The 130,531-nt window shown below is 40.1% G+C and overlaps 2 protein-coding genes across 6 annotated transcripts; both read left to right on the top strand.

Annotated features, from left to right (window-relative positions):
• The first annotated feature begins 19,918 nt into the window (after window positions 1-19,918).
• On the top strand, window positions 19,919-23,807 carry SS18L2 (SS18 like 2). 2 transcript variants are annotated; one of them, XM_036738789.1, is made up of 3 exons: window positions 19,919-20,057; window positions 22,523-22,599; window positions 23,298-23,807. In XM_036738789.1, the coding sequence occupies exons 1-3, from the start codon at window positions 19,989-19,991 to the stop codon at window positions 23,383-23,385; spliced, it is 234 nt and encodes a 77-aa protein (XP_036594684.1). In that variant the 5' UTR covers window positions 19,919-19,988; the 3' UTR covers window positions 23,386-23,807. The 2 variants fall into 2 exon arrangements, with proteins under 2 accessions (XP_036594684.1, XP_036594683.1); XM_036738788.1 differs by having other exon boundaries at window positions 19,926-20,453.
• Window positions 23,808-69,081: 45,274 nt separating this feature from the next.
• NKTR (natural killer cell triggering receptor) lies at window positions 69,082-127,224 on the top strand. 4 transcript variants are annotated; one of them, XM_036737832.1, is made up of 17 exons: window positions 69,082-69,112; window positions 69,351-69,440; window positions 85,189-85,263; window positions 86,690-86,797; window positions 87,632-87,676; window positions 89,505-89,592; window positions 100,172-100,201; window positions 100,922-101,067; window positions 102,388-102,613; window positions 103,212-103,364; window positions 107,181-107,268; window positions 112,215-112,360; window positions 114,202-117,102; window positions 121,739-121,834; window positions 122,788-122,844; window positions 123,801-123,902; window positions 124,946-127,224. In XM_036737832.1, exons 2-17 carry the CDS (start codon window positions 69,383-69,385, stop codon window positions 125,031-125,033), a joined length of 4,407 nt encoding a protein of 1,468 aa, XP_036593727.1. In that variant the 5' UTR covers window positions 69,082-69,112; window positions 69,351-69,382; the 3' UTR covers window positions 125,034-127,224. The 4 variants fall into 4 exon arrangements, with proteins under 4 accessions (XP_036593727.1, XP_036593726.1, XP_036593724.1 ...); XM_036737831.1 differs by having other exon boundaries at window positions 123,798-123,902; XM_036737829.1 differs by having other exon boundaries at window positions 122,785-122,844.
• Window positions 127,225-130,531: the final 3,307 nt, after the last annotated feature.

Here is a 130,531-nt window from a genome sequence, read left to right as displayed (position 1 = left end):
CCTCCCGCAACCGCCCCTCCTGCGCAGGCGCCCTGCTCCCGCCGGCCCCTCCCGGCCAAGCGCCGGGCCCAGCTAACGGACGGTCGGAGGCCGGGGCTCTGTGCCTCCCACGCCCCAGCGTCTTACTTCGCCTCTGAGCTCCCGCCGCAGCTGCTTCAGTGTCACCGAGATCCCCGGTCAATCCGTCCCTCTGAGGGCCTGGCTTTCTTGCCCTTCCCTACCTCCTGCCTATAGCTGGGCGTCTCGTCCCGCCTGGGTCCGCGGGGGAGGGGAAGAGAGGTTAGACAAGGGGGCGGGGCTTGGCTTGGCCGCCTACCGCTCGCGGGCCGGTAGCTCGTGTGCGCATGTGTCATCCGGCAAAGCTGCTATTCCCCCCGCCCCCTACCTCCTTACACTCCAGACTGGGGCGTCGGCGCGTGCGGAGGGCGGGGATTACCCCGGCTCTTGTGGGCTCAGCCCCGCCTCCGGGGCGGAGCAGAAGGCGAAGCTGGCGGGAAGCGAGGGGTTCTTAAAGAGGCAGTAGTGGCAGACACGGTTGGGGATTCCCAGAGCCGTCTCTCTGCCAAGCAAAGGTTGCCAGTCACTAAGCAGTTAAGCGCATACTGTGTGCCAGTCTGCCATTCAAGAGCTAATTGTACCGGGACAAGTCCCTTTACCTCCGTGGGCCTCAATTTCCCAAATTGTAAAATATGGGGCTAGAACAGATGATTTCCAAGGACCTAATCTCTAGCAATAAAGCTCTCACTTTCAGGTTCTTTCCTCTACCTGCTAGATAGAAAGTGTGGCTTGAAGGCCAGACAAAGTCTGGCTCACAGGTCCCTCTTGGTAGTCCAATCTCCTTCCAGCAGCGGTCCCTAAGGAGGTGGGGAGCAGCTGGGCTCAGTGCCTGTCATGGCAACCCCTGCAAAAGGCTGTAACCCCCAGAGGATCTGGGAGGCTTTGGCAGAAGGCTGGCTGCTTCCAGTGGAAATGCTTTGTTACCCAGACACCAACACCCTGACTCCTATTTGCTCACCACCCACCCATAAACCTTTCCTGTTTAAAGCAGGTTTTAAAACTGAAGAAGATATGTCCCTTGGGAAAACTCCCCAAGATTTGTAGGCTTATAGAATGTCAGAGGTAGGGAACCCTTAGAACATAGAACATAGAATGTCAGAGCTGGGAAAGGTCTCCAAGTGCAAGATCTGTGTCCTAGACTGTCAGATGGGACCCTAGAATGAGCTAGAAGGAATAGGGGCTCTAGAAAGTAGAACACAGAATGGGAAGAACCACAGAGGCTAGAATGTTGGAGCTGGAAAGGACCTTAGAACCTTAGACTGTAAGAACTAGAAGGACCCTTAGGATATAGAAGTTCGGGGAAATATAATCTCAGAGTTAGAAGGGAACTAAGAACCTAGAACACAAAATATCATTGGGGAAGAATCTTAGAACACAAAATGTCAGAGATGGAAGGGACTTAGAACGTATTTCTCACTCAAACCAAAATGTACTATAGAGATGACTTGGAGTCAGGAAGGCCTGGATTCAAACCCTGCCTCAGATAACAACTCTGTGAACTTGGCCAGTCACTTAACATTTCTCTCAGCCTCAGTTTCCTCATCTATAAAATTAAGGATTTGAACTTAATGACCCGTAAGATCCCTGTCCAACTTTAACACTATGCTCCTATGCTCTTCCTCTTTAAACACGCCCTTCCACATGGACTACAGGTTTAATACGAGTCAAAAGTTTGATATGGCAGCCAAGAAACCTAATGTAATCTTCTGCTGTACTGAGTGAGACACGGTGTCCAGGACTAGACAACTGACAATTATGTTCTGCTTTGCCCTGATCAAACTATGTATGGAGTATTGCGTCCAGTTCTGGGTTCTATATTTTAGGGAGAATCACCAATAAGTTGGACTGTCTAAACATGGACAAATAGTTTGGTTGAAGGAGGCAAACAAGCTAGGTGATATATAAATTCATATTGTTTATTCCCTTAAAGCTAGTGGAGCTAGCTTACTTGTATGTACAAGGAGCCAAAGCATAAGTTCTGACTGTCTGAACAAAAGAATGAGAAGGCTTAAATGCATTTCAGGACAGCCCCAACTCAGCATGTCTGTGTCACTCAAAATTTATGATCTCCATGTATGTTTAATCACAGTATAACAGAGGAATTTCTTAATTGGATAGGCTGTAAATACAATAAGATAAGAGAGCTGACAAAATGTCCATTGAAATTATGATCCAGTATATCTGTATTTTCTTTACCATTAACATACCATAACAGAGAATATGTCCATAAAATACTGAGATAAGGAAAAGTCCCACTATTCGAGATAATGTCTCAGGTTAAGGGTCTCATCCTTAATGGCCATGAACAGAGGAAAGAATGCTCTTAAGTCAGCCCCATCTGGGCTTGTTGACATAGGAAGAGGTATTCTCTGAGTTTACTCAGAGAACAAAGAAGTTGTTAGGTCCAAACTTTTCCTCTGGTTGATTAGTTCAGGATCTGGCCCTTATTGAAGTTACTAAACTGATATTAAATGATTATCATAGGATAGTGCAGGGCCTCAAGGTTAAGCCATATCAAAATCACAAATGAACAAGTGATGTTCAGCCCCAAGAAGAGAAGACTCAGAGGAGGATGGGATCCTGTTTTCAAGCACTTGAAAGACTATACCATGGAAGAGGGATTCAACTTGTTCAATTTGGACCAAGAACTAGGAAAAAAATAGGTAAAAATGGTAAAGAGGCATATTTTATGTGCCTTGATATAAGGATATAAGGAAAATATGCAGGAAGGAAAATATATCTTGATATAAGGAAAATCTTCCTAACAATTGGAGCTATCCAAAAGTGAAATGGCCTCCTTCTGAAGGTGGTGGGTTCCTCCTTTAGAAAAGATGCTGAAACCAAATCCTATAGCCCTGAGTCCAAGTTTTCTCACCTGTAAAATGAGGATAATAAACCATACACAGCTTACTCCAGAAGATCACAGGATTTAGAGCTGAAAGGGATCTTGGTGAATCTTAAAATCTCACAGAATCTTAGAAGGGACCTCAAAGGCCATCTGGTCAAGCCCACATCCAAACAAAAATAGCCTTTATAGCATTTCTGAAAAGTGGTCATCTAGCCCCTGCTTGAAAACCTCCAGGGAAGGCAGCCCTTTTCAGTTTTGCATAGCTCGTAGTTGTTTTCTTTCCCTGAGCCAAAATCTCCCTCCCTCTATTTTTTCCTAGTTCTGGCCCCTAGGGCAAAGCAGAATAAATCTAATCTTCATTCATATGAAAGCCTTTCAAACATTTGAAGACAACTATCAGGTGTCCCCTAAGTCTCTTCTTCCCCCAAGCTAAACACTTCTGGTTCTTTCTATATGATTATATGTTATAATATCCTTCCTAATATGTGGTTCCCAAAACTAAATACAAGATTCCAGATTTAGTCTGCCCAAGGCAAAGGATAGCAGAATCATGACTCCCCTTCTCATTCTAGACACAATGCCCTTATTAATTCCATCTAAGATCACATTAGCTTTTTTGATTGATATCACAGTTTTCAGTGTACTGTAATAGAAATAGTGCTAGACTGAAGTCAGGAGAGTCCAGTTGTGGTCATGAATAAGTTACAATTTCTCTGAATATCAGATTCCTCATCTTATAAAGTGGTAATATACACACCTGTAATGTCAACTTCACCAGGTTCTTATAAGCATCAAATGAGATCATATATACAAAGCACTACATAAATGTCAGCTATGCTTGCCCTCTACTAAAATCCCCAGAGCTCTTTTCACACAAATTTGTCTAGCCAAGCATAACCCAACCTGTACTTATACAGTTGATTTTTTTTTTTAAATCTAAGCATAGGACTTCACCTTTGTCGTACTAAATTTCACCTGTTCAGATTTGGCCCATTATTGTAACCTGTCAAGATCCTTTTTGTTTACTTATTCTATTATCCAAAGATTTAGTTATCCCTCCCAGGTTTGAGGCATTTGCACATTTTATAACCACACCTTCTATGCCTTAATCCAAATACCTTTCTAAAAGGTTGAACATCACAAAGCCAAGGATAGGTCCCTGGACCAATCCATTGAAGACCTCCCACCCAATTGAACATGAATCTATTAATCACTACCCTTTGGTGCCATCATTTAATTCTCTAATTTTGATGAAGAATCTGAAGCCAATAAAAGTGATGTGACTTCTAAAAGATCACATAAGTAGTAAGTAGAATGAGGATTCAAATACAGGTCTTTTGATTCTAAGTGACCTTTCCATTATGCTACACCTACCTCATGGAGTGGTTGTGAAGAAAGTGTTTTGTTGATCTTAAAGGACTTTGTAAGCCTTCAACTGGTGTACGTATATACCGGTTCAGACAACGACTAAGGTGCTCCAGACAAGACTGTTGTCCTCACAGAGTCAAAACCTGTGGCCTGGTAACATCCATTTGTTAGGTTGAGAAGAGAAGCATATGTCCAGCTTCTTGTCCAAACAATGGAGAGTTGGCTGTACTTTGGCACATTCCCCTGAGTTGGCAGGTGGATGACAAAGCCTCAGGGCTCCTAGAAAACATTGGCTCAGTGCCACAGGAGTGACGTTACTGATCTTGGAAGAGTACACGTTGCACAGACTAACAGGTACTGAAGTTTGGCACCTCCAGCTCCTGAGTGTATCATCCCCAAGGGGCAACAATTGTTCCTCTTTCATTCCCTATTTTCTCTTCCTTCTATGCAGAGAAATGGACTAACTTTCAAATAATACCTGGTTTGGTTTACTTTTAACTTCTAGGCACTTTCTACCCAAGTATTCCCAACTCAATCCAAAGCCTTTCTTATAGCAACCTGGCCCAAGGAAGTTTTCAGTAGATTGAAATTGAAAACAAAACAAAACAAAACACAATCTCCTAATTGGTTTCCCTGTCAAATGCTGTATAGAAGTCAAGTAGATGAGGACTTAGACCATGGGATTTGGTGATAAGAAAGATCAGCAGATGTTTGGGAACAGGGTATGCCTTACTGAGTGGTGAATAAGTAGGAATGGTGAAGTTGGTGAGTTAAAGTAAGGTTAAAAGGAATAATCCTTCTCCCTTTCCTCCCCCTCCACACCCACTACCACTTCAGCCAAAGAGCCTTTGGGAACAGAGACTATGCTAAATCATAATAATACAATGGAAAGAATATTGGACCCTAAGTTAATTCAGAGATTAAGTGTTACTTGAACCAAACTACAAACAGATTTTTTTATGGAATTAGAAAAAAATTGCAAAATTCATTTTTTTAATCAAATGGACCAAAGGTTTATCAATTTTATTGGTTTTTTCATAAAACCAGCTCTTAGTTTTATATATTAGTTCAATTGTTTTCTTGATTTCAATTTTATTAATCTCTCCTTTGGTTTTCAGTATTTCTAATTTGGTATTTAATTGAGGATTTTCAATTTGTTCTTTTTCTAGCTTTTTCAGTTGCATGGCCAATTCATTGATCTCCTTTTTCTCTATTTTATTCATGTAAGCATTCAGAGATATAAAACTTCCCCTAAGAACTGCCTTCAGTGCACCCCATAAGTTTTGGTATGTTGTCTCATTATTGTCATTCTCTTGAATGAAATTATTGATTGTTTCTATGATTTGTTTTTTGACCCATTCATTCTTTAGGATTAGATTGTTTAGTTTCCAATTAATTCTTAGTCTATATTTCTATGGTCCTTTACTACAAGTAATTTTTATTGCATCATGATCTGAAAAGGATGTATTGACTATTTCTGCCTTTCTGCACTGGATTTTGAGATTTTTATCCTCTAGTACATGGTCAATTTTTGTGTATGTGCCATGTATCATTGAGAAAAAAGCATATTCCTTTCTCTCTCCATTCAGTTTTCTCCAGAGGTCTATCATATCTACCTTTTCTAAAATTCTATTCATCTCCTTAACTTCTTTCTTGTTTATTTTGAGGTTAGATTTATCAAATTCAAAGAGTGGGAGGTTGAGGTGCCCCACTGGCATAGTTTTGCTGTTTATTTCTTCCTGTAACTCCCTTAATTTCTCCTCTAATGATATTACATCATTGTCTACAGTGCCTTTTAGCAGGATATAGTATCCTTCCTTATCTCTTTTAATTAGATCTATCTTTGCTTTTGCTTTGTCTGAGATTAGGATTGCTACCCCTGCTTTTTTTTTTACTTCAGCTGAAGCATAATATATTATTCTCCAGCCTTTTACATTTACCCTGTGTGTATCCCCCTGTTTCAGATGTGTTTCTTGTAAACAACATATTGTAGGATTTTGGTTTTTAATCTATTCTACTATCCACCTCCATTTTATAGGAGAGTTCATCCCATTCACATTTACAATTATGATTACTATCTGTGTCTTTTTTTCCATCCTATTTCTCCCCCCCAACCATTTATGTTTTTATTTCTCCCTTCTCCCTTACCCACCTCAAAAGTTTTGCTTTTGACCACCACCTCCCTCTATTCCCTCCCTTTCAGCCCCCCCATCTTACCCTTTTTCCTTACTACTTCTTCCCTCCCCTCTAACCACCCCCCTTTCTTTCCCCTTTCTGCTCCTACTACCTGTAGGGCAAGTTTGATTTCTATACTTAACAGAGTATGTTATTCCCTACTTGAACCGAATCCAGTAAGAGTAAAGCTCAAACACTGCTCTTCTCCCTCCCTCCTTTCCCACTAGTATAATGTTTTTGTGCTTCATATGATGTAATTTACCCTTTTCTGCTTCCTCCTCACCTCTTCTCTCATTACAATCCCTTTTCATCCCTTAATTAAGTTTTTTTGGTCATCACATCAGTTAAAGTATACCCACATGTTCTATGTATATCCCTTTTAGATGTCATACTAACTATACCATTCTCAAAATTAGCAAATATCATTCTCCCATATAGGGATGTAAACAGTTTGTCCTTTTTGAATAACAATGTTTTTTTTTTCCTTGTTTACCTTTTTATGCCTCTCTTGAGTCTTGTACTTGAAGATCAAATTTTCCATTGAGCTCTGGCCTTTTCATCAGGAAGGTCTGGAATTCCCTTATTTCATTGAATATCCATCTCCTTGCCTGAAAGATTATGCTCAATTTTGCTGGATAGTTGATGTTTGATTGTAGTCCAAGCTCCTTTGCCTTTCAGAATATCAATTCCAATCCCTCTGATCTTTTAATGTAGAAGCTACAAGGTCCTGTGTGATCCTGACTGTAGTTCCACAATATTTGAATTGTTTCTTTATGGCTGCTTGCAGCAAAATTCATTTGAAGGGACAAAAGATCCAGAATCTCAAGGGAAATACATTTTTTAAGGTAAAAAAGAAAGAACTTTACAAGTACTAGATTATTATGAAGCAAGAATCTTCAAAAAATATTTGGTACTGGGTTAATAAAGAGAAAAATGGAACAATTGAATAAACTAGATAAACAAGACCCAGAAGCAACGGAACATTTCAATATAGGGCTCAATAAACCCATGAACACAAACAACTAGAAGAAAAACTCTTTGACAAGAACTGTTTAGAAAACTGCAAAGAGTTTGGCAGAAAATACATTTAGACCAGCATATACATATACTACAATAAGCTCCAAATAGATGCATCATTTATATATGAAAGATTATGTCATTCAAAAATAAGAGAATGGAAGGAAGTACCTCTCAGATATGTGGCTGGGGGGAGTTATTATCCTATAGTACCTATCCTATCTCTCTTGTGCTTTGCCATTTCCACTTATTCACCATAGACTAAGCAAACAAAGGATAAAGGAGATCATAAATGATAAAATAGATCATTTTGATTACATTAAGTTGAAGAAACAAAATCAATGTAGTTTGAAAAAGAATTTTTAAAAATGAGTAGGAAAGAATTTGTATCAAAAATCTCTGATAAAAGTCTACTATACAAGATATATAGGAAATTGATACAAATAAGATCACCAAGAGACTCTCCTCAATGTGTAAGTGATCAAGAGATATAAACAAACTGTTTTCAAAAGAAAAAATGTAAGCTATCAGCAAATATGTGAAAATTTTTCTCCAAATCACTTGTATATAAGAGAAATGCAAATTTAACCAACACTGAATTTTCACCTGACCCTCACCAAATTGGCAGAGATGAGGGAGACAGAAATAGCCAATTTTGTAGTAGCTATGGAAAGGAATGGCTATGGGAAAATATTAATACACTATTGGCAGAGTTATGAACTGTCAGTCAGTCAAACAGCATTTATTATGCATCTACTATGTGTCAGGCACTGAGCACATACCCCATGGATACAAAGGCAAAAAATGTTCCTGATCTCAAAGAATTCACAGTCTAACAGGACAGACAACATGAAAATAACTGTGTGCAAACAAGACACAAGCATGATAATTTGGGGGTGGTTTCAGAGGGAAGACAGTAATATCAAAGAGGACTAGGAAAGACTTTTTGCAGTAGGTGAGACATTAGCTGAGACTTAAAGGAAGCTAAGGAAGCTGGGATTGGGAATATAAGGAAAAGAATTCCAGGCATGGGGGCGGAGCCAAGATGGCAGCTGGAAAGCAGGGACTTGCTTAAGCTTTTCCCCAAATCCATCCAAACACCTGTAAAAAATGGCTCTGAACAAATTCTAGAGCTGCAGAGCCCACTAAATAGCAGAGGGAAGCAGGTCTCCAGCCCAGGACAGCCTGGATGGTCGCTGGGAAGGGTCTATCACACCACGCTGGGAACAGAACACAGACCAGCATGGGCTGTGCTGGGACAGAGCAGACCAGGAGTCAGCCTGGAGCAGGTCTTAGGGCCATGAATCATTGAGCTGTGGCAGTTATGAGACTTCTCAACCCACAAACACCAAAGACCACAGAGCAGGTTAGTGGGTAAACTGCTAGATCGGGTTAGAGAATGGTCTAGCCACTAGCCTTGGGGGTGGCAGAGGTGGTGTGGTGGTGGTGTCAGCAGCAGCAAGAAGCTCCTGCAGCTGCTTCCAGAGCTCCAGCATCAGCTGCTTCCAGAGTCCCTGACTCACACAGTGGGAGGAATCAAGCAGCAGACCAGAGCAGGACTGCAGGGCTTGCTTTGCCCTGCTTGGATCTGGGTCGCAATCCTGGTTGGTGGTTCTTGGGGGAGGAGGAGCGCTGCTGTGGCAGAGCTTGTGGTGACAGTGGAGTAGTAGTAGCTCTGAAAACAGCAGTGCAACCCCTAAAGCTTGGGACAAAAAGCTCTCTACAAGCAGCCATACCCTGACAAAAAGCTCAAAGGTCAAGTAGTTGGCTAGGAATGTGGCCAGGCAGCAAAAAGATGCAGACTCAGACTCAGACTCTAAAATCTTTTTTTGGTGGCAAAGAAGACCAAAACATACAGCCACAAGAAGTCAACAAAGTCAAAGAGCCTACATCAAAAGCCTCCAAGAAAAATATGAATTGCTCTCAGGCCATGGAAGAGCTCAAAAAGGATTTGGAAAAGCAAGTTAGAGGAGTAGAGGAAAAATTGGGAAGAGAAATGAGAGTGATGCAAGAAAACCATGAAAAACAAGTCAAGGACTTGCTAAAGGAGACCCAAAAAATACTGAAGAAAATAACACCTTAAAAAATAGACTAACTCAAATGGTAAAAGAGCTCCAAAAAGCCAATGAGGAGAAGAATGCCTTGAAAGGCAGAATTAGCCAAATGGAAAAGGAGGTCCAAAAGACCACTGAAGAAAATGCCACCTTAAAAATTAGATTGGAGCAAGTGGAAGCTAGTGACTTTATGAGAAAACAACAAATTACAAAACAGAACCAAAGGAATGAAAAAAATGGAAGACAATGTGAAATATCTCATTGGAAAAACCACTGACCTGGAGAATAGATCCAGAAGAGATAATTTAAAAATGATTGGATTACCTGAAAGCTGTGATCAAAAAAAGAGCCTAGATAGCATCTTTCAAGAAATTATCAAGGAAAACTGCCCCGATATTCTAGAACCAGAGGGTAAAATAGAAATGGAAAGAATCCACTGATCGCCTCTTGAAAAAGATCCCAAAAAGAAAACACCTAGGAATATTGTCACCAAATTCCAGGGTTTCCAGATCAATTAGAAAATATTGCAAGCAGCCAGAAAGAAACAATTTGAGTATTGTGGAAACACAATCAGGATAATACAAGATCTAGCAGCTTCTACATTAAGGGACTGAAGGGCTTGGAATGTGATATTCCAGAGGTCAATGGAGCTAGGATTAAAACCAAGAATCACCTACCCAGCAAAGCTGAGTATCATGCTCCAAGGCAAAATATGTATTTTCAATAAAATAGAGGACTTTCAAGCTTTCTCAGTGAAAAGACCAGAGCTGAATAGAAAATTTGACTTTCAAACACAAGAATCAAGAGAAGCATGAAAAGGTAAACAAGAGAGAGAAATCATAAGGGACTTACTAAAAGTCAACTGTTTTGTTTATATTGCTACATAGAAAGATGATGTGTATAATTCATGAGACCTCAGTATTAGGGTAGCTGAAGGGAATACACACACACACACACACACACACACACACACACACACGTGTGTATATATATATATATATATACACATATACATATACAAATATAAATATATATATAGACAGAGGGCACACGGTGAGTTGAATATGAAGGGATGATATCTAAAAAAATAAAATTAAATTAAGGGATGAGAGAGGAATAATTGAGAAAGGGAGAGATAGAATGGGGTAAATTATCTCACATTAAAGTGGCAAGAAAAAGCAGTTGTGTTGGAAAGGAAAAGGGAGCAGGTGAGGGGGAATGAGTGAATCTTGCTCTCATCGGATTTGACCTGAGGAGGGAATAATATACACACTCAATAGGGTATCTTACCCCATAGGAAAGTAGGGGGAAGGGGATAAAAAAGGGGGGATGATAGAAGGGATGGCAGATAAGGGGAGGAGGTAATTAAAAGCAAACACTTTTGAAAAGGAACAGGGTCAAGGGAGAAAATTGAATAAAGGGGGACAGGATAGGATGGAGGGAAATATAGTTAATCTTTCACAACATGAGTTATTTATGGGAGTGTTTTACATAATGATACATGTATGGCCTATGTTGAATTGCTTGCCTTCTTAGGGAGGGTGGGTGGGAAGGAAAGAGGGGAGAGAATTTGGAACTCGAAGTTTTAAAAGCAGATTCTAAAAAAAAGGTTGTTTTTGCATGCAACTGAGAAATAAGATATACAGGCAATGGGGCACAGAAATCTATCCTGCCCTACAAGAAAGTAAGGGGAAAGAGGATGAGGGGGAGTGGGGTGACAGAAGGGAGGGCTGACTGGGGAACAGGGCAATCAGAATATCTTCCATCTTGGAGTGGGTGGAGGATAGAAATGGGGAGAAAATTTGTAACTCAACATCTTGTGGAAATCAATGTTGAAAACTAAAATATTAAATAATAAAATAATTGTTAAGAGAAAGAAAAAAAAAGAATTCCAAGCATGGGGAACAACTATTGAAAATATTGAGATTTAGGAGATGGAATGCTGTGTTTGAGGAACAGGAAAGAGGCCAGTATCACTAGATTGCAGTGTGCGTATTGGGAGGAACATAAGGAATAAAAAGACTGAAAAGGTAGGAAAAGGCCAAGTTACAAAGGACTTTAAAAGCCAAACAAAAGATTTTATATTTAACACTGGAGGTGATAAGGAGTCACTGGAGTTTATTGAATAGAGGGGTGACATAATCAGACTAGTGCATTAGGTAGATCAAGTTGATAAGTAGAAGATAGATTGGAGTAGAAAGAGAGTTGAGGCAGGGAGACCAACTGTCACTCTACTGTAACAGCCAAGAGGATGTGGGCCTATACTACCACGATGGCAATGTCAGAGGAGAGAAGGGGACATACACAAAAAATGTTATGATGGTAGAAATAACAGGATTTGGCACCTGATGAGTTAAGAATGACCCCTAGCCTGCCAACCTGAATGACTGGGAAGATGGTGGTACTCTCAACAGTAACAGGGAAGTTAGGATAAGAGGAGGATTTAGCAGGAAAGATAATGAGTAAGTTTGAAACATGTTGAATTGAAGATGTCCAGTAGGCAATTGGAGATATGAGGCTGGAGGTCAGGAAAGAAGTTACAGTTGGACAAGTAGACCTGAGAATCATCTGCATAGAAACGATCGTTGAGACCATGGGAGCTGATGCAATCACCACATGAAATAATAAAGAGGGAGGAAAAAAGGGCATGAGACAAGACCTAGGGAGACCCTTACTGTTAATGGGTATGACATGAATAAAGATCTAGCGAAGGAGACAGAGAAAAGGGGGTCAGACAGGTAATAAGAGAATTAGGGGAGAGCAGTATCACAAAAACCTAGAAAGAAGCATTGAGGAGAAGAAGGTGAGTGACAATGTCAAAGGCTGAAGAAAGGTCAAGAAAGATGAGGGGAAAAGCCACCACAAGGAGCTGGAAGGACTCTCAGAAACTTGGCAGTGGGTCACCACGGGAGCTGTGCACAGCTGAATCAATAAAAGAAGTTCTCAGTGTCTCTTCCTGTTAAATGTTGCTGTGGCTAGATAAATGTCCTCTTGTTAATTATTGTATGACCTACAAATGTCTCATATTGCTCTAATAGCCAGCCTAAACTACCAAGGGATTGGTCTTCAGAAGTCTAGCCTATACCAAGGGTAAAAGGATGGTTCGACATCAAGAAAAAGGCCAAAAGAAAAGCTCTGTATATGCCAAGATGTCCATATCAGTACTTTTTGTGGTAGGCTTCTATTTCCTCACCTACAAAACGATGCAGCTGGGTTTGGTGCATCCTATATCTACTTCCGTAAATCAAGAGACACCGAAACCACAGATTTTGTCCAATCATTCCAGCCGAGTGTTTGCTACATCTGTACTTTACTGTCCCATGAGAAGACAGAAGAGTGTGACCAAAGGAAGTGGAGAGGGGAAGGGCAGCAAAAAAAAATGAGAGAGAACAAGCTATGTCTGCTGAAATTGAAAACTTTTCTGAGGCTACTGTAGTCCACCTTTCCACATGAACTGACAAATGAATTACTCCTATAGGCAGTAGATGGCACTGGTGAGCAGGCGAGGCAGAGCAGTCATGTATAAGAAAAGTGAGGAAACTCCCTCCCTCTTCCCTTCATGAAGATGTACATGGAACTTTTCGCTTATTTCTCTTTTTTTGCTTTGGGAGCCCAGACCTGTGATTTCACTGGGGTCAGGGAGCCCCAAGGGAGGAACTTCCTCTACAATGCAGATTGTAGATTGGTAGTTGCTTAGGGCATTAAGAAGTTTAGTGACTTACCCAGGGTCACAGTCCACATACAACAGAAGCTAGACTCGAACCGGGGTCTTCCTGACTTCAAGTCCACCTTCCTATCCAATTCACTACATTGCCTTGCTTGGAACTTTCTTTTAAAACAGAGGTTCTTACTCTGGTATCCATGAATCTCCAAGGGACCTATGGATAGTTTTCAAAGGATTTATGAACTTGGGTGGGGGAAAAAAATTAAACCTTATTTTCACTAACCTTTGGCTCTTTTTGTAATCATATGGATTTAATTTTATGCATTAATTTTATACATTTCGTCTTATCCTTTATTCTCATTTTGAGAAGGGGTCCATAGGCTTCACCACACTAAGGAGTCCATGACACACAAAAAATTGAGAAGCCCTTTTTTTAAACCCTTGGGGCACCGAAGATTGTGGCCTCCAGATGTTTAAAAGTGAAAGTAAGATGACAACTGCTTTGCCTGATTGCAGTCTAAGGTTCGTTTTTTAGGAGTCTCTGTGTATGCACTTCCCCCAGTGCATTGTAATCTCATTTAGTATGTAGTTTGAGCCCCCAGTCAGTTTGCACTAGCAAAATCCAAATGGGTTTTATGAACCCTCAACACTTCATATTTAGTTCCCTTCCAGGTTGAATATGCCCTCCCTCTGCTGTTCCTAATCTTACCGCTAGCATTCAAATAAGAAGAATTGGCACAGATTTGGTCAATGTCCAAGCCTTTTGGCTGAGTTCCAAAACATGGGATATACTATAGTTAGGAGTGGGGGACCTGCTCCACATCCTGAAATCAGTATACCCAGATCTATTATCTTTAATACCCCCAAAAGAGTCATTTCTCACAGGTTGTTTCTGATAGGTCCTTGCAGATTTCCAAAACTACTATGAATAGCAGCAGGAATTTTGGTAAATTAAAACACACCTTGCCATGATGGAAAGAATATTGGGCCAGGAGTCAATAAATGTGAATTCAAGTAGGGCTTGGTGTAAGGGAAAACTTCTTAATAATTAAAGCTATCCCAAAGTAGAAAGGGCTGCCTCAGGAGGTAGTATCAGTTTTCTCTTTCTGGAGTTCTTCAAGCAAAGGCTAGGTGACCTCTTGTCTTCTATGTCAGAGGGTATTCTTGTTCAAATATGGATTGGATTAGCTGGCCAGTAACATCCCTTCCTATTCTAAAATCCTGAGGTCTTTTTGAACATGGCATCAAATAATGCAAGATTACTTGACAAAGGAGCTTGGAAGGTCATGGACAGATGGCTGCAAATAACTATATGGTCTTGTTAGCTAAACAAAATGATTTAGCATAAAGAGCCCTGAATTTGGAGTCAGAAGACTTGGGCTCACATACTGCCTTTGCTACTTATTACCTTCACTTGGCTTTAGTTTCTTTATTTATTTATCTTCTTGCTCTAAATTCTACGATCCTACAATCCTACTCCCTCTCAGTGGAATATGGATTCCAAGTTTGCGTCATAGTAATGAAGGATCATGCTAAGTCGCTCACATCCTTTCTTCCAGCTCCCTTGTAATACTGACATTTATGACACAACTGGTGGGGTTGGGAAGGGTTTCCTGGGGGAAAAGCCTTTGTCCAGCGTATGAAGTTAGAAGAACCATATAAGCTTTGAAACTTATTTGTACAGTGTTCAAAAGTAGTAATTTCATTCTACACAGCTCAGTGCTAGTTTCTGTGAGGTCAATAAAAGATAAATCCAAAGACCCCATCAGGACAAAAAGCCCAGCCTTGGCCAAAGAGCCAAAGTGAACCAAGTCCCAGTGGGAGCGGAGATTGTCGAATCGGGAGCTAAGGGAGCACAGCCATAATCAGCAGTTTTGGCACCTGAGGCAAACAGCAGGAAACATGTCTTCAACTAAACTTTATAAATGATGATGAAAATAATGCAGGAAGGAATGAAGACTAATTCAGGTGAGCAGGAGGGTATAACTCACCATTAGGTTATTAACCATGCTGCTATGTAGTAGCTTCTTATTTTAACTGTGCTTGCTAACTAAATATTAAATAAATAAAATGTTTCTATGATTCATGTTGTCAACATATGAATATAATAATTTTTTGTTTTAAATCTTTATATTTAATTTTTCCAATTACATGTAAAAACAACTTTTAACATTTATTTTCTTTTAAATTTTTAGTTCTAAATCCTCTTTCTCCCTTTCCTCTCCCCTCCTTGAGAAGGCAAGCAATTTGATATAGATTATATGTGCAGTCATGCAAAGCAAGATTTTTAAAAGTATGCTTCAATCTGCATTTAGTCTCTATCAGTTCTTTCTCTGAAGGTAGATGGCCTTTTTTATCGTAAGTCTTTCAGAATTGTCTTGGATACTTGTATTGCTGAAGAATGTAATACATTTTTGAATTGCACAATCTTTTAAAATTGTTGTGCCTTCTAAATTTCAGTGCCCTAGGACAAAGCTCTGATCACCTGTCCCTAGGTCTGCCTCCACAAAAGAGAGTTTTTTTGCAAGCCGTGTGGGTAGCCTGAACTAATGCTTAAAGATTGGTGAGAGCAGGGCAGGGCAAGACTAGGGAGCAAATGAGTTAGGATCCTAGCATCTCAAAATCCTGACCTTGCCTTTGAGCAATCATTCCAGTACTGATTTTTTCTGGGTATGGCTTTTTAATCCTATAGTTACATATCTACTCATGGCTTTGTTATTAGATTTTCTGAAGTTGTTGCTCATGATCATATCTTATCAGTTCTTCCCTCAGCATCTTCATTTATAATGTTTACTTGGTTTTGTACCCTGTAAGGTTAATGGAATAGGAAGATTTTCCCCATCCATTAATAGACCTATGTGACTTGCTCTGAGCTCCGGGCCAGCTAACAGCTGTAATACATCCTGAGTCACATAGAGCCCATTGGAGGAAGAATTTACCTGAGATGAACTTGCTTAAAGGGGAAGCTTGGTTGTAGGAAGGCTTTCACACCTTTTGGTACTAAGCTAATTAGGCACTGAATCAGGAGGGTTGTGATGCCTTCTGGCTATATATATATTCTGAGGTTGGTATTTTGCTTTGGGGCTCACTCATGGGAAGAATGTTTGTTAATAATTCTTCTTTACAACTTTACTATTGTGTAAATAAGTTCAATGTGAAGTTATATGTAGAAGATATATCGGATTCCATGCTGTCTTGGGGAGGGAGGAGTGGGAGAAGAAAATCTGGAACTCAAAATCATGCCGAACTGAGTGTCGTAAACTAAAAATTAAAAATTTTAATAAAAAAATAAAAAATAAGAATGTTTGTGTGATTTGGCCAGAGGAGACTCTGGGTAGCCGTTAAGGAACACTGTCCCCCTTGAAACCCCAGATGTTGGTGTTCCCCCTCTGGTGACTATGTATGTGTTACTTTGTTCAGATAGTTAAAGGCCCTGTCTGTTGATCTGCGCTAATTTCTGCTTCTATTTTCTCCACCTTCAGGGTGCTGACCCTTCCCCTGAACTAGTGAATGATATATTTGTGTAATTAAAGTAAGATTATTGACCCCTTAAAAAGCTATTTTTCCTTTCAAAGCAGATCAAAGAACCTGTGCTAGCAGGCCATCCTGGGTATGCTAGGGTGCTTGCTGTTACATACCCCTAGTTATGTCCCTGGGCTACTCAAAGTCTTCTTAGAGCAACTTGGTCTAGTGGGGCTAGCATAGAATTTAGAGGCACAGATTTACAGCTTTGGAAGAGATACAAAAGGGCAAGCAGGCTGTTGGGGCAGGTCTGTCTTAGGCAGGTATTCTGATAGTTCAGGTTCAATGTTGGAATGAAATGAGGTACTTGTAGGTCACTCAACAGTCCGCAAGGAAGTTCATAGAAAGGATATTGAACAAGGATGCTCTAGCACTTAGCTTGGATAGACATGGCCCCATCTCTTTGGAAACATGCAGGGTGACTCCCAAAATGCTGGGACATCTGCCAAGTTTGAAAGACTCCCCAACTCTACTTGGTTGATCTTTTTCATGCCTTTAAGTGTAAGGTACTTCAATATGACCAAAGGCTTCCAGGAAGCGTCATGGGAGGTGCTGCCTGAGCCTTTGGGTCCTGGGCCGATCAAATCCTCAAAACAATTCTGTTCCTTTTCAGGGGAAAACTGACCTAAATTGCATGGGCAAAGGGATTAGGCCATTGCTCCGCTACATAGACAAAACTGTACCTGAATAGGAATCCCCTCTATAACATTCTTGACCAATTAAAGATTTCTAGTGGTGAGAAGCCCAATGCTTCCTGAGATAGCAGAGAAATTCTAGATTCAAATCCCATTCTTCAACTTACAACTTTCACCATATTAACATTGATATTATGGAACTAACTAACCACTGCTCAACCTAAGATGAGGTTTCTGAAGAAGCAAGTATTAATTGCTTGGGAAAGAGAGACGGTCTATCTAAGTCTTTCATCCTTACAACTGGTTTGGCACACGACCAGACCGCATGCTTGTCCTTGATTCATGGCTGCTCTTCAGTGCAGTATTATCCCTATCCATACCATTTACTTGTGCAACCAACATTTACTAAACACCTACTTTTTTTTCAAGTGTTTGGGGTGTTCAGAGAGGACTAGCGCCTCTGGTGCAAGAGCCTGCCCAGCCCTCTTCAGGGCTGCTCATCCACCTTTGGTATCCACCTTCACCCAATTCTCACCTGTGGCTCCAGGAGGCTGTAGCATGTGCAGTGGCCGCACTCCAGTAAAACCAGAAGATGAGCTAAACCAGGTTGACGGTGACCAATGGGCCCCAAACCCAGCAGTGAGACCGGGGAAGTCTACCTCAAGCATGAGAAGACTCCCCTCTGTGAAGAGGGTGGATGAGAACAGTTTGTTTGAACAGCCATGGAGGTGTCTGAAGTAGGAACCGTGGAGCACTTACAGCTTGCTCAAACCTCAAAAACACCAAGACCCTGTATCCTGAACCATTGCCACTCATTCTGATTTTTTTCCTGCTACTAAACTTTGATGACTCTGGAAGAGAGAGTGAGGCTGACAACTTTGTGCAACTCCGCCTCACTTGAATCCAATTCACACACAAGTCAAAACATCACTCATGATGTTACCCGTCCTCTTTGAAAAAACAAAGGACAAACAACTGTTTTTAAAGCACCATGCTGAACACTAGAAAAAATACAAAATTTAGATTAGATGTGGTTTATGGTATCATGGAGCTCACGGTCTAGTTGAGTGATGGGAGGGTGAGGTACATGAAACAGACAGAAAAAACTATAATGCAAAATATTACAAGATAAATACATTAGGAAGATATAATCGAGGTGATGTCAGAGTGAAGATTGTTAGCTAAGATTTGAAGAGAAGTAAAGAGTAAAAGAAGTTCAGACATGAGGGCAGTCAGTGAAAAATGTAGAGTTGAGAGAGGGAGCGTCTTGTGTGAGGAATAACTAGGAGTCCAAAGTCACTGGATCTTGGAGTATGTGGAAGGGAATAAGGTGTAAGAAAAGTACCCAAAAGATAGGAAGGGGCCATATTATGAGGAGCTTTAAAACCCAAATAGAGGATTTCATATTTGACCTGAAAGAAATAAGGAGCCACTGGAATTCATTGAAAAGATCAGACCTGTGCTTTAAGAAGATCACTTTATTAGCTGAGTAAAGGATGGACTAGAGTGGAGAGACCCTTGAGGCAAGGAGATCAGTGGTAGAAGTATCAGAGGTGAGAACAAAACATTTACAAAAAGGTAGAAATGACAGAACTAGGCAAGTGGTTGTATATGGGGATGGTGAGAATAAGGAGTTGGGAAAAGAATCCTAGGTTTCAAGCCCGGGTGATTGAGGGGATGGTACCCTCAAAAGTGATACGGAATTTAAGGAGAGGAGAGGGTTTGGGGGATGGATTGAATTTGCATTTTTGGACATGTTGAATTTATATCCAGTTTGTGAGTCCAATAAGTTGGGGATGAGAAACTGTAGGTCAGGAGAGAAGTTAGGGCTGGACAGATAGATCTGAAAATCACGCGCATAGAAATGTTGGTTGAATCTATGGATGCTGATGAGATCACTAAGTGGAAAAGCATAGAGAAGGATCCAGGACAGAGCTGGGGCGGGGGGGGGGGGGGGGGAGGAAAGGGGGGGAGTGCACCCACTGTTAACAGGTGTGAGACGGCTGAATGAGATCCAAGACGGTGGCACTGTTCTCAGCCCTGGTCAGACCACATCCAGAGCTTTGTGTTCTGTCCTGGGCACCATATATACTGAATAGTGACTAGACATTTATGTAACACCTATCATGTGCAATGGACTAAGCTAAGCACTTTACAAGCATTATCTGATCTGATATTTAAGGGAGAACATCCGTGCTAGAGAGATAGTTATGTCAAGGGCTCTGCAGACCTTAAATGGCTGTATGTGTCAAATATTATTAGGGACGCAATCAACAGAATGCTCAAGATGGGGATAAGGTGAAAGAAATTAGGAATGCTTAGCTTGGAGAAGAAAAGACTAGGGAGACACAAGAAGAGAACTCCGCACTATTTCTCAGCAGAGGAGCACGACCTAGCTCCGCCAGAGGAGGGCGCACACGCTCGCCGGAACCTGAAAACCAATCAGCGCTTCAGTGACGCCAGTAGCGCCGTGCGCGTCCAGAACAGACCCGCGCCCCCTCCCCCGTAGGCAGCCGTTGGTTGGAGCCCGAGTTTGACGTAGCCATGTAGGGGGGCGGGGAAGAGAGTCCCCGTGCCCGTCCGTGTTTACGTGCGTGCCTGCGCGCGCGTGCGCGGCAGTTCCTGAGGACTGCGGCTCGGGTAACGGGATGTCGGTAGCGTTTGTGCCAGAGCGGATGAGGGGGAAGGCGGAAGTTAACCAGGAGACCATCCAGCGGGTAAGGCCTGCGCATGCGCCGGCTGCAGTAGCTGAGCTTTGGCCCGGCTCCTTCCCTCTCCAGCGGCGGGCCCACCAGCTGGAGGCCGGGGCTTTGGAGCTGGGCTCAGGCCGCTGGCGTGCTGCCCCCTGCCCAGCCTTCCCCACGCGTCCCTACAACCATAATCAGTATTCCTTCGCCTCTGGAAGCGTGGGGACTCCCGTGGCCTTTGGAGACAGAGCCCGGGCCCCGAGACAGCCTTTATTAAGCGCCTGCTGTGTGGCCCATCTGGCGGAAAGACCAAAACTAAGGAAACAGGAGCCCCTGCCCGCGAGGAGCTTACTGTCGTGTAGAGGCGGGTCCCCAAAGTCTCAGTGCGGCGCTGGGCGTTTAAAGCTCCGGGCAGTTGGAGGGGAAGTGCGTCCTGGGGGCCGGGAGCCTTGGGCCGAGCCTCGAAGGGAGCGTGGGGTGCGGGGGAGGCCGAGGCCTAGGAGTGCGTGCACTGGAGTCCTGGGGAATGAGGCCGAAAGGCAGGACCGGGCCGCCCACCTGGTGGTCGTTTAGTATAGTAGAGAGGAGGGAACTAGGAGGGAGACGGGGACCTCGAGTGGGGGGCTGCTTGTGGCCAAAAGACGTGTCCGCGGACCATTGCGAGCCGGTTCTGGCGCCCAGGGCTCTAACTGGGTGGTGGGCGGTGGCGGGAGGAAGGTGCTGGAGAGGGCAAGATGAGAACAGAGACCCATCGGGGTACTGGTACTCGGCTCCAGCCAACAACAGCTTTGCTCCTGTGTTCTGCCTCAGCTTGTCCCTCTCGCCTGGGAACGGCCTCCCACCTCCTCTGAAACTGTAGAATTTCCATCTCTTCTGCAAAGTCCATCTCAAATGCCACGTCTTCCAGGAAGCCTCCTCTCACTGCTTCCTCCCCTTTCTTAATAACCTCGGAGCTCATACACCATTTTCAGCTCCTTAAATCATTTTCCCGTGATATAGGATGGCATAAGCATCCATGTTTGTGTCTTATTTCTCCTATTAGACTCTTGAGGTCATGAGGATGGGTACCAGGTCTTATCTGGGGTGAAGGGGCAACACAGGTTTGTACACAGGAACTTTAGTCAGTCCGCTATCCTCCCATTTCCCCCCTTTTATGTTATATTTGGCTCATTTGCCATGGGTCTGAATTGTGATCCCTGGTCAGACCCTGCCCCTCTTGGACTTGAAGCCCTGTGAGGAAGTTAGCAATAAAAATGCATAGATCCTAATACATGTGGCAGCCAGGGGAATCCTGAAGGCCCGCTGGCACTGTTATGAACATCATGGGTCCCAACCTGTGATATGTCATTAGCTTTGCACTGTTATGAGCTCAATAGCCATGTTTGATAGCCTCTTTCTGTCTTCATTCCTTCACATCCGTAGACCAGAGTCTCCTTGGAGAACAGGAAGCAGGTCCATTAGGGGATTCACAAGACTCTGAACATAGCATGTATTTGTTAAATGCATCTCGTTGATGAAGTGTAGTGGGTGCGGTGGGGAGGATGCCGGATTTGTAAGCAGATGACTTGATTCAAGTCTCAGCCCTACCACATCTTCTACCTTTGTGACTGTTGGACAGAGCACTCACTGAGACTCAGTATCCTCATCTTTAATAGGAGAGGACTGGCCTAAACAGGCTCTGAAGGCCTCCTGGCTCTAAATCTATGATTCTGCAAAGGGAGGCCTCAACCCTTTGACAGTCACTGAAGTCCAGGGATCAGAACTTGTAGCACAAGTGTGAAGAGCCTTGAGGAAGACAGGTCAGGGAGAGCACCTAAATACCTCTGCCATAGTAAAGTCAGGAACAAAAATAAAGGCTACTGAGATGAGCCACTTTGTCAGCGTGACCAAGAGGGATCCCTCTAAGCAAACCCTAAATGGCTGCAAAGCTGACACACTGGAGAGGAAGCTTAAAGGTTCTGGGTTTTTTGAGACTGTAGAAAGCTGCTTTTTTAAAAGCTATCGGGTCAGTGTCCTGATTGGAGCATGACTGTGAGACCCAATTAAAGAATAAGGCAGGCCACCTCAGGTTCAGCACACAGCCATCGTCACCACACCTGTGCTAAATTCAATCCAAATAACATACCTTTTAGAGGATTATAGGAGTCAGAGCTGGACAGGACCTTGGAGATAGCTAGTTCAGCTTTACTTCAGATAGAAGAAAACAGGGTCAGAGAGATCAGTGACTTTGCCCAAGATCACAGAGGTCTTAAGGAACTACTTATACTCTCTTACCCTTATCTCACCAGCTGCCCTTTTTGCCCTCTCCTAAGCATTTAATCTTTTTATAATTTGTATTATCTGTATCCAGACTAGCAAACTCTTATAAACAGTACTCCTCACATGTCAGTTTTTGTCTTTGTTACCTCTCCCAGCACATGCACACAGTAGGTGGTTAATCACTGTTTGTTGAATGAAATTCCCCATATAAATGCAGTGATTCTGATATCTTTCAGTTGCTGGAGGAAAATGACCAGCTGATCCGGTGCATCGTGGAGTACCAGAACAAGGGGCGGGCTGCAGAGTGCACACAGTAAGTTGCCGTTAGGTATTATCAGACACTGCTAGGAGGGTGGGGAAGTAGGAACCACTTTTAGGATCATAGATCTCATAGGATCCTAGATTTAGATCTAGATGGGATCTTAGAGATTGTCTAGGCCAAACCCCTAGTTTTACAGGTAAGGAAACTAAGGCTGTGGAAAGTCATCACTTGCTAACATCACCCAGGATTCCATATCCTCTGACTCCAAATTCAGTGTCCCTTTAGTGAATGAACTCTTCATGCACCTGACCAACCACCTCAGTAGGCCCATCCCAGTTTGTGTAAGTGACAAATAAAACTTCTTCACCAGTTGGATTTCTTAGACAAAAACCTGAACTCAACCTGTCCCAGGGAGAGGCATTCCAGTCCCAGCTCTGCTACTTAGCAGCTGTGTGGTGCTGAGCTGCTTACCTCCCTTCTCTGGGTTTGTGCCCTCTGTAAAATGAGGGACTTAGACTAAGTGGTCTTTGAGGCTCCCTCCACTCTTCCCTGTGCCCACGTGGTAGCTATATAGCTTCCCTTTAAAGAAGATCATAGTTACCACCATTTGCAGCTCCCATATGTGTCAGGCCAGCTCCAATGTGCCTTTTCCCCAGTTTTACGAACTTTATTTTTTATTGTGTGATGTATTCTAGGAACTAGCTGCTACTTTCTACCCTGTGATTTGTTTATGGATTTTTCTCCCATAGGTACCAGCATGTATTGCACAGAAATCTCATTTATTTGGCTACCATCGCAGATGCTAGCCCAGCAAATGCTCCCAAAACGGAGGATTGATTGATTAGCCCTTGCTTTTTGCCATATTGTGAGTATTTATCCCCTTCAAATATAAATGGAGCCATGACTTTCACCAGTGCCATTGTTGAAATTGCACCTGGGAAACTACTTCAGGCCCATTTTGAAGGGCGAAGGGTTCGAGCAAAATACTAAGCGCAACTGGATGTTAAATGTCACTTTTCATTACTCAGCACATCCCTCTAAGTAGTTGTGACCCAGCACATCATTTTTCTGAATTACCATCTTTAGGGGGATAAACCCATCAGGACACCTTTTCAGAACTTATTTCTTGGGCTGTCAGCATAAAGGAGGCTGAGTGGGGACAGCAGGCATGACACTTCCTGGCAGTACCCTGTTGTGTATGTACATATAAATGTAATTGTTCCCAGCAATTGTTTATTAAAGCTAATGGTTCTCTGAAAGTGTCTTTGTCTTCTTAAAATCTCAGGGAAATGACACTTGTCTAAAATTGAAAACTGTTGGAAGGTACAGGACTTTGTTTGCAATAAACATTCCATTCACACAGCTAAAGAATTATGACCTGTTTTTCTAGCATGTTAAGTGTGAAAAGTATATTTCTCTCAACGTGGGGTGAAATAGGTATGATCATTTCCCATTCCCCACTCCAAGAAATAAGACAATCAAGCTTCAAGAGGTTGACTCTTGGCTGCATTCCTAAAACTAGTGTTGGTAGCCATACCTACTATACCGCAATGTGTCGTAGTTATTGATAAGTCCTCAGACATAGATTTTTGTGATCCTGGCTGGGGATGCTCTGGACTACTACTTGTGGTCACAGGAAAACCTAACTCGAGTAGGTAGGAATAGTCTGAGTACTTGAATTACTGGTTTGGTTTTAAGGAAATATAGTTTTACCATTTTTTAAGCACTAGACAGGCTATCCAAAAAGTCTTAGGGCTGTTTTAAGCTCTTACAGTTACGTACCCTGTATATGTTCATTCTGGTCTCTTCTCTTCTCAAAGGCTCTGTCAAAGGAACCCAAGCTCTGGCTGAATGTCTTAAGTATGATTGCAGTGACTAACCTAAGGGACCAACCTTCCTAGGTTTGGAGAGACTCAACACCCAGGGATGGAGGGGTGGTGGGGTTTTTTTAGTAACAGCAGCTCAGAAAGCCCTCTTCCAAGTAAAGTAGAAGAAATCTGCATCCGCAGAAAGGACCTACACTGAAGAAATCATAACTTTTTTGACCTAAAAGGATATATGTTGTCAAGTGACAAGTCAAATAGTGGAAGTAATTTAATGAAAGCATTTTAGTTCTCGAGGCCTTTACTGCATTAAAACAGTGTAAACCTAAAAGGCTTTCTGGAGCAAAAGGACTGCCTGGGTGGCCTCAGAGTCCTCTGATTATTAAACTTTGCATATCCCTGGAGACCCCTGGGTGGAGCTTAAGAGCGAACTTTCCAGCTCTGATTTTCTATTACAAGCCGTACTAGAACTGAGAGGCTCCCAAAAGTTCAGTACAAGGACATAAGAGAATCAACTGAAAAAACAACCAGAACAAAGCATTTGAGAGTTTTCAAGAATAATTTTATGTCTACCAGTAGGCTACTTAAAGATTTCTTTTTTAAAAGCCTTTTCTTTTTTCCCTGACGTGATTCCTCTCACATGAAGGGGTTATTCTGTGATTTTGTAATCTAAAGAGAGAAGATCCCCAAATTCCTACCCAGCTGCCATGACCTCCACACCCTCAGATGTTTGCATTTTCTAAAGCTAAGAACTACTATCCAAGCCCTTGTAGATTATTAGAGCTGCTAAGACACCCCTCATCTTTCTGGTGAACAAAAAATGTTATTTCCAACTTCTGACCAACACACTTGAATGTGGATGGGAAGTTGCCTGGGTTTTCTATTGATACATTTTTCACTGTGGCCATTAACGAGATACTATCATTGAAACATTTTGAACTCCCCTGGGAAGGTACCTTGTGTTCATAAATCTGACGTTACAATAAAAAGACAAATCTGACAATATTTGGCCTGGTGCCCTAAAAACTAAAGGAATGAGAGAAAGCCAAGCAAAGGCAATAACAAATTGGCCACATGAGCCTCTAGCAGAATAAATGTCGTTACAAAAGTTGAAATAGAGGAAGCAGGCCATTCATTCATGCATTCAACAAACAGGTGCCTGATGTGTGCAAAGTACCATGTCCGGCGCTGGGAGTCTACAGAGGTCAGCTAAAACAGCATCTTTTCCCAGAGCTTATATTCCCCTAGGAGAAAGAAACACCAGTGCATGACTATAAAATGCAATAATACATGATAAAAATTGTAGTACAGTGGAAAAAGTGCTGAATGTGGAGTCTGAGGACCTGAGCTCAAAACCTAGCTCTGCCTTTTACTACCTATGTGATCTTCATGTCACAACCTTCCTATCTATCCAATAAGCGGACTGGATGACCTCTAAGGTCCCTTCAATTCTAAGCTGATCCTGTGACCTTATGTCTATTAGAAAGGTATAAGCCTAAGGAAGTCTGAGTCAGGAGAAGGCAGTTCGGTGATTATCAGAGAAAACTTCACAGAGAAGGTCACATTTAAATGAGGTTTTCAAAGACTAGTAGGAATTCTACAAAGTAAGGAGAGGGGAGATATTGGAAGCCTGGGGAACAATGGGACAACAGAGGGCATGTCCAATTTGGCTAGAGCACAGAGTGTGTAGGGAGCGGTATTATGAGTAAAAGCTGGGATGGCAACAGATGGTAGAGGGCTTTGAAAGTCAGGCAAAGAAGTTTGCATTCTAATTGAGGATAGCAAGGGGCCCTGTACACAATCTAGTCCAATGTTTTATTTTTCAAATGAGGAAACTCCAAGTGATAGTCTGGGACACTAATGTAACCGGTGGCAGGAGTTAGCCCCCACACTCCCACAACACCAACCAGGGCTGTTGTGAGCCAAGACGAGCAGACCTGGAGTAATTTGTTAGCTTTGCCCACTTGTGGATTGGTGAGGCAACTAGGTGACTCAGGAAGACCTGAGTTCAAACTTGGCCTTAGACACCAGCTGTGTGATCCTGGGAAAGTCACTTAACCTCTGTTTGCCCTAATCCACTAAAGAAGGAAATGACACACCACTCCAGTATCTTTGCCAAGAAAACCCTATACCTAGCCTTGGCCTGCTGTAGTCCATGAGTTCATGAAGAGCTGAACATGACAACAACAACACAAGTGGATTGATCTGGAACCCAGCTGTAGGTCTTTTGGGCAATGAATATTAAATGCCAACTCTAGGACTCTGGAGTGGTGGTCCTAAGAACCCGGAGAATTTCCTTATGAATTATTAGATAGATTGATAGATGTAGCTAGACAGATAGATATTGATGATTGCTATTACCTGGGATTATTGAATTTTTTTTTGGTTTGGTTTGGGACTTTTTGAGACTGGATCTTCCAATCTCCTCCAGGCTAGAAGTTAAGTGGCTACTCACAAGCCAGATTCCTCCACAGATTGGTGTGACTTTTGCCTGTTCCAATTCCCACCTCATCCAGTTCATCCCTCCCACTCCCACCCCACACCCATATTAATGTCAAATTTTAGCCCTACTGCAACTCAGACCTCTGAGCGCAAGAGAACCACTGGCATCAGCCTCTTTAGTATTAGAGATTACAGGCAAGCTCCCCCATACCTGTTGAATATGTTTTGATTAAAGAAATTGCTTATCTTAACCTTCAGGTTCATATGATTGGGAGAAAGTTCACTCAGGTCATTCAGACCTGATCTTTCTGTCACTCAGTGGTCATAAAGGAGCCACTGATGTTTTTGAGCAAGAGGAGGGATGTGACTGAATCCCTGCATAAGGAAGATTAGTTTGGCACAGCATAGAGAGATTATAGATAACCATCTGGGCTTCAACTTCTTTCCTGTGAAAAGCAGAGGATCAGGCTAGATTAATTCAAAGGTCCCTTCCAACCCTAAATGTGTGATCCTATAATCCAATCCTACTTACAACTGCCTTTGTGTGTCTGTTATAAAAAAGCACTTTCAAATCATAATATTGCTTTTAAGTCTGGGTTTATCCATCTCCCTCAGGCTGGAAATGCAGGGGCTACTAATTGGCCTGAGCCTACCACTGATCAGCACAAGAGTTTTGATCTGCTCAGTGTTCTACCTGATCTAGTTTTTTCCCTTCCTGGTGTTCCCCTCATTCTAGGCGAGAGGGTCCCCTTATTGATGCTGAACTTGGTGAGAATACTGCTTCATGCCCTTCCCATTCCTTCCAGTTCTTTACTATGACAAAAGTATTGTTATAAACATCTTTGTATGTAAGGACCTTCCCCTCTGGGAACCCTTTAGGTTAATGCAGGAAGTGGAGAGCATTCTTCATCATCAGCCCTCTGGAATCATGGCAATTACTTACATTTGAGAAAAGAAACTTCAGTATACAAAAGGCCCAAACAACTTATCAACAATTCCCTCTGGGACCATTAGGGTTCTCACTCTTTGTCCAGACACCCTTAGACCCATGTAGACGTTTTCCCTTTCATATAGCTGTTGCAAGCGTGTAGATAGACTATTTTGTATCTGCTTTCTTTACTTCACATTATTTCATATAGGCCTTTCCATATTTATTTTTATTCCTCAAATTAAACGACCCTAATTGCTTTGAATATAGTTCCATTACACTGATGTACCTGCCACAGTTTATTCAATCATCCCTGTGTTGCTGAGCATTTGGGTTGTTTCCAATTTTTTGCAATGATAAATAATGGTGCTATAATTATCTCTGTACAGATGGCTCCCCTTTTTTAAAATGCCACCCCAGGTATTTATACTATACATGTCTGATGTCACCGGCATGCTTGCTCCCTCCATTAGTCTCCATTTCAGTCCTTCCATATTTTCTCAAACTGTACAGTTCTTATCTGTGCCTTTTCATAAATTCTTCCTAGAGGACCCACCCAGCACCATGAGAGTCTTCCTTTGGTTCTTTAAATAGATCATGGAGACCATGTATAATGGATACCTGGTCTGTCAATCTGTTCTTCCTAACCCTCACTACATGACCAACCCACCTCCATTTCTGATCAGCTGTGGGATAGTAGAAAAAGCAGTAGATTTGAAGTCAAAAGACTTGGGTTCAAGCCCCAGCTCTGCCACTTACTATGTAACCTTGGCTTCTCTGAGCCTGTTTTCTTACATGGCACATTGGATTGAATGCTGAACCTGGAGGGAAGAAAACCTGGGTTCAAATACCATTTCTGCCACTTATCAGTGGTTTGACCAAAGGCTAACCTTACCTTAACCCCTGTGAGCCGCAGCCTGCTCATCTGTAACGCTAGGATAATAGTGCTTTCTGTGCCTACTTCACAGAGTAATTGTGAGGATTAAATGTGATAATACATATCATAAAGCACCATGTTAATGCCTGCTGTTATTATTACTAGGGCAGCTAGGTGACACAGTGGATAGATCACCAGGACCGGAGTTGGGAAGACTCTTCCTGAGTTCACCTCTGGCCTCAAACATTTACTAGCTGTGTGACTCCAGGCAAGTCACTTAACCCTGTTTGCCTCAGTTTCCTCATCTGTAAAATGAGCTTGAGAAAGAAATGGCAAACCACTCCAGTATCTTTGTCAAGAAAACCCCAAATGGTGTCACAAAGAGTCAAACATGACTGAAAACTCATTCAACTAGACTCCTTTCGAGTTCAAAACCTTCTGGTCCTATACAGATATAATTTTTTTGGTAGCAGAGTGAAAAGAATACCTTTAAAAAATTTTAGTGGTGTCCTTTGGGAAATGTTATGTCCCTCTTTGTCATGGCTTCTTCCAGGCATGTTATCTTCACCTTTGATTTTCACTGCATCACTGTGATCTTGGCTTGTGGGGAGCATGGCTAGCCAGCGTTTGATGCCTGAGCCATTATTTCCTAGCCTCTTTGCCGAGGCTTCTTGAGAGACCCTTCCAGGTTCACCTGCCAACAGCCCCATCATTGCCCTCTGATTCCCAGTGTTGGCTCGGTTCCTCTGGGAAGTTTCTTCAAGTGTTTGAATGGTTTTTGCAGGGAGGAGAGATTAGACTTGGCTTGCTCGGTCCCAGAGAGATCAGGGCTTCCCAAAGGGACAGAACTAGGAGCAATGAGATGAGGTTCCTGGAAGGCAGATTTCAGCTTAAAAATTCCTCATGATGAGAACTATCAAAAATAGAATGGACTGCCTCATAAATAATTAGTTTCCCATAATTCCCAACCTCCATTTTTCAAGTGGGCAGCTAGATAGATGACAGGCCAGAGTCAGGAAGACTCATCAAATCTGGCCTCAGACACTTATTAGCTGTGTGACCCTAGGCAAGTCACTTCACCCTGTTTGCCTCAGTTTTCTCATCTATAAAATGAGCTGGAGAAGGAAATGGTGAACTGCTCTAGTACCTCTACTAAGAAAACACCAAATGGGGTCATGAAGAGCTGGACACGACTGAACAAGAATTTTCAAGTGAAAGCTGGATGGCTACCTGTCAGGAATGATGTAGAAGAGAATTCCTGCTCAGATACGAGTTGGAGCAGATGTCCTCCGGAGTCCCTTCCAGCTCTGAGATTTTGTGATTCCGTGATATGCCAGCCATTCTCAGATCAAGCCCTAGCAGTGGAAGCATCTGTTGGAAGCTCTAGTGCCAAGGCTGTGCCAAGCCAGCCATCTGTTGTCCCAGAGGGGCCACTCCTCATAGGACAGAGGTTATCCCAAAAGTGCTCAGAAGGGAGGGTGTCGCAGGTACAGTAAAAGAGTTTGAGCAAAGTCAGAGAAGTGAGAAAGTTAAGGGTAAAGTAGACTAACACCCATGGTGCTCAGCTCACAGGTTTGTCATGAGAATCGAATGAAATCATGCAAACCTTTTATTTTAAAAAAAAATTCATTTTCAGTTCCAAGTTCTTCCCCCTACTCTGGAAAATCTCCTTTGCAATATTTTATTGCTTCCCCTTTTCCCTCCATTGTCTTTACTTCCCAATGAGTCTTCCCTTCCCTTTCCCCCCATCCCCACCAAGTAGAACCCTCTCTTAAAACCAACACGTTAGCCATATCCAAAAAAAGTATTCCTCATTCTACTCTGGCACCTCATTTCTCTGCTGAGAAGCAAGAGACTTGCTTTGCAACTGTTCCTCTGAGATCATGATTAACCCTTGCATTGATCAGAATTCTTAAGACTTTCAACAATATTTTCATTTATCTCGGAGGTTCTTAACCTGAGCTCCATGTACTTGTTTGCTTTTTAATATTTTGATAAGTATGTCAATATAATTGGTTTCCTTTGTTATCTCATATATCTTATTTATGCACTTAATATGCTTGTAAAGGGTCTTGCAAACCTTAAAGCACTATATAAATGCTAGTTATTATTACTGTTATTATTATTATGAGAAGGGGTCTATAGGCTCCACCAGGCCCAGGTTCTACTCATCGCTCTGCTACTAGTTTGCTATATGACCTTGGATAAGCCACTTGCCTTCTCTAGGCCTTAATTTTCTCACCTTATACCAGTGGTTCTGTAGAGTAACTTTCCATAGTAGCTAGGAAGTGTTTTACCTATAGGGAATGACACCTTCCCCCTCCCTGCTCCTATTTAGAGCCCAGCTCAAATGTCACCTTCTCTAGCAAATTGTCCCAATCCTACCACTTGGTAATGCCTAAGAGGTCACTTCTCACCTTTCTAGTGCACTGTTTGTCTCTATCCCCTCTGAGAGCTCCAGGAGCATAGGGACACCACCTTATATAAGCTTCAAATCTCCCCCAGTGCTGAGGACAGAAATCCGATCATAATAGGGGCTTAATGGTGTTTTAATGGAATTGAGGGTGCTTACCAAGAAAGTTCCATCTCCTAGGCCTGATATTCAAGGTCCTCCACCAGTCTGGTACCAAAGTACCTCTCTAATTTTCTTTCATACTGCTTTCCTTCCACATACTTGACACTCCGGCCAAATGGGAATGCTCTTTGTCCCCTGGAAGTGCCTTTCCTCATACAATAGCCTCCCACCCCCACACTTCCTTGACTCTTATACCTATTAGATTCCTACTAGTTCTTTAAAGCCGTACTCAAATGTCACCCCCTCCTCTGGCCCTGATAACCCTGGTCTGTGATGGTCATCCTCACTTTGTGCTTCCCTCACAAGAGGCGCCAATGTTAATACTATCTACTCTATGCTTACCTATGCCCTTATCTATGATCTTTAGGACACCCTCAGTCTACAGTTATCTAACTCCTTAGTCTAACACTTATCTGGGTTTGTTGTTCAGTTGTTTTTTTAGCGTGTCTGACTCTTCATGACCCCATTTGGAGTTTTCTTGGCAAAGATACTGGAGTGATTTGCCATTTCCTTCTCCAGCTCACTTTACAGATGAGGAAACTGAGGCAAACAAGGTTAAGCGACTTGTCCAGGGTCACATAGCTAGTAAGTGCCTGAGTACAGATTTGAACTCAGGTCTTCCTGACTCCAGGCCTGGCCCTCAATCCATTGTGCCACCCTAGCTACCCCTTATCTGGGCTATGGTCCTTTCAATTCCTATCGTATCATTGGTCCTGGCAAATCACTCCTAGAGATCTTGTCTGGACGTTAACCTCATGCCTGGATCTCTCCTTTGCCCTTATCTACTTTGTATCATATCTATACATGTTCAGTAACCTACTTCATTCTCCTCCTCTACCACCACCATTAGATTCTAAGCTACTTGAGTGTACGGGCTATCATTTTTTCATCTTTGTCTAGCACAAGGACTGGTCTGGACCTACTAGGTTATGGTGGCTGCTGACCTTCACCAGTTCTTGTCCTCTGAGGTTTTCCCTGGACTTGTCACTGTTGGATTGCTTATCTCTGTAACAGAAAATTAGGCTCCCCAGAGCTCCAATCCGAAAGCACCTATGATTTATTGGAGGGCAGCCTAAAGAGCTATGATGTTATAGAATCAGAGATTTAGGGATGGGAAGAACCTTAGAACTCATCTAATCCATGTCTCTCTTTTTGTGGGTGAAAAAATGAGGCCTAGAGAAATTAAGAGATTTATCCAAGGTCGCATGGGTTTTAGTGGAAGAGTCGGGATTTGAAACTAGGATCTCTGGCTCCAAATTCAGGTTTGTGAATTCAGAAAAAAAGATTCTGACCCTAAAATTTAATAGGACTCTCCTTTAACATTAAGAAATGTGTTTTTTCTTTAATTGTACCTTATACCTCTCTTTGTAGAAGTGGAAGCCTATGGGTGTGCAATATTGCATATACAGGGTCCTCCTAAAGTCTGGACACATAAGCAAAAATGCGTATTTTCAAAAAATGAAATGAATGAAATTTTTATTTAACTGGAATATTAACAAATAACATCTTCAATATGATTTCCATCATTTGTGATGCAAAGGTTGATGCACTTTGCAAGATTCACGTGAACTCGATGCAATAACTCCACACTCCCATCAATTGCCTATGTATCCAGACTTTAGGAACACCCTGTACTATCAGACATAATTGATGTGTTGATTGGTTTGGTTTAACAATTTTTCCCCACTTTAAAAAATCTTTATATTTAAATTTAAAATTTTCTAAATTGTTACAAGAGGTAACTCATTGGAGAGGGGACAGGGACACATTCAGAAAGGAAGGCAAGGTAAAAATAAAATCTACCAATAAAAATAAGAATTTTCTTTTTTATAAGAAACTTGACATCTCATAAAGGCTGCTTTCTTCCAGCTCCTGGACAGCTTTTCTGACCTGCATGCATCTGTATTTCCCAGTGAGTATACCAGCTGCAAAAGTAGGAAAAGCTGGGCCCAGCTCCCTGAACAGATTGGTTTCATGATTTAAATCAAAGCCAGAAAAGACTGGCATAAACCCCAAACCACTTTGAATATGATACCTTAATTTGGCAAGAAAGAACTGCTGGTCTGAGAGCTTTCTCTAAAAGAGTACAGCAAAGAAGCATCTTTTTCAAGGTTAACTGCTAGGGCTTCTCTAATGAATGACAACCTACATATCCCTTCATATCAAGTGTTCATATAATCCTAAAGCTTAGTTCTTTGGATGGTTTTATCTATGATGCCAACCTAAGCGTAAACCACTGCTGAAATGAAGCTACCCTGGCCTCACCTAAAAACAGCATAACAAAGAACTTAGAATGTTTTTATATTTTCTTTTTCAAAAATATTTTTGTGGACATCTTTTGGTTTTGCATTGTAAAAACTTCTCCTGGTATCTCTCTCCCTTCCCCCCCGCCACCTTCACAGAGAACTATTCCATGTAACAAAGAATATTTTCTTTTGTTTTTTTAATAGTATTTTATTTTTTCCAATTATATGTGAAGATGATTTTTAACATTCATTTTTTATTTTTTTAGGTTAATTTACTTTTAGTTTTAACATTCATTTCCACAAGATTTTGAGTTACTGATTTTCTCCCCATCTCTCCCCTCCCCTACCCCAACATGGCATGTATTCTGATTGTCCCTTTCCCCAATCTGCCCTCCTCCCCCACCCCACCAATTATCCCCTTCTCCCTTACTTTCTTGTAGGGCAAGATAGATAACATGCATTTTTTAAAAAAAAATTTTAAATTCCAAATTTTTCTCCTTCCCTCTATCACTTCCCCCCTCCCTAAGATGGTAAGCAATTTGATATAGATTATATATGTGCAACCATGTAAAACATAAGAATTTTTTAAAAGAGAGACAAGAGGAAAAAAATAGTGATTAATCCATTGAAAAAGTCTCAAAAATATATGTGATGTTCTACACATGTGAAGCTCCCATCTCTTCAAAGGAGTGAGATTCAGGGGTGTCCTCTCACGTCTCTTCTTTGGGGCCATGTTCTTCTTTGTAATTTTCAAGATTGACTTTTGACTGTTGTGTGGTGGTTGTTCTTTCTCTTTCCACGGTTGTGGCTACTGTGTGTACTGTTTTCTTTGCTCAGCTTACTTCACTCAGCCTAATTTCCTGTAAGCTTTCCACACTTTCATCACACCCATAGTTCCTTACAGCAATAATCCCTTGCATTCATGTACCACAACTTGCATAGACATTCCCTGATCAATGGGCATCGACTTTGTTTCCAGTAGAACATAGAATGTTAAGTGATGGAAGGGACCTTAGAAGCAGGTTCAGGATCTAGAAGGAAACCTGGAATGTGGGACATATAATGCAGAGCTGAGAAGTCCTTTAGGTATCTAGTCTACTTCTTTCCCCTCATCCCAACCCCCTAGTCGGGCCATCTCTAGTCATTCTGATTTGTATCTTGCCATTGGACCCAGATGGCTTTGGAGGAGAAAGTGAGGCTGGTGACTTTGCACAGCCCTGCCTCACTTAAATCCAATTCACTTTCAAGTCCTGGCATTTCCTTCCTGATGCCATGGTCCTCTTTGAGAAGAAAGGACAAACAACAACAACCACCCCCAGCCACTCCTCCCTTTACTAAGGAGTCTAGAGAGCTTCAGTGACTTGTAAAAATTGTATGGGAAGTTAGTGGAACACCCTGTAGAGGAATTCAGGTTTCCTCACTTCCAGACTAACACTCCCACCATTGGTGCCTCCTCTAGGCACCTTCTGGCTACAAGGCTGTAGACTCTTCAGCATCTAGAATCTGCCTACTATATAGCTGGCACTTAGCAAACGCTTGGAGGTGGAGTTGTATGGCATCAAATATACTTTAGAAGACCAGAGATCAAAGCCAGATTCTGTCACTTACTAAATCATATGAAAAATGCTTTGCAGAGCAGCTAGGTGGCACAGTGCCTAGAACACCAGCCCTGGAGTCAGGAGGACTTGAGTTCAAATGTGACCTCAGATAGTTACTAGCTGTGTGACCCTCGGCAAGTCACTTAACCCTGATTGCCTCCTCTCCCCCCAAAAAAGAGCTGTGCATACTTTAAAGTGCCATGTAAATAAATTGTAAGCTGTCATTTTTTAAATGATGTCTTTTGTTGCATCACCTAAGTTTCTCCCAGAATCCCATTGTCAGTCATTATTAAACATGTGACTCTAGGCATAGACACCAACATTTCTGGAGCCTCACCTTCCCTATCTAAAAGTGAAAGTGATACTTCCTTTGCCCATCCCACCCAGCTGTTGTGAGAGGGAAAAAAAAAAAAACTTTATAAAACTAAAGGCTACAGAGACTGTCATTATGGAACCGAATGTTGAATTTTTAAGCTGATTTCCTTGAATCATCATGTGAACACAAATCTCGCCCACATTAAATCCCTCTAGCTCTGGAATTAACTGCACTTCGTTGCTGTCTATTGTCACACTGGCCACACCATCTTTCAATTTCCCCAGATATACTGGCATGGAAATTCTCCTAAACATGTGTGTACACCCACAAAAATACACTTTGACATAGGATCATAGGTAGATTCTCTCATCTGATAGAAAATCATGTATTCATAATTGAATGACACTAGTGCTTCCACAAATCTCCCATTTCACTGATGGGGGTACTCTCTCCAATGGTGCGTATTATAACTTATTCATGACTTTTCTTCCCCTCTGATTTTTCTTAGTATCTCTCTAAAAATTCTCCATCTTATGTTGGGATGCACCCAGGATGTTGGGGAAGCTCTTATAAAACACACCCATGAAAAAATATAACCATAGATAATAAAAATAACTCATATTTCTATAATCCATGAAACATACAATACATAATAACCAATGATAAAAATACACAATAATTCTGTTTGAGAGGGATGATGCAGTTGCACAACCCAGCAGAGTAAGGGAGTGATTCTGACTCCCACTTCTGATGACACTGGTGGGGAGTGGTCAGAGGTTGGTGGTTCCTGCACCCCCACCACATCAATCATAGGACACAGCCACTTCTATGGATTATTTCCGAAATGGAGGGTTCCCAAAAACAGGCGGAGGAGGGTAGGGGTGAGACGGTGGTGCTAGGTAGCAGGAGGAGGGGGCATATCTACAGCAGAGGCAGCTCATCACCCATGAATTTTATATATGTCAGAAGCGTGCCTGAGAGTCTTTGGACTCCAATATCCTCCTGCTACCCTGTGATCCCCTTTCAGGGAGAGATCTCATCTTTCTTTCTCTCCCAGCACCCAGCATCATACTCTGCGCAAAGAAGGCATTTAATAAAAGCTTGTTGAATTTAAAACAGCAGTGAAGAGCCATGAAAAACGGAGCTCTCTGAGACGGCTACAGAAATAACACCGAGAGCAATGCTGGATTGGAATGGAAACTGGGTTGATAATACTCTCAGTTGTGATGCTAAAACTGGTAAACACCATAAGGCGGAGATGGAGAAGTGCCAGGCAACCAGAAGGAAAGATGAAATAAAATAAGGAGAAACAAAAGTCAACCTCTTCCAAAAACTCCAAAACTGTTTGCTTATACCTCCTCTGAAAACTCTTGACTGACATATTGTAGGAATAGATCAATAAGCCTGTATTAAGCTCCTACTATGTGCCAGGAACTGATAAAACAAAGACAAAAGTGAAACAACCTTGACATCTGAGAGTTTACATTCTATCTGGGAAGAAAACAAGTACATATATTTTGTTGTTTGGTCAGTCATTTCTGACTCTTCATGACCCCATTTGAGGTTTTCTTGGCAAAGATACTAGAATGGCTTGCCCTTTCTGGGTTCATTTTACAGATGAGGAAACTGAGGCAAACAAGGTTAAGTGACTTGCCCAGGATCATACAGTTAGTGAGTGTCTGAGGCTGGATTTGAAGTCAGGTCCTCCTGAGTCTAGGCCCAGCGCTCTGTCTAATGCACTACTTAGCTGCCCTAAGTAAGTATATAAGTGACTACAAAGTAAATGCAAATTAATTTGGGCTAGGGGAAGCATTCTGGACTTGTGGAATTAGGAAAGACCTCATGGGAGGAGGCATTTGAAATGAGCTTGTTTCTTTTTTTTAATTTATTTTTTGTTTTTAGTTTACAACACTCAGTTGCACAAGTTTTTGAGTTGCAAATTTTCTCTTCCTCTCTTTCTTCCCCTCTATCCCCCAAGATAGCATGTAATCCAACGTAGGTTCTACATATACCTCCACATTAAACCTATTTACATAATAGTCCAGTTGTAAAGAATTATAACCAATGGAATGATTCCTGAGAAAGAAGAAACAAAACCAAAAAAGAAGGGGAAAAAAGAGAGCAAATAGTTTGCCTCAATCTGCATTCAGACTCCATAATTTTTTCTCTGGATGTGAATAGCTTTTTCTACCATGAGGCTTTTGGAGCTGTCTTTGATGAGAGGAGCCAAGTCTATCAAAGTTAGTCCTTACAGATACCGTGTGTCTATAATCGTGTATAATATTCTCCTGGTTCTGCTCCCCTCACTCAGCATCAGTTCATATACGTCTTTCCAGGTTATAATGAAGTCTGTCTGCTCCTCATTTCTTATAGCACAATAGTATTTCATTACATTCATATACCACAACTTGTTCAGCCATTCCCCAATTGATGGGATCCCGTTGATTTCCAATTCTTTGCTGCCACAAAAAGAGCTGCTATAAATATTTTTGTACATACAGGTCCATTTCCCACTTGTGTAATCTCTTTGGAATATAGCCTTAGAAGTGGTATTGCTGGGTCAAAGGGTATGCACTTTTTTATAGTCCTTTAGGCATAGCTCCAAATTGCTCTCCAGAATGGCTGGATCAGTTCACAACTCTACCAGCAATGTAACAATGTTCCAATTTTCCCACATCATCTCCAGCATTTATCGTTTTCCTGTTTTATCATGTTAGCCAATCTGACAGGAGACCTGTGGTACCTTAGAATTGTTTTAATTTGCATTTCTCTAATCAATAGTGATTTACAGCATTTTTTCATATGACTGTAGATATCTTTAATTTCTTTCTCTGAAAACTGCCTATTCATATCCTTTGACCTTTTCTCAAGTTGGGAAGAGCTTGTTTCTTGAAAAAGACCATGACATCAAGGAAGTGAGGCAATGACATTCAAGTGAATTGGATGTAAGTGAGGGAGGGCTGTGCAAAATCACCAGGCTTGCTTTCTCTTCCGGAGCCATCTGAGTCCAGTGACCAGAGATAGATCAGGACAAATGGTAATGGCCCAGAATGCAGAGGGGAACCTTGTCCTTTTCAAGCTAAGATCTTTAACAGGTCTCAGTTTGACTGAGGCAACACCCATTCAGTGATTAAGGCTTAATAAGAAATGAGGCAGAGAATGGCCTCTTTACTTAGTCAAAAATAAATAAATAGAAGGAAAACAGAGATTCTAAGAGGCAGAAGTACTTTATTCCATACATTAGGTCCAACTTATGCAAAGGTTTAGGGAGAATGTCATGTGAGAGATAGCATGAAGGGGAGTCTGGCACAACCATCAGGCTCATGAAGGGAATAATGTATAACAAGGCCAGTATGATGTTAGGCTGCACTAGGCAAGAAATGAAGTCTAGGATGAGGAACTGCAAAAGGTCTTACTTAGAAAAGGCTCCTTTGGAGAATGGGGTATAGACCATCAATGGTCCTGGTCCAAACCTTCTCCCAGGACAGACAGAAGAGCAGATCTCAGGGTCTTTCCCCTCCCCATGGCCAAGGATATTTGTTAAGAAGGCGTCCAAGAGTAAAAGGAAGACTAGGCCCACCAGACCCAGAAAAAAAGACAGGCAGTGGAACCTGAACAAGGTCCATTAAAGACTGCTTTAGCATCAGGTGGTTAGAGTGTCAGAGTGGAGATGAGGCTTGATCACAGAATACGTACAGCAGCCGATCAGTGTGTGGGATGAAAGACCCTCACCAATTAAATTTATAATAAGGAGCCATCTCAGGGTGGGAACAGAAATAAATTTTATTCAATTCTCTAGAATAGGGCATCCTCTGCTAGAACAGATCTACCAAGGGAAGCGCTTTACAAGGGGCAAAGCACCAGCAATTATACCTAACACAAGAGAATTCCCACCCACTTCTGACCCTTCTCACCATTGGCTGAGAGGTGGGCTTACAATCTGAGCATGAAAGCTAGACAAAGAACCAGGAAATTGAGACACAGAAACTCCAATTCCCATTCCCTTAGTTAATGATTTCAACTGAGGTGACATCTATAAATCTAAAGAAGGAGGAAAGGATAAGAGGAGGGGGAGACCCTCTCCATTCTCTTACAGTACTTTTACAGTAAAGGAAAGCAGGTCACAGTGACCCTATCCTTACTGAGCAAATCTTTAAACCAGAACCAGAAGAAAGAACAAAAAGTTTCAGGGTAAACTTTCCCAGAGGCTGAGCCATGTGAAGTCTTCACCTTTTATTTGCCTCACACACCAGTGTGGAGAATAGGATTCCAAGTCCTCCCTGCCTTTCACCAGAAACCCAACTAGGGAAATAGTCCTGTGAATCATAGGAATAAGGGGACAGGAGGCCGCCTGGAAAGGGAAAAAGGCTTTCTTTCACTGTGCAAATAAAACCTATTCTTTGTTTGAAATCTTGTAAGCCTAAGGGCTTAAAGAGAGAGCTGGGGAAACACTTGGGGAAGTGGTAGGTGGGACAGTTCCCAGGTTCCATCCTGGGGAAGCCAGATTAATGAGAGGAGCCCAAAAAATGTAATTCAATCCCCACGGTAAACCTGTGAGATAGGTGCTATCATTATCCCATTTTAACAGATGAAAAAAAAAATTGGGGCTAAGAGGAATTAAGTAAGTAGCTCGCCCAGGGTCACAGAGCTTGTGAATGTCTGAGTCAAGATTTGAATTCAGGTCTTCCTGACTCTAACCCCAGAACTCTGGCTACTTTGCCACCTATCTGCATTACATGATAGATTAGTCAGTGAGTCAGTAAAGCCATTATTAAGTACCAACTATGTACCAAGTTCTGTGCCTCCAAGGGGCTCACAGCCCACAGAATAATCTGAGCAGAGATGTCAAAAAATAAATGTGTTTTTCAGGTGTACTAGCTTCTTATTCAGTTTAATTAAGGGCACCAAGGAAATGTTAGGGAGACTGCGCCTGGCATGGTTGTTGTTCATCTTTTGGCCAAAGTCATCCACTGCCACAGAGTAAGTGTTTAGTTAATGCTTATTGACTCACTGACTTGTATTACCAGTTATCCAAACTGGATCCTCACCTTGGCTAAGATGGGAGGAGAGTATGTTCTACCAAGATCAATCAACTCTGTGTATTCGATGTCAGTCTTGTCATTCTCTGGGTCAGATGCCCCATGATCTAAATGAAATTTAAGGAGATCAAGAAATAAATCTGTTTGTAAGGTGACCTTACCTTCTGACCTCTTACTTAAGTATCTACCAAGTCCTGTCTAGCTCTAAAATCCTGTCATCTGATTCTATCTTTGAAGCATGGCCAGTCTTCTGCAAAACTGAGGGGGAGACAAAGTTTGTCACTGCTCATCTCTCACTTCACTTTCTGCGACCTCTTCTGCCTACTGGCTCTCTCTGCCCCTTCTGTACAATGCACCCAGTGTCCTTATACTGCCTTCTGGCTACCTTGGAAGGTACCTTGTACCATCTTGGAAGGTCTCTAGACCTTCCCTATTTGGTAGTGCCCTGTGCACCCAAACCACCCCTTTCTTTCCCTTTCTCTTTCCCCTCTCCCTGCTTCATCAAAACTCCCATTCCTTCAATTCATATTTGTTAGGAGAAAAGTGAGTCTGAACCTATATTCGCTTTCATGTAGGAATGACTGGTAGTTCTGTTAACTTTCCATGAAAGTACTGACATTTTTAGAAAGGATAGTTGTTAACCCAGATAACTTTCTTCTTCAAGACTTCAAAGTTCCATGGTACCATCAGAAGGGTACTCACAAAGCCTTCTATTGCCTCACAGAAAAGGGGGACACGTAAGAACAAATATTGCCATTTACATAATGCTTCAGATTTTGCTAAGCACTTTACATGCATTGTCTCATTTGAACCTCCCATCAACACTGTGAAGGAGATACTACAGTTATTATTCTGTTTTTACAAATGGGGAAACTGAGGTTCATGGGGGTTCATTTCTTGTACCACCTCTCTGATGGTCCCCGCCCCACCTGTTTCATTTGATATGGGAAACTGATCAGACACGCCTGAAAGAGACTCCACCCTTCCCTGTAACCCTCCTCCCTCCTCTTCAGCCTCTCTCAGCTGCCCTGATGCGTGGAGTGATGTCAAGAGTTTGGTGTCATGGTACACCAACTCCTGGGAGAAGCATCTTGGAGGAAAATTGTGAGCTCTTTTCTTCCTGCCTTTGCCTTAAGACCGCTATGCCCAAGGCTCTGTGGTGACCTTCCTAACTATTTAACTTTCCTGCCCTTTGTCGTCTTTCTTTGGAGGCACTGACTGTATTACCCCCATTTAGGGTATGGGTGCTACCGTAGGATCCATTCCTTGTTGACCCAGATTCTCCCTCTGTGCTCCAAGCACCAAGTGTTTCCATTTAAGTCACCTGGTCTTCCCTGGTAAGTTAAACATGCCCAATAAAAAAGGGCCATTGGCTGGATCATCTAATTCTTCAAGGTCCCTTTGAAGTCCCCACAGTGGACAACCTCATTCCTTAAGGACAAGGAATGCTTCTGTTTCTGTTTATGTAAAAGCTACACCTTTAAAGAAGGGGCACTGCATTTTCTGGCACTCAGAATTTTCAGAGAAAAGTAAAACCTGGGTCACATATTTGCATGTTCCTACGTAGGTGTCATTTTTTAACTCCAGTTTCATCAACAGGCAAATTGTTCCCTGCAGGATCAGAAACATGGTTTCCTAGCAAATTATGTAGACAGTTTTGTGAGATTTTTTATATAAAAATCAGTAAAATTCAACTATTTGAGTACCCTTCCCAGAGAGCACAAGCAGAAGAAAGCTCAGAACTACTCTCTTAGCCAAGAGCTCAGTTTACCCAGCCTGAGGCCGGTTCTCAACAGTAGCCACCAGCTCTAGCGTTCTGGGCAGCTTAGACCATTCCCAGGGGTCCCTCCTGCTTCCTAATGATTAACAAAGATTATCAAGGGCACCAACAGAAGGTGTTCTCCTCTGCAAACATGGCAGGACTCCCTGGGTCAATCCCTAATGGGTAGATCCTGACAAATCCCTATAAACAAAATCACAAAATCTTAGAGAGAAGTGGGACCTCAGAAGCTATCTAGTCTAGCCGTTACGGGACCAAGGATATTCTTTACATTCCTAGAGAGTAGTCTCTAGACTCTGAAATTGGCTAGTGAGGCAGAACCTACTATTTCCTAAGGCAGTCCATTCTGCTTTGGGATAGCTCAAATTGTTGGAAAGTTCTCTTTGAAGTCACGCCATAATTTGCCTCTTTGCACCTTCTAGGTATTTTGTGCTTCTTGATTCTGTCCTCTGGAATCAAAAGAAAAAAAAAATTAATTCCTAGATTCCTAGTACAAGATGATAGGGACTTTATTCCAGGGTGTCAACATCTAAAGGGGCTCAATAAACCAAAAATGCCTCAAGCAAGTCCAAGGACTAACCCGCAGGACAGCAGCTTATTTACTGGTCATACTGCATTTTTGACTTCTATTGAGTTTGACAATCCACTAATCACCCTTCTTCCCCAGAACTATTTTCACACATGCTGGTATCTAGCCATATTTCCCCCATGCTGGCCTCCCAACTCATTTGAGGAAAGTGTTCCATATTTTCTATTTAGAATTCATAGAATCATTTTATTTTAGAGTTGAAAGTCACCTCAGAGATAATGTAATTCCTCATTTTATATGTTACAAGTAACTCTGCAGATTACTTCTAGGTATTCTTACCCAGTCAGAGTACATATCTTCTGAAATGATTTCTCTGAACTGAGAGAAATGATTATTTCTCTCTTAGATTAACAATTCACTATTGAATTAGGACCAGGATTTTTACGGAAACCTGTAGGTTGTTCAGGACATTGAACTATAGGATACTGTTGGTGGATGAGATTGCCCAAATCCTCAGTGAGAGACCCTACCCATCTAGAGAGCCTTATGAAGAATTTAATCTAAGGTAAATTCCCGCCCATTGAGTTCTACTCAGGCTTGGGTGGGAGTAGAACCTTTGTTCTGGATTGCCCAGGCAAGAACAATCTTACATAATTAGGATCACATTCCCAAACTCTCATTAGAATAGGTCCACCTCTCATTACAACGTTCATTCTTCTCATTAATTGTTAACCAATCAGAGTTGATTGCTACCCTCAGGAACACCCACTCTTCCAAGGGCATATAAGCGGGTCTTTGGCATTTGAGAGTTCTACTTACCCCTTTTATTAATTATCTGCTAGCATGATTAATAAAATGATTAATTACCCAGAAACTATGTCTTTTGAACTTTTTACATGTCACAGAATGATCATTTTTCCCACTCTGAATCTCCCCCCAGACTAGCCAATATTAATTACATGTCATACTTGTGCAGAAAGGAATAATTAACTCAACATATTACTCAATATTTACCTAAGATATACAGTATTAGCCAATATTTACACATTTTATGATATTTACAAACATTTCCTCAAAATATTACAGGGCAAATAACAAAGCTGCAGGTATTCTTGGTATTGGCTCTCAAAATGGCCATGTCCTCCCACATGTGTCCTGGGAACCCTGGTTGACTCCCAATTAAACTTTGTTTCTTGTAACCCATTTGGAGGGGAAAACATGTTTCACCCACACTCTGGTCTGTTAAAGAGATTAACCTGTGTTTACAATTCTGAGGAATCCCTCTTTTCCCATAATCCAGGCAGGCTGGTCCAGAGTGCTGCTCCCCACAGACTAGATGCACTGAAGCCACCTACTACTCTGCCATCTCTTGCAATGTCAACCTCCTGCTCTCTCTAGTCTTTCAGGATGGCACTGTAAGAGAAGAATGGTAGGTAAGCATCTGGAAAAAGAGGATTGAGTGTGGTCTGACTCTGGAAGAGCAGATGATCTGTAGTCCTCAGGCCATACCCTTGCCATCATCACTGAGGTGTAGACACAATCATAGACTCCAGGTACCACTTCCATTCCGTCTTCCTATCTCTAGTTCTCAGCTTCTCCAATGTTCTTTTAAAAACCTTCCTCCTGAGAGATGTCCCCATGTGCACAGTCTCTCCTGAGACTACTCTCCCAATGAATGAATCTCTCTGGTCCCCAAAGCAATGTGGAGGAATGTGGTCTCTGATATGGGGATGTCATCCCCAGTCAGGTACTTGGTATCTTCAGGGAACTGGTACCCTATTTCACACTTTAATATGGCTTTATACAGGTCTCATCTCCAATGAAACAGATCACAATCTATCCATTTGGTCTCATCTTGTGTGACCATTCTCTATGTCCCATAAATCTATTCCAGGGACTCCCCTCAAACATCCTGGAGCTTTTCCTCTTTTCTCTTGACACTGAGTGGAAACCAGAGAAATACAAATGCTGGACATTAGTCTTCCATTGTTCTTGCTATGCTATTGGCACATCTTTTATTTTTCATTCATATCTTTCTCTGAGGATAGCATTCTCTGGATCACTTCCTCATTTATAAAGTGTTATAACCTACTCGTGCCACCATGCACCCTCGGTTACCCTTTGGGTATCCTCAGCTTCCATGTTTTTGGAGACTATGGTATTCCGTAGTTAGGGGGCATGACATGGATGAAGATCCAACATTGTAGACTGAGGAGGAGTAAGATGGGTAAGAGAACCAAGCTAGAGCAGTGTCATAAAACCTAGAGAGGAGACAGTATCCGGGAGGAAGAAATGAATAACATAACATATTGCAGAGAGGTCAGTGAGGAAGAAGACTTGACAAGAGGTCATTCAATTTAAGGCAATGAGTGCAGATGGCTTTTTCAAGGTTTTTAGCTGAGAGGCAGAGGAGACGTATGGGATGATAGCTAAGATCTGAGGAGGGTTTTTAAGGATAGAAGAAACATAGCGGTATTATAGGCAGCAAGGACGGAACTGGTAGATAAGAAGAGTTTGGAGAAAGAGTGGGGATGATGGTAGAGACCATCACCTTGAAAAGATAGTAAGAAAAGGATCAAGAGTATATTAGAGGTGTTGGTAAAGGAGAAGGGCTACCCCTTCACTGGAGACTAGAGCGAAGGAGGAAATAATGGGAGACGGTGTCAGAAGAATGTGAGATGAGGAAAAGGGGAGAAGAGAGTAGTGTCAGCAAATGGCTTCCATCTTCTCAGTGAGGTCTTTAGCTGAGAGAGTCAGGGGAGATGGAAGGAGTGCTGTCAAAAGCCTGAGAAGAAGAGAGGTTTGGAGGAGCCATTGTGGTAAATGGGATACAGGATCAATTAGAGAGGAGTCCCTATGCTGCAGTGAGGGCTCAGTTGAGATTAGATAACATAAATTTGTAGCAGACCCAGTCAACGTGGTTTCTTGGCTTCTTCCATCTCCATTCAGCGGCCCATGAAGAGGAAAGAAGGAAGCAGATGGTGGATATAAGGCAGAGTTAGTGTTTGGCAAGGTGTGATCAGAGAAATGACAAAGGAACAAAGGATTTGAGAGTGAAAATTAATGTACCGTTGGGCTGGTTCACCAATGGGTGGAGATTGGGAAGTTATAGCTAGAACAGAGGTGAAGGCCTGGAGAGTACAGTAGGGTAAAAGGATTAGAGGTTGTAGTGAAGATGAATATGGTTAGGAAGAGTAAGACATAGGAATAAATGGAACGATAAAAATAAATTACAATTAACATAGGAGAAAGGAAGGTAATAAGCATTTACATAGCATCTACTATATAACATGCACTGTGCTAAGTGCTTTTTATAAATATCATCTCAACATAGGAATATTGGAGTCTTTGAAAATGGAACTGGAATGTTTGTGTGCAGGATCACCCTTGGGATATGTTTGGGGGCCCTAGGAAAACATTTATTGCAGGATGCCTGTCTATATAACCTGATTTTAAAGTGCATTACAAAATTCACGGGCCCACATGAGGCATACGGATTTAGCAACGAAGATTTAGAATAATTTGCTTGCAACATTAACCATTTTAAAGAAGTATTATAATTTAAACCACTGAACTGCACAGAGTCAAGATGAAAGTCTAAATTTGGATTTACTGTTGTGGTCCACAAGACCACTTGTTATAATTCTGGGCAGAGCACATGACCACTGACAGTTTAAAAGTGAATCTCCCTAGCCATCCTCCTAGCTACTTGAAACAATGTTTGTCAGACATTCAAGGGAAATGGTTTACACCATCCCATCCCATGGCATGTAGGGGTAGGAGGGAAAGAGAAGCTCATGGCAGAAGCCTCTCCAACATGTCTCCACCCAATGCTGCTGTTGGAGACAATTAAGATGCCTTTGGTCCCGTTGTTTTCTCCCCCACCCAAAAGGGTTTTCAAATCCCATGTCCTAGCACAGGGGCTGACTCACCAGCCAAGGCAGCCCCTCATGGACAAAGAGAGTTCTGGGGACTGTAGGAAACATGATGCCAAGGGAACAAACCCACTGACTTCATCACCAGCCCATGGGGCCCTCTGTCCAGAAGTTTCACCAAGCCACCTTGAGGGACACAGGGGTGGCCTAAGTTTAGTCCAGCCCATCCTAAGGATTGGGGCAGCTCAGGGCCTTCCTCTCCCTCCTTCCTTGGACTCCTACAGCAGAGACTTCAGGGCTGGAGGTTGGGAAGAGCTGTTAATTAAACTCCCAACCACTCATCCTGACTGAATTGGAAGTGGGAACCAGCCACTGCTGAGCTCACACAGCAACCGCTGATGTAGCAACCAGCTGCCTCAGCTCCAAAATAATGCTTCCATTGAGCCATCGCACCATCTTTGAACTACAAAATTCAGGACAATTGGGCTGGCTTAACTTTGGTGTATTCAGATTTCCCATATTCCATGCAATATATCCCGTACAAATAAGGTAACATTCACTTGGTTGTACAGGTCATTCAAAATTTTATTTTATTCTGCAAATTTCATTTTTATCTTAATAATGTTTTATTATAAGTAGGGCCTTCTAAGGGGAAGAGGATGGTCCTGGGACCCGGTTTACTTGGTCTAAGGGTAGTACTGCTTGTGGGCAATAGCAATCAAAGACATGTCCCTGTCTATAGCTGAGATGGAATGGAGGAGTAAGTCATGGGAGTTTGGCAGACTGAGGAAAGAGAAAGTTGGAGTGTTTGAGGAAACATTAATATGTATGTTAGGGGCAGCTAGGTGTAACAGTGAATAGAGTATCAGGCCTGGAGTCAGGATGACTTCATCTACTTGAGTTCAAATCTGGCCTCAGACACGTAACTCTGTTTGAGCTGAAGAAGAAAATGGTAAACCACTCTGGTATCTTTGCCAAGAAAATCCCAAATGGGGTCACCAAGAGTCAGACATGACTGAAGACAACTGAACAATGACAATATGTATTTTGGAGTCTCCTAGTAGGAGGGCAGGATTTGGGGAGGAGAAGAAACCTGAGATAGGTACTGAGTTAATAAAGAAAGGAGGGGGAATATCCTGGGGTCAGCAGATAACAGCCCCAGGATCTGTACTAGGTGATAAATTCAGATAGCATGAATCTTAGAGGACAACATGCTAAGTGATGGTGGTAGAGGAAGAGTTTCAAAGTAGTAGTAGAGGGGCAACTAAATGGTACCAGCCCTGCAGTCAGGAGGACCTGAGTTCAAATCTGACCCCAGACATTTGCTTAGCTGTGTGACTCTGGGCAAGTTGCTTAACCTTGATTACCTCCGAAAAAAAGTGTCAGTGGAATGCAAGGGTTGTTCTAATTTTGAGAAGACTTAAAGATTATCTGATCCATCCTCCTCATCTTATTCAAGGAACTGAGGGTGGGGGGGAGGGGACTTCAGGAGATGTCTTGTTACACCTGCATTAATATAGCAGTCAATTAAATCATTGGGGCAGAGCCAAGATGGCGGCTGGAAAACAGGGACTTGCCTAAAGCTCTCCCCCAGGACCCTTCAAACACCTATAAAAATGGCTCTGAACAAATTCTAGAACTGCAGAACCCACAAAATAGCAGAGGGAAGCAGCCCAGCCCAGGACATCCTGGATGGTCACTGGGTAAGGTCTATCCCACGGAGCTGGGAGCAGAGGGGAGCACAGCCCGGAGTGGGCCACCCCAGAACCAACCAGACCAGGAGCCAGGTGGAACAGGCCCTAGCACCCTGAATTAGTGAGCTGTGGCAGTTACCAGACTTCTCAACCCACAAACACCAAAGACAACAAAGAAGGTTAGTGGAAAAAGCCACGGGGACAGCCAGAAGAAGTCAACAAAGTCAAAGAGCCTACATCAAAAGCCTCCAAGAAAAATATGAATTGGGCTCAGGCCATGGAAGAGCTCAAAAAGGATTTGGAAAAGCAAGTTAGAGAAATAGAGGAAAAATTGGGAAGAGAAATGAGAGTGATGTGAGAAAACCATGTTGCTGAATGTTGAGAATTCTAGAACCCCAGCCTTCTGAAGGATAGTTTGGGGATCCATCCTCTTGAAAAAAAAAAGGGGACATTTCTTGGATAACATCTTCATTCCCAGACGGCCTGCCTTCAAGAAATGGAAGGGGGAGTTTCCGGGAAGTGCCAGCCTTGAGACTGCCTCTCTTGTGTTCTCAAGTTTGAAAATTCTGCAATTCAGCCTTCTAGAGAAAATAAAGAAGATGCACTGGACACTGCACATCATGGAGAGAAGAGGATCCCCAGATTTCAGCCATCTAGGGGGAGGAAAAGCTCTAGCCTCTTGAGAATAGGATCCTACACATGGCCTTGCAGACAAAGGGAGAGCAAAGGACTCAACTGTGATATGAGGGAGCCAAAGGCCTGAGGTTTGCCATCCATTAACTACTGTGAGTTATTTGGAAAACATAAATCCAATGGGAAGGGGGTGGACTCCCAAGCCACTCCAACTTCATTTTCCTTCCAAATGAATTCTAAGTTTTTAGGGTAGAAATAGAAGACTAGTACCCTTTATGGAGCCCTTGGAGCGATGAAGGAACATGTCAGAAACGTCGGGGGTTGGCCACTCTAGCAACCCTAAATCAATCTCCCTTCTGAGAAGAATTTAAACCCCAGATGATGCCGTGAATCTGAAGGATTGTAAAGGAATAAAGATGTAAGTCACCAGGGAGGGAGAACTGCATTAATTGCTCATGGACTGCTGCAAATTCTTTACGTGCTTTCTGAATTTTCTGTGGGATGGAACGAAGGGAAAGAACTCTTTTTCTGGAACTCCCTGATACTTTTTCTTAAGTTCCGCAGCTAGTATTTTGGGTAATCAATTATGTAAATCAAGTCTAAAACTCCCACTGGTGCAACATTCTCTATTCATAGACCATGTGAGAGTCACAAATCCAAAAGAAAAGTATTTAATTAACACATAATGTAAATAACAAGGGAGAAATAAATGAGAAAGAGAGCCATTCTCAGGAGTCTATACACAAATAAGTACAATCTCCTACACTTCCAAATGTGAAAGATAGGGGGCAAAGCCCCCAGGGTAAACTTAAGCCAGAGTAGAAATGTAGAAATTCTCTCTCCCTCCCTCCCTCCCTCTCTCTCTCTCTCTCTCTCATTGTACTCCATCTCCTTTTAGCATGCTCTCTATGCCTGGCTGCTCCTTGGAGCTGGTGTCACCCTGGCTCTGGCTCTGGGCTGCTAGCTCCTTCTGTATGGAGGGGATCTCCTGGGTCTTTGTCTTCAGTAATGTCTGGACCCTGAGCATGCATGTCTGTTGTGTGCCTCACCGTTGGCATTTTTTTCTGTTCAACTGACCACATGCCTAACAGCATCAGACTGTTCCCAGTTTGGGTCTCTGCCTGTAGCAGCTAAGGAAGACCCTAGGATTTACTTTCCTTTCTCTTGGGTTCCCTATCTGTTTACTTCCAAATCTCATTTTTAAAGTTTACATCTTCAGGAGATAATCCTTGAATCCAAGTGCAAATCAGGGGATCCCAATGCCTGAGCCTTCCTTCAATGAATGAGAACTCTCTTCATTGTGGGTACTTGAAACTGCCCTGGAGGGCTCCATTATGGCAAAGTGCTGCCCACAGTACATAAAGCAAATAATGCAAGCACATGTATGAAGTCCAGCTTAAAATCCATTTCTTTTATACAGTCTAACACAATAGAATGTCCTGGTGATGGAGTGGCCTGCCACCTGTCTCTGCCCTGTGCAGCCAACCGCTTCTTCCTTAACAAGCTGTAGGCATCTTGGAGGAGACTTAGAAAATCACAGATTCTGAGTAGGAAGAGACTTCAGAGCTCATCACTTGAATCAAGAATCCAACATCCTTTTTTTGGATCCCCGACATATTCACTCAAAACTGCTTGGAATGGAGCTCGTAGAAGTGACAAATCCCACACAAAGAGAACTTTGCACAGGCACAGAGCAGCTGCTAGGCCAATCCAACTTCTGATTGTGGCAATGGTGGAAAGAGTCTTGGAGGTCCTGGAACCAAAAGCCCAAGGTCAAATCCAGGTTCTGTCTCCTCCTGGCAGGGTAGTCCTTGCCTAAGTAACTTTCCCTCTCTGGGTGGCAGTTTCTTGCTTTTTTTAAAAAAAAAAAAAAACCACACAAGGAAGGAGGAAGGGACGATTTCTAAGATTCCTTCTAATTTGAAATCTCATGATCTTATCATTCCTATTCTCATTTCAAGTGATAAAATATCTCCTGTGTCATGGAGACTTGGTATCTCTTGAAGGCTGCAATCTGTTTAAATGGCTCCCTTCGCCAAAAGCTGGCCTTTCAGGTCTTGGGACTTTTTCTACCCTACTGACTTCAACTACTTTAGTACCTTAATCTATGAGATTATTCATTCTTATGTAACTTGTGTTTGAAACAGCTTAGGCCCTCCTCTGCAATTTCCTGGAACTTATAAGGTGCCAAACAAAGATAGCAAATGGAGGGGGCTTGGAGTGAATTGCCTAGAACTATTCATGTAAACAGAATTGCCACAAGGTTGTCTTTTATGTGGGACACTTAGAGCCAAGGGAGAAACCTGCTTTATGGAAATCACAGTAGACATGCTTGAGAAAGAGAGAGAGAGAGAGAGAGAGAGAGAGAGAGAGAGAGAGAGAGAGAGAGAGAGAGAGAGAGAGAGAGCATAGGGATATTGAATTTGACTTCAGAAATTGGAGGGGTTGAGGGTGTCATTCTGCTAGTAAAATAGGACTGAAGACTTCAGAACCTCCACTGTCTCTTAGGTATTGATGGAGTGGGGCTGGCAATACTTGAACAGCCAGGGAGGTCAAGACCGAAGCCACCTGGATGCCAGAGACATCAGAAGGAACTGTTGGCATCCAGCCAGAGGCTTCTGGCCTTGAATCCTTGGACAACTTGCTTACCAAGACAGTAAGAGCTTGTTATTGGTGAGAAAACTTCCTCCTTGTCTCCCCAACCCCCCCCCCCCCACTTTGAAAGTCAGCCAAAGCCCAGAAGGGGAAAGGAAGGTCTTCAGAGTTTCACTGGAGTTATGAAGCAACCAGCAGTTGTTTTTTTGTTTTTTTGAGGAGGGAAGGCAGGGCAATTGGAGTTAAGTGACTTGCCCAAAGTCACACAGCTAGTAAGTGTGTCAAGTATCTGAGACTGCATTTGAACTCAGGTCCTCCTGACTCCAGGGCCAGTGTTCTACTCACTGTACCACCTAGCTGCCCCGCAACCTGGAGTTTTAACATTGTATCTTTTAAATTCTGACCCCAGTTAAGGAAACTGACAACTTTAATAAATCTATGAAATACTGAATGGTCATTTTGTTTATATGACCCTAAGTCATTCTGAGAAGAAATCAGGCAGGCCTTGGGAGTTGGGAATGCTTTCTGGAATATGTCCAAAGATCTAGGCAGGCAGCTTTCATGCACATGATTGGATGCTAGGTAGCAATAGAAAACTACACCCCCCTAAGAGCAGGGGTATGCTGGAGCTAGCTCAAACCAGTTGGACTGATTTGTTCTGTAAAATTTGGATCCAATCAAAACACCAAACTTAAGGATTTAGAAGGCCACATGAGGCCGTAAGATTGCAGGTTTCCTCCCCTGGGTTGGGAGGAAAACACTTAACTTTAAAGGGCTATTCGAATCTGGCTTTCAAACACTTTCTAGCTGTGTGACCCTGGGCAAGTCATTTAACCTTATTTGCCTTAGTTTCCTCATTTGGAAAATGAGCTGGAGAAAGAAATGGCGAAACACTCTAATATCTCTGCCAAGAAAACCCCAAGTGTGGTCAGGAAGAATCTGACACAACTGAAAGGACTGCACAACAATGCAAAAGGAAGCATTATTTTCATCACCATCACTAACAATAATTGTAATTTAGATGCAATCTTTTAGAAATAATACGTATTATATAAGATGAGGTGCAGCTGCATTAAGTCTAACCAAGAATAACCAGAAAAAGTTATTAAAACAGTTCATGGCCCCGAGGTGGCAGAGTGGAGAGTCTTGGACCAAGAGTTGGTAAGACCTGTGTTTGAATCCAGCAGCCATTTACTAGCTGTGTGATGCTAGGACCTCTTCCAGCCTCAGTTTCCTCGTCTGTCTATCGGCTGCTTCCTTACTACCTCCAAACAAGGCCATAGCTGCCTCAATGTTAAAAAAATCTCACTTGATCTCTCTGCTGGCTGTCATTCTCTCCATCTTCTCCTCTTAGGAGTTAAACTCTTTGGTAGGCTGTCTACAAAATATGTCTCTACTTACTTTCCTCTTACTCTCTTCTTCACCCTGCAGTCTGGCTTCCAACATCATCATTCAACTAAAACTGTCCTTTCCAAAGTTATCAGTGATCTCAATAGCCAAATCCAATGGCCTTTTTCTCAATCTGCATCTCTCTTGACTTTGACACTGTGGACCACCCTCTTGTCCTTGATACTCTCTTCTGTCTAGGTTTTTGGAACCACTCTCTCCTGGTTTTCCTTCTGCCTATCCGATGGCTCTTTTTCAGTCTCCTCTGGAGACTCACCTGTTTCTGTCCTGGTACTTCTTTTCTGCTTCTGTACTATTTCACTTGATCTCATCAGCTCCCATGGATTCAATTATCTCTGTGCTGATGATTCTCAGATCTACTTATCCAGCCCCAATCTCTCCAATGACCTCCAATCTTGCATCTCCAACTGCTCTTCAGACAACTTGAACTAGATGTCCTATAGACATCTTGAGCTCAACATATCCAAATCTGAATTCAGTGTCTTTCTTCCCATGCCCTCCCCACTTCCTGACCTCCCAAATACTGTGGCAAGTCACCCAAGCTCACATCCTTTGACTCCTCACTCTCTCTAATCCTCCCACATTCAATCAATTGACAAGTCCTATTGTTTCTACCTTCTCAACATATTTCATCTATGCCCCTCTCTCCCTTTCTACATTGCTACCACCCTCATAAAGGACATTATCATCTCACACCTGGATTGTTGCAATAATCTGCTGGTCGGTCTCCCTTCTCCAAATCTCTTCCCACTACAGCACATCCTCCACTCAGCCATCAAAGTGATCTTCCTAGGGTCTAGGTCTGACCACGCTCTCTATCTATTCAATCAACTCCATTTTCTTCCTTTTGCCTCTAGGATCAAATACAAAATTCTCTGTTTGGCTTATAAAGCCCTGCATGAAATGGCCCCTTCCCAACATTCAAATTTTATTAAACCTTACCCACTGCCTCCCTCCTTCTGCCCCACTACTCTGTGATCTAGTTATACTGGCCTCCTCACTGTTCCTTGGACAAAACACTCCATCTCCCAATTTTTTCCATTACGTTTTCCACAGACATTCCCCCATGCTTGGAACTCCCTCCTGCCCCCTCTCCCCTTCCTTCCCTAGCTTCTGTAGCTTCATTCAAGCCTCAACTAAAGTTCCACCTTCTACAAGAAGCCTTCCCCAACCCCTCTTAATGACAGTGCCTTCCCTCCGAAGATCATCTCCAATTTATCCAAACTCTCAGAAGAAAACAAATCCTTATGATGACAGATCTCAAGAGGACAAAAAAATGATTGTTTTGTTCTCCCTGGGCTGCCTGCTGGCAGATTTCTCTGGCTGCTGTCCAAGGAGAGTGTATATTCTTGAAGCTCCAGTGATTCCACTGTGGAGCTCTCCTTTGACGTGGCATTTGGGTAACTCATATGCAGACCAGGGTACATCTCCAAGGAGCTTCTCAATCACATGGATTTTTTAAAAAATTTGCTCATTTCCATTTGTGGAAGCCTGTGGTTTATTGTCTTTTAGTGGCATGGCTTGCTTATTGGTATAGTTGGAAGCTGTAGGTTCAGGCCTGTGTTGTTGCCACTATTAGCTATAGAAGTTGTCCAGGGAGCTGGAATCTATCTCAAGATCGAGTTGAAGAAGACCCTGGAATTAGCAGACTAAGGTAGAGCATACACACGCACACATACACACAAAATATATACACACACATATACACACATACAAACATATACACATATACATACACACACACATATATACATACACACAAACACATATATACATACACACACACGTATATATATCAGAGGCAGAGGGGGTTAAGTGACTTGCCCAGGGTCACACAGCCAGTGAGTGTCTAAGACCGGATTTGAACTCAGGTTCTCTTGACTCCAGGGTCAGTGTTCTATCTACTACACCACCTAGCTGTCCCAAGCCCATGTATTGATGTACAAGAAAACTCAAGAGGTCAATGGCACCTGTATTTATTTTTTATAGGAACATACGCTTTAGAATTAGAAGGGCCATCAGACCATAGAGCACAGAATCTCAGAGGTGGAAAGGATCTTGAAATGTAGAATGTCAGAGTAAATAGGATCCTTAAGACCATCTGGTCCCATCCCTCTTGTTTTAAAGATGGGGAAACTAGAGTTCCAAGAGGAGACGGGATTCTAAGTGACTAAATGACCTAATTAGTGATTGAGCCAGGATAAGACCCTCAGTCTCCTGACTACCATATCAGTCCAGATTTGGACTCAGCACTACATTGTCACTTTCCCCCAGTTTTTAAACATTTTTATATAAAGCTTTGAGTTCCAAATTCTATCCCTCCTTCCTCTCTTCCTAGCCACTCTCCAAGACAGAAAACAATCATATAGGTTATACATGTGCAATTATGTAAAACATTTCCATAGTAGTCATTTTGTTCAAGAAGACTTGAATAAAAGAAAAAAATGAAAGAAAGTGAAAAATAACACTCTTCAGTCTGTATTCAATCAATATCGGTTCTTTCCCTGGAGTTGGATAATATGCTTCATCATTAGTTCTTTAGGATCGTATTGGATCATCGTATTAAGAATGGCCAAGTCATTCGCAGTTCTTCATCAAACAATATTGCTGTTACTGTGCACAATGTTCTCCTGGTTCTGTCTACTTCACTATGCATCAGTTCATGTGAGTCTTTCCAGGTTTCTCTGAAATCATCCTGCTTGTCATAATATTCCACTACAATCATATACCACAGCTTGTTTAGACATTCCCCAATTGATGGACATCCTTTTGATTTCTGTAAATTGTCATGTTGATCGTCTTTATGTAACAAGGAAAATGTATAGGTATAACTGCAGCAATGGGGGCAAAGGTCTCCGTCTCCAAGCTGCTAAGTTAGGCTCCATGATGATGATCTGCAGGGCTCTGGCACTAGCTCCAAAGAGCGTGATGAAACCTGAAAGGAACTGACTTACCCCACACCTAAATATCAACTGGGCCTGGGGAAATTATTACTGGGTTGGGGGGGAGTGGGGGAAGAGGAAAGGAGGGGAGAAGAAGCTTAGTGAAAAAGAAAGATTTGGAGGTAGCTACAAAGTACAGTGATAGGCACTGGCACTAGAGTCAGGAGGACCTGAGTTCACATCCAGCCTCAGACACTTACTAGCTGTGTGACCCTGGGCAAGTCACTTAACCCCAGATTACCTCCAAAAGGAAAAAAAAAAGACTGACTTGCATCTGAAAAACCCTTTGCTATGCTGTATGGCTGTGGGCCTCATTCATAAAAAAGCTAATAATTTGTTGATCAGTTCTTGGATAAGGGCAGTTCAACAAAAGAGTGATAACCTTCCCTTTGAGGAAGAAGAAGCCCTAGAAATTGAAGAAAGCTCTAGTGAATAGCAAGCAGCATCTCAATGGAGAAGCCTGGCAACAAAGAGGCACTTATTCTGTAAATACTTAGATACTTGACCACTCTTCTCCACCCCTGCCCCCATCAGAATGACATTCAGTTGTGCATAGCAGCATGAATCAGTAATCTGTAACCCATACTATCTAGAGTTGGAATTCAGCTAAGGGAGGACAACGTTGCTCCAACAGGTTCAGATAAGGGGACTGATAATTTCTATAGTTCTCAACCCATTTTCTCCTCGGAGCCCTGCTGGGTAGTAAGCAGAAACTTTGAAGGTGAAGCAGACCATTACAAAGGTGCAGAACTTTACAGACGGGACACATTCTTAGGAGAGTGGATTGTGCAGCAAGCATCCCCTTTCTCCTAGCTATGTGACGCTACGTGGGAGAATGTGCCTCCTCTTCTATTTCTATGTGTGTATGATTTCTTGCTATTTACCTTATTAACTTCCTTTAATTAAATGTTTCCTACTCTAATTTCATGTGCTTCTGGCCTGGTCTGGCAAAGGGTCATTGGATGGGGACTCAGACCTTCTATGCAAAAACATAGCTGCTAGCCCAGAATAAGCACATCAAACACGGAAAGCTGGGAGGAGTGCCAGGGCAGTTTGGGGGCCCCAAGGCTACACTTCAATCTGTTTAGCAGATTCTTACGCTTTTGTTTGTTTGTTTATTTGTTGGCTTTCTCAAATGTTTGTTCCACCAATGAGAGGAAGTGGTTCAGTCTATTTAAAGGCAGAATCACAAAGGTAAAGATGGCATGTATTATCTCACAGCAGGTAGGTGGTACATTGGTTAGATTGCTGGACCTGCAGTGAGGAAAAACTCAGTTCAAATCTGGCCTCAGACACTAGCTGTGAGTCTCTGGGCAAAGCCTGCCTTAGTTTCTTCAACTATAAAATGGGAATAACGGCAGCACCTACCTACAAGGGTTGTTGTGATGATCAAATGAGGTATTTGTAAAGTGTTCAGCATGGTGCCTCACACACAGTAGGCTCTTAGTAAATACTTGACCCTCATTCTCCTCCTTACATAGCAGCGTTCATGGAATCTGCCCAACAAGGTTCCTAGCAAGACGGTCAATTTGGAAGTTGGGTTTCTGAGGGCAACATTTCAGGATTAGGTTCTGCTCTGTTTTCTCCTAAACTGCTACTTTTCAAAACAGTTTTATACATGTAATTTTATTTAACCTCATAACCCTATGAGACAGTTAAGAGAGTTATTATTATCCCTATTTTATAGAGAAGGAAAACTGAGATTCAAGAGATTCCAGAACTGTTCATGGCTACACAGTCAGTAAGTGCTAGTTTTTCTGGTTCATGCCTAGGAGAGCTTCTGAGGTCTGCTGATTCTAAGGTACCTTGCTGTAGTGGAAAGAACATGGTGGGTAGTAACACACACATTCAGCTTCGTACACCGTGCAAAGAATGGCATTAGCGTGATGAAGACAGTATAGGAATGTTTATCTAACAGGAGACTATGAGAGAAATGATTATTAATAACCAACGATTTGGGGAGATTCAGATTTCCTCCTTTTTCTTTTCTCCTCATTTCAAGAACTCGGTATGTTTTCTTCTATCTATATCCCACTCACTTGGTGAGAAGCTATTATGCTCTACTCAGATTTGGGTGGGGATAGATTCTTTGAATAGGCTGCCCGAGGCTGGGGGTTACTTAGAAGTAAATGACATAATCAGAAGTTCAGATCCAGCTCCTCATTATAACATTCTTTCTCTCATTAATTATTAACCAATCAGAGATGATTGTCACCTTTGGGAAGACCCCTCTTCCAATGGCCGTATAAACCTTGAGCCTGCTGCTATGATTGTCTTTGGTCTAAGAGAGAGATAGCCAAATGACCATTATTTTATTAAAATATTTATTAAAATATATAAGTATATATTTATGTGTATAAATATATATTATTAATATACTATAAACATTATTAATAAAATGATTATATTACCCAGAAATTATGTCTCTCAAAATTTTTTAATCGCCACAACTGGCCATTGAGAGCCTAGGCCTATGAGCATTGTGCAGGGAATCCATGTGGATATTTGGTGACATACTTCAGAGCATGTACAAATTCTGTTTATGACTATTTCCTGTCCACTCACTATATGGGGAAGAAAAGTCTATTGATCAGTTGCTGGACTGGGCATCATTCATACAAGAGACATTAAATGGTCAAGTGAGCTGTCTCTGTCTCTGTCTCTGTCTCTCTTTCTGGTTGCATTCTAGTGAGGAGGACAAAATGCTGTAAACCTTCAGGTAGAGAGAGAGGCCTCAGACCTTTATCTCCCCACCTAGGCCATGGCCTGTGATTGGAGGGCCTTGCTATTGCTATTTATGTGAAGTCTGTGCCTTCTTACTGTTAGATGAAGAAGTACTGGTGATCTTGTGAGCTTTGAAAGGTTGCAAGAGTGAGCTTCCAGAGGTCCGGGAGCTGGAGTCCACACCACAGTGTGCCAGTAGTTGAGCCCAGTAAGGTGCCAGTGCCAAGGAAGGACCTTCTTGATTCAGCATAGCAGCAAAATCAACCCAGTAGCTGAGATGCCATTTCTCGCAGCAAGGAAACAACTTATATAGCAGCTATACCGCATTCCTAAGCGAACTTGGTTGGGTGAATGCTTTGCAGCCAACACTTTAGATTTGAGCCTGTTCTCCCCAGAGATCTAGGTGGTTCAGTGGGGAGTATGCCCAGATGACAGGGGAGATGATTTTGTACTTCTGTTCTTGCTATTTCTTTTCAGTAACTATCCCTTTGCAAAAAGCCACTTGATGTTAACTGGCTAAATTGATAATGAGGTACTCATTACTGGGTCAATCAATGATGTAAGGTAGATACTAATAGTAAGTGGTTATTGGTGTGGGGGAGAATACACCAGAATGGGGGCTTAAACTGATAGAATACACTATAATTCCTCAAAGCCCCTAGAATCCTGAGGAGCCAACTGGCAAGTACTAGTGGGAACTGGGTTAAGGTAGCTAGGTATCTCACTCAGAACATTGCACCTGAAATCAGAAAGAACTGAGTTCAAATTCAACCTCAGACACATTCTGGGCATGTGACCTTGGGCAAGTCATTCACTTCTATTTGCCTCAGTTTCTCCAACTGTAAAATGGGGATAATAATAGCATCTAGTTCTGTGGGAAAGAATTCATCTGGACCCCTACTCTATTGCAATCAATATTAATCAGTTTAATATTCTACATAAATCACGTAGGGATAGACAGGTTCTTATAGTGGGCCTCAAATGTTTAGTGTAATATTCACTACTTGTTTATCAAGTTATGAGGCTTACTTGTGCAACCGCAAGAATGCTGACAAAGACATCTCCATCCTGTTTTGCTCAAATTCCATGTCCAAACCCAGATAATACATGCCATCTTTTACCTTTGTGATTCTGCCTTTAAATAGACTGAACCACTTCCTCTCATTGGATGGGATGGCTTGATGATTTGGAAAGTCCCCCAATTTATTTTTTTATCTCTGGACCATTTTCTCTTGTGACCATCTTATGAACCTGAGTCAGTGGAGATGCCCCATGCTTCACCCAACCCTCTCTGCTAATATGTCATTATTGGCCCTCAAGAGCAAGGTCTATCAACCAATGAGATTCTGTATTTTGCCATGCCTCTTTTGCATATTTGAGTATCAAACCCTATAAAAACAAGGTGCTGGAAGAAGGGGCCATCTCAGATTGTGAGGAAGGCCTGGGGTCCACTTTGTTGGAGGGGGCCATGGACCCTTTAATAAAGTACCATTGGTCCAGAGCTCTGACTCAGTCTCTTTTATTGTAGGTTGGACAATTTTAATCCCCGCAGCTCCCAGGGTTGGTGTGAGGATAAAATGAGATATTTGTGAAGTGTTTTGCAAATCTTAAAGTTCGATATAAATGTTCACTATTTATTATTATTATTATTTTTCTTTTTTATTTATTTAATACTTTTAATTTTCAGCGTTAATTTTCACAAGAGTTTGAATTACAAATTTTCTCCCCATTTCTACCCTCCCCCCCACTCCAAGATGGCATATATTCTGATTGCCTTGTCCCCAGTCAGCCCTCCCTTCTGTCACCCCAACCCCCCTCATCCCCTTTTCCCTTACTTTCTTGTAGGGCAAGATAGATATCTATGCCACATTGCCTGTATATCTTATTTCCTAGTTGCATGCAAAAACTTTTTTTTTTGAAGATCTTCTTTTAAAACTTTGAGTTCCAAATTCTCTCCCCTCTTCCCTCCCCACCCACCCTCTCTAAGAAGGCAAGCAATTCAACATAGGTCACATGTGTATCATTATGCAAAACTCTTCCACAATACTCATGTTGTGAAAGACTAACTATATTTTTCTCCTTCCTATCCTATCCTCCTTTATTCAATTTTCTCCCTTGACCCCGTCCCTCCCCCTATCTGCACTCCCTTCTATCATCCCCGCCTTTTTATCTCCTTCCTCCTTCTTTCCTTTGGGGTAAGATACCCAATTGAGTTTGTATGTTATTCCCTCCTCAGGACAAATCCCATGAGAGCAAGATTCACTCATTCCCCCTCACCTGTCCCCTCTTCCCTCCCAACAGAACTGCTTTTTCTTGCCACTTTTGTGTGAGATAATTTACCCCATCTCTCTCTCCCTTTCTCCCTCTCTCAATATATTCCTCTCTCATCCTTTAATTTGATTTTATTTTTTTAGATATCATCCCTTCATATTGAACTCACCCTGGACCCTCTGTCAATATACATACATACATACATACATACATACATACATATATATATATATATATATATTCCCTTCAGCTACACTAATACTGTGGTCTTATAAATTATACACATGTATTTCTATGTAGGAACATAAACAAAACAGTTCAACTTTAGTAAGTCCCTTGTGATTTCTCTTTCTTGTTATTATTATTATTATTTATAAGGACCCTTGGAGTCTAGGGCAGCTAGGTGGCACAGTGGATAGAGGATAGAGCCTGGAGTCAGGAAGGCTCATCTTCCTGAGTTCAAATCTGGCTTCAGATACTCACTAGCGGTGTGACCCTGGGCAAGTCACTTCACCCCGTTTGCTTCAGCTTTCTCATCTGTAAAATGAGTTGAAGAAGAAAATGGCAAACAGATCCAGTATCTCTGCCAAGAAAACCCCAAATGGGGTCATGAAGAGTCAGACACAACTGAACAGACTGGAAATTTGCAATCTTTTATCTCTGTGGCTAAAAGATGCTCCATTTCAATCATTGTAACACTTCTATTCCTTGTAGTTGTTTGCAAACCACAAAAAGCTGACACAATTTTGCCTTCTTTTATTTTACCTTCATGTTTTATAATATTCCATACCATGGATTCAAGCATTCCTACATCTTCTCCTTTTTTTGGTCACTATGATCATGTTTATATAATTCAATTACATCGAATTTTTGTTCTAATGTAACCACAAGCCTCTTCTCCTTCTTCTTCTCCTCATCCTCCTCCTCCTCCTCGTCCTCGTCCTCCTCCTCGTCCTCGTCCTCCTCCTCGTCATCGTCCTCCTCCTCGTCCTCCTCCTCCTCCTCCTCCTCCTTCTTCTTCTCCTTCTTCTTCTTCTTCTTCTTCTTCTTCTTCTTCTTCTTCTTCTTCTTCTTCTTCTTCTTCTTCTTCTTCTTCTTCTTCTTCTTCTTCTTCTTCTTCTTCTTCTTCTCTTTCCCCTCCTCCTCCTCTTGCTTTTTGCTGGCAGTGTTTCCATCTGAAGTATTCTTCCTTTTGTCCATTTTGTTAAGGACTTTTAAAAAAAATTAACACATTTTGGTCTCAGGAAGACCTGAATTCAAATGCAGCCCTAGACACTTACTAGCTGTGGGCAAGTCACTTCACTGTTTGCCTCAGTGTCCTCATCTATAAAATGAGCTGGAGAAGGAAATGACAAAACACTCCAGTATCTTTGCCAAGAAAACTCCAAATGGGGTCGCAAACAGTCAGACATGATTGAAACCAATGGAACAACAGCAACACATAGACAGGTGCAGACTGATGATGTAGTGGTGTGTTAAAATCCTTAATTAAGTCAAGAGACCTAAAGGAAAGCTGTCAAAATTTGGGATGAATTCCTCTAGTGAAGACACACGTAAAGACATGGACAAGAGTCACTGATGATGAGGTGTTCCTGAATTGTGATTCTGGAGGGAGTACCCACTGACTTATGTCTTCATGGATCTGTTGAAGTACCTAAGCATCCTTCTGGAGCCTCTAAGAGGACCAGGACTCTGTGGCTTTAGTGAAAAGACTGTGCATCTACAGCTTACCTCACAGCGTATCTATAGCTTCCAAGGACTTCATGGATATCAATGAAGAGACAGATAGAGTGGCTCTGGTTTGTTCAGACCCAAACGATATTTCTGAAATATCTTCTTTCTTTAGGGAAAACTCCAGATACTTCAGAGTGTTGACTGAGTATTGGAAGTAGTAAACAAGGGCCCAATATTTGTGTCTCACCACTTTGAGGCTGCTCTTGAGCCTTCACATGTTTAACCTGGAGAAGAGGAGACTTATGGGGGGGCGGGGGAGGAGACATTGATGGCTGGCTTCAAGTATTTGAAGGGCTGCCATGTGAACAGAACTTCTGCATGGCCATGTTTTCCTTTTCCTCTGAATTTTCCTGCTCATCTCTAGAAGCCAGAGAAAGCCAGGAAGAGTAAAGTTGTGCTACCTTTATTTAACATAAAGGCATTTGCTCAAGGCCTTTCCAGTGGGGTTCTCTGAGGGGAACATTTGAAAGAGAGTCTGCATGCTGAAAGATGCTGAAGGACGCTAGAGAGACTTGAGAGGTTGCAAGCTCCAGGCAACATATGCTTACAGAAAGATCCCAGAGGGTGCTCAATTATTTGGGCTTTATTGGATCCCACCCCCCAAGCCCCAGTGGGGGCTCTTAGAAGATGCCAGACACAGTGCCTGAATTTGGAACCTAGCTATATGACCCTGGTCAAGTCACCTAACCACTATTGGCCTCATATAGGTGTAATAATAATACCTACCTCCCAGGGTTCTTGAGACAATCAAATGAATTAACATATATAAAGTGCTTTGCAAATCACAAAGCTATATTTATTATTATCACTATTATTGGAACCTCCAGTGATCAGCCTGCTGAAGCATTTGACTGGAGAACTTCCTTCTGTTTTCCTACCTAGGTGCAAGACAGTAGTGAGATAATTTCCCCTTTCCCCTCTGAGACTTTGAGAATAGGGCAATGTAAACTAGTTCTGCCACCCCTACCCAGAAAAGTATTCAGGTGTGCCCATGAAATACCTGGTCAGAAGATTAGGTAAAGGAGAGTTTAAATTTCAGAATTTCCTAGGAACAATGAAATGGGACTTCATTAGGGAGGTTTAAACCAACTATTGTTAATTTAATTTTTAATGTATTAAAAGATTGTAAGGGAGTTGAGATTTCAGACTCTGCCCAGGCCTATTGCTCCAGACTTCTAATTCTATACTCTGTCAATTTTAATTTTGCTTTAGTTAAATATACTCAGTTCTATTTATGGGCAGGCAACCTATAGATTATGCGTGACACTTTGTATACCATGTGACACTTGATTTTTTTTAAAAATTCTATTTATTTACTTTTACTATTTATTTTTTCTTTTTCAAAAAGCTGGGACAATTTACTTTTTGTCCTGCACAGTTTTCATTTATTATTTCTTGAATTATAGCTCTGAAAAAACAGTTTTTTTAAAAGCCCATTGTGTTTCAAATTCAACTACCTAACAAGGCCTTTAAACCCAAAGCACTCTGGCTCTCATAGAGCAGCCAATAATTGTCCCCAGCCAGAGGCTTGGTGGCTCATTGTTTAGGTTCTGATGGCTAAGAATGAATGTAAACAGCAATTGTTTTCTGTTCTGGCCAGAAACTCTAAATGTTTTCCTATCCCAAACTGATAGTTTTATGATGGTAAATTGGGCCATCTTTTGTCTCAATTCTTACCTAGCCCTTAGTCACCAAATGGATACTGCCTTAGACAAACTGAGACCTGGGAAAAAACTAATTTAGAAAGGCCAAGGTCACCCACTGCATCTCAGGCCATGGCCAGTTGCCTTGGCTTTTGTTTTGCCACTGGAGTTTAATGACTCTGCAGGAGATAGTGAGGCTGATGACCTTGGGCAGCTCTGCCTCACTTAAATCTAATTCTTCCACTGGTGAAAATATGTAATTCATCTACAATTTAAGTCTATTGGCAGGCAAACTATATCCAAAAGGCCAAATCTAGCCTAATACCACCTGGAGCTAAGAATGGTGTTTCTATTTTTAAGATAAAATAAAACTTTATTTCAAACTATAAAACTCATTCTTACCTGGTGGCTGTACAAAAACAAGATGCCAGACATCTGGTGTCTGGCCATAGTTTGCTGACCAGATAGAGGGTGCAGAGGGGTTTAGGGACTTGCCTACAGTCACACAGCTAGTTTTTGTTAGAGGAAGGACCTGAAGCTGGACCTGATTCTGATGTCAGTCTGGTACCAATTAGGCTCTCCTTCCTACTATACCTATACTAAATATAGAAAGAATGGAGATGTGAAATAACAGGCTATTGTGCCCTTCAGGGGATACATAGCATGTGGGATTAGAGTTGATTGAAAAGTAACATGGAAAGGCTTTAAGCCATACTCCCAGAATGAAGAGGTAGATAGCGTGAGAGGTAAATAAAATGTGAAGACTTCACAGGAAAGATATGTATAAATATATGTATCTATATCTATACTAAGAAATGTTTAAAAATCAAGAAATAGGGAAGTGGAAAAATTCTGAGGTCGTGAGAGTCTGATGGCTCAGCCTCTGGGAAAGTTTACCCTGAAACTTTTTGTTCTTTCTTCTGGTTCTGGTTTAAAGATTTGCTCAGTAAGGATAGGGTCACTATGACCTGCTTTCCTTTACTGTAAAAGTACTGTAGAAGAATGGAGAGGGTCTCCCCCTTCCTTTATCCTATTCTCCTTCTTTAGATTTACGGATGTCACCTCAGTTGTAATCATTGACTAAGGGAATGGGAATTGGAGTTTCTGTGCCTCAATTTCCCAGTTCTTTGTCTAGCTTTCATGCTCAGATTGTAAGGCTGCCTCCCAGCCAATGGTGAGAAGGGTCAGAGGTGGGCGGGAATTCTGTTGTGTTAGGTATAATTATTGGTGCTTTGCCTCTTGTAAAGCACCTTCTTTGCTGGTTCTGCTCTGTGCTAGCAGAGGATGCCCAATTTTCAAGAACTGAATAAAATTTATTTCTGTTCCCACCCTGAAATGGCTCCTTATTAACTTTTAATTGGTTAGGGTCTTTCATCCCACACAATAATGTCTGGACAAAGACAAAGATGAATTGGAAACAAAAATAAAAGGAAACTCTACAGGAGTTATTTGGTAAGTCGTTTGTTTAGATAGGATTATTTTCTTCTTGGCTTGGTTTCCTGCTGAATTATTTTTGGAATATCATAAGGCTGTAGCTATGGGGAGTTTAGAAAAGGATTCATTTTTAATTGCACAAAACTACCAAGTGTGGCTCCTTAGCTACACAATAATTGTGTTGACAAATTATGATTTTTAACAAGTGTGCTTATTTCATCTTTCTATAAAGTACTATCAGAAATGGTTAGCAAGCTTTTTTTATAGACACTTTCTTCACCATGTATATTTTTCAGTTTGCAGGACAAGCTATAAAGACTGAAAATTCTGAGATGCTGGTTTTATTTTTCTTTTAAAATTAAGTTTATTAGATATTGAGACAGAAAGAATTGTTCCCTTCCACTTTCGGAAAACTATAATACAAAAAGGCACCCATGATACAGTGGAGCTTTCTATTTGAGTCAGAGGGCTCGAGTTCAGATAATTAATACATGTATGGCCTTGAGTGGCCACTCTCCTTTTGTGGGCCTCAGTCATTTGTAAAATAAAGGTATTACACTAGTTTAGGGCTGTCCAAAATGCAGCTGCAGGCCTCATGTGGCCCGCCTACATAGAAATTTATGTACATAAACGCTTCAGTAAATGAAGCCCAGCTACCGCAGAGCTCTCACTAAAACGGCAAATCAAAATATATTGTCTATTGTTTCAATAAAAACCTAAGGTTGGACAGCCCTGGACTAGATAATCCAGGGGTGGGGAAACTTCGGCCTAAAGGCTACATGTGGCCTTTGGGTCCTCAAGTGTGGCCCTTTGACTGAATCCAAACGTCACAGAACAAATCCCCGTAATAAAAGGATTTATTCTATAAAACTTGGAATCAGTCAAAAAGCCACATGTGTGAGGCCAAAGGTTCCCCACCCCTCAATAATCTCTAAAGTCAGTTGCGGTGATAAATTTTATGGTCTATAAAGTGAAAGGCCTGGGCTAGATGATCTTGAAAGTCATTTCCAGCTTTAAATCTGACAATTTGTGAAATAAAACGGCTGTATCTCTAAGGTCATTTACAGCTCTAAATCTTAGTACTCTTTAAGTAATATGGAAAGTGTACTTGGGCTTCTTTAGGATATTTTTCATCCAATCTTCTACTAATGGCGACCACCTCTTATACTGGATAGTTCTCTAATTCAGCTGGTAAACTCTAGAAGGGGAATTCATGTAGCCAAGGTAACAGAAGGTAATACTAAAAATAATTTATACAGCACTTTAACAAAGGGTAGGATGATTTTCCTTACATGAGACAAAACCCTATGGAAGAAATGAGTATTAGTTTGATGGAGACCACCAAATGTGGTGCACATGCTCCTTCTTGGTGGACCCCTTGTCTTGTCACAAGAAAATTAAATTGTTATGGAACCTTAACAGACATCTTAAACTCAATACACCCCAAACTGAACTCATTATCTTTCCCCAGCCCCTCACCCCACGCCTATCTTCTCTCTTATTGTAGAGGGCAACCCCATCCTCCCAGTTCCTTAGGCTCACAACCTAGGAGCCATCCAGGGTATCTCCCTCTTCCCTCTTCCCATGCAAGCTGTTGCCAAGGCCTGTCAATTTCACCTTTGCAACATCTCTCCTATATATGCCCTTCTCACCTCTGAGACTGCCAACATTCTGGTGCAGACCCTTATCACCTGGCACCTGGATCATTGACATAGCTTTGGGGTGGGTCTGCCTGCCTCAGAGAATTTCTTCCCACTCTAATCCACCTTCCATTTAGACACTAAACTGATTTTCCTAAAATGCAGGTCGGATCATGTCACTGCCTACTAGGTAAACTTCACTGATTCTCTATTGCCTTCAAGAGCAAATACAAAATGCTGTTTGACATTCAAAGCCTTTTATAACCTTGCACCTTCCTACCTTTCCAGTCTTCTTATGCCTTACATCCCAAGACTACTCTGATCCAAGGACTCTGGCCTCCAGGTGGTTGCACAAACAAAACACTCCCCTCCAGGGATTCTTTCTGGCCATCCCTGTGCCTGGAAAGCACTCTTGATTACTGACCTCCCAGGCTCCTTTAAGTCCCAACTAAAACTCTGCCTCCCACAGGAAGGCTTCCTTAACCATGCCTTCTCTAATTATTTCCTAATTACCCTGTATATATCTTGCTTTCTATACCTTTGCATCTTGTTTCCCTCTTTAGGGTGTGAGCTCCTTGAGGGCAAGGGACCGTATTTTGTCTCTTTTTGTATCCCTAGTGCTTAGCAAAGTGCCTGACACACAGTAGGTACTTAATCAACGTTTACTGGTTGATTGGTTGCGCTGTCCCTGGCTGTCATCGACAGGCCTGGGATGTTCAGGCAGTCACCTATGGTGTCAATACCAAGCCCTGTGGGCTGAAATTTCCATGACACTGGGAGGACTTTAATGCGTTCTAGCTCCCCACAAGGTCTGCTAGGCACTTTCAGAGGCGTTAAGGCCCTGGTTTACATGGCATGACAAGAACTGATTGACTTTGGAGAGCATCTAGTAATTGAACACTTTTAGGAATTCAACATTAAGTACCTATTGGGTACTGGGAGATTTAGACACAATTCCTGTAAAATAATGATGACAACAGAATTAAAAAAAAATTTTTTGTTACTTAAGTTTCGAACTGACCAACAGAATTCTTACACACGTTAAGACGAGTGAACAGATTAAAAAACATAATTTTCGGATGTCCTGGAAGATGAGTATTAACTGGGGGCGAAGGGTGACTTTGTGGGATGGCAGAGAAGAGATCGGATAAAATTAATAAAGAAACATTCACTAAGCAGTTACTACTACGTGGCGGTGGTGGGGGGAATGACACCTTTTCACACCACGAGCCCTGTCTCCCTCCTCCACTTCCTTCCAGGGTGTCTCTTTTCTGATCACTTTCAACCACCCTACAGCCCCAAGCGGAAGTGCTTTACTGCGCAGACTCCGCCCCCGCTCCGGTACCACCGAGAAAAGCGGCAGAAGAAAGGGGGTGGGCTCCGAGGGCCAGAGGTGGGAGGAGCGAAGGGGAAGCGAGGACAGGCGCGTGCGCAGAACTCTCTGCTTCCACCACCGACCTTCCTCTTTCCCCCTCCCTCATAGGGCGCAAGATCTTTAGGGCCAGCACCAGAGCAGGCAGGCCCTCTCCCCGCCCCCTCTCCCTCCCTCCCCTCCCCCCGCACTCTTCTCGTTCTTCCGTTATTCCCCCTCCCTCTCCGTCGAGGCTCTCGCGGCCTTTGGTAGTGATCTCGCGTTGTTTGGCGACGCCAAAAGGCAAGGGGAGTGAAGGGGGGGGCGGAAGGCGTTGAAGGGGAGGGGGCTGCTGAGGAGGGAGGCAGGGCCTGAGTGGGAGGAGGGAGGAAGCGTCGGTAGGTTCATGGTGTCGGGACGCCGTCGCGGTGGCCGCTCTTTCTTTTCGGCCACTTGAAGAGCCGCCAGGTGAGGACCGTCCCTCCTAGTCCCGGCCCCCATCCCAATCCTTGAGGGCAAGCGAGCGCTAGGCGCCGGTCGGGGCCTCGGCCTGGCTTGTCGCGATCTCCGGAGCTCGGAGACACCCCCCTCCGGCCTCGCGCGCGCGTTCCCGGGAGCCCCGCCCTCCTCCCCGCCCCTCCCCTTCCCCTGCCGGTGCCTGGGCCCCGCCGCCTCCTAAGCAGTCTCCTCTCCTCCCTTGTCCCAGGGCCAGCTGTCGCTGTCGCCACTTCTGTCGCGATGGGGGCGCAGGACCGGCCGCAGTGCCACTTCGACATCGAGATCAACCGTGAGCCGGGTGAGCGAGCGGGAAAGGAGGGTGGGTGGGTGGACCCGCGGGGTTCGGACCCGCCGTGCACACACCCCCTTCCTTCCTCCCTTCCCTCTCCCTGCGCCTCCTGAAGAAGAGGCGCTGCCCGACCCCCTCTTTGTTCCCTGCGCCTCGGCCACGGAAATCGAGGCGGCCCCTGGTGCCCCCGTCTGTTTTTATTACGTCGTTCGAAGCCTCGCTTTCCCAGCTGCGAAATGCAGGGGTTTGGCTCCAAAATCTGTAGCTCCTTAAGGATGTTTACAAAGTCTTCCCCCACTGGGGGAGGAAGTCTGGATAGTATTGTCCCCGTTTGACAGCTGAGCCGGTGCCCGCCCGGAGAGGTGAAATTACTTGCCCAGGTTAATACAGCAGGGAAGTCAGGGAGGCTCACCTCCAACCCGAGGCTCCCAACTTGCTCAGGGTCACACGTCTAGTAAGTGTAGGAGCTGAGCTTTGAATCCAGGTATTCTGATTCTGGCTTAATGCAAACCCAGCTCTCTTCCAACTTTAACGTATAACTGTTAGGTCGTTGGGTCTTTCTTTCAGGTCAAGCATTTTCTTCAGTTAACAAACAGGGCTTAATGAAATATTGCCTAAAATTACAACCAAATAACCGTGAAAATTATAAGTTAAACCAATTGGATCATTCGATTTAGAGCTGGAAAAAGACCTAAGACGTTGTCTAGTTTAAATCAGTAAGTCCTGCAGATGGTGAAACAGATCCAGGGACTTTTCAGTGACTTAATCGAAGTCACATAGTAAGTAGCAGAGCCCACGTTTGAAGCAAGGGCCCTGACTCTAAAATCACTCTTCTTCCCAATACATCAGGCTGCCATGTTATTTTAGTTCACTTGGGTATAGCTCTGGGAGCTAAAGTTCCCAATATAGGTCAGTTTGATTCAACAAGCATTTATTAACTGCTAACTATTTGCAAGGTATAAGATGCGGAGGAAACTGGTAGTCCAGAAATTTTATAAAGCTTGAGGGCAGGGACTGGCTCCCTCCTGTATTTGTATGTCTGACCTAATAGGTGCTTAGTAAATGATTGCTGATTAATTACTCTAATGAAAAGCTCTTTATAGGCAGAGTACAGACTGAAATAGTGCCATAAATAAATGAAGTGCCGCGTTTATGCCTAACACTTTATGACCAAATTCAACTATATTCTTTTGGTTGATGGATGGTTTATTTGCCTAGTTCTGTAGAAACTAGAATCCTGGGGTGTTATTGACTTTAGAGATGGTCTCATTTCTTTATATTATATGGAGGAGGGGAAGTGACTCCCCCAGGTTATAGTTAGTGAATAGCAGAAGGGGAGGACTTCCCTTGGGTCTTCTCATTTCACGTTCAGTGCTCTTTCATTGTGCTACCTGCTCTTCAAAAAGAACCTCTTGACTGCCTGGCAGCTGATGATCTAGTTCTTGAGTTTTATGTTCTGGGGTGACTGAGGGGTGCTTTCCTTCTCTCCTTCAGTAGATTAGCTCACTCCTTAAATACCTCATTTCCCTCTAACTTAGCTCTGTATCTGACTGACCCTCTTCCCAGTGCCAGTGAGTTACGGTTTCACATTTCTACTACCCTGGTTGTAACATGGGACTGATGCATTTCTGATGTCGCCTTGCTGAACCACTGATTCTGCCATTCAGACTGCATTTTCTAAAAGAATCTATAGCCAGAATTTCTGGAGCTTTCCCTACAAAACTGTGAAAATTAACGTACTCAATTTATATATAAAACTAGAGCCATTAGTAACAATTTATGCATGATAATCACAGTAACTTTACTGTATATGATAGTATTATAATGCAACGTATTTTAAATAAATCATGCTACCAAATAGCTGGGGTTGCCAAAGACAAAATACTTACTTTAATGTGTAAATATTATTAGAACACATTCCTTTCCAAACTGTTTTTACAGGATTGTATGCTGTCTAGAAAAAAAAATCATCAGTGGGGTCTGTTGAGTGACTTCTTCCAAAAGCTTGTCGTAGTAGTTTTAATCACCTTGCTGCATTATGTAGGGTTTATTTCATCTCTCTTTAGCATGGGTTGAAAGTTGGCAGAGTCTGACCTTTTTATCAAGTAGAACATGTTCTTCAGATTTAGGTTTTAAGTAAACTGCAAACCCTGATCTCTGAAAATGCAAGTAAAATTCACCGCGGTTTTCCCTTATGTAAAGTAGAGATAATAACCTCACCTAATAATAGCAAGGTTGTTGTAAGATCAAATGAAATAATGTTTGTAAAGTGGTTTGCAAACTTTAAAGTGCTGTATAAATGCTAGCTGCAGTTGTTGTTACTACCACTGTGTTCACAGCATAGATCCAGTCATGACCACAAAATAACCATTACGACGAAAGCCTGGCATAGGCCTGCACTGCACAATGTTGTTATAACCTATGTCTTTTTGCAGTTTAATTCCACAAACATTTATTAATCACTTATTATGTTTGAGGTAATGTGGTACTTGATGGTACTAACCAAACCTTGTCTAATGGTGGAAACTCCACTGTAGGGTCACTTCATTGATGCCTGTGGATAACATAGTTTCTTCTTCCATATGCCTTATTGTAATATGTATAACCCTGAGTTTCTGAAGGTTGTGCTACTGGATCACAAGCTCTGGAAAGTCCTTTCAGGGTGGGAAGGCTTTGATTATGCTTTATATATATCTTTCCCAGAACCAGCCTTGCTTTATTCTCAAAGGTGCATCACTGGGGACTTAGCCTTCAGTTCAGTAGAAGAATTATTTCAGTAATAGTGGAAAGGACTGTCCATAAGATGCAAAGGAACTGATTTTCTTTGTTCGTGGGAAAAGACCATGCTAATGAAATCAAGAGTCCTTGAAATATTTACCCTAAAATAATACTAGTCTAGATATATCCCATTAAAGGGAACAGGATTCCTATGCTTGGGGGACTATGGTTTTCATTATACAGAATATCCAGAGTAAAAGTGAACTTATTTGTACTTATTTGTGCAGATTAATGAATATTATGCATTTAACGTGATTATTATGCATTTAAAATGTGTCATTGGCATTTAATTTTCACTTAGCTCTTCAGAAAGGTATTTGTTGAATGAAGTAAGCTTTATCTGGAAAAAGTGCCTTGCTCTCCAACAGAATTTGACCAATGTTTATTCAAATAATGTGTTCTACTTTTTGTGTGTTTGGTGTTCATTTTATCTAAGAACAACAGAACCTCATGGGGAAGAGATTATTGATAGTAATCACTCTTGCCCAGATTAGCAAGAGAGTAAGAGGTTTTGATGAAAATGAGGTCATTGCAACATTAAAAAAATTGCAATATGTTTGTCAGTAGAAGTTTGCATCTTTTAATGTAAATGAATTAATGTACAATCAATTAACAAGCATTTATTAACCCCGCCATCCCTTCCCCAGCTATGTGTCCAACACTGTGCTAGGTAAGTATCAGGGGCAAAATACAAAAGCAAAAGCAAAATCACTGCCATCAAGGAGCTTTTATATGCTCTACTGGGAACATACTCCGTGTTCCCAGATAAGAAAATACAGGATATATGCAAAATAAATACACAGTTATATATAGTATAGGTAATTCTTTTGGAAGTGGAAGCAACAAAATGATTATGAGATCATAAAGATCTGGCCTTGTTATCAGGGTTCAAACCCTACCTTGGTCACCTACTTGACTTTGTGACCCTGGGCAGTTCTCTGAGACTGAATTGCTTAGAAGGTGCTAATGGTCCACCCTACCACTTAGTAACTTTACTTTGGGCAAGTCACTTGACCTCTCTGGGCTTCAGTTTCTTTATCTGTAAAATGGGGTTGGACTAGATTTCCTCTAAGGCCCCTTTTAGCTCTAGACCTATGATCTGTGTTAGTAGAGGAAATTACTAACTACTAGGAAAGCTAATGGTGATGGAATCATAGGTTCAGTTTAAAAAAAAAAAGACCATAGTAGAAATAGAGCAAGGAATATTAGAGTGTAGCATAGGACCTAGACTTGACTCTTCTCCCTGCTTTACTGCCAGCCCCATTTCTGATCACCAGTCAAGTCTTGTTTGATTCTGCACCTCCATTTCTTGTAGCTTCCCTCTTTTCTGTAATCACTTAGCTCTCATCTTGGTTCAGGCTCTCAGCCCTTGCCTGGGCCATTGCAACAGGCTCTTAATTCACCTCTCTGCCTTTATGTTCTCTTTTGCATTTCATACTTCACAGTTGCCAAAATAGCGTAAGGGAGTAGGTCTGACTGTATCACTCCCCAGGTCACCTTCAGTGGCTCCCTGTTGAGTCTAAGATAAAATAAAAACTCTGTTGCTTATTGTTTAAAGCTCTTCACATCCTAATTCCTACCTCTCCATCCTTATATGCAGTATTCACTTTTATACACTGTGTTCTAATCACACTAGATAAAGCATTGCTCCCCACATTCAACATGCCATCACCTGACAGCCTTGACCCCCATAGCTGGAAAGTACCATTTCTTCTCAGGATGCTTACCTCAGCTCAGATGCCACTTCTCTACCTGCACTCTTCTTTTCTTCCCCCATGTAGTTCTCTGCCTCCTGAAATGATTCTGTATTTTGTAGGCTGTAATAAACTCACTGAGGGCAGAGATAGTTCAGTGTTTTCCCATTGGATCCCCAGTGCCTTGCACATAGTAAATGTGTTGAGTGTGAGTATCCTTGAGTAGCCAGGACTTTCTTGGGTACCTAGAAATCACCAGAAATGTTTTGTAGAGATTTTTTTGTTTTTATGTCACACTTATTTCTGAATATAATCTACCTTCCTCCCATACCCAGTAAACTTACTTTGTAACAAAGATCAAAAAAAGACAAAGAAAAAGCAGAGTTTGACAAAATCAGCCAACACATCAGCTGAATAAAGAGGTTGGACTTGGTTACCAGACTCTCATATCTATATCTGTGATCTGACATTATATGAAATATTCCCCTGCATTATTCCCTCAAAACTTCTCTGGTGCTACTCTTGATCATCTTATGGATTTTTAAAAAGCTAATTTTGGGAGAAAAGTTGGCCAGTTGTACTGTCTTCAAAGTAAAAATCTATTTTCATTACAAGTTTTGAAATATGAAAGGTGATTACAGACTTCATTACCAGGGCTTGGAAAATACCACTGCCATATCATCTTTATCAAATTTTTGGCAAGCTGCCCTTTCTTTGGACCAAAGTCTTTCCTCCAAATCTATTCATGTTAATAAAGGAGCCCTTGGGGATAACTGTTGAATAGGAACTTTTTTCTTCCTCCATTGGTCCCACAGGTGCCTTACAGACATCACCTATGACCTTTTTCTTTCTCTCAGGAAAAAGTTGCAGAATAGTCAGGCAGAAAGGGTCTGGAACCATTAGGAAAATGTAGTTATGACAGTCATGGACTGACAATTCCTTGCAACTGATTTTCTCCAGTTATGAATTTTAAATAAATCCGGAATGGGTTTTGTTCTGCTTTGTTTTTCTGAGAATATTCTTGGCTTTGGAATTTCTTTTTCTACCCCTACTCCCACAGAATTGGAATGGTTAACTCCCGTTCTCTTCCAATGATTTTACCACAGCACTTTTTAGTACCTTCATTATTTATATTCAGTCATCTCATTCATTAGACTGGAATACTTGAGTGCAGAGACCAAATGTTATTTGTCTGTGTCCTACAGTAGTAGATATTTAATGTATTTTGAATGAGTGAAACATTGATTCAAACCCGAGTTATGAGGATAAAATCTGAGTGAGTTTTTGCCTGTGTGGTGTTCTGATAATACAGAATTAGTAAATCATGTGTCCAGAAAAATTGAAGTACATCTAAGAAAGTTAGTCATAAATAATCCATTAAAAGTCTTCTCATTCATGGAACTGAACTAAGTACAGGCTCTGGGGATTTTTATGTCTAGAGTTGATAATACCTCCCTTTAATGGAATTTGTAATCCAAAAGGGAGACAGCAAATAGCACTAAGAAGTGAATTAATATGCACAAGAGCACTTCACTTCCCAAAAGGGCATGCACATGATAGGTACAATTCTGCTGCCTCGTCCCTGGTTCTAGAAGACTCTGGAAGGTGCTACAAAGTCAGTGACGGTCTCTACTTCTTGTCTAGATCTCCTAGCTAAGAGTAAGACATCTTTTGTCACCAATAGGTTGACTGTCAGGTGAGAAATATTTTTGACCACAACAATATATGAAAACGGGCATGTGAACAGTGGTGGTGGTGGAAGGAGGATGTACCTGCACAGTACAGACCTAGGGCATTTTGCCTCCATCATACTTTGGCTGCTATCCCATTCTGTCTTGTGGCGTACATATTTGCATAGATATTGTAGACTTCGTTTTAGATTTTAAGCTCCTTGAGGAAAGACCCATTTTCATCTTTGTATCCTTAGCTTTGGGTACAGGAGTACATGTAAATACAAGTTAATTGAATCGATTTGAAATTTGAGATACCGAAGTGTTCAGAGAGGTGAAGAAGTAATCCAGTATAAAGTATTGCTTTTGAATTGAGAAAAATACTTCTGTGAAGGCACATATTAAGCAAAATCCAAAGTAAATCAGATTGTTTTGTTTGTTATGTGAGATAAAAAGGGCATTGCTGAAGTTCTCTTTTTGAGATTCTAAGCTGCAAAAGACCACTAAAGCTCCTGAGACCATGGAGGGGGTGGCAGAGAAGGGAAAGGAAGTTATGTGCTAAGTGCTTTACAAATATTGTCTCATTTGATCCTCATATCAACCTTGTTAGGGAGATACTGTCACTGTTATCCCCATTTTACAGATGAGAAAGCTGAGGCAAACACGGTAAGCGACTTGCCCGGGGTCACACAGCTAATAAGTGTCTGAGGCTGAATTTTAACTCTGGTTTTCTTCACTCTGGGTCCAGGTACTTTATACAGTAGTTATTATTAAACGTCTCCTCATGCATGCTCATACCACTAGTTAATGGTAGTAATGTACTGCTGAAAAGAAGTTTTCAGCTCCAATCTAATCTCATCATTTTACAGATGAGTAAATTGAGGCCCAGAGAAGTACAAATGACTTCTCTGTTTTAGTGGTGACCTTGGTTTAAAGGTTCCACCACGTTCTGCCAGTAGCTTTCACATGCATACATACAGTTTGGGCTGGGTATGTTGGCACCCCTCAATATCCCCATTTTAAAAGTATATTTAAACAATTTAATTTTTCAGCTAATAAGCATTTTCTTTCCTTTCCTTCCCCTCCTCACTAAAAAAAACCTAAACTCTTGTAAAAAACATACTTCATCAGGTAAAACAAATTCCTACATTGGCCATGTAAAAATACAATACAAATTCAACACAAACTATTTTGAGAGACTTGGCACTCTGGTCAACACAAGCGTCAACCACAATTTCAGAACACTCATGATGAAGCATCTTACCTGCCGCCTTTAGATAGAGAGGTGAGGGACTCAGCACAAATTGAGATAAGTTTTTGGTTATGACCAATGCCAAAATTTGTTGTGCTTGTCCAGACATGTTTGTAACAAGGGTTTTGTTTTTTTTCTTTTCTCAAGGGGGTGTGAGGGAGAGAAGGTGGATCTTCATTTGAAAATAAAATAACATTTAATTTTTTTTAAAAGTATTTCTTCATTCTGTATCTTGAATTCATCACATCTGTTAGGAGCATTTTTCATCTTCAGCCTTCTGATACCATGATAGTGCATTGCATGGATCAGAATGCTTTCTAAGTTGTTTGTCTTTATGGTGTTGTTATCATATAAATTGTTCTCTTGGTTCTGCTTGCTTCCTGTGACCAGTTCACCTAGTCCTCCCAGATTACTCTGAAACCATGCCTTTCATCATTTTCTCATGGCACAATGATATCCCATTTCATTTATATAACATACTGTGTTCAGTCCTTACCCGAATTGATCCTCTCCTGCCCTTAGTTTTCAATTCTTTGCAACTATAAAAAGAGCTGCTATGAATATTTTTGTGCATATGGCTCTTTTGCCTTATTCTTTTATCTCTTTGGAACATTGGCCTAGTAGTGGTACAGCTGGGCCAGAGGACATACACAATTAATAACTTTTTGGTCATAGTTCGAAATTGCTTTCCAGAATGGCTGCATCAGTTCACAGTGCTATTAGCAGTGCATTAATGTGTCTGCTTTCCTGTAGCCCATCCGGAATTTGTCATTTTCTGTTTTTGTCATCTTTGATAATCTGAGGGGTATGAGATAGAACCTTAGGGTGGTCTTAATTTGAATTTCTCTTAATTATTAGTGATTTGGAACATTTTTTTCATATAGTTATTGATGGCTTGCATTTCTCATTTCTTCTTTGGAAAACTGCTTGTTCATATCCTTTGACTTTATCAATTGGGGAATGACATTTAGTCTTAAAATTTGAATCCCCTCCACACATCTTAGAAATGAGACCTTTAGGGGCAGCTAGGTGGTGCAGCGAGTAGAGCACTGGCCCTGGAGTCAGGAGGACCTAAGTTCAAATCCAGCCTCAAACACTTGACACATTTACTTGCTGTGTGACCTTGGGCAAGTCACTTAACCCCAATTGCCCTGCAAAAATAAAAAATTAAAAAAAAAATAAAGAAATGAGACCTTTATCAAGGAAACTTGCTACAAAGATTTTTTTTCCCTCCATTTACCTGCTTCCCTTCTAATTTTAGCACCATTCAGCCTACACTCCCTTTTTTTTTAACATAATTTTATTTTTTTAATTGACTAAACACCACCTTCTCCCCTCCCAATTAAAAAAAAAAGAAGCACAACGCTTTCAACAAATATGCATAGTTGAGTAAAACAATTTCTCACTTTGGCTATGACCAAAAAACTTATGTTTGAGGCCTCTGGAATTATAATTAGTTGTTTTGATCAGTTTGGAACTCCTTTGTAAAGAAGAGAGTTATGAGAGAAGTGTTCTCAGCACCAGTGCTCTGGCTGTAATAGTCTGCCTCTGCTCCCCTCTTCTTTTTCTCTTGCACAGAGGGCAGTCACAGGTTTTTTCCTTTTAAACTCTACTTTGGGTCCTTCACTCCATGGTTGGAATTCATTTTGCATAAAGCAATTCTTTTGCTTACTCCGAAACAAGTTAAGTGACTTGTCCAGTATATCCAAGACTGGTTTTGATCTCAGGTCTTCCTCATTCCAAGCCTGATGTTCTGTCCACTGGGCCGCCTAAGTCCCTTTCTAAAGGCCTTTTGTTTTATTAGACTCCGCAATGACCCTTGATGATGTTAAGGCTCTGAGGAGACATCTCTGTTCTGTTGATGGGTACCCACTTTATTTCCAGTTGTTTGTAACCACTGAAGGTGCTACCATAAAATATTTTCTATATATGTAGTCTTTCCTTCTATCTTTGACCTCTTTGGGGGTGGGTCAAAAGGTATCGAACTCAGTTTTCCTGACTGAAGTGCTCTTTGTACTTTATCTTGCTGATAAGCAGCTCTAGAGGTTATAGTTTGGTGTCTTTATCTAAAACTTCAGCACTGTTATAAGGAACAGATGATTTATTTTGAAATTTAAAAGTTTATATTTTGTAAGGTTTTGTTAAGTTCCATTGAAGTGTAAGTATTGATAGTCCAGTGACTTTGGGGGCCAGGGGTAGGGGAGGAAGCCCTTGGCCTCTGTGACCTTGAGTTTCCTTTTCTGTAAACTGAAGACATTGGATTTGATGGCTTTTGAGGGCCCTTCTAGCTCTGAATCTATGATCTTATTGCCATGATTTTATGATTATGGTAGAATAATTTTACCTTGATTTTTGAATCAAACCTGTTCTCCTTTTTTATACCTTGTTTTCATCCTCCTTTACAAAATTTAAATATTTAAAGCTACAATTGGAGAAATAGTTTGAACTGATATTGGATAGAATTCAGAACTTAGCTTTTGCAGTATCTCTTCAGTTTTGTATATTGTTAAAATCGTTTCTTTCAATAGTTGCTCCATCTGCTTCGTTGTGGTGGTATATGTTCCACTATGGTATTGAACTTGAAACATCTGTCTTCACCCTTTGGGTTGTAGCATCATGCCCTCTAGAGAGAAAACCTTTATTCTACTGGGTGTCCCTAAAGTCTGGACACACAGGACATCTCATTAGCCGTTTCACCGAAGACTCTGTGTTGTTCAGCAACTTCTTTTTCTGGGGTATGCTAAAGGAGAAGGTGTACTCAATAAAAATCACAGATGCAACACACCTGATTGAATGCATAAAGAGTGAATGTGCCAAAATTGATGGCAGTGTGGAGTTACTGCATCGAGTTCACGTGAATCTTGCAAAGCGCATCAACCTTTGCATCACAAATGATGGAAATCATATTGGAGATATTATTTGTTTATATTCCAATTAAATAAAATGTTGTTGAAAACTTCATTCATGAACATTTCTTGAAAATATGCATCTTTGCCTATGTGTCTAGACTTTAGGAGCACCCTGTATTGCTCCTTAAGTAGGGATCAAGAGGTTAAAGATAGTTTTGTCCTTCATCCTTGGTAAATTTAAGAGTGCTCTCTGTGAGTATAGCAGCCATTAGTTTCTGACATAAGAAAATGAAGTTATTAAGATAGTGTATTTAAAATGCTTTAATATAGTCTTGTCCCTCCAAATGAAATCAATAAACCTTTATTAGGCACCTGCTATGTGTTGGGCACTATGCTAAGTGTTGTGGATACAAAAAGATGCTAAAGATAGCCCTGACCCTCAAGGAGCTCACAATCTAATGGGGGAGACAAGATGCAAATTGATATATTTACAGGATGATTAGGAAATAATTAAAAGAGGGAAAGCACTAGAATTTAGAGGGCTTCCTGTAGAAGGTAAGATTTTAGTTGGAACTTAAAGGAAGCTAGGAAGGTCAGTAGTTAGAGCAGAGGAGGGTAGAGGGTTCCAGGCATGGGGGACAGCTAGAGAAAATGCCTGGAGCCAAGAGATGGAGTGTCTTGTTTGTAGAACAGCCAAGAGGCCAGTGTCACTGGATCAAAGAGTACATGTTGACTGGAAAGGTAGGAGGGGGCTAGGTAAAGAAGATCTTTGAATGCCAAACTGAGCATTTTGTATTTGTTCCTGGAGGCAAACGGAGCCACTGGATTTTATTGAGAGAGCAGTCATATAATTGGACCTGCATTTTAGGAAAATCACTTTGTAGTGTCCGAATGAAGGATGGATTGGAGTGGGGAGAGATTCTGAGGCAGGCAGACCCACCAGCAGTCTGTTGCAATAATCTAGGCATAAGGCGATAAAGGCCTGTACCAGAATGGTGGTAATGTCAGAGGAGAAAGGGCTGTTGTAAAAGTAAAAATGACTGGCCTTGGCAGCTGCTTGATTATTGGGGGAGTGGGGTGAGGAATGAGAGAGAGTGAGGAATCAAGATGACTCCTAGGTTAAGAACTTGAGGGACTGGGAGGATGGGGTTGCCCTTTACAGTAATTGGGAAGGGGGAGAGGTTTAGAGGAAAAGATAATGAGTTCTGTTTAGGACATACTGAGTTTCAAATGTCTACTGGACATCGAGTTTGAGATGTCTGAAAGGCAGTGATTGTAGGTGAGCAGAAAAATTGGGGCAGGATAGGTAGTTTTGAGAATTGTCAGTGTTGGCTGTGACCAGGGTATGTCTTTAAAGTAAGCATAAGTAAAGCAGCACATGAAAAGCAAAAAATTGACCTTTAAAAAGATAAACTGATAAAACTGTTTTTTCAGTCTCAGTGCCACTAGAGGGCTCCCTTTGATTTCTAATAAATAATTCGTTAAGGACAGTAAAATGATAAGGTATTTGAAATTTTCAGGAGCAGAAACTTGAGATGTTTTAGGTTTTACAAAGAACTATCTTATAGATAGCAAAGGAAATCCTGAAAATGGCCAGAGGTAGGCAGTTGGGTGCAGTGGATAGAGTGCAGGCTTGGAGTCAGGAAAATCTGAATTCAAATTTGGCTTTAGACATTTACTAGCTTCGTGACCCCAGGCAAGTCACTTAACCTTGTTTGCCTCGATTTCTTTTATTTTTTTTTTTTTGGTTGCAAGGGAGAAGGCAGGGCAATTGGGGTCAAGTGAGACTTGCCCAGCGTCACATAGCTACTAAGTATGTCACGTGTCTGAGGCCGTATTTGAACTCAGGTCCTCCTAATTCGAGGGCCAGTGCTCTACTCACTGCACTACCTAGCTGCTCCACCTCAGTTTCTTCATCTGTAAAATGAGCTGGAGAAGGAAATGGCAAATCACTCCAGTATCTTTGCCAAGAAAATCCCAAAATGTAGTAACAAAGAGTCTTGACAGGATTGAAACAAGGGTGGTAGAAATCATTGAGATTAATCAGTTGAAGAGGTTGGAGATGTTTAGCCTGGACAACAGAACACTAAGAAAGGGCCATGATAATTGTCTTCAAATAGTTCGAGGACTTTCATGTGGAAGAGGAAATAAGTAGTTGGAAATTGTGAAAGGCAGATTTAGATTTAATGTAAGGAGAAAAACTTCCCAACTACTAGAGCTGCCCAAAAGTACAGTGGGCTACCTTAGGAAGTATTGGGCTCCCCCTTCATTAGAAACCTTAAAAGCAAAGGCTTGATGATCATAAATGTTGTAGGGAGAATTTTTGAAAAGGTATGGGTTAACTAGATATCCTTTCCAGTTTGTGAGGTTTAATGACTGAGTTTTATCCTGTACTTGTATAATATTGGGCAGTGAATACAGGGGATCAGAATATGCTTCACTCTGAGCTAGCATTTACTTGGTAGTATTGAGCAAATTGCCAAAAGAAATTTATTGACAGCTGGGTGTCCCAGTGGATAGAGTGCTAGCCCGGAGTCACGAAGATCTGAGTTCAAATTTGGCCTCAGACACTCGCTAACTGTGTGATCACGGTCCAGTGACTTAACCTCAATTTGCTCAGTTTCTGCATCTCTAAAATGAGGATAATAGCACCTACCTCCCAGGATTCTGAGGAACAAATGAGATCAGAATTGTGACGTGCTTAGCACAGTTCCTGGACCATAGTAAGTGCTACATAATTGTTCATTGTTATTACCTATTTGCTTTCTTGGTGGTCTCATTAACACCCGTGGGTTGTTATTATTTTTATACAGATACATTTCAGCTCTCTCTATCCAGCCCTGAGCTCTCTAGTCCCATATCAACAAACTGCCTGTTAGACATTTCCAGCTGCATAGCCTGTTGTTCAGTTTTGGTGACATTTCCCCGTGAAGTCTTGTGTGCATAAATTGGATTTTACCTTGCTCTTGGAGTCAGGAAGACCTGAGTTTGAAGCCTGTCTTCTACAATTACTAGCTGGGTTGTTGTTATTGCTTCACTTGTATCTGACTGTTCGTGACCCCATGGACCAGTACCGTACACGAAGGTTTCTTAGAAATTGAAAGTGGTTTGCTGCTTCCTTCTCCAGTGGATTAAGGAAGACAGAGGTGAAGTGACTTGTCCAGGGTCACACAGCTAATACTTTTCTGCGGCTGGATATGATCTCAGGTTTTCAGCATGGCCATCACACACACATACACACACACACACACACACCCTCTCCCACTCCTCTTGATAACTTTGCTGTTTCTATTGAGGGCACTTGGCATTCATCCATTTGCTATACCTAGGTTTACAACCTTTGCATCATTCTTGACTCTTCTCTCCCTCACTCTACCTATCATTCGGTTACCAAATCTTGATTCTATTGATTCATTGGTCTTGAGAACACCCCTCACATCCATCCCTTACTCTACTCTTCACTCTTGTCACTACCACCTTAGTTAGACCCTTAACACCACTCACCTGCCCTATTTCAGTAGCCTCCTAAGTGGTCTCAATCCAACCTCAACCTTACTGCCAAAGCGATGCTCCTAAAGCTCCACTGACTCCCTATTTCCTTTACTATAAAATGTGAACGCTTCTATTTAGCACTTCAAGCCTTTTACAATTTGCTTGGAACCTAGCTTTCCAGGCATGTTACACCTTCCTTTTTCTCTTTGTGCATTCCACATTCCAGACAAACTGGCTGCTTTCTTGTTCTTCCTCGAACACAGTATTCCATCTCATTTTTTCGCCTTTGCAAAGGCTGTCTTCTGACCACCACCCCCCCCTCCCACCCCCCCCACCCCCATATACCTTGAATGTACTTCTTTTTCACAAGGCAGCTTAGTGGGATAGAGTGCATAGGCCTGGTGTTAGGAAGACCTGAATTCAAATCTGGCCTTAGACACTTACCAGCTGTGTGACTTTGGGTAAGTCTCTTCCAACTATAAAATGGGGAATACGATCGCATCTACCTCCTGGGGTAGTTGTAAAGATCAGATGAGAAAATATTTGTAAAGTGCTTAACACTGTGCCTGGCACATAGTAAACATGAATATACCTTTCCTGCCCTGTCCTTGCCCCTCTCTTATCATCTCCAACTTCTTTCAAAGTTCTGCTCAAGCGCTACCTTTAAATGGGACTTTTCCTGATTTCTTCCCACTTCCAGCTGCCCCTCCCCTCCAGTTACTTTTATTTGCTTTGCATATATTTTGTATCTACTTACAGGTGTCCGTGGGATTTTTGTCCCTATTCTAGAACATAAGCCTCTTGAGGACAAAGGAATGTTTCATTGTGGTCTTCATGTCCCCAGTACCTTGCATAGTGCTTGGCTCATAGTAGATGCTTAAGAAATGCTGGTTGATTGATTATGTGGTACTGTATGGAGTCCAGGGAGTAAGATTTCATGTATTTAATGCATTTAATTCCTGAAACAGAATGTACCATCCTCTGTGGGCATTTGTGGGTTGGATCTGCTATATGGTGGCAGCTACTTCAGGTTCTAGGGCTAACCTTGTGAGTCTGCTAATAAGAGCTAGTATTTATATAGAGAGCACTTTAAGATTTTATAAAATTATTTACAAATATCTTATTTGATCCTCACAACAACCCTGTGAGGTGTAGGTGCTATCGTTATGATCCCCATTTTACAAATGAGGAAACTGAGGCAGACAGAAGTGACTTGCTTAGTGTCACATGGCTAGTATTTGAGGTTAGATTTGAACTCAGGTCTTTCTGACTCCAGGCCCAGTGCTCTATCCATTGCCTCTCTACTAACACTGTAGATCATATGCACCAACTGATATGTTTGTTTGTTAACATTAAGCCATTAGACACAATTAACTCTTAACAAAGGCCCTTGTTGTGCTGGCATAGTAAGAGCAGTAACTACACAATATTTTCTGTCAACATGGAGCTTATGCATTTACAAATACACATGGTATCCTGGGGAGAGTTGGCTCAGGTAGTGGTATGCTGTAGTATTTAGATTACCCAAGCTTCTCCTGAATTTTCTGCTTCTTCCTGCTGGACTACCTTTTTGTGTATCTCACATATAATTATCCCTCCAGTGTGAGGGTGTGCTGGGGTAGGATATGTGATGGCTTACCTTCAGGAAGGCCAGGGATTATAGCATCTGCTTCTAGGCCCAATTCTAGAAAGATAAGAACTTGAGGAGGTAGAGAATTAGATCCAGCTCTGTTTCTTCACGAAGTCCTCATTTTTGATATTTTGTCATAGCAGAAGTGGTTGAGCTCCAGTTATTATATTATTCCTTTTTTTGTTTTGTTTTTAATGCTTAGCCATGTTTGTGGAGAAGTTAAAATAAGTGTCTAAAATAAGATTTTTGAGTTATTTGTGAATTTCAGTTATCTGTTTGAACTTTCCCTTTTATGGTAACAGGTATCATTGAATATATTAAAAGTATTTTGAATTTATTTGATAATGGCTTATTTTTGATAACAGCTTATTTTTCCATGTGTTTTCTTTTAGTTGGTCGTATTATGTTTCAGCTCTTCTCAGACATATGTCCAAAGACATGCAAAAATTTCCTTTGCTTATGTTCAGGTAAGTGAAGTATTAAGTATTTTCTAGGGAAAACTTACCTTGATTACAACTGTCTCTTGATTGACAAAATGGATATTTTCCAGAAAAAGTAGAACGAAATGAATTTTGTAAATCACTATATTTGATTCCTCTGAAAATACTGGGGAACCATTATTTTGGAAATAACAAAAAGAGTTGTAAGACTGCTGCCCTCTTATATGGTAAACTCTTCTAATGCAGTTTTTAAAAGTATGATTCAGAAAATAGAATTCACTTATTATAGTTTATTTAAGAAATTCAGTTCTAGTTTATGACAAAATTCAGCTTTCCAAATCTAGAGTTGTTAATGAAGACTGTTATTGCCTATTATTATTATTATTATTATTATTGACCTGTATAGATCTATACGTAAAATATGTATTGTGTGTATACAAAAATACTAACAAATACTTCTCTGTAGACTTACTTTTGTATAAATCACAAATAGTATTAATTTATCTGTGTAAAAATCTTGAATCACTTACGTTTCTAATGCAAGTCCCAATCACATCCTTCCTTTATTATTGTAATGGAATTCAGGTTGGTTTTTCTCTCTCTGATTTCCTCCATTCTGCATCTTACTGCCAAATTAATCTTCCTAAAATACAATTTTTTAAAAAGTCATATCATTGTCCTTTTTGGGAATCTGTGATAGCTTACTGTTGCTTACCACCTTAAATAGAAACTCTTGCATAGCTTTCAGTGCCATTTATGATTTGCCCATCCTCATTCCCACTGTTCTCTAACCGGATTCCTCTGTTTCAGCCAGAAACACCCACTCACGATCCCCTTCCTGTCTTTGTGCATGCTATAACCTATATTCATCCTCAATAATAATAACAACTCATTTTTCTAGCCCTTAAAGACTTATAAGATACTTTCCTCACAACAACCACATGAGGGAGGGAATGCAAAAATATCATGCCTTACAGATGAAAGAAACTGAGGTTTAGAGATATTAGATGACTTGCCTCTAGTCACTCAAGCTAGGTAGGGGCAAAACTAGGAATCAAACCCATCTTCTTACCCCAAACCTAGTACTCTTCCTGTAAGAACCAACTCAAATCTTAATCTTCTCTATTTTAGTCCACATCTATAATTTCTTCCTTTGAACGCCTATATTATAGTCCTGTTTATCAAGATTTAATTATATATATTCTTTAGTTTTGTTTTTTCCTTTGTACCTCTCTTATCTCTAAAAAAGAATGGTAGCTAATTGAGAGTTGGGGCCAGACTTTTGCTTGGACTCCCCGTCGTATTCAGTCTAGTTCTGGGAACATAGAAAGTCCTCCTCGGTAAATTATTAATTCTTTAAAATTATATATTTTTATATACACACACATATATATGTACACACACGTGTGTGTTTGTGTATGTATATATTTGTAGCAGTAACCTTTTTTTTCAGGTGAAAAAGGTCTTGGGAAAACAACTGGAAAGAAGTTATGTTACAAAGGGTCTACATTCCATCGTGTGGTTAAAAACTTTATGATTCAGGGTGGGGACTTCAGTGAAGGTAAAGGTGAACATTATGCTTATAACACTCCATCTGTTTAGATTCTAGAATATTTCATCATTTATTTGCCTAAATTACAACTTACAATAGTGCTAGATACATAGTGCTCAATGATTGTTGAATTCCTTTTCTGATTTTTACATCTTAAAATATTTTCCTCTTTTTTTTTCATGAAATTGATTTTTAGTAATATAATTACTTTAAAGTACGAAAGACTTAAAGCTGCAACTTTTGTTGTTCCACAGACCTGTTAATTTATTATACTACTCATAATATTCATAAGCAATTATTTACTTCTTGAAGTGCCATTAAAAAATTTCTGGTGCAGACTCCTTGAACTATTGTCATGAACCTCCAAAGGGTTTGTGAACCACTAAATGGGAACCACTGTTTAGTCCAAGACTCTCATTTTACAGGTAAATACACTAAGATTTGAGGAGGGTAAGAGGCTTGCTCAGGGCCACACAGATAGTGAGTAGCAGAGTTTGGATTTAGATTCAGGTCTTCTGACTCCAGTGATTTTTGAATTCTTACTGGATACTGATATTTTGATGCATTCTTGAAATAACTGGGCTTTTGTTGAAATAATATTTTTTGTGGCAGGATTTAGTATCTATTTGGACATTAGGGTTAAAAGAGTCTTGCTTCGTGGCATTAAGTCCTGAGTTTTTAAAAGATTTTGGAGCAATGGGGTTTTTATGATGGTATAGAAGTTTTTGGAAGTGCTTTCCAGCAACATAGGAACTATAAGACTAATTCCTTGAAAATAATTGCATATATTAAATTTAGCATTTATAATTTCCAGGATTGCTTAGTATAATCCATATTTTACAGGTAATGGAAAAGGAGGAGAATCAATTTATGGTGGCTATTTTAAAGGTAAGGCCTAATATTTTATGGTTTTTGTTTCAATTCTGGGATAAGGAAAGTTTGAATCCTAGACTTTTAATGAAAAGTTTAATAGTTCATCTTTTGCATGAAACTAACTTTGCATGAAAATACTTTTATCTGCATGAATTTTGGGGTAAACTTACTGTAATATTTAACTTTTAATTGACAAGATTAATTAAGGCTAACTTATTGGTTAAACATGACTTTCAGCATGGAGGTTAGGCAACTTTATTCATGAAAACTCCTATCTTCCTGCCTAAAACTGTCAACATATTCTTTTGTTTATAGAGAATGTGGTCTTTTGCAAAATGAAAAGGTAAGAGAACGAAGCTCAGTAACACAAATTCAAACTCTTTTCCTTTGCACCCTTCCTAATAAATTTATGGACAGCCTGGGGCAGTTGATGGCTGGATTTCTAGATTGCTTGAAGGTGTGGAGAATTCTATATATGATTTCATACCTACATTTGTCTGGATTTCTTTTCTTTTCATGGTTGTCAATTACTTGTCAGAAAAAAATCTAGAGATTCTTTTCAATACAAGCAACAAATTTGTTTTAAAATGTGGTATTCCCTTCCTTCCCAAAGGTTTGTATGTTTTATTTTGTGTTACTAAAAAGATATGATTATAGCTATATAGTGTTAGCATAAAACTTTAAAAAAGTAACTTTACATTTTGCCTCTTTCCAAAAATGCCCCAGAAAAGAGATTTGCAAGGATTAATAGTGGGGGTCTAGTTTTAGGTCTCAAAACTATGAGAACTACAGTGTTATAATAGCCTTGTACATTTCTTTTGAAAAATTGGATTATTACTCTTTTCAGAAGCCTGTTCATAAGGTAATTATTTTAAAAGTACTCTATGTTTCTGTTGAATGAATTTTTATGACCAAATGTTTGTTTTGAAGAAGGATGCTTCTATGAGTGTTTTAAGGAGACATGAAGAAAAGTACAGAATAGTTGTCTTTTGTTAGAACATCTAAGTACTCACCAGATTCTTTCTCAGTGCCCTTTAGGATTGCAGTAGCTAATTTCATTAATGTGGTTCTGTTTGGCTGTGCCAGTCTGAAGTTGTAATGCTATAGACTCTTAAAGTAGCCTTAGATTTCATTTCATTGCTTTCCATGGCAAATGCTTGTGTCTTTTAAAGTTGATCCTATTTTCAGTTTAAATATATCTTTTCACTTATGTTGCCCTGGTTTTGTTGACAGCTTTTGTAGTCCTTTTGAGTAGAAAGAACCCTTATCTTCACTCCAAATTTAGATGTGTCCCTTCCACTTAATTTATTTTATCTTTATGTAATATAATTTATATTTAGGAGTTCAATAAATAAATGTGCAAATATGTATATTTTTCAACTATAACTATTTCAACTATTTTTCTACTACTTAAGTATCTTAAGCAAGGGTATTTGGAACTGTTGAGGAAAATAGAATTTTGCAATAGCATAGCTTCATAGCTTTTATTTATTGGCTTTCCATAACAGTTGATAGGCATATTATCATCCTTGTGAGCAGGTTCTGTTTTTTTTTTTTTTTAAGACTTCTAAGGTTGTTTCTTTAAAATGTTAAAAAATATATATATATATAGGGTTTTTTTCCCCTCAAGGCTTTAATAAGTAAATTTTGGGGGCCTATCTTTTATTGTTTGAACTTTTGCTACTTCATTAGACTTAATTTTCTTTTTTTAAGTATTCAGTCGAGTATCTATACTGACCAGAAGAAGAATTTCATCCTTAACTTTCCATATATTACTATAAAAATCACATTTTAAAGTTGACTTATAACTGGAGACTGACTAACCTGTTCTTTCTTCAAACAGATGAAAACTTTGTTCTCAAACATGACAGAGCGTTCCTTTTGTCAATGGCAAATCGAGGGAAACATACCAATGGTTCCCAGTTTTTCATGTGAGTAGGCATATTTCAGAGTTGAGCTTTTCTAAAACAGAGAAGCGCTGTTCATGAGAAAGATGGTATTGCTAAACCAATTTTGTTAGAATTTCATCAGTTTAGTTTTTATGAAATCATTTACCTGCCTACCCATTTTGAATGTTACAGTAATTGTAATGTCTAGCTGGAATGGTTTCAGCATTCAGCATTTGTCCTGGATTTGAAGAATGGAGCTTATAGAGATGTAACTTGAAGCTTGTTATTTCTTCAAAGCATTTTAAGTCATTTTTTCAAAAGAAATTGGCTTTGACTTTTAGGTACTCTAATGTCTAAGTAAATTGCGGGGCTCAGTTTACAGCCACCAAATTAAAATACATATAAACGTATATCAGTTAAAATAGTGTTTTGAAATTGCTCATGGAAGAGGACCAAATGTGCCACGAGGCAAAGCATGCAGTAAGTTTGAGTAAATTGTTGTGTATTTTTGTTTTGAAATGTGACTTTTGTTTTTGTTTTAATGAAGCTCTTTGAGTTAGTCTCAGAGGTGCCATTATTTTCTGTTTCTTGAATAAATATAACTGTTTGCTTAAAAAGCACTTCAAAAGTATTCAAACTCAATGTGTTACATTTGCATAATTATTTGAATTGGTCCAGTACAGCTGCTCTTTCCTTTTTAACAATTGACCCAGTTTACAACTATCCACTCTCATTATAGTATTCAGGAAACTTCAAATCACTAGGCCAAAAACCAAACCTAACAAAAGCTTTTACACACAAAAAAGAACTAACTCATCTCTTTCTTTGGTTGTTCTCAACATTTTCTATTTTATTTTTGCTCAGAAAAGTACCCAAACTGATTTTAGTCACTGTTATTTAGAGTGAATGTAAAAGAGAATCGTATAACCTAAGGTTTGGTGTGTTTTATTGGCAGTAAACCTCAGTGTTAGGGTATACATGGACTGGAAAAATGTATTCCCAATGGCTTAGTCTTAAAAGTTTTCTTTGCCATCTTTTTTGAGTGGATGAGAATGAATGGCGCTTCCCTGTCATAAAGGATTAAATTGTTCATTACAAATCTTACATTTTACTTTTGCCTGAAAAAAAGATTTCCCACATGATCTAAAAAAAAAGTTCAGATAAGAGACATTTTTAGGTCTATGCCTAAATAATGTTGTAAAAAATGGAAAGCTAATAAAACACAAAATGGAAGTCATTTCAGCTTTGTGCCAGTAGTTGGGAGGTTAGTTTAGAAAGGTACACTAAAAACAATGGCTTGTGCATTATTTATTTTGGGAATACATCAAATGGTTTCTTTTGACTCTTCTTAAGGTTCAGAGTAAGGTAATCCAAAATAATTTAGCTGAAAAACCAATCCTAGTTGTTTGGAATCATTTTAATGTAATAATTTTGATGGAGGTCAAGATTTCCATTTTTATGCTTATCTGAACTCTGAACATGAAAAACTGATTCATCAGTCAAGAAGCTACCATCTGAGGGCTCTAAAGTTTCTTTTAGATTTCCTTTTTCACATGTTAGTAAATTTTAAACTTTGATTTTAAAATGGCAGTCACTTTTCTTCATATTTAGATTAGGTTGTTTTTAAAAACTCAAATTTTAAATTTATTAATTCCAACATAAAATCAATAATCTAATAAGAGATTACCCCTTTTAAAAAGTCATACTTTTTTATTGTAATACACCTAGTGTTTGTGTCTTTTGAAGAATGTTTAGGTAGAAAAGTAACTGTCTGAAATAAAAACTATTCCATGTTTTCATCTATCTTAATTTCCTTTGGAATATTGTTGGGTATGAACCACAAACACAGAAGTCAACTTTGTGGGTATAAATCTACAAATTCAGAAGGATATATTCATATACAACACCCATAAACTTATAAGCCTCATATCTCAACAAATTAGGATTAAGAAGAAATTTTAAAGTTCAAAGACAGCCTGACTTGTATGTGATACCTGTCTAATAACCAAACCAGTAACATTTCAAAGCTACATATATAGGCATTTATAGAAAAGTGTGTGTGTGTGTGTGTGTGTGTGTGTGTGTGTGTGTGTACATAGGTATTGAATAGTTAACCACAGTCGGCACTAAAATTAAATCAAAAGTTAAAAAGGTTGAGATAAAAAAGTAACTATTTTGGGTTTATTATTTTTGTTCTTAAAAGATGCCTAGAGTGAAAGGGAGTCATAAAAGTCATTGAGCCAAATCGCATAGCAGCTTTCCCCACCATATCCTTAACTGGTCTATCTGTCTGCTACTTTCATATAAACTGAAACCATTCTCTTCGGTTTTAAAGAAACAATAAAAGCAATGTTCACAATTCCTACAGTAAAATACTTTCCCTTAATTCTGAAAGATGTTCTACTAGTGAAAATCTGAAAGGGTAAATAGAAATGGAGAATAGTGCCCATAAAAGGAGAGTATATATTGAACATTTCTAATTTGTGGTTAGTCTTTTGAACCTCAAATCCATTGAAAAGTTTAGGAAACACAGACATGCTGTAGTTAATAAACTTGGAGTAATAGAGATTTCCAGAGGGCTTTTAGAACCACCCTGGTACTCCCATGTGTCATGTTATTGTTTCATGGACTTCCTTAAACACCTTCGCTTCATCCTTCTCTATCTTATTCTTTCTTAGTGATAACTTCTTTTTCCAGAGATTCTACAGGGTGTTCCTAAAGTCTGGACACATAGGCAAAAATGCATATTTTCAAGAAATGAAATGAATGAAAATTTCAACATTTTATTTAAGTGGAATATTAACAAACAACATCTTCAATATGATTTCCATCATTTGTGATGCAAAGGTTGATGCGCTTTACAAGTTTCATGTGAACTTGATGCAGTAACTCCACATTGCCATCAATTTTTCTGTGTCCAGACTTTAGGGATACCCTGTAGAAGTTGAGAGGGAAAAGAAAGGCTAACCACTTTCCAAAGAAATGTAATAAGATGAAATTGGATTGGGACAAAAGAAAAGTCTGACAAGTAGATTCAGAATGGGGGATCTTGGCTAACCAGAATGTCTTCTGAAAAATGATTTTAGGAGTTTTAGTGTCAACAAGTTAACAGACATTTATTTAAATGTTTGCCATGTACAAAGCACTGTGCTAAGCACAAGTAGGAAGTCCCGTGCTCAAAGACATTACATTCTAGTGGGGGAAAACAACATATAAGGAAGCTTGAAAGTATGGCGTGGGGTAGAGGTGAAGGTACCCATCAGAGAGGCATGACAGAGAAAGTCCGGAAATTAGGAATGAAGACATGACTGGCCTGAGTATCTTCCTTAAAAATGGATATTCTGGGAGGGATCAGCCAGTCAGAGGGAGAAGCTACAAGGGTGGAGGGTATTTAAAGTGTGTGGAGTCCAAGGCTACAGTGAGTTTGCAGAGTGAAGAGGTTTTTCGGGCATTGTAGAAAAAGTCTGGGGAAGTCAGGAGTGCAGCCTAGAGAGGAAAGTATGCCTCAGACTCAATATTGGTCATAGCAGCAATGTGCCAGCCAGGCAGAAAAGCTTATGCAATCTTAGGCCACATTTTGAGATCAATAGTGCCCAGGCCTAGGGAGGTGCCTTGGTCAAACCACATTTGGGGTCTTACATACGTATGTTCAGTTTGAATACTACATCTTAGGATGTTGGGGTGATAAAATGGAAAGTGTCCAGGAGAAATCCACCAGGATGGATTAGGGTTTTGAGATCATGCTCATCTTAGGATTTGTTGAAGGCCTTGGGGACATCTGAGGAGACGATAGCTGTGTTCAAAGGTGTGGAAACCTGTCATGAGAAAGCGTGATTAGCTTTGTTTTACTTAGCCTCAGAGATAAAATTAGGAGCTGTGGGTAGAAGTTTCAGAGGGGCAAATTCCAACTGGGCATGAGGAAAAATTTCCTAACAGCCAAAAGCAAATTGGAGCCTTGGGAATTGTGGGTTCCCTTTAGTAGAAAGAGGTCTTTAAAAAGACTTGAAAAGCTCTTGTTAGCTGTGTTAAAAGGGAGAAGGAGGTGATCACTTATAGGTTGGACTAGATGACTGTGACCTTGGAGGGCCAACCTTGAGGTTCTGTGATATGTTTTGTAAGGTTCCAGTAGGATCTTAAGATGTCCTTGCAAGGCAGTGTCTTGTGTGTGTGAGCCCTTTTTACATTGGTGTGCCCCTCAGGGAGCTTGAAAGTCTGTAAAGTGTGATGTGGCATTATAAATAGATGCCTGTCTTTATGTAAGATGTTCTGTATGCTTTTGTTATTTTCTTCCCTATTTTCCCAATATACATTAAATATTAGGTAGAAATTCATGGAAGATTACTCTCCCTGGTGTTAGGTTCCTTAAAATAACTATAGTTATTTAATCCTAGTTTTGTGAATTTTTTTTTTTTGCCAAGAATCCTACAAGGGACTAATAAAATACTATTACCTGAGGAAATATAGATTCTTAACAGAGCATTATAAAGAGGCTTAATGTAAGTGGTGTTACCAATGTATTAATATTAACATTAATGCCCAGAATCCTAAGTGAAAACTTGGGAAATTGCTAGATTTCAAGGCATGTGCTGCAGTTCAGTGGCTTGTGATTGTTAAGTTGGGTAGGAATGTTGGCTCTTTTCAGTTTGTCTTTTTTTAGGGAAAGATCTAAATGAAACCATAATATAAAAATCATAGAATCTTAGAATATTTGTGCTAGAATTGACCTTAGAAGTTATCTAGTGAAATCCCTTCATTTTATAGAGGAAGACACTCAAGGAGCTAAAAATAGCTGGAGAAAAACAAGTTGTTTATGGGAAATTTACACTGGAATATATTGATAGGCGACAGTCCAAATGTTCCATGTGCAAAAAACTAGACTTTTGTTGTCCATTCACCAAGCCAGTGGATTTATTTTAATTAAATATGAGGACTTTATGGGAGTACAGGAAAATGAAAGGGATGCTAGTGGGAAAACTTCTCATGCTATGTCTTTAGTTATTAGTGTTTACAGTCTTTCAGGACCCTTCAGTTTGGCTCTCAGATTTTCATTATCTTTTTGTAAAATGGTCTGTTCATCAGTAGCTCAGAGAAGAAGGTTTATGTGAATAACTTTATACAAGTTAATTGATTCAGTATGTTTTCTAAGTTTTTCGTCTCATGGGAGTCTCTGCAGTCTAGGGCAAAAACAGGAGATAGAGTCTCTCTCTCTCTCTTTCCCTCTCTCACTCTCATGCAGGTCAGTTTTTAACATTTATTAAATTTAAGGATTCAGTTTTTATGATTTAGATAGGCTCTTCATAATACTTGTAATTTGCACTATTGCAAAGGAAACTTGGAATTTATATAAATGAAGATTATTAGTAATTCCTTCCTCAATACCTCATAAAAGTTCTTAGAATAGTACTTTCTTGTATTGCAAATTTCTTCCTGAGACCTTAGTATGTTGCAACTTTTTTTTTTTAACCTTAACTGCAGGAACTGTAGAAAGCAGTTTTTACTCAGGTATTTAAGATTTTTTTCTAAAAAGTTTTTTGTTATAGGACATTAATATAATATATGGAGAGTTGATTTTTAGTGCAAGTGGAAATTTTTATTTGACTCTAAAGAAAATTTGTCATTTATTTTTTTAAAAAATCGATAACATTGTGAAAAATAATTGAAAACCACTAAAATAAGGGTTCTAGAATATGTTCTAGATAATTTTAAAATTGAATTTTGCTTGCTTGTTTTCCCTGGCTGAGTATTATAGAGAGTATGAGGCACCTTTTTGTAGCTTTTCACAGTCTGTTGATACTTTTAATATCAAAACACTTGAGAATTGAATAAAAGTACTTTTTCCTGCAATTCCTGAATTTGTGAAAAGAGAAGACTAAAGTTTTTAAACAGCACATAAAATTGTAGTGTTAGTCCTTGCAACACCTTTTAATGTCACTTCTCAATATTGGCGTTTATTTCCATAAACAAAAGTTATGACCCATTTACTTGTTTAGTTGTAATTCCAGTTGACCACAGCTAATGTTGCTTAGGGTTTCTGTGGCCTCATGTTAGCAATATTTTTTCAGTACCTTATTCGAAGAACTTTGGTCCTAATGGAATTTGGTGTGCATTATTTTAAAAACTAGAAGCAAGTTAGAGAAGGCTCTTCTACATTTGGGGCAAAAAACTCCCACCAAAACCAACAACTATTTTTTTGTACCCAGTAACAGTAGATGATTCTTAGAGTGTCTGTAACTGACCTTTTGCATAAGCATTATTGTCTAAAAACTTGGGGATTTCTGAAATCAGTTTACGGTGACTTTAGGGGAAATAGAATAATGGAAAATCTAGCACTTTTAAAGGTAAGTTTAGACTGGCTTTTAAATTATTTCCTTAATTGTTACTATATATTTTCTTTGAGAAACCTAAAATCACAAAATCTCAAATTTCTGGCAAGTACAGATTTTTCATTGTTCAGCAGACTTGCAGTTTCCATACAAAAACATGTGTATTTATTTCAAGAGTTCTAATGTGCTTTGTTGGCAGGAACTAATTTATGTATAAATGCCTTTGTAAGTAAATTAGAAACAGTTTATTAAATGGTTCAAGATCATTGTGTGCCAAGTCCCTTGCCAGAGTTTTTCCACTGTTACAATTTTTGAAGTAATTCTTTCAAAATAAGATAGCTTGTTTGTTCACACGAACATGCAGAAATAGCTCTGTTTAGCTTTTCAATACTATTAAATTGGTCAGCTGGCTAGTACATAAGTGTAGCTTGTTTTTCCACTGACCAAAAGAAATACTTTGCGTTATATACTTTCCAAAGGATTTGAAAATTATTTCCACCTTTGTTGGACTACTTAACTTTCTTGCTGATAGGAGCCAGAAATAGAACCAGAAAATTAAATTGAGGTGGCAGGGGTTCCCCCCACTCTGGAATGTTTCTCATCTATCTTCACTCTTTTAATCCAATGAGAGTAGATGGCCTTGAGCTCCAAATGGGCTTTGATTGGTTTGTTTCCAGGATTAAACAACTGCACAGTCCTGCCTGTTTGTGGTGACATTCATTCTTTCGTTGATTCCTGGTCATGGGCCAATGTGATGTGGGACTTCAAAATTGCTGAGTTTTATAAGCATTGAACACTGCTTATTCACCAGATGAAGTGCATTAGTAAAAATTCCTTTCTGATCTGAATATTTCCTTTGAACAATCTAACACAAATTTTCCGTTGAAATTTTGGCTTTAGAGTGCTAGCATGGTAGTAAACTGCTCTCTGGCTTTTGGATTTTATTTATTTATTTTTTTAGCTTTGTATTGACAATATTGTACCCTTATTTTTAAGAAAGATACCAATTGTCTCAGCCAATTTCTGGGATTTGGGAAAAGGAGTGTTTACAGAGTTTCATAAATAGGGTTTGTTGATACTGTTATCTTTGCAGTATTAAGGCTCTGAGCAGACTCCCACTTCAATTAGTGCTTCAGAAAAACTTAATCTAGCTTTTACAGATAGCTTATGTGTGAAAGAAAATTTAGAGCCCTCCATTTTAAAAGCTTTCTTGCTTTTCATAAACTTGAAAATAATTAATTTCAAATTTGTATTGATATTAAAACATAGATTCAGTCTTGTCTTAAAATGTATTACAATTTATTTCTTGCCATTTTTGTGTAAAATTTACAGAAACAGTGTTACACCGTGCGCTCCAAAGGTAATGTCTCATTACTCTAAGGCTCTCTCCTTTCTTTCTCTGTCTTTGCCTTTATCTTTTTGATCATATTGTTATGTGCATTGAATCCTGTGTTAGTATGTTGAGTCCTTTTAATAGTAATAAAAAAATCCTCTCGCTTGATCAGAAAATGAACTTTGGCCACAGTACCTTTCAGACAATCACTAGCTGGTTAATCTAATAAAAAGAAAAGTGGGATTTCAGTGGCTTGTTTCCACTAAGCTCTTATAAATGAAAAAAAAAATGACTGTAATGAGTTTATTAAATTGCTTTAGTGCAGAGAGATCTTTTACATAAAGCCAGTAACCCATGTCTGATGAACTTGGGAAATTGGGAATAATATGTACGGAGGTGTTTTGATCTTTGGTAAATGCTTTTTATAATTGTTACTCTGTATACGTGTGTATGTACTTAGAATAGATGAGTTCCTTAATCAGTTTTGACTTCTTAAATTGTTAATTTTTTAAGCTGTGATTTTGAAACTTGAATGTAATTAGTTGGATAAAAGTTCTTTGCCCATTTTAGCTTTGAAAATATCACCTGATTTTTTTGTTTTAGCCGATTTGGCTTGTTTCCTCAGCCATTCATCCAGATTTTGTGCTGAAGCCCAAAGAGGAAATGCAGAAAATGTTGACTGGGCATTAAAAATCTGTGTCACATCAATTTTCTTGACTGTTGCTAGTTAGACTTGTGCATGTAAATTTGAATACATTTCAATATTCTTGTTAAATAATTTAACCCCTTTAAATACAGATTTGCATTTTCATGTTCTGAAGTGCAAATGCAATTGAAATTTACCTTTTTTGTTTAAGCTTGGAAGGACAGCTAAAGGAAATTCTTTGAAAGAAATAATTGCTTTTGCTTTCAAAATAATGTTTTCCTCACCATGATAATAGCTCACATTTCTATAACATTTTAAGGTTTATCCTGTGAGGTAGGTAGTACACAGCTAGTTAGTGTAGATATCTCATTTGCTTTCACTTTCTGTCTCAATTGAATTAGAGTTAAAACTTGATTGTGTCACAGCCATTCCATATTCAATTTGGGGCGTTAAGAATTTGCTAGAGTATTGGTGTTAATTCAGAAAGCTGTGTTTCAGCGTTTCCTTCAAAAACTTTATTGCGAACCTATTTGCCATTAGATTTTAGGGTTGAGTGAGACATAAAAGAATCAAGTTTAACTTACTTTAGAACATTCTCTAATTATTTGTCCAATGTGAGATGATTTATGAAAATCATGATAGGGGAGCCGGAAGAGAGAGCTATATCTTACTTAGCCACATCATGAGAGTTCCCATGATTGTCCTTTCCCTTACATAGTGGTCCCTAACATTCACCTAGTGTTTTTAGATTCTCTTGAGTGTTCTAACATCTATCTCATGATATAACATAGTTTTCCCTAGAAATTTATTTTTCCCATTTTAAGTGCGTTTTGGTGACTTGTAATAATAGAAACATTCTTATGTTCAAAAGTGCCTATTGTCCAAAGTAGTATCTTGATGCTAGTTGCTGATCTTAGCATTTTATTGTGAATTACTAGTTCTTTGCATCACTGCTTGCCTGTATTTTAAATTTATTTTTTAACCACATTAGCTTGAGTTTCTAGTTCCCAGAGTTCCAAGCATAATTTAAGACTTGTGGTTTTGGAATGCAAAAACAGGTTCCTCTAGATCTGTTTTTTTTTTTTTAAGTTTTAAGAATTTTTCCTTAGCTATCATTTTAATTTTATTTGACCACATAGCATCTTCTGGATGACTGAACTTATTTGACTATGAGCATGATCGTCACGATTATTTTTTTTTAATTGGGGGTCTAGCAGAGAAGACAGCATTTAGAATTAGGACTTTTATCGCTGCTGTTGAAGTCATGGGTTTTCCTTTCTTTGGTTTACAAGCCTTAGAATTTCTCTAAAAAGTGAGTAAGAAAATTCACTTGGGATAAGCTAAAAAGAATACAACTTTTGTGCAGCATGGAATCCCTTGCTTTCTCCCAAATAACTGTTTCTCCTTATAAACTGAAAGGCTTATGAGGTATAATTCTGGGTCCGTTTATCTCCTGTTGTGTGGCTGAATCTCGTTGCAGCATCACTTACATAAAGTGTACAACAGGGTAAATGGCTTATGTTTAAATTATCATGACCATAATGACATACTTGCATAGAATGAGCCTGAAACACTTGCTCCAGCTGAAGCAGGGACTACTACATTTTTCCCCCGTGGTCCAGAATAGTGTGTTGTAGTGGGCCATGTGCTGTCTCAGTGTGACTTGTTAACTCCCTGACAGCTTCCCCCACAGTATTTTCACAAGATACTGAACTCTGCAGAGAATTTCACCTTTGCTGCTAATAAAATGAATACCAAGCAAGGAAGAGAGCTGAACAGTTCTTTGAACAGTGCTGTCAAAATCTCCCTGAGGCTGGCTTAGTATGGGTGGATTCACTGATGATTTTTTTTTTAAACCACAGACTTGGTATGGAAAAATAGTCTATATAGTGGAGGAATTAACTTAAATTTGTTGGAGAAATTTGGTAGTGCTTTTAACCCCTTGTAGGGTAAATGCTAAACTGCTTTATTCTTTTTAATTATCCTCATTGTCTTAAGTAGTTTTTCACACGTGTTTGTGGACATGAGTGTAAATCAGATGTGTATTATACATGTATTTTTTTCCTAAAAAAGTTTCTTTGGTAATTTGATTCAGTAATTCAGTATAATGTTAAATCTCAAGTTTTGAATTCATCAGTAAAATGGATGCTGTAACACTTTAAGGTTTTTTTTTGTCAGATGAATAATTGATTTTCTTTCCCTTTTCTCTTTACCTTCACCTCTTTTGTTTTCTACACCATTCGCTTTAAATCATTCCACACTCTTCATCTGAATGCCTGGGTTTTGCCATCTTCTCCATGTTGATGTTTACTTAAACAGAACCACAAAACCTGCACCACACCTAGATGGGTAAGAGTTGTTTATTTTCATTGGCATTATAATGGTAGGGTAGGTGAATGAGGTCCTTTGAATCCTGAATTTGGTAAAATAGCAGTGGAGCTGGTCCCGATTTGTACATGGAGTTCATGATCCTCTTCTTAGGTCTCCATAGAATCATAGAATGTTAGAACTGGAAGGGTCATGTATTCAGTGCAGTATGTGCCCAGGATCACACAACTAGTAGATGTCTGGGGCCAGATTTGAACTAAGGTCCTCCTGACTCTAGGACCAATGCTCCACCCACTGCGCCACCTAGCTGCCCCAGTAAGTTGATTTTTAAAGATGGGAAAATTATGGCTCAGAGAGTTTTAAGTGACTTGGGCAAGGTCACTCAGCTATTAGTAAATTGCAGAGCTAGGACCTGAACTTGAGTCTCTTGACTCCCTGTTCAAGCGTTTCCCCGCCACTGCATATTGCACATTGGCCCTCCTAATTGATTACATTAGGGAATATTGTGCTTTGCATAATTCAAATCACTTCAAAATTATTATGACATTCGACTTGGATTATGAACATATCTCCAAAATACTAATTTGGAAGATTAGTACAGACTCTAAATTTAGATTCTGTTTGCCGGTTGAATGAAATACTAGATTCTCATTTTAATTATGTATCCATGTTTTTTGCAAGACTTTTAAAGTTATCATTATTACCTAGCTAGTGCTTTTTTGGCCTTCTGTATTGTTACAGCGTACATGTTGTCTTTGGATTGGTTATTTCTGGTTTTGAAGTGATTGAACAAATTGAAAATCTGAAAACTGATGCAGCAAGCCGACCTTATGCAGATGTACGAGTTATTGACTGTGGTGTACTTGTTACAAAATCAACAAAAGATGGTAAGAGATTTTCTCCCACCTTTCAACCCCTCTCTAGTCCCCTAAAATAAGTTGCTGAAATAATTATTAATGTTTTCCATTGCTCTTGGTGTGGGGGAAGGTTTGTATGTAATGGTAGAATAAAAAACAATGAACTATTGCAATGAAAACACCGGGATTTTTTTGAGATTTGTTTTGGTTTTGCTATGCTTTAAATTCTTAACAGCCAGAAGGATTCAGTGAAACATGTTTTTTAGCAGAAAAATTGAATCAGTTTACTTTAAGATAGGATCATATCCAGAGTATCCTAAAAGTTTTAGTGCACTTTTAAGCTGTCAGATCTTAAAAGTGTAATAAGTCTTTTGGAACACCTGTATTTACTTGGTTGGCAAATTAATTTAGTTTCCTTTTGATATGAAAGAAAATCATCCCAAATCTGTAAGCAAAAAACCACACTCCACCTAAATAATGACAAGAACAGATTCCTTCGGACCTTAATGTTTCGTTATCAGTGAAGGTTCTGTGAGAAATTGTCTCTACTAGCGTAAGTTTTCCTCTAAAGTATTAAATATGAAATTATGTATCAAAATTTGGACAGTAATTTTTCAGTATAGCAATATGTTCAGTCTCTTCCATTTTGTGCCAGTATTTTCTAAACTCTCCCTCTCTCTCTTTCTTTCTCTGTTCCCCCACATATATGTAATATATGTATGTATACCCCTCATGCCATAATTATAGGGGACTGTGAACATAATTTCAAGCCCAAAAGTTTGGGAAACCCTGAAGTAGGAAATTGTTAGTCTTTGATCAGGTGAATGCCAGGCACCTCGTCTGGACCCTGTTTTCTCATTAAGATGAGTTCTACTTTGGAGTGCTAGTTTTTTTCTTCTTCCTAAGCAAATTGGGGGTCATGTTTTAACATGTGAATTGTATGGATTCAATTTTATTTCAGAAGCCTAGTTTTGGTTTGGACACTGTGTGTATTGTGTATGAGCTCTTGCATTTGGGAGGTAACAGTAGCAGTTTGGATAAAGCATGATAAGCCCTCCATTTTCACCACTTCTGGTTTTCATCCTTTTATTCCCTTTTTTACGATCGAGGAGTAAAAATATCTAAAAACCAGCTAACAGATATTCTTAAGTCTGTATTTGGGGATTGGAAGAACAGGGCAAGGGAGTGAATAGCTTTGGTTTTTTATTTGTTTGTTTGCTCGGTTGTATAAGGTCTACTTATTGTTGTGTCTGGTTTTAGATATTTCCTTCTAATTATACAGTTTTGCAGTCACTTTTTTCATTAGTCAGGCATTATAACTGTCTACATTTTGTTAATATCTCTTAAAAGCTTTGGAGAAAAAACGGAGGCTGTCAACTCATTCAGAAGACTCAGATTCTTCCTCCAATTCATCCTCCTCTTCAGAATCATCTTCTGACAGTGAAGCTGAAAATGAGAGAAGTAGAAGAAGAAAACACAAGAGGAGACTCAAAGTAAAACGTTCTAAAAAGAGACGAAAGGAGGAGAGCAATAAGCAAGAAGAGCAGAGGATTAAGCAATCATCAAACCAGAGAGGGTAGGTGATAACACAGCATAGGCTTGTTGAGAAAAGTGATGGGCAGGGGCATAAAAGCCAGGTATCTGAAAGTATTATACAGATGAGTGTAGTTCAGAAAACTTGAGTCAGATTGTGGCATTTTTGCCGTCATTAAACTGTCTGCAAAATCATCACAAGCACATTTTCTATCAAGATGCATGGCTTTGAGGATGGAAAATGTCTTCAGACCCCTGGGGTGATAATACATATAGGTGTGTGTGTGTGTGTGTGTGTGTGTGTGTGTGTGTGTGTGTGTGTGTAGAGAGAGTGGGAGTGAACCCTTTTTATTTCCATGTAGCTGGTGGTTGTTTTTTACCTGGGTTGGCTTGTTTTTTTAAGACAAGGAAAAATATATTAAATTTGGCCCTTGGAGGATAAATGACTTGGCTATCTTTTGTGAAAGAGCTTTTCTGAAGTTTTGTGATTTGTGGTTACCTATGTAATTAGTATTATCCAATTGACTTTTCTTAAGTTTGCCATCATTTTAACATTTGACACTTCCATATGACTTTTTCTATATTTCTTATGAAATATAATTTTATGTATTTTAATTGGAGATGGTTTCATTTGCTTTAAGTCATTCGGAGAGGAGTGATACAAGTGAAAAAAGAGTTGATTTAAATACTAAAAGGGAAAAGCCAGTAGTTCGTCCAGAAGAGATCCCTCCAGTACCTGAAAATCGATTCTTATTAAGAAGAGATATGCCAGTTGTCACTGTGGAACCTGAACCGTAAGTAGAGTGGTTTTTAATCTTGTCTTTTTCTGGTGTGGGGATCCCTTCAGCTCATGTTTAATTTGTTCCACTCCTCCCTAGAGGGTGAGAATTTAAGATCTTTAAGAAGAGGATATAGGTTCTTAATACTTCAAACAGAGAGTTAGAGTAGTGTATGTGTCTTAGTCCATCACAATTATTTTATATCTGTAGGAATGTTCCTTAACCACTTGTTTGAAAAAAATCATCTCAGAAGGGACAAGGAAGATCAATGACTAAAAAGCTCTACTCATATTTGAGTTTTGAATCAGATTTAATAGTTGCAAATAACTTGAAATTTAAATAGTGCAAAATTGATAAGAATCATGGAAAGTAATTGGTGCCACAGATTCCCTTCTCTTGCCAGTCAGTGACAGTTTCCCTCTGTTGTAAAAACAAAATGTTCACATCATTCTGTTACTGATGTTGCACTGGCTAATTCAGTTCTCTTAGGGGCCTGTTTGCCTTCTCTTAGACATTAATATTTCTTACTTGCCTTTCCAAATCCTTTTTGAGCTCTTCCGTGGCCTGAGCCCAATTCATATTTTTCTTGGAGGCTTTTGATGTACACTCTTTGACTTTGTTGACTTCTTCTGGCTGTATGTTTTGATCTTCGTCACCGAAAAAAGATTCTAGAGTCTGAGTCTGAGTCCTTTTTCACTGCCTGGCCATGTTCCCAGCCAACTACTTGACCTTTGAGCTTTTTGTCAGGGTATGACTGCTTGTAGAGTAGAGAGTGTTTATCCCAAGCTTTAGGGGCTGCACTGCTGTTTTCAGAGCTACTACTACTCCACTGTCACCACAAGCTCTGGCACAGCAGCGCTCCTCCTCCCCCAAGAACTGCTAACCAGTATTGTGACCCAGATCCAAGCAGGGCAAAACAAGCCTTGCACTCCTGCTCTGGTCTGCCCCTTGATTCCTCCTACCGTGTGAGCCAGGGACTCTGGAAGCAGCTGATGCTGGAGCTCTGAAAGCAGCTGCAGGAGCTTCCTGCTGCTGCCACCACTACCACCACACCACCTCTGCCACCTCTTCCCCCGCCCCCCCCAACATCCCTGGGCTGAGGCTGGACCGCTTTCTAACCCGATCTGGCAGTTTTCCCACTAACCTGCTCCGTGGTCTCTGGCATTTGTGGGTTGAGAAGTCTGCCACAGCTCAATGATTCATGGCCTGCCTGCTCTGAGCGAACTCCTGGTCTGGTCTGACCTGGCATGGCCCACGCTGGTCTGCACTCTGCTCCCAGCACTGTGTGATAGACCGTTCCCAGCAACCATCTAGGCCGTCCTGGGCTGGAGACCTGCTTCCCTCTGCTATTTCATGGGTTCTGCAGCTCTAGAATTTGTTCAGAGCCATTTTTTACGGGTGTTTGGATGGATTTGGGGGAAAGCTTAAGCAAGTCCCTGCTTTCCAGCCCCCATCTTGGCTCCCCCCGCCCCGCATTAATATTTCTTAAGGCATTCATTTCTCTCTGTTGCATCTGTCCTCTCTTCTTGGATTCCACAGCAACCACCCTAGTTCAGGACCTCATCTTTTCTCTCCTAGACTCTTATTATAAGAGAATTATTAGACTATTAAGACTAGCCTCTTAATTGGTCTTCCTGTTTCTTGTTTATCCCTTTTATATTCACTTATCTCCTTCCCACAGCCACCTGTGTAATGTTTTTATTATACTACTTTAATTATATTCCCCTTCTCGGAAACCTGTATTTCCTATTGCTTTACTAAAGAAAGCGTAAACCCTGATCCTTCATCAGAGCCTTCCACAGTGCAGCTCTGATCAATTTTTTCAGCCTTATCCCTTCACAAAAGATGTATTAAGTACTTTACCATATGCCCCACACTGGAGATAGAAGTAAAAAAGTGAGATGGCCTCTGCTGCCTGTAAATCACTTACATATTATGTGAGGGGATCAAACAAGATTCAGTAAAGGCCTTTGGGCTAGGTAGGGATAAGGTTTGTGAGCAGAGCCTTAGGGCATGTAGACGATCACGCCTTTTTCTGTAGTGATGGTAATAACTGATTTCATTCTTGTTCTCTGAACAGAAGGTGGGAAGTGAGGTTTGGGCTGGGTTGGTAGACTTTTGACAGAAGGGCAGACAGCAAGGTAGCTGCTAGCTAGATCTTGCTGGGATAAAGCATGATATGGAGTGTGCTAGATCCAGAAGACCGAGGTCAGTGAGGCTCAGCTCCCTTCTAATTGACAGCTCTGACCCAGAGGAAATCCCAGAGTGGAATGGACTAATTTCTCTCTTTGGGTATGTGGGGGTGGGGCACATTTAGGGTTAGAGAGTCTATAGAGAGCTAACTCCAGAAGGGTGCTATGGCTAGCTGAGATAAAGCATGCTCTAAGGTTAGATAGAGACGACTTGAGGCAAGGATTGCTTTCCCCTTAATTCAGGGTAGCTCATGTTACCTCTCATCATTCACTCTATATTCCTGCCAAACTGGATTACTTGCTCTCTCGCATTTTTTTCTTGCCTTCTCTCACTACTACTGTCCCCAGTCACAGGTAGAATTAATGTTTTCTTTAGCAGATTTCTCATAACACATTGGCTAGATCTTTCCTTTTTAGTTTTCTGACCTTCTTTTATGTCACAATTACTTGTGTCCAAGTTTCTCTGTCTTTCTTCCTTGCCAATTAGATTATAAGGTCCTTAAGGAAGGAAACAAGTATTTGTTAAGTACCTACTATGTGCCAGGCCCTCTGCTTCAGACTATTTGTGGCTTGTCCATAATGATATCCTTCTGTCTAGCACATACTAGTACATGGTTTATACTTAATAAATCCTTCTTTAATTAAATTGAATTGGGGTTAGAATACCCTAAATCTCAGCTAACAATCACAGAGCAAACCTGAATAAGAATGTTTACTGTCACAAAGTCCATGCTGCATTTTATTCTCTGTGAGAGGTTGGAACCACTATTAGGTCCACTAATTTAAAATTGTTTGTAAAATAAGGCAACAGATTATAGATGCTGCAAATACAGTCTGAAAGCAGGGAAAAATAGCAGTTGACAGGAAGGAATGGGACAGAAGAACTAGAAAAGACATATAACTGTTAAGTAGCTGCTCTAATTTAGGGCTGCTTAGCATAGAGGCAGATAATTAACATTTAGATAAGTAAAACAACTATTTTTATCCCTATTTTTCAATGAAGAAACTGAAACATAAAGGATAATAGATGTAGAGATATAGGGAACTTTAGCCTATCTAGTTTAATTTTACAGATGAGGAAATGAAGCCCAGAGAAATTAAATTACTTGTCCAGTGTCGCACAGATAGTAGCAGAGCTGGCATTGGAACCCTGGTCTTTTGACTCCAAATCCAGTGCTTTCCATTGCACCTTGCTGCTTCCACCAGCAGCCCTCAGAGAAGTAAAGGGATCTTGCTCAGGTAAATGGCAAAGCCAAGATTTTACCCAAGGTCCTTCAGATTCTAAGTGAAGTCCAAAGGCCTTCCTATTTCATTATTTTTAAAGGCATCAGAGTGTTAAATACAAAACAGTTCAATAACAGATGTTCATTGTAATGAGCCTGAATTAGGAAGAGATTACATTGGAGTACACTTTAAGAAGACAGGGAAGTATGTAATGCACTTTTAAAAGATTTCTATCAAAAATAGTTTAAATAATTCTGGTCTTCAGAGGGATAATATGCAATTATTTAACAAATTCTAGACTTGATGGTTATAATGTGTTACAGGTCCTGCCATGTTCTTAAAGTAGAATATTCAAGAAAGAAAAGCCTTGGTTTTCATTTTTTCATTTTTGTAATTTTTTTCTCCTTTTCCCTAGGAAACTTCCTGATGTTGCACCCGTTTTAAGTGATCAGAAGCCATCTGTATCAAAATCAGGACGAAAAATTAAAGGACGGGGCACAATAGTATGTATCTCCTGACTTTTCTTTTTACAAGTTACTTGTGTAGATGACATGAGATCTATTTTAATTCTATTACTTCAAGAAGTATTTATTAAGTGCCCATTATTTTCAGAGCACTAGGCTAGACCAAGAGAATTCAGATATTAAAATAGATCTGTGATCTAATCAATATGGATATTGCCTCTAGATGCAGATCATAATACATATATGCCTTCCTGTCTCATGTGTCTGTTACCCATATTCTGTAAGTTTGCCACTGTGGATTTACTCAGTATGTTAAAAGAGTCATTTCTTTTGCCATCACTAGAAAACCAGTAGAATTCACAAATTATTCATCACTGAACATATGATTAGCTCTTTTCTTTTTTTAAAATTCTATGTTCCTTTGATAATATTTTTTTTTACTCTAGCTCTCTTTGGTAATTTCTGGTTTATTCTGTGTGGCAGCCTATTCACATTCACCATGGGCCTCTCCTTTACCCATTGCCTTCTGAGTAATACTCATTTTCAGTTCTTTGGAGACTGTGCTATTCTGTGGTTCAAAGCCCTACAACCTTGCTAAAATTTAGTAATAAAGGATTCAGAGAGAAGCTGGAGATATTAAAATGACTTTGTGGTTTCTCAAAAGCAATCCAGCTTGCTGTCTTCTTTTCTGTTCAATATTGGTACCAATTCATTGTGCCTTTGTAGTATCTAAGATGTAACTAGATCTATGTGTGGACCTAGCTAGAGATAGATATAGATATACACAACTGATGGATGAGCTCTGTAATTATCCATCATAGGCTGGTTAATAGCTGAGCATCCACTTGGTTTTTCCTGTTTGAGTAGTTAGGCCATACTTTCTTGAATGACTGTGAATCTCATCCTGGAGCTTTTGCAGTGATCAAGGCTTGATGCAGTTAGCATAGTGTTACCTCACCTTCTACAGGGAATACCTTTTGGACTTGGTCAAGATATCCTCTGTGACAATAACAGGCATCTTTGGCAGTGATCCATATCTTGGTTTTATACCTTGCCTGATATTAATGATCAAAGAGTTATTGAACAAAGTTATCTTCTATTATTATATTAAGGATCCTGTATAATTTTGATGTGCCCAAGAAACCTTGTGGTCCTATCATGTGTTATTTGGTCTACTGAGTCAAAGAATTTTTTTTTTGTAGTGAAAAAGTACAGTGACAGCTTGTGTTCTCTTACTCATTTGGTTAATTGTGTGATAGCAAAGATAATGATCTCCTGTGGAATGTTCCTTTCTGATAGCTCATCACGGATGACCTCTGTGTGGGTATGGATTATGTTCATAAAAATGTTATACAGATAGAAAAGAAGACATGTAGATAGAGAGTATTGATGATCTGAGTCATTTGGGTTTTTTGTCTTTTTGCAAGCTGGCAATAGAAAAATATTATTTGAGGGAGTAACTTTATTTTTAAAATTTATTTTTTATTTTTGATTTACAACACTCAGTTCCGCAAGTTTTTGAGTTCCAAATTTTCCTCCCTCCCTCTCCTCCCGCCTTCTCCCCCAAGATGGCATGTAATCCAATATAGGTTCTACACATACCTTCACATTAAACTTATTTTCACAATAGTCAAGTTGTAAAGAAGAATTATAACCAATGGAATGAACCATGAGAAAGAAGAAACAAAACTAAAAAAGAGCAAATAGTTTGCCTCAATCTGCATTCAGACTCTATAATTCTTTCTCTGGATGTGGATAGCTTTTTCCATCATGAGTCTTTTGGAGCTGTCTTAGAACCATGTATTGCTGAGAAGAGCCAAGTCTATCAAAGTTAGTCATCACAGATACCATGCATCTTTAATCGTGTATAACGTTCTCCTGGTTCTGCTTCCCTCACTCGGCATCAGATCATGTAAGTCTTCCCAGGTTATTATGAAATCCATTTCTGCTCCTCATTTCTTATAGCACAATAACATTCCATTACATTCATATACCACAAAGACTTGTTTAGCCATTCTCAATTGATAGGTATCCCCTTGATTTCCAGTTCTTTGCTGCCACAAAAAGAGCTGCTATAAATATTTTTGAACATATGGGTCCTTTTCCCACTTGTATGATCTCTTTGGGATACAGCCCTAGAAGTGGTATTTCTGGGTCAAAGGGTATGCACATTTATTTATAGCCCTTTGGGCATAGTTCCAAATTACTCTCCAGAATAGCTGGATTAGTACACAACTCCCACAAACAATGTAACAGTGTTCCTGTTTTCACACATCATCTCCAGCATTTATCATTTTTCTGTTTTGTCATGCTGACCAATCTGACAGGAGAGATGTGGTACCTAAGAGTTGTTTTGATTTGCATTTCTCTAATCAATAGTGATTTAGAGCATTTTTTCATATGACTATAGATATCTTTAATTTCTTCCTCTGAAAACTGCCTGTTCATTTCCTTTGACCATTTCTCAATTGGGGAATGACTTGTATTCCTATAAATTTGACTCAGTTCCCTGTATATTTTAGGCCTTTATCAGAGACACTGGTTGTAAATGAGTCATTTGTTTATAGTAATGAAGTCCAGGTTTTGTTTTTTTTTTTGTCTTATCCTTATTTTATCCTTCTTTGTCCTCTGGGGCCAAGCTGGACAAGTCTAATTCCTCTTCATGTGATAACCTTAGGAGATATATAAGGGGTGTCCTGTGGAAGAACTGGGATTTTTGGTTTGGTCGTTTTCAGCCATGTCCAACTCTTTGTGACCCCATTTGGGGTTTTCTTAGCAAAGATACTGGGGTGGTTTGCCATTTCTTTCTTTAGTTCATTTTACAGATGAGGAAACTGAGGCAAACAGGGCTAAGTGACTTGCCTAGGGTCACACAGCTAAATGTCTGAGGCAAAATTTGAACTCGGGAAGATGAGTCTTCTGACCGTAGGCCAGCACTCTATCCACTGCACCACCTAGTTGCCCAGAACTAGGATTAGATGAGTTCTAATTGGCCTCAGAGAATAGAAGTATGAAGAATGGGAAGATAAAAAAGAGGGTTGATTTCCCTCTTGAGATAATGAAAAACATCTTAGCAAATACAGTGATTAGATGGCTTAAGAAGTAGTGGGGTCCTTTTCACTTAAGGTCTTGGAGTAAAATCTGCGTGACCACTTGTTCAGGAGGTTGTAGAGAATGTTCTTGTTTAGGAGTTGGTTGAACTAAGCAGCCTCAGAGGTCCCTTGTAACTCTGAAATTTTGTGACTCCCTGTAGCCCTTCCTCTAAGTCAGAGTTCTCCCTTCACATTTCACAAAGACATGATTGTGCCTCTTATATACTTATGTATTATGGTTATATATGTATCAGACCTTCCAGCACATTGTGAGATCTTGAACAGAGGGACAGTGTCTTATTTAATCCTTTCTTTTTTAAAAAAATTTCCTCAGGGCAGAATTGAGTGGGATTATTACTTCTTTTCTGGATATTATACCTCTTTTAAGGCAGCCTAATAAGATCCCATTGGCATTTTTGGTGACTATAGCACAATACTAATTCATATTGAGCTTTCAAGTTACCAAAAGCAATCTTTTTCAAAAGGATAAATTCTATTTAGTCATTCCTCCTCCATCTTTTTTTAATATGAGTGTTAGTTAGACTTTACTTTTATCCCATTTATGTGTTGTTATTACATTCATCCACATGTTTGAGCACATAAGAGTTTGAAGCTAAACTTGGAGTTAAGAGGGACCTGGGCCCAACTACTACTTCTGATATTTACTAAATACAAGTCACCTAACTTCTCTGATCTCTACAATAGGGACCATAGTACTTTTAGTTCCCTACCTCATGTTGTTATGAGGATTACATTAGATGAAAGAGACATACATTGCTTTGCAAACTTTAAAGCTCTGCATCGAGGTGAGAGTTTTTGTTGTTTTTATATTATTTTAGATTCTATAACCCTAGTTGCTATACTTTCTCTAAGCTCTTTGAAATTTGCTATCCCACGTTTTAGGGTGCAGCCTGTGCCTGACTTTCTCCTCTGTCACAAATTCTAAGATAGAGTGGTCACTTCTCCAACAGGTTCCCATCATTTCAACTTTAGCAGTTCCTCCTTGTTGGTCAGAATCTGGTCCAGAATAGCAACAGTTCTCTCATCCTTTCTTCTAACTTTTGAATGATGAGATGACCATTATGGCAAGCCAGGAAATGATTAGCTTCTTTGCTTTTAACATACAACATGTTAACGCATGTCCTCCATCACCAATCTGTCTTGTCTATGCCTTGTGATCTGTTTTCTGTATTACTCTCACCATTTCCTTCTCCTGCCTGTGATATACTCCTTTCACTTCATTGCTTTTGTTTCTCTTTCCATTGAACTTCACCCAAATGTTCTCAATGGTGTCTGTTTTCCTCTGGTTTATGGATTCACATGAATATATCTTATTAATATATAATATTATTCTGCCCCTTCTCTTTCTAGAGCTGTATTTGAATTATGAATTCTATTGCACCAATCAGTGATCTGCATGACGTCAAATTTGCTTTCTTGCAGTAGGCTTTGTAGTTCATTTTGCTTGTCTCTACATTTTGTGCGTAGCACCCGGGACTCCAGGTTTTATTCTTGGTTCCGTTTTCTGGATTTTTTTTTCTCCTATGAATTATTGGATATCTGCTATTTTACCTACATTATAGCTACTTTCTACAATCACCTGTTTTCTTTCTACTCTTTTCCTTTCAGCTTAAGACTCCGTATAGTGTTTTTTCGTTTTGTTTTGTTTTGTTTTGTTTTGTTTTTTACCATCCCTTGTTAGGGGACTTAAGTGCACTTACCTCTTCTGTGAAGCAGGTACTATTTGAACTGAATTGGATTGTATTGAAGTTTCGGGGATAGGGAACAGCAGGATTGTATCCGATAATGTCTTGTACCAACTTCTACTCAAAAGCAAACAGTATTATAGGGAGGAGTTTACTTAGGCTTTAAATCTTATCTTTATTCTTAAAGCGTTATCATACACCACCTCGATCAAGGTCTTGTTCGGAGTCAGATGATGATGAAAGCAGTGAAACGCCTCCTCACTGGAAGGAAGAAATGCAGAGGTTAAGAGCATACAGACCACCCAGCGGAGAGAAATGGAGCAAAGGAGATAAGTGAGGGCTTTTATTTTTAGTGGGGTAGCCTCAATACTTGTATGAATGACTTTGGTGTCTGGTGTATAATAGGGGCTAGGAGGAATGAAGAATTGGCCCTTTCGAGAGGAGTCACAGTCTAGATTAGACTGATGTAATGTGAGGTAATTATAGGAATACACACACACACACACATACAACATGTACATATATACATATACATATATGCACATATATACATATACATATGGGTAAATTAAATAAAAGTGAATTAGATAATTGGAAGTACTCTGAAAAGCAAAATGTATGTAAAAGATAATGACTTTTTACTCAGTTTTAATAACTATGATAAATTTGTTTTTTGAAAAATTATACAAAAGGTTGTTCCCTAGGCATGCTTCCCAAGAGCTGTCAAATTCAGTAGCAAGTGAGGCAGCATGATATAGTGGAAAGAGTTCTAGACTAGTGGTTGAAAATTCAAGGGGGCTTGAGTTCCAACCCTGCCACTGACTTTGGGTGAGTCACATTTCCTCTCTGAGTCTTCCTTTCTTCCTTTGGGAGATGAGAGAACTGGACTAGATAATATCTAAAATCACTTCTAGCTCTGTCAATCTGTGGATCAGATTCCTTGCTATAGTGTAAAGGACCATTAGGATCATGAGATTTAGAACTGGAGGGACCATAGCAGTCCCTGTTGTTAGTGTTCTCCAACTCTCTGAGTTCAACATGGGCCTAGTTACTTACAGGCAGTGTGATGCTAGGCGATTCATTTAACCTTTGTCTGCCTTGGTTTCCTTATCTGTGGAATGGGGGTAATAATAGTACCTACCTACAAGGGTGGTTATGAGGATCAAATGATATATTTGTAAAGCATTTTGCAAACCTTAAAGCACTATATGAATTCCGTTCGTGTGTGTGTGTAGAACTGTCTGACTAGGATGTTACCAGGGGTTGAATAGTCACTCAGTAAATGCTTGAATTGAACAAATGAATAGTGAAAGAAATAAGTATCTAGTTCAGCCCACTCATTTTGTAGGTGAGGAGAGTAGAGACCAAAGAAGGTAGTTAGCTTGCCCAGGATGACATAGGTAATAAGTAGCAGAGCCAGGATTTGATTGCATGTCCTCTAACTTCAAATCCAGCTCTCATTACACCGTACACAGTAGTATATCCTCTTTAAAAGCATGGTCTTCTACCCCTTAACTCTCATCTGTTTAAGGAATGAAGCTTTTTCTAGAATAGCTGGTCAGCATATGCACTCCTGAAACCACAAAGCAATTCTGTGTGGTAAAATCTCATCTTCGACTCTGTTGGTATCTGCTAGTTGGATCTAAGATAATGTTGAGGCGAGTGTGTTCATAGAATTATCCGAGGCATTAAGTAAGGTCCTGCTTTGGAGGGAGGACATGAATTGATACTATGCATAGGATCATAGAATTTAGAGCTCTAAAAGATTTTTGAGATTTTCTAGTCCGGGTCTCTCATTTTTTATATGAGGAAATAGGCCCAGAGAAGTGAAGTGATTTGCTGAGAGTCACATAGGTAAAAAAAAGTAGTAGAGCCAGGATTCAGACCCATCACTTCTGAGGTCACATTCTAGAGCTCTTTTCATTACACATTGTGTTGTCTTATTGGCATTACTTCTAAGGAAAGCCTTAAGTTCTTTTCATTACTTTATTTTCTCCATGGCACTAGAGAATCCATGTGGTTCTTTGATTGATCTGTTGTAACGGTTTCTTATGGTGCAATTCACAGATGTGGTTGTGAGTAGTTTTTGGTGGTGGCAACCTAGAATTTTTTTTAAGAAACATTAAAAATCTAGTTAATGAGATGCTACACTGACCCTGTGTCCTTGTTCATAGGTTAAGTGACCCATGCTCAAGCCGGTGGGATGAAAGAAGCTTGTCTCAAAGATCAAGATCATGGTCATATAATGGCTATTATTCTGACCTTAGTACAGTAAGACATTCTGACAGTCATCACAAAAAACACAGAAAAGAGAAAAAAGTGAAACATAAAAAGAAAGCTAAAAAGCAGAAACACTGCAAGAGACACAAACCAACCAAGAAAAAGAAAATTTCTCAACTTTCAAATGTTGAGTCTTCTAGATCTTCAATCCGGCAAATAAAATCTCCTTGTGATCGAGAAAGGAGATCTCATTCATCATCATCTTCTCAGCACTCTTCTAAGAGAGGCTGGTCTAAGTCTGACAAGGATGAGCAAAGCTCTTCGACCCAGTATAGCAGAGATTCTCATTCATACTATAGATCAAAATCCCAATCCCGTTCATATTCCAAAGGAAGCTCTAGGTCAAGGACAGCATCAAAATCTTCATCGCTTTCTCAGAGTAGGTCAAAGTCCAGATCCAATTCCAAGTCCAGGTGTCAGAGGACAACATCTAAATCCCCAAGAAGTACAGCATCTCGATTAAATGAAAATAAACCAATCAAAACAGAGCCCATCAGAGCAGCAGCACCACCAAATGACAAGGTTGTGGTGCAGCCAATAGTAGCTGAAAGTATTCCTGTAATACCTTTAAGTGATAGTCCTCCACCTTCACGATGGAAACCTGGACAGAAGCCCTGGAAGCCTTCTTATGAACGAATTCAAGAAATGAAGGCTAAGACAACCCATTTACTTCCTCCCCCAAACACGTACAGTTTAACAAATGTTAAAGAGCCCAGTATTTCATCCTCTTATCGTAAGAGGGAAAAGAGTTCAGATAGTGATTGGAGTGGTTATTCAAAATATCATAGTGATAGAAGTTCAGAGAGCTCACCAAGATCAAGAAGCAGATCGTCCAGAAGTAGGTCTTATTCAAGATCATACACAAGATCAAGGAGTCCAGCTAGCTCACATTCAAGATCTCAGTCTCTGTCAACTCCTAGATCCCATTCACGAGGCAAATACAGTGATAGATCCAGATATAGTAGGTCATCTTCATATTCTGTTAGCAGTGATGATGGAAGACGAATGAAAAGAAAATCTAGAGCCAACGAGAAGAGTATTAGCAATTCAAAGAAAAGACAGGTTTGTAGTTCTGAAAGAACACTTAACAGTAAGTATGCCAAAGGTGGAGATGAGTCCTCACGCAAGAGAAAAGACAGTGAGAGCAAGTCATCTTTAGATTATTCTTCAGATAGCGAACAATCATTTGTGAAAGTTACACAGCCAAACCTAGAAAGAGAGAAACATGGCCAAGGAGAAGGCACCAATAATAAGAAACAGGAAAAAAGTGCATCTAATAACAGAGATGAAGAGAAATCAAAGTCTGAATGGGATAGCGATCATTCCAAAAGGAAGATGTTGAGTGAGAGTTTCTCTGACCATCTTCTCAATGGAGAAAAATCCAAAAGGAAGAATTATGCTGGCAGCAGATGGGACTCTGAGTCTAATTCAGAACGAGAAGTGAACAAGAGTAAGGAAGATTCTAGGCCAGTTTCTGATAAAGAGGAAGGAGAGGCTACGTCAGAATCTGATGTAGAGTTTGTGGAGACCTTCATCAAGGCCAAACCCACACCAAAATCTTCAGAAAACATCCTTATTTCAGATAATGAGAGTGCTTGGAAGCCAAGCAGACAGCACTTGTCATCATCCATTTCAGAGAGCTCCCACTCCAATTCTGAAAACCATCGAGGAAAGTCAAAGAAACACAAACACAGATCAGAGAAGAATGTTAAAAAAGAACACACTAAAAAGGTGAAAGAGAAATCCAAAGGAAAAAAAGAGAAAAAACACAAGGTTCAGAAACGAAAGGAAACCTTTCATTGGCAGCCTCCATTGGAATTTGGTGAAGAGGAGGAGGAAGAGATTAATGAAAACCAAGTTACCAAGGATATAAAGGGGAAAAAACAAGATTTTGAAAACAGTGAAATTATCAAAGATAAGAATGTGAAAACTGAGAAACTCTGTGGTGACAGCAGCCACTCAGGCAAACATAATGTGATTAATACTCCAGCAGATTCTAATACACTCTCTAAAGACAGTGGTAAATCCAGTGCTTCCACCAGCATTTTAAATGCAGAAAAAAGTGTATCCACTTCCCAAAAAAATAATCAGCATGTTGATGAAACCATTCAGAGCGGAACAGAAGATGTGGTGCAGACCGATGACAATATGGAGATTTGTACTCCAGAACGCAGCTCACCTGTAAAGTTAGAGATTTCCCCTCCAAGCAATCTGAGTTTTGGTACTCCAGATATAAACAATGCTCTAAGCCAAGATTTGCAAAATGAAGAAACTGTGGTTGTTAATCAAGAAAGCAGTGTGACTGAGAACAAGACCGTGATTGAAGTAGGAAAGCAGGAAGGTAATACTCCTGGATTTACCAGTACTGTTGAAAATGCTGTTAAGTCCGACATGAGTGAAAGAAGCCAGAGCAACATAGCTGATAATAAATGGAAGCCTTTACAAGGCGTGGGTAATCTATCAGCAACTACAACTTCCAGTGCTATGGAAATTAAGACTTTACCTTCTATACCTGATACAAAACCTCAAGGCCTTCGAATAGAAATCAAAAGCAAAAACAAAGTTCGTCCTGGTTCTCTCTTTGATGAAGTGAGGAAAACTGCACGACTAAACCGGAGACCAAGAAATCAAGAGAGCTCTAGTGATGAGCAGACTCCTAGTCGAGATGACAACAGCCAATCCAGGAGTCCAAGTAGGTCTCGAAGTAAATCTGAAACCAAATCAAGACACAGAACAAGGTCTGTCTCATACAGTCACTCAAGAAGTCGATCTCGAAGTTCTACTTACTCTTATCGGTGAGCAGTTTTCTGGTTTTGTTTCCTCTGCCTCCTCTCGTTTCTTCTCCCTCCTCTCATGCTCCCTGCCCTCACCCCCAGAAAACAATTCCACTGTTTGATAGAATGTCAGAGCTGGGAGACACCTGAACAAAAAATGTTAGAAGTAGAAAGGGACCTCATGATCACCTAATCTAATCTCATTTTTCAAATTAGGAAATTTTCTTCTATAAAAGTTGTGATTTACCTAATAATGTATAGATTTATTTAGAAGGAAAAAATTAAAACAAAGCATCTTTAAGATAGTCTTCAGATAAACTGTCAGTTGACAAAGTTGTACACATTTCCAAGACATGACACCAATAATAAGAGACAAGAAATTTTCCATAAATGTCTAACTTTGTGTTCCACATAGTCTATATGGTGACAAGAACGAAATTAAAAATATTTATGTCTAGGCAAGAGCACTGTAATGGAAGTTGCTGGCTGGCTCCTTTTCTGGTTTCTTAGAAAAAATTTCCCTTCTCTTCAGTTATATCTTGTCTCATTACTCTTCCCTTTCGACTATATTTCAGTACTTATCTCATCAGTGCAGTTGCTTTCCTCTAGCTATATGTCTTTTGTTTTATTTTTCAATTAATGAACATTTAGTTTCTTTCCTTACCTCCTCCCAGCCCCTTGGGAAAAAAAAAGAAACAGAACCCTTATAAGAAATTGCATAGTTAAGCGAAATAAATTCCCACATTGGCTGTGTAAACATGTATGTCTCATTCTGCATCTTGAGTCCATCACTTCTCCTTCAGGATTAGGTAGCAGTTCAACTTATAACTCCTCTACTTACCTTGCACCTCTCTGGCCGTGTCCTCTTATGAGTATTCCACAGGAAATCTTCTAGGTCTTTTCATCATGCTGTAGGAATTAGTTCAGCACTCAGTGTATTTTCAAGACAACTACCCACCACCACTTTTTCCAGTCATACATTTGGTTGATATCTATTATACCACTTCCACTCAATTCATCATCATTGGTATGTCTCAATTTAATCAGAGATACCATATGTCTCCATTGCTTGTCAGATTACCTGCAATTTTAATCATTATAAGATTGTGGTGTGACATGATTTTCAGCATTATAGTATCAGAAGGCATTTGTGTTTAAAAAGATGGCCCTTTGTGTTAGGCAGGAAGTTAGGATTATTGAACATTCTGTGCAATTCCTAACTGTAATCTAACCCTATTTCTTCTTCCTTTTTGATTCCTGACCCTGCTTATTCATTATCCATCTGCAGGCTCTTGTCCTAAAGTGGACTCATGGATTAGCTCAATGGACTATCCATTTAGCTGCATGTTATACCCTGAATAATAGGTATTCTTTATTCACTTGATATTTTTCTTTGTGTGAATCACTTAGGTTCTATAACATGCCAAGACTTAAGTAAATAACGCAGTGTCATCCACAAACATGAACATCTAGAATCCTTACACTAGCAGAGTTCAGTGGACTCTGCTAGCCTTAGCATCCATGACAGTGGCATATACCTTTGACTAACATTTCTCCCTGTTGGTATAGCCTTTCTTAATAGTGATAATCAAAAGTCACCTCTCTGATTGGATTTATCAAAGAATCTTTTGTGATCTTAACATATATGTAGTAGACATCTCAGTGCAAGAGAACCTTTAAAGCTACATCTTGCTCTATTGAATCAAATACTTTTTTATAATTAAGAAAACCTTACATTCCCTGTACCTTTTAGCCAGTTGTATGATTATGAAAAAATGTTTATTGTAGAATGTCCTTTGTGAAAACCTATCTTCTTGTCATGTTTTCATCTAGGATAGCTTCAATATATATGTAGATCATTATTAAAATTTTTATAAAGATTAAAATGTGGGTACATGGGTATAAAGGCACCCTTTCTGTCTTTGTAGTGCCATTTCCACTTATTAAATTTACACATCAAAGAATGAGATAGTAGAGTCCTGGTGTGGTAGTTCCATTGTTAGAGAATCACAGAATTTCAGGGTTGGAAGAGACTAAAGAGGTTACTTGTCGAACTCGAACCTAAATATACCTGAACAGGAATCCCATTTTTAATATCCCAGATAAAGTTACTCAGACTTCCAGTGATGGGAAACCCATTACTTTCAGGGCAGCAATGCCTTTGCCTACGTTTCAAACTCCACTACAAAACATTAATCACCAAAATGATTTAGTACTGGTTAAGAAATAGAGAAGTTGATCAGTAGAACAAATTAGGTACACAATACTCAGAAGCAGATGAACTTGTAACCTAGTGTTTGATTTAACTCAATAGACCAAAGTAATTGGTTTAAGGGCCCACCGTTCAACAGAAACTGCTAGAAAAACTGGGAAACAGTCTGGCAGAAAATAGATACGGATAACATGTCACATCAACCACCAAGACAAGCTTCAAATGGATGCACGACTTAAAGACATTAAAGGTGACATAATAAGTAAATTGGAGAAGCAAGGAAGGAAGTAATACTATTGTGTTATTAAAAAAAATGATGAAAAGGGTGATTTTAGAGAAACTTGGGAAGACTTAGGGACTGAGGTAGAGTGGAGTGGGTGGAACCAAAACAGTTTACATAATAACAGTGTAAAAAAGAACTTCAAAAGCAATAAGAACCCCAATCAATGCAGTGATCAGCCATGACATCAGAGGTCTAGTGATGATACATACTGTTCACCTCCTGACAAAGAGGAAATAGACTCAGTGCAGAATGAAATATATTTTTTAGGCATGGCCAGTGTGGGAATTTGTTTTGTTTGACCATGCATATTTGTTAGAAGAATTTTGCCTTCCCCCCTTGCCCCGACCCCATATTGGGAGGATAAACGACAGAAAAGTGAGGCCTCGATTGAGATTAGAGAATATAAATTTGTTCATTGTTGACCATATCACATGTTTTCCAGTGAGCTTCTTGTAGGTATTCCTGATATACACATGTATGGATAGGTATGTGTGAAACTTCTGTGGTCTAGAAGCCTTTATCTTTCATTTCTTCTAAACCTTATTTTCCTGACATTTTTCATTGTCCTTATAGTGCCTGCCTTTGACTAAAGGTACCAAATGTGAAAGTATACATCGACCTAGTTTGAAGAATTTCTCTACCTCCTCATCCACTGCTACGAATTTCATGATAGTTTTTGTTTTTTTTTTTGCTTATTTATACTATGTATCCTCCACCACCATGAGAATGAAATGTCTTAATGCCTTTGGTTGTATGAAGAAACCAATTCTACCAACTCCTTTCCATCCTACTTAAGCTTCTTTATTTTGGGGTGTTTCATTTATGAATGAATGAACAAAAATGTATGAAGCACTTGCTATGTTTTCAAGCACTCTGTGTGCTAAGCTAGGTGTACAACTACTAGGACAGTCTGTGCCCTCACGGAGCTTGCACGCTTTCCAGAGTAGTGCCTCAGAGGCTCCAAGAGGCTGAGGAGGAGGCTGGAGGGATAGATGACTCCTGATTGAGCGAGACTGGCAGTACAGGGCTTGCTTCTTCTAGGAATAGGTTGGCTTGTTGGTCTGCAAGCAGAGTTTTCCTTTTAAGAGTACTAAGAGTTAAAATGATGTTGATAAGTGACATATAAAAACTGACTCCTAGCATCTTCTACCCCTTTTCTGCTTTTCTCCCACTATCACTGTGGTTTTTCTCTTTGTCTCACAGCTTTTCTCCTCCAGAACACTTTTTCTGTTTTTCCTTTGCAGTCTGCTAATAGCCTCAATTGATTTTTACCCTCTGTAATTGGAACTGTGGTTATTTGTTAGCTTCTGTCAAGAGTCCTTATGTAAAAGTTCTTGGGGGGGTTATTTTGGAGTCTCTTCCTTCACTTTTCCTTTCTTATTAGTTACTATGTTTTACCAATTCTAGCTCCTCAATCGCTTGTATTTTCTTGTATACCCATTGTAACTACCACAGGACAAACCTAGTTTCACTGCCTACATCTCCCCCTCTCCATTCCTTCCTCATGTATATAACTTGGTCACATTGTCTCTTTTCTCAAAAAACCCCACTGACTTCCTCTTGGTTACTAATTAAAGTAACAGACTTTTTCTTGGCATTTCAATACTCCACAAACAGGCAATATGTTTATCTCATTTTTGTTTCTTTCAGATACCATTTTGTATCCCCCATACTTGTGCCATTTTTTTCCTGTTCCACTGCCTCTGCCTACTGAATTCCTTACCCATCTTTTAAAATATTTTTTAAAATTAAGAAAAAATTAAATCTGACTCATGCCATTTCCTCCATGATCCTGTTAGCTGGTAACAGCCTTCTCCTTTGACCCTTGCATATATAGCTTTGTTCTTTGCCCCTGATGTACTTACTGCATGATGGCTTATTTATTATATCTTTGTCTCCTACCTAGCCCCCGATAGCCTACAGGCTCCAAGCAATAACAGTGTTTGAGCTAAACTGCATATCACCTGAACTTAGCATGGGGCTTTCTATTTACAGCCAGGGATTAATAAATGTTTACTAAGTGAATGAATGAATAAGCATAGTTTTCTTTTAATTTTCTTGTTCTGAAATCATCTTTTCCACAGCATAAAAAAATGAGCTACTTTATGTTCACTGATCTAGTTGCATATATTCATACCTCATAAAATATTTCTGAATTGTAGTTCAAGAAGTTACTCTAGAAGTCGGAGCAGAGGATGGTACAGTAGAGATCGATCACGAAGTCGCAGTAGTTCTTATCACACTTATAAAAGCCACAGGTAAGTTTGCCTCAAGTGGAAAACTATTCTATAGCATAGATTTTTTTTAAATGATATCATTCGATGTTGCACATAGTAGGCTCTCAGTGCTTGTTGACATCGATCTGTATGCTGTCATTCTACAGTCACCGTTGTCTCTTCCCAATAACTATAAAATGACATAAGGAGATAAAAGTCATTGAGGAGAAAACAGTAATTGGTTGAACACTAGACAGAGAGGATGATTGAGTTGAGATAAAAGATGAAAGGCTGTAAAGAAATGATTATATGTATGCAGTCTGTGTGCCTTTCCCTAGGTCCTGATGTTCTTGTGTTGGGGAGGGAAAATGGAAACCCTCAACCTGGGGAGCAAAGAAAGGGAGCTAAGGATACAGACCCTGGGTGTCTTCATATTCTTCCAGAATTCTGTTTTTATCCAGTTGCATGTACTTCTTGATCACTCATGGAAGGGGTGGGGTGGTGTACATACGTGCATGCTTTTAGCTACCAGTTTTGTCAGGAAGTAGAACTTGATATTCTTACCACAGAGCTTCAAGCCCAGAACCTATCAATTTCTAGGTGTTCTCTAGATTCTTTCTCATTGCTTCTCACTCCAAACACTTCAGATCCATAACAAGATGTCATCTCCCTTTCTAGCATGATTCCCAGATCCCTTCTACCCACTCTCATCAGTTCACCGCTAGACGTAGCAAACTTAGTGTTGTAGTGTTTTATGTAGTACTTGTGTTTCAAAAATGTCCGATCAGAAGAGTTAGTAAGCAATATTGGGTCTTTTGTGTACTAGCTAGCATATTTTAAAGACTAAAACTGGATTTGTGTGGCTGCATATTCCAGAAGTTTGTCATTGAGTTTTCACTACACTGATTGATAAATATTCGGGTTTTTGTAATTTTACAATAGCCCACTTTAATTAATCTACGCGATTTTTTTCCCCTGTGAATATTTCATAGTAGGACATATAGCAGAAGCCGATCTAGGAGCAGCTCTTATGATCATCACAGTCGATCCAGGTTCGAACTGCATTTTTATATAATAATGACATAGCTGACGTTGCTATAGAACTTTAAAGGTTTATTCATCTCTCTCCCTCATAAATTACTTTGTATATATGCTGTATTCACTTGTATTCATATTTCCCCCTTGTGGGCAGGGACTGTTCATTTTTGTCTTTATATCTCCAGCACATAACACAGAATTTCACAAATAGTAGGTGTTTGCTAAATATCCATTGAATTGAGTTTATAGAATGCTTTTTTCACAACAACCCTATGAATTAGGTAGTCCAAGCATTAGTATCCCTAATCAGTTGATGAAAGTAGAGGCTCATAGAGAGAAAAAGATTTATCTAGGATTACACAGTTGGTAAAATGGAGTCTAGGCTGGAGCTCTATCTACTCCACTACACTCCTCAGTAGGTGCTGGTATTATTTATGTTTATTTCATAATCCATTAATTTAAAATGTGTTTTGTCCTCTTCATAATCAAAAAAATTGAATGGGATTAAATTGTTTCAAAAATTAAAGGTCTTTATCTGACAGTTTATGCATCAGTAAATTATGAATGAATGAAAGAAAAAGCATATTTGTCTTCTAAAGGGCAAACTACAGGTATTGCATAGGGGAGTGGTGGCTAAGGAAGGGAGAAGTATCAAAAAGTAACAATTGATTTAAAACTGTAATGGCAGCTATTTATGGAACATAATTGCCTAATAAGATCTCAACCTCAATTAATATATTTCACTTGTAATTTTGTAGTACCTTTTATTAGGAAAAAGAGGTTAATATTTTTATAATGAACCTATCTAACATTCCCATTAATGATGAATGTTTCTTTTTTATTCCTGTGTTTTCACTATATTGTGCCTCTTTCAAGATAGAGCTCTATACTTACATACTTCCTTAAAGTAGTGTATATGAATGATTACCTTTGAAAAGCTTTAAATATTTGTTGTTACTGGTTAAAGTAGGTCCTACACCTATGACAGCTATTACAGTAGAAGTCGCAGTCGAAGTAGGAGCAAAAGGAGTGACAGTTACCGACGATCTCGAAGTTATAACAGGCGGTCCAGGTAAGTGTCAGTAAATTGGACTCTTGCATAACTCTTTGCAGAGTTACTTATGTTAAGAAAGGTCATCTTTGTTGTGCTATGAAGAAGGAATAAGTCTCTGACTGCAGAAAAAGTATTTTCAGATCTTGAATTTTAAAAAGCAATATATCAGTCTAGATCAAAGAGTTAACTTTTATTAGTTTTATGTTAACTTTCAAAATGAATTTTGAAATATTCGTGCTTCATTGGACAAAGATTCAATTTGGAAGGAATAGAGGGTAACACAACAACAACTATGTTCCACTTTCTCCATCAAGGCCATTTCTTAGAAATAATGAAGGCTGACAAAATCAAATGCTTTCTGAAGAGAAAATTGGAAACTAAAAGAAAATGCGGTGATTATTTACTTTGCTTAAAATATCAACTGCTTAGATCAATTATTCAGTAAAAAACACTTTGGTAATATATTAAAGGAACATCATAGCAACATGGTAATGATTCTTTTTAGAGTACTTACACTTTAGATTAGTGGTTGGTAGATAAAGAATGGTAGTAAGCATCTATCTTGACCAATATTCCCCATTTTTCTGGGTTCCCACAATTTGAAATCACTGACCCTGGGCTGCCATTGAACTCCTTGGTTCACCTGTTTCTCATTTCATTTGACCATTTTTCTTTCCTCAGTCATTTTAAAAATAAAAAATGAAAGCTAGTATTTCTTTTGGATTGTGAATTACTTTGTTAAATCAGCATTCTGCTATATTCTTACATGGGTTGCAAAGAATTTACTGGCATGTGATCTTCCTTCTCTTATTCATTATATTTTAAGCCTGGTGTTACTCTCCTAAAATATGAAAATGCCTGAGAGTCCCTGGCCCATTCTGCTCTCACTACCAGGCTGCCTCCCTACCTCCTTCAGCTTTTTTTTCTGATATTCTCAGTTTTGTCTTTCTTGTAAATAAGCATGTTGAGCTATCAGCCTACTTTTATTGTATAGAAGGTGTGAGGATAGGATTTTGACGTTTTGAAATTAAGGGGTTGTCTGTATTGTTATTTTTGTCCAGGAGTTGTAGATCTTACGGCTCTGACAGTGAAAGTGACCGAAGCTATTCTAATCACCGGAGCCCCAGTGAAAGCAGCAGATACAGCTGAAAAGTTCCCTTGGTGGTGCTGATTATATTTTTATTTGAAAAGTATCAGATATGTGAAAAATGTAATGGCAGTCAATCCAGTGTTCTATTCTTCAGTATCAAATGGAAACAAGGGAAACCAGACCCCACTTAATCAGTCTTGAGTTCTTTCAGTGGTGAACAGAAGATTGAAAAGTATGCAAATCTTTCACTTAGGAGATTATTTTTTGCCACATTTCACAGTGGTCAACTATGGAAACCAGTTTAATTTTCTCAAATCAAGTTTTGCCTTCCACTAAATTGTATCTCTGTGTAAATTTCATGATTACGTAAAGTCTGTCCCAAAATGTTCCTCATGGAACTTTGGACTTTTTGGTCTTTTGTTCACATTTTAGTTTCTGGGCTGCCAAGAGTAGAACTGTGAAGGAGAATTGTCAAAGGCTGCCATTTCTCTTTATTAAACTGCTTGAAGTTTTAAGACTGTTTATACACCGATTCAGTGGTGTCTTGTACATACATACTCGGAAATAAAACCACACAGATTTAATGCCAGTAGTAGCCAGGGAATACAAAGTAATGCCTCCAAGGTTCTTAATTCATTCCTTTCTTCTTTGCTGTCTCAAAGGTATGAGAAAAATGACGAACTTAAAACATCATGTAGTCATAATTACTGTGAGCCAGGGGGTGAGTTTAAGAATAGCAACTAGCCTTAACTGTAAATATCATATCTGAATGCACCATCCCTGATGTTTTATCTACTTTTAGAAAAAGACTATTGTTAGGAGTTTAACCTCTTAAGAAAAAAGTTGAATTTCAGTCCATGCTCTGGTGCTTGGGTACTCCTTGGTGCCTCCCTAAAACATTGGCCTTATACACTGTATGTTACAATTGCAGCAAAGGGGGAAATGAAATGTCTTTGCAACACAATAGCACCCTAAATGGTTCCCTCTGGGGTGGGGTCCCTTTAACATTCTTCCAAGTTTTGCTATGTTCCATATGCCCCCTGGCAGTGCCATTGTGCATGTCAGTCTGACTGCCTAGACCTACTGAATAGAACCGTGTGCTTGCTGAAAGCATTCACAGAAGCAGGCTTCTCCAGTCAGTGCTTTAAAAAAGGAAACACCGCCAAGTGATTCAGCCAATCTGGAAATGCATCTCTGTACAGAGCTTCTGTACCAAGGAGTGAATTTCTATGACTTTAAAAATAAAACCTTTGCGTTTTTGAGTTGGCATTGATAAGTAATGTTGCAACAGTGTGTTTTTTCAAGGCCTTTGTAACTTTCAAAACAGAAAAAGTTGATGTTTTGAGGTAACTCCATACCCATTTTTTTTATAAACAGTAAAATCGGTATAATTGATTTGGTCTTTGGTTGGATTTTTTTTCCAGTTGTACTTAATTGCCAATTCAGACTGAAATGTAAAAGATGGATGACAGGGCATCCATAGTACACTTGGCAGTTTAAAGAAAGGCTTCAAGTTAGAAAAGTCAGAGGTTTTTGAAAACTGTTAGCTACCTTGTCTTGAAAACCATCCCATTATGGGAAACTTTTTAAAAAAATTATTTAATTGACTCCCAAACTAGTAGATAAAATTTTATTAGGAAAAAGACTTACTATGACCCTCTAGACATTTCATATTAAGTGCACAATAATGCTTGTGTCACACCAAAAATCTTCAGAAAGTTTGCTGGGAAGAAGACAAACTATTTAAGTACAACTCAGAGATAACATGTTCAGAACCTCAGATAGAAACTGCCAGATCTAATTAGGTAAAAGTAAGAGTTACCCTTAGGCTGGGACTTCCCTGTATCTCTCAGCCCTCGGTGGATTTTTATCCTGAACCGAAGCACTGCTTGTTTTCCTCCCTCACAAGGGACAACCCTTAGCTGCAGCATTCAGCTCATGTGTTTACTGAAGTGAATTACACAAATAGCTTTTCTTCTTAAAGGACTTGTTCTGTATTTTGGAATTATTTTTGAATAAAATTCAATTATGTTGTGTATTGTGATACTTACTAGAAAGTACATTATCAGGCTGTTTTTGTAATGTCAACTTTACTAGAAAAGAAATATTTGGGAGCTGGTAGCATTCAGAAATGTAGAAGATACTTTTGTACATATTGAAAACAACTGATTTATATACATTTCAAGTAAATTTCCCCCACTCCTTGAGGAGGAGGGGACCTTGTAGAAATTAAAAAAATACTTAACCTCACTCTCTTAATATGTGTGTCTCATCTTTCCCTCTTCCTCTCCAAGGCTCCAAATTATTCCTTCCTGAAATGGAAAAGAGCACATTCCATCATGGTTAGCAAGTGTTAACATCTTTATGGTTTATGGTTCTTATTTTCATAGTTGAGTAACTAGAATAAATGGATGGAATTAAGAGGATTGCAGGTACAAAATTTAACCTATGAAGAACTCCTTGTTACTCAAGGTTCCCCCAAATTCTCTGACATGACTGGAGTAAGTTGAGTTCTTTTAGACTTGTTTTCAGGTGTCCAGATTTCATTGGGAATACTGGATTTGTCCAAATACCCGGCATTAACTGTCATGTATGGGGTCAGTCATTCAAGTATTTATTAAGTGACTATAGTATACCAGGCACTGTACTAGGCTCTGGAAATAGGAAGACAAAAATGAAATGGGTTCAGCCATCAAGGATCCTACATCATATTGAGTATAATATGTGTGTGTAAGTGCGTACGTACGTGTGTGTGTGTGTGTGTGTGTGTGTGTGTGTACACACACGTGGGGGGGCATGCGCAGAAATTGGGAGTTGGAATGCAGATTGTGAAAGGGGTGTGATATGTAATAGTGCTGAAAAGATGGGTTGCGGCCAGTTGTGTATGAAGACCTTTTAAATACCTGAGTCATTTGAATTGAATCCTAGTGGTGCTTGGGGAGTGAAATGCTTTAGGAATGACACTTTGGCAGCTGTTTTGAAGATGAATTCTAGAAGGGAAAGACGGGAATCACAGACACCAATTAGGCAGTTGCAATAGGTTAAGTGAGAAGTGATAAGAATCTTAACCAAGATGGTGGTCATGTGAGTAAATGGAAGAGAAAGGTTTTAAGAGATGTACAGTCATTAAAGTAGTAGGGGTAGGATCAGTAAGACTTGGCAAGTGATCGGATATTTGGGGCAAGGGAGAGGGAAGAGTTCATGATGTATTCCAGGGTGTGAACCTGGGTGCCTTGGGAAGATGGTGGTGTCCTCAACAGAAATAGAAGTTCAGGGGAGGATTGGGTTTGGGGGGAAAATTATGAGTTCTCTTTTGAACTTACTGAGTTTGAGGTACACATTGGAAGTCAAGGTCAGAATGTCCAATGGACAGTTGATGATGTGGTAGATCTCAAGGGAGATGAGCTAAATATGTAGAACTAGGTGTCATCTACACTAACCCCATGATAGCTGATGAGAGCCCAGAACAGAGCCTTGGGTTACAGCCACAGAGAGGGTGAGCTGGATGATGATCTGTCACAGGATCTGGGAAGTGAGAGAGCAGTGTCACAAAAATCCGGAATGACCGTACAAGAGGAGAGTACAATCACCAGAATCGGATGGTGCAGAGAGGCCAAGAAAGTTTGAGGAAAGGCTATGAGTTTTGGCAATTAAGAGATCATAAATGAAAAATACTCATTAAGTGCTTACTATGCACCAGGTACCAAGTTAAGTGCTTAGGGATGCAGATTCAAGCAAGCATGGCAGATCTTGCCTTCAAGTAGCTTAGAGGACAAGAGAATACATAAGGAGAGTGGTCACCAGGAAGGAGTGTTTTGGACTAGGAAGCTGGAGGGAATGGTGATTGGGGTCATAGGACATTTGATTGACGATTCCTGTCCAGGCATGGTAGTGTTGATTTGATAACTGCTCAGAGCTAGCTTGGGAAAAAGGTAGGGGAAGTACATGTGCCCTACACGTGGGGTGGAAAGGGTCTTGGAAATTAGTGTGCTGGGTCTGAGTCTGGGCAATTGAAGGTGAGCAGTGGGAACCCAGACTGAAGGAAGAGGTTAGAGCAAAGGATCATTGGCAACTTTGGAAAAAATCGTTTCTGACGAATGAAGTCTCGAGCTGGATTGCAGAGTTGAGATGTGAGTGAGAAGAGGAAGCAGAAGCAATGAGAGTGGACAGCTTTTGAAAAGGAGGACAATAGCATGAGGAGTCAGTAGGTTCAAAATGGATTTGCTAAAAGGAGATGGAAGAAGAAATACGTTGCTAGGATCCATTCTTGTCATCCTCCCTTTGGTCAGTGGGCAGGCATATGTTCCAAGGAAGTAACAACATCCTGTACTTCAGGTGGTTCTCTAATAGTGTTTTTGCCTGAAGAGAACACACTTAACCCTCTGTACCTCCGGTAGTCACTCCCTTTCTTTCTCCCGCTAAGCAGGCAGGCTTCAGTCCCTCTAGAGAGGTTACGAAGTTATTGTTAGTTTCCACAAGAGACTGATTTTCAGGGCAAACATAATTAACTTTGTCTTCTCACTACGGAAGGAGATTTGAATTGTACTCTGCTAAATACAATATACTCAAAGTAAGATTTGCAAGAAAAATGATAATTTGCTCAGTTCTCCAAACAGTCGTTGGTAGACCAAATAATTTGAACATAGTCTGAAAGTACTCATGGTAGGGAATGGTGAGGATCATGGGCTTCAGAGCTGGAAAGAACCAATTCGTCCTTTTACAGACAAGAAAACAGACCCCAAGAATTCTGACTTGTCCAAGGTTACACGTGTGTTAAGTAATAGCAGAGCTGGGATTTGAACCAATGACTGACTCCAGAGCGTAGTCACTATGAAACCAATTAGAGAAATTCTCTGATGGTGCAGTATTACTGTTTTATAAGTGCATTCCTGTTATATCCTTAACAGATCTCCAACCTCTTTATAAATTGCATGACATTATTTTACAGTATTTCCAAGAGGTGTCTCCACAGATGTGGTGGAATGGAATGGATGGTGTTTGAAACAATTGACTGTTGCTAAGGCTTGGATCTGTTAAATATATTAATGACTGATAGCAGAAGGTGGGAAAATACAAAGAGAATATTTCTGCCAAGAGGGTATTAATGCTGAATGGAGAAGGAAAAAATGATTGAAGAAAGGGGCTCTTCAGTGAGCTTGGTCAGTGACTCGAGCTGAGGGAACATCTGGACCTTGCTTGCAAGGCTAAGAAAGGGAGCCATACAGGGTCACCTCCAGGGGTATATAGACTCTAAATCTCTTTGCCAAATGAAAAACAGTATGGTATTGTGGAAAGAGCATTGAACTAAGGGTCAGAACAGCTGGACACTTAGCCTGGCCCTCCCACTTTGCCCTCTCTTTACTCAGTTTCTAGCTATAGAGCCTATGATCCAAGGGTCAGCTATAAAAGGAACAAGTTGGTATAGATAATTTCTGCATGCTACTAAGAATTCAGAACATTTGTACAGCTCTTCAGATTTTGCAAAGCACTTTTCCTATACACGATCCTGTTTGAGCTTCACAACAACCCTCTGAGGTAGGTACCGCAGCCCTATTTT

The sequence above is a fragment of the Trichosurus vulpecula genome, chromosome 9 (assembly GCF_011100635.1).
Source record: "Trichosurus vulpecula isolate mTriVul1 chromosome 9, mTriVul1.pri, whole genome shotgun sequence".
NCBI lineage: Eukaryota > Metazoa > Chordata > Mammalia > Diprotodontia > Phalangeridae > Trichosurus > Trichosurus vulpecula.
Note: the sequence above shows the minus strand (reverse complement) of the source record. Positions and strands in the feature narration are given on the sequence as shown.

What these genes read in the sequence shown, in the direction of transcription:
- SS18L2 (XM_036738788.1), top strand. Translation starts at nt 19,989, where the DNA reads ATGTCGGTAGCGTTTGTGCCAGAGCGGATGAGGGGGAAGGCGGAAGTT. An exon ending in TCCGGGCAGTTGGAGGGGAA is followed by an intron (nt 20,454 to 22,522) that starts GTGCGTCCTGGG and finishes GATATCTTTCAG; the next exon opens with TTGCTGGAGGAAAATGACCA. An exon ending in CGGGCTGCAGAGTGCACACA is followed by an intron (nt 22,600 to 23,297) that starts GTAAGTTGCCGT and finishes TTTCTCCCATAG; the next exon opens with GTACCAGCATGTATTGCACA.
- NKTR (XM_036737828.1), top strand. Translation starts at nt 69,383, where the DNA reads ATGGGGGCGCAGGACCGGCCGCAGTGCCACTTCGACATCGAGATCAAC. An exon ending in TTAAAGGACGGGGCACAATA is followed by an intron (nt 107,269 to 112,214) that starts GTATGTATCTCC and finishes TTATTCTTAAAG; the next exon opens with CGTTATCATACACCACCTCG. An exon ending in CACACTTATAAAAGCCACAG is followed by an intron (nt 121,835 to 122,784) that starts GTAAGTTTGCCT and finishes AATATTTCATAG; the next exon opens with TAGGACATATAGCAGAAGCC.